Here is a 144,179-nt window from a genome sequence, read left to right as displayed (position 1 = left end):
TGTGTCATAATAGCTGTGGCGGTCTACCGCCGCCGCGGTGGTGTATTGGCGGTCTTCTGCACGGTGGTAAGTGCCTTATACCGCCAATGTTGTAATGTCCCCCTATCTCTATTCCACCACCCTTTCCCTTGTGACAAAAGTGACGTTTTTGTAACTTTTTGTACTTTCACAGGGGACATGAACTTTGTTTCCCCCTTTAAACATTTTTTTTTTTTTTATTTAAAACCCAATTACCTACTTCTATTTTAACTTCGCGAACATTATTCTTTTTATCATAATAGTCCTTCTGTTTGATCTGTTTAATTAGTGCATTCTTCCTAATAGTCTCACAATCTATAGCAATGTCATTCCTATTAGGGGCTAGTCTCAACCACTGAGGAATAAGTTTAGATTTAGGATCTCTGCCTCGAAGCACTCTGAAAGGAGAAAAATGTGTTGTGTAATGAGGAGTTGTTACATACGCCTATATTTTTTCTTTTAGAAAAGTTTCCGCGTCAATGTTCAATGAAACGGCAGTCTGAATACCTTCTTTCAGTATACGATTATCCCACTCTACTAAGCCATTAGAAGATGGACTATACAGAGCCACTTTTATGTGTGAAATATCTAGACCTGTCAAAAACTCATTCATTTCTTTTGAGACAAAATGCATACCATGTCTGTGACAATATAACGTTGAGAACCCTCAATTTGAAAAGTCTTCTTAAAAAAATCAATAGCTGTTTTCGTACTAGGTGATTCAACAAAATCGTAATAGATCCATTTAGAAAAATAATCTACTAGCACAATAAGGTAACGTTGTTGTCTCGGAAGAATAAGGAAAGGACCATAGTAGTCTAAAGCCCCTTCACCCAAGGAGATTCAGGCATCTCCACAGGAAATAAAGGTTTGTGTGTAGTTTTCCAAAGTTTGTCCGAAGCAATACACTGAGGACAAAGTTCAATAAATTGAGAAACTGCTTTGTCTATACCTGGCCACCAAAAATGTTGTTTAAGTTTTTTAACAGTGGGTTAAATTCCTAAGTATCCCTCATGTGCCATCGAACACAAACGTTTCCTTATTGCAGTAGGTGGTACAATTAAATCTTTGCGTACACATATTTGATTTTCACACGACAATTCAGATGCCACTTGTGCAAAACATTTGAGATCACCTGAAAGTGACTTATCATGAGGCCAACCCACATTTATGAAATGTAATACTTTTTTTAATACTTCATCCTTATCCACAGCCTCCAACCACTCTTGCTCAGAAATAATACCTGCACAGCTAGATATGACATCAACAACAGCTACAACACATTCTTTTTCTTCGCAAATCTCACCGTGAGCTTCCTTGAGAGGTAAGCTGGATAAACAGTCTGCCCTGAAGTTCTTTCCACCTTGTATATACTTGATCTTAAAATTCTACTCTTGTAATTTGGACAGAAGCCTAACTAACCTTGCAGAAGCTTTTCTCAAACCACTACCACTTAATAGAAAAACAAGAGGCTTATGATCTGAAAATAATTCAAATGATGTACCCCAAGCGTAAGTTTTGAATTTCTCCACCACCCAAGAATATGCAAGAGCCTCTCGTTCAATGGTACTGTATTTCATCTCTGCTTTACGGAGAGACCTAGAAGCAAATGCAACTGTGTTCTCTTTATTATGAACCCACTGTCCAAAAGCAGCCTCCAACCCCTTCAAACTAGCATCAACGGATATGAATGATTTATACTGAGAATGATAAGGCTGCAACATGGGTGCATTAATAACTAACTCCTTCATTTCTTCAAAAGCTTTGTTAATTTGTGTGGACCATTCAAATTTAACCCCTTTTTTGAGCAAAGATCTCAAAGGTTGTACTAACATGGCATAACCCGGCAGGAAACATGCATAATAGTCACACAACCCAAGAAATGATTTGAGAGAGTCTTTGTCTGTGGGCGGAGATGCCAACTTAATAGCTTCACATTGCAGGCCTTAGGCTTGATACCCTCACTAGTGATAGAATGGCCTAAATACTCAACTTTCTGTAGCATAAACTTGCATTTATTCAACTTTACTATCATGCCACACTTCATCAGAGTACTAAAAACTTTTTCTAACTTAGCAACACGTTTCTCAATAGTTTCTGTGAATACCAGAATGTCATCCTGGAAAGCCTGGATTTGTGTCTCATGGCCAAACAAAGAATCCATAAGTCTTTGAAGCACACTGGCAGCAGATGCCAGACCAAAAGGCAACCTTAAATACTTGTGGTAGGAAAGTACCATGTTGCCTGGCATGTTACCCCCATATTTCACTGTATATATCTTGTTCAGTCTACGTGTCACTGGGACCCTGCCAGACTGGGCCCCAGTGCTCATAAGTATGTGCCCTGTATGTGTTCCCTGTGTGATGCCTAACTGTCTCACTGAGGCTCTGCTAACCAGAACCTCAGTGGTTATGCTCTCTCTGCTTTCCAAATTTGTCACTAACAGGCTAGTGACTAAATTTACCAATTCACATTGGCATACTGGTACACCCATATAATTCCCTAGTATATGGTACTGAGGTACCCAGGGTATTGGGGTTCCAGGAGATCCCTATGGGCTGCAGCATTTCTTTTGCCACCCATAGGGAGCTCTGACAATTCTTACAGAGGCCTGCCATTGCAGCCTGCGTGAAAAAATGTCCGCATTATTTCACCGCCATTTACCACTGCACTTACGTAACTTACAAGTCACCTATATGTCTAACCTTCACCTGGTGAAGGTTGGGTGCAAAGTTACTTAGTGTGTGGGCACCCTGGCACTAGCCAAGGTGCCCCCACATCATTCAGGGAAATTCCCTGGACTTTGTGAGTGCGGGGACACCATTACACGCGTGCACTACACATAGGTCACTACCTATGTGTAGCGTCACAATGGTAACTCCAACCATGGCCATGTAACATGTCTAAGATCATGGAACTGTCACCACAATACCATTCTGGTATCGGGGGACAATTACATGATCCCCCGGGTCTCTAGCACAGCACCCGGGTACTCCCAAACTGCCTTTCCGGGGTCTCCAGTGCAGCTGCTGCCAACCACTCAGACAGGTTTCTGCCCTCCTGGGGTCCAGGAAGCCCTGGCCCAGGAAGGCAGAACTAAGGATTTCCTCTGAGAGAGGGTGTTACACCCTCTCCCTTTGGAAATAGGTGTGAAGATTATATGACGGAACACCGAATTAAAAACAACTACTAACCTTAACAACGAGGTCGGAACACCGACCTCGTCCTTACTACTAATGATTTTACCACAAATGCCTTAACAACGATATTTCGTTGTAAAGGCATTCCCGATAAAATCATTAGCAATAGGCACCATTCACCCTACATCCCTCACCCCACCCCCCAACCCCACCCCAAAACATAAAACCCTCTGACCCCCACCCACTCCCCAAAACCAAAAACGCCTCACCCCCCAACCCCACCCTAAAACCTAAAACCCCCTGACCCCCCACCCACTCCCCAAAACCAAAAACGCCCTACCCCCCCAACCCCACCCCAAAACCTAAAACCCCCTGACCCCCCACCCCCTCCCCAAAACCAAAAACGTCCCACCCCCCAACCCCACCCCAAAACCTAAAACCCCCTAACCCCCCACCCCCTCCCCAAAACCAAAATCGCCCCACCCCCCCAACCCCACCCCAAAACCTAAAACCCCCTGACCCGCAACCCCCTCCCCAAAACCAAAAACGCCCCACCCCCCCAACCCCACCCCAAATCCTAAACCCACCACTTACCTTTGCCAACTCCCTTCTTTGTACCTCAACCACGCATGTTCGTTGTGCAGAACATACATAGTTAAGGCACAAAAATACGAAGTTGTGGTTAAAAAAAGCATTGTTACGCTTTCGTTAACCACGATTTTCATAATAAAAAAGTCGTAAAAAAGGATGTTTCCCAGGTGTGAAAGCTTGGGAGGAGTAGCCTCCCCCAGCCTCTGGAAATGCTTTGATGGGCACAAATGGTGCCCATCTCTGCATAAGCCAGTCTACACCAGTTCAGGGATCCCCCAGCCCTGCTCTGGCGTGAAACTGGACAAAGGAAAGGGGAGTGACCACTCCCCTGACCTGCACCTCCCAGGGGAGGTGCCCAGAGCTCCTCCAGTGTGTCCCAGACCTCTGCCATCTTGGAAACAGAGGTGTTGGGGTCACACTTGACTGCTCTGAGTGGCTAGTGCCAGCAGGTGACGTCAGAGGCTCATTCTGATAGGCTCTTACCTCTCTTGGTAGCCAATCCTCCTAACCGGGTAGCCAAACCTCCTTTTCTGGCTATTTAGGGTCTCCACTTTGGGGAATTCTTCAGATAACAAATGCAAGAGCTCACCAGAGTTCCTCTGGATCTCCCTCTTCACCTTCTACCAAAGGATTGACCACTGACTGCTCAGGATGCCTGCAAAACTGCAACAAAGTAGCAAGACGACTACTAGCAACATTGTAGCGCCTCATCCTGACGGCTTTCTCGACTGTTTCCAGGTGGTGCATGCTCTGGGGGTAGCTTGCCTTCACCCTGCACCAGAATCTCCGAAGAAATCTCCTGCGGGTCGAATGAATCTTCCCCCTGCTAACGCAGGCACCAAAAGACTGCAACAATGGTCCTCTGTGTCTCCTCTCATCCTGACGAGCGTGGTCCCTAGAACTCAGCAACTCTGTCCAAGTGACTCCCACAGTCCAGTGACTCTTCAGTCCAAGGTTGGTGGAGGTAAGTCCTTGCCTCCCCACGCTAGACTGCATTGCTGGGTACCGTGGGATTTGCAGCTGCTCTGGCTCCTGTGCACTCTTCCAGGATTTCCTTCATGCACAGCCAAGCCTGGGTCCCCGGCACTCCTTCCTGTAGTGCGCAACTTTCTGAGTTGTCCTACGGCATCGTGGGACTCCCTTTTGTGACTTCGCGTGGCCTCTGGTTCACTTTCCTTCCAAGTGCCTGTTCAGGTACTTTTGCGGGTGCTGCCTGCTTCTGTGAGGGCTCCCTGAGTTGCTGGCCGCCGCCTCTGTCTCCTCCTCCAATTGGCAACATCCTGGTCCCTCCTGGGCCACAGCAGCACCCAAAAACCTCTAGCTAGCTAGCAAGGCTTGTTTGCGGTCTTTCTGCATGGGAACACCTCTGCAAGCGTCATCGCGAAGTGGGACATAAATCCTCCAAAGGAGAAGTTCTTAGTCCTCTTCTTTCTTGCAGAACTCCAAGCTTCTTCCAACAGGTGGCAGCTTCCGCACCCTCAGCTGGCATTTCCTGGGCTCCTGCCCACTCTCGACACTGTCTCGACTATTGGACTTGGTCCCCTTGTGCTTACAGGTACTCAGGTCCGGAAATCCACTGTTGTTGCATTGCTGGTGTTTGTTCCTCCCGCAGAATCCCCCTATCACAACGTCTGTGCTCTCTGGGGGTAGTAGGTGCACTTTACACCTACTTTTCAGGGTCTTGGGGTGGGCTATTTTTCTAACCCTCACTGTTTTCTTACAGTCCCAGCGGCCCTCTACAAGCTCACACCTATGTGCTCCTATTGCAATCTATTGTAATTCTACACTGTTTGCATTACTTTTCTGGCTATTACTCACCTAAGTTTGGTTTGTGTACATATATCTTGTGTATATAACTTATCCTCATACTGAGGGTACTCACTGAGATACTTTTGGCATATTGTCATAAAAATAAAGTACCTTTATTTTTAGTACTTCTGTGTATTGTGCTTTCTTATGATATTGTGCATATTACACCACTGGTATAGTAGGAACTTTACATGTCTCCTAGTTCAGCCTAAGCTGCTTTGCCATAGCTACCTTCTATCAGCCTAAGCTGCTAGAAACACCTCTTCTACACTAATAAGGGATAACTGGACCTGGCACAAGGTGTAAGTACCTCTGGTACCCACTACAAGCCAGGCCAGCCTCCTACACTTGTAGGCACCAAATGGTGTCACAAACGTAGTCAAAGCCTGAGACTCTTCACTCAAAGGTACCTGGTGATAGGCAGAGTGCAAATCTATTGTGGAAAAGTATTATGCATTACCAACATTAGCCACCATCTCCTGTATATGTGGCAATCAAAGGCAGTCTACAATTATATTTTGATTCAACGACCTGAGGTCAACGCATAACCTTAAATCCCCAGAATGTTTCTTGGTCAAAACAATTGGAGAAACGCATTCCGAAGAATCAGTAGGGTCAATAACCTTCTCCTGAACCAGTTTGTCTAAATGTTTTCTTAAATCAGCTCTGGCACTTAAAGAAACAGTGATCTAACTAATGGGGTGAAGTGTTAGGGTTATAAAGGCGCTCAGGATCCTAATTAGCAAAAATGTTGGGCAGTGAAATAAGGGGTGCCTGCACAAGGGAAAACACCCATCCCTCAAAGGGTCAGAAAAACCCAAACAGTCAATAATACAGTGTGCGGCACACCATTTACGAACACAGTAGTACAAATATAACCCAAATAAGTAATCTTGAAGAAACAAAGCATCCAATTTTAATACAAATTTGAAATGTCCAATCCAATCCAAAGATCAATTAAATAAAAATCTTCAAATAATCGGTAACCCATCCGTGGTAATACAATTCAAGCCAACACATGTTTCGTCATGGGAAATTCTTTTTTACATCCCGAACGACTTTTTCAGGGCTAAAAATTGTAAAAATGTTAATTGAGTTAGGAACCAAAATGCTCAAACTTAATGGTTGAAAAATACATAAATAAACAGAGATCCCAGATTCAGAACCACAAGTACAAAGAGCAAAGATCTCATGAAAGAAAAACAGTATTGTGGTGACTCATTTGAACATTAATTTTACCAAAAAGGGAAAAGACCCAGATGAGAATTACACTAAAGTGCTCCCCAAAACATCAACCAAAGCCTTTTGTCCTGCAAACGTCCACCAAAGTAAATAAATATACTAAAGTGGTGACAACAAAAAACTCAAAATTCATACAGACACACCCTTTGTGTCATCCAACTAGCTTACATAACCCTTAAAAGTACCTCATAATTAGGCAAATCCTAAATAATCCAATGATTGTTGTCCGTACTTGTCAAACGTTATTTGATATTTGCCATTTTAATCCGAACTATCAAAGTCTATCACATAGAAAGAAAAAAAAGGAAAAACTCGATGTGATTCATTTGCACATAATCAAAACGGAAAATATAACCATGTGATAAAGCCTCATTTCAATCATGCGAACTCAAACGTGACCCTGTGTGAAATACCTTAAATCCAAGGTCCAATAATATTAATGCACAATCAGTATTGTTGTAGTTTCATCCGTATACTGCAACGCAAAGAAAAAAACACACAAACCTACATAACATTATATCATAATGAATAGGAGCTCAAATCTGAGTCTCCTATTAGGCCAAAACATCGTAATATAGAGAAAAACCCAACCCAGGCACTCACCAAGTTCCATCTAATCGTTAAAAATATGGCGTTACCAAAAATCTGAAACACCAAGCGCGAGTACGCGTCTCCGCTGTAACGCGCTCCTAAACGCGGAAGCTAAATAGACTTCCGGTACATCTATGAACTAATTTCATGGAAAAAGAAAGCGGACTAACGTCCACTACTGCTATATCGGCACCGAAACATTACTGAATATGACAAATAAATCTACAGAAAAACAAACAACCATCGAAGACCTAAATAGTTATGTCACAAGCAAATTATCCTAATAGTCAAACACACAAATAGTATCAATCAATAGCAGACCTAACAAAATATTTAAGCTCCAAGTAATATAAACCGATAGCAGACATGACCCCGAAATTTAACTGCACTCAGTCCAAGACGAATATTTTTATACCCAAAATAAAGAGTGAACTGCCACGACTACAGTTGCTGTGTAGTATCAAATAAATCAACAACAATGGAGATTAGACTCAAAACCACAAAATATCAAAAAAATAAACTATATAATCCTAAATCTAAGACAGTACATGCAAATAAACCCAACCTGAGAGTATAAAATAGATGATATTTAGTCTGAAAATGTATCTAAGTTATACCCCACCCACATAGCAAATTTATCCAATGTACCCCTGTAGCAGCATGATATTAATGTTGGAGAATTTTGGTTATTAACTCTATAACAGGTCCCCCATAACAAGGGATAAATCAACATACAGTATAATTGTATCACATACATATATAAGACAGAAATAACATATAAGACGAAAACCATATAAATAAAAATCAAATTCCAGTCTCCCAAGAAAAACTCCAGTTCCCTATCAGAGTTGAGACCTGTTTCCACAGCCCTCAATCTCATAATCCAAAGTGCCTCTTTTTTACGTAGGGCTAATTCTCTATTACCCCCCCTAGGATCTCTAGAGACATGTTCGAGTCCAGAAAATTCAAAACTTTTGTGGGCTGATTGTGAGTTACAGTCAACAATGTGTGCTACTATTGGGTATCTTACGTCATCATTTTTAAGCGCTCGAACATGTTCTCCAATTCTAATCTTAAGTGGGCGTATAGTGCTCCCCACATCAATTTTAGTACATTTACATCGTATTATGTAAACAACATAAGTAGTATTACAATTAATCAATGAGCTAATTTTGAATTGTCTTCCTCCATCAGAGAATTCCTTGATATTGTGGCAAGCCCAGCGGCATACTCCACAGCAACCACATTTAAAGAAACAGGCCTCACTTTATGTGTGATGGGTACAGCATCTTTTTTTTACTTAATCACATGCTCAAACCCCTTTAGATTGCCAATGTTATCCTTGAAAACAGCTGGAAATGTCCCCAATAACGAATCCACTATATCACTGTCTGATGATAAATAGCAAACAGGCATATCACCAAGAACAATAGGTTCAATGTGTCCAGGATGCAGATGAATGCCAAGTCTTGCTAAATCTTTCCAGCCAACAATGTCACAACCTTTAACCGCAATGTAAATTGTTGTTACGACATTCCTCCCTAAACATTCCAAAGTTGAAATGAAAAACCCTAATAAGTCCACATCTTGTTCACCAAAACCCTTTGGATTTATATCAGGTGAAATAAGACACGTATCAGAAGGGCAATACTTATGAAATGTCACATCACCTAAAATCGTTACAGGGGCCCCAGAATCTGCCATAACAGTAATAGATTTCCCATCAATAGTTGCTTGACAAAAAGGCCCTTTGATTTTCTTGTCAGGAACCAAATTGACATGATTCAAATCATGAATGTCAATGGTTAACAAGACATTAGAAAATCTATTAAGGCAGTCTTGGAGATGATCATCATTGTCATTAACATTCACGTTACTAATCTTCATCTTGTTACTATTACCTGAAGAACTCTTACAAACTACCTGGAAGTGACCAATTTTCCGACATCGTAAGCATTTTTTACCTAGTGCAGGACATGAGGGAAAATTTCCTAAATGATTCTTTGAGCCACATCTGTAGCACACAGAACCAGAACCCCTCTTCCCTTTAAAAACTTTGTTGATTGCACAAATAGAGGTGTCGTCAACCACTAGGTTGACTGGAGAAAGACCTTCCTGGTTACCGCTGCCATGTGCACTCTGACCAGAAAGTACTTGTGTTGTTAGGATGGATCTCTCTATGGCTCTAGCAATGTCTATTTTTTCTGATAAGGTAGGGTTTCTGCAGGTCAAAAGACGTTCTTGGACTTTCTTTGAATAACAGTTGAAGACAAATTGGTCCCTGATGTAGATATTCACATTATTTTAAAATTCACATCTGGACGCTAATACCCTCAATGTAGCAATGAACTCCTCCATTGACCCATCACTGGCTTGCTTGGCTTTGAAAAAATTGTGTCTTTCCAAGAGAACGCTAGGTTCCTCTGTATATTGTTTGCCCATACGTGTTTTTGCCTCCAAATAAACATTCCAAGTAGCCTCATCACCATCTGGCCTAGGGATAGTTGGCAGATTGTCAAATACTCTTTGTCCAGCAACACCTAAATGGTTGAATAATAACACCATTTTCCTAGCAGGTGAATAGTTAGTGGCATCAATGGCCGCTAGATAGTTCTAAAAAATCCGGAGCCATTCCTTCCATTTAATCTCAGGTTTGCCAGCTTGCTGTAAAAAAAGGAGGTGGATGTACAGCTCCTTGTACTGTAGCCATCGAGTGAAAGCACAGAGGATAAATAAGGATCTTCACAATCTGACAATGGTATCAGAAACTATAAACTCATTCTCAATGTGGAATGGTCCAAAAGGTTGAAAGCAAAACACCTGCTCTGCAGGCAGCGTCGGAAACAGTATAAAGCAGGAATTCCTTGTACCAACTTGAAGACTGCAGTCACAAATTGCTAAAAATGTTGCCACGAAGCCTCCAGCAATCCGGAATCCTTCAAAGGCTTTGTTCCAAAAAGAAGACTGCCATCAGTAGTTGTTAGGTAAGGCTGCTGTCACTAGTTGCTAGGGAAGCTTGCCAGCAAGAAGACTGCAGTCACTTGTGCTAAGGAAACTCTGGAATCCTTCAGAGACTTACTCAGACAGAAACAATAGTGGGTTTCTAGGCAACGTGGAATCCTTCAGAGGCTTATTCAGAGACAAGCATCAGGATGTTGCTAGGCAACGAGGCCTCAGACACTCACGAGCATGAGAATGAAAGTAAACGTTGAAACTGAAGGAAAACAGCTTTTTAAGGAAACAAAATAGCTGCCCTCAGGAAGTATTCTTTCATGGGTAGATTCAGGAAACACTTAGCCCCATTCATGGTACCAAAAATGTAGCGATGATGAAAGTGAGACACAAAGCAGACAGTAAAAAGATAAAAGACTGTTTGAGTCTTTTATTTCTCAGAGTAGATGAACCCACGACATGAAGCACCAGCTGACAGTAAGGCCCTCATTACGACCTTGGCGGGCGGCTGAAGCCGCCCACCAAGATCCGACCGCTGGGAGGCCGCCAATGCAGCCACACTCCCGCCGCGGCCATCAGGAGATCCCCGCTGTGCTGGCGGGCAGAAACCTGGTTTCCGCCCGCCGGCCCAGCGGGGATCTCGGCCGCAACACAGGAGCCAGCTCCAAATGGAGCCGACGGTGCTGCGGCCGTGCGACGGGTGCAGTTGCACCCGTCGCGATTTTCACTGTCTGCATGGCAGACAGTGAAAAGCTGCACGGGGCCCTGTCAGGGGGCCCCTGAACTGTCCATGCCAGTGGCATCAGCAGTGCAGGGGCCCCCAGGGGCCCGCGACTCCCCATACCGACAGCCTTTTCCTGGCGGTTTAAACCGCCAGGAAAAGGCTGGCGGTAGGGGGACTCGTAATCCCCTGGGCAGCGCTGCCCTGGAGGATTACTCCCGCCGGGACCACCGTGGCGGTAAACCGCCAAGACCACTGTGGCGGCAAACCGCCGGTCCCGGCGGTGCGACCATGGCGCTTCCGCTGCGGTCAAAATACACAAGATTGCACCGCCAGCCTGTTGGCGGTGCAATCGCCAAAACAGCCCTGGCGGTCTTTGACCGCCAGGGTTGTAATGACCCCCTAAGTCTCCTGTCCCTTCCAGCACTTGACGACCAACTGCCTGTCATAAGATTTAATGGAATCTTATGACACATTTGGAACATGGTGACAACAAATTATTTAAAGGCACAGCATAAAGAAACACATACCAAAACAGATACTACATACTACAGTGAGGTACCAGTATGTGACTATCTTGGTGGTGGTTTTGGTACTGGCTACATTTTGTGCTGTGTGTCGCGCTCTACAGTATACCTCCTCCCACTCCTTTTGAGTGACTTGTCTCCCAAGTTTTGTTCCCACCTCCTCTGGCCCGCTGTCTCACTGAGCGGCATGGCTTGGCACAGAATGACGTACACCTCAGTCACTAGACGTCTGTCTGAACACTTCGTCACCAGCCATTCCTCAAAACGAGTAGCAGGTCTCTGTGCCCCCGGTTGGATGCATTATCCAGTGACAGACCTGGAAGTAACGCATCTGTTCCGATTCAGGTAGAATGTAGTTGATGCTGAGTTGGTCAAAAGAGAGCAGGCCATCCTCGTCAAACAGATGCCCCACAGTGCGATATCTCACATGTTACAATACAACACTTGGGGGGTCATTTCAACCTCGGCGGTCTTTTAACAAGACCGCTGAGGGACCACCGTGCGGAAGACCGCCAGTAGTGGTGGTTTGCCGCTTGGCGTATCATGACCGTTGGCTGCCCTCCGTCGTTTTTCTGACGGAGAGCCGCCAACAGCCATACTTGCAGGGTTGCTCCGCCTCCACCGCCACGCCAACAGAACACCGCCCAGCTAATCACGTCCTGTGATTCGGTGTGGCGGTGTTCTGTTGGCGGTGTGGTGTCAGCGGGCTCCCGTCCCCTCCCGGCGGATCGACGGAACAGGTAAGTCGATCGTCCGTTAGGGGAGGGTCGTGGGGGGGTGTTGTGTGTTGTGTGGGTGCATGGGGGTGTGCGTCTGTGTATGTAGGGGGGGTGTGAGTGAGTGTATGCTTGTGGGGGTGTTGCGTGTTTTGGGAATGAGTGCGTGTATGTCTGTAGGTGTGTCTGTGTGGATGTGGGTGTACGTGTCTGACTGTGTGTGTGGATGTTGGCATGTGTGTCAGTGTGTGTGCGTGTATGTGTGTTGGTGGTGCCTGCGTGCGTGTCGGGTGTGTGTGTGTAAGGTAATGTCGGGGTCAGGGTGGGGAGGGGGGCCCTGCCACCTTTGGGGGGTGGCAGGGGTGGTGGGGGGGTAGGGGAGGGAGTCAGGGTGGGGGTGGGGTGGTTTTAGACCCCTATCAGTGCCAGGGAAGGAATTCCCTGGCACTGATAGTGCTTACCGCCATGGATTTCATGGCGGTTCCTACCGCTGGCAATCCACGGCGGTAAGGTGGGTCAAAATACCGGCAGCGGTATTGTCATGGCTGCCGGGCTGGAGCAGTCGTCTCCGCCCTGGCGGGCGGAACGGAGAAGCGGCGGATGACCATGGCGGTAACCGCCATGGTCATAATTAGAAAAATAAGACCGCCAGCCTGTTGGCGGTCTTACCGCCGCTTTAACACCGTCCGCCAGGGTTGTAATGACCCCCCTGGTCCATGCCCAGGGTAAAATTTGCATTGCCTACGAGTGCTGTCAAAGGGGACAGGAAGGATGATAGGCCTTTATGAAAGTTCACTTTGTCCCATACCTGCAGGGTAGCTCCAGGGACTAGGGAGGAGTAAAGACTCAGTGCACTGTGTGTTTTTTTTTTTAAAGAAATCAGCCCACTCCATGAATAGCCAGTGTTTTTCAGTCACCATGGTGACACTGGCACCTGTGTCCCTGCAGGCCTCTGCCTGAACACCATTGATCAAGGGCTGCTGCCTGTGCTTATCCATATTAAGGGGGCAGGCAGCAAGGGCGGCAAGATCAATGACCCCATCTGAGACTAAAACAGCCTCAGTAGTCTCTCTGACTAAATCAGCCCCATTAGACTTCCTAAAGTGAGCCCTGCTAGACCCTTGGATTGGTATTTGCTACCAGACCCACCACTACTGCTGCTACTAGGGGAACTAGTGGTAGAGGTGGGGGTTGTAGTGGTGGATGGGTTGGTGACTTTCTTAGGGCAGGAGTTGTCTCCTGGCCTATGGCCTTTGTTTTTACACATATAGCACCAAGGCTTTTTAACATGGGAGGAAGAGGAAGAGGTTTTAGACCCACCCCCAGAAGTGTTTTGTGGGCCTAATTAAGACTCCTTGTTTTTATCTTTGTCCCCACCCTTGTCATGAGACTTACCTGCTCCATTTTTCTTGTTGTCACCCCCATATGAGCTTTCCTGCTCACCCTAGTTATGACCCATTTGTCTGCCTTCTTTCCCAGTTCTTGGGGAGAGGTCAGATCTGAGCCAACCACGTATTGGTGCAACAAGTCAGACACACAGTTATTCAAACTATGCTGTCTCAAAATCAGATTATACAATCCCTCATAATCACGGACTTTGCTACCATGTAACCAGCCTTCCAAAGCTTTTACAGAGCAGTCCACAAAATCAACCCAAACCTGGGAGGACTCTTTCCTGGTCTCCCTGAACTAGATTCTATGTTGCTCAGTGGTGAGACCAAATCCATCTGAAAGCGCAGATTTCAGAACAGCATAGTTGTCAGCATCTTCCTCTCTGGCAGTGAGAAGTCTATCTCTTCCCTTGTCAGAGAAGGAGAGCCACAAGATAGCAGCCCACTGTCTCTGAGGGACCCTCTGTACTTTACAGGCCTTCTCCAGAACAGTGAACCACTTGTACATGTCGTCCCCACCTTGTGGGGGGGACAACCATATTTAAGTTTCGGGAATCAAGAGTCCTCCCTGACTCTAGGCTCCTTGAAACTAAGGTTGCTGCCACCATGGGTGCTAACCCCAACCCCTGCCTCTCTCTCTCCACTGCCAAGGCCTCCCTATTTAGGGCTAGCTGTTGCTTCTGCAGCCTCAGCTTGGCCTCCTCCAGACTCAGTTGCCTGAGTTCCCTGTCTAGGAAATCTTCCCCTGGAGTTGAACATTGGGTCCCCTGGAGTTGAACAGTGGGTCCCCTCAGATATTGGGGAGATGTGAGAGTGGTCAGAGGAGGATCTGTTTCTACTCTTGGACACCCTCTAAACCAACCCTCTAGGGACAAAGGTTGATCTACTGGTGTGACCCCCTTTATACTGGTAACAGTGCTCCTAACAGGACTGTGTGTGTTCCTGGAGGTTCTCTGATCCTCTATGGGTTCTTCCTGACTCACCTCAGTAGCTCTGTTGTGCTTTTCTAGCACTGGGGGGGTCAGAGTCTACTTCATCTTCCTCCTCCTCCCGGCAACCAGCATGGTCCTGGTCATCCTGGAGGAGCAGGCCCAGAAGCAGAGTCTTATTGGGATTTCTTCCTGTCTTCAGCTTTCTCCCAGCACACATCTCCCTAAGTTCTTGGAAGGTCAGGTTCTCATACGGAGAATCCATGGCCTCAGAGGTGCCCCTCCTAAAGACATGTCAGCTTCCTAGAGTGGTGTAGATTTCCTACAGCCCTCTCAGTGTGTATGTTGTGTACCCCTAGTCAGTAAGTGGTCTTTCCTGTGGAAAGTACAAAGTGAAAGAGTGGTAAGGCAATTGCAAGTGCTTATCCCACCGCTGCACCATCAATGAAGGAAGTTGGCCTGGTGTGCAGTGGGTACCTGAGGTACTTACACCTTATACCAGGTCCAGGTGTCCTCTCTTAGTGAAGTGTAAGCAGTGTCTAGAAGCCAGGCTCTCTAGAGGTGGCTGTGGATGAGCAGCCAAGACTGATCTAGGAGACATGCAAAGCTCATGCAATACCACTGTAGTCCCACAGCACTTACACATATGAAAGAAAACACTCATTGTTATGAAAATAAAGGGTCTTTATTACAGTAACACAGTTCCAAAACACTAGATATGCAACCCTCCAATAGGAGGGAGGCAAATACCCTAAATATGTATACTAGTTATCAGAAATAGGCATAGAATGTGATAGAAATCTGTGCCAATACCAATAGACAATAGTGGCCCTAGGGGGAGCTCAAACCATATACTAAAAAAATGGAACAAAGGACCCCCACCTAGGTAAGTGGAATGTATAGAGAGGAGCTAGGGGTACTAGGAAAAACTAAAGGTAAGTACCACAGTGCCCCCTAGCTACCAGGAGGAAAGGAGTAAATTACTAGATTTCCCCAAAACCCCCCAAAAGGAAGAAAATGAAACACCTAGACAAGACTGCCATAAACCAACGGTGGATTCCTGAAGAGGAAGACCTGTGGAAGAGGGGGACCAAGTCCAGAAGTCTCAGAAGAGTCCAGGCAGAGTAACAGCTACTACCCACCCAGCTGTGGATGCAGGAGTTCGTTGATCGTAGGACAAAGACGGTCAGGAATGCAGCCCTGGAGCAGGTGAAGAGTTCCTGGAGTTTGCAGTTGATGTGCTACGTCGAACTCATGATTGCAGTCATTCACTGGTGTGGAAGAGCCACCAATAAGCCTTGGCAAAGGCAGAAGTCACAGTGAAGCAAAAGTGGAGCTGCCAGAGTCCAGCAAGGTCCAGGAGGACTCAACCCATGGGGGGAGCCCTAGGGCGACCCTCAGAAAGGCAGAGAGTCCAAAGAAGAAGATGCAGCCCCCATAGGAGAGCCAATGGATATGGAATCAGGAGTAACAGAGGAGCCTACGCAGCACTACTGGAGAAGGGTCCTATGCTGCAGGAGAAGCACGCAGAGGGCTGTGCATCGCAGGAAGGAGTTTGGGGCTACACGGACCCTGAAGATCCCTTGGAGGAGATGCAAACAAGCCTTTGCAGCTGCAAGAGATGCAGTGCACGGTGGTAATGTCCTCACCTCCACCAAAGTTGAGCTGGCAGAGAGGACCAAGAGGACTACTCCAGACCACCACCCATGATGCAAGATCCACGCAGATCAGGATGGAAGAGATCCGCAGAGCTAGTCGTCATTGCAGTTGGTGCCTGCAGATGCAGTAGAGTGACTCCTTCACTCTAAGAGAGATTCCTTCTTCCTTCTCGTGCAGGTTGAAGACTTGCCGCCCTCAGACAATGCACAAGCCGGGGAAACATTGGAGATGCTGGAAGGAGCCGTGCAAACAATGTTGCAAGCAGAGACTTTGTCGTGGATGCAGATTGTCAGTTTCTGGAGGGTCCAGTCGTGGTTCCAGTGGCTAGACGTTGAAGTAGAGGTTGCAGAGGAGTCCTGCTGGTATCTCGCAAGCCAAATCTGAGGAACCACCCAAGAGAGAGACCCTAAATAGCCCTGAAAGGGGGATTGGTCTCCTAGCCAGGTGACCACCTATCAGGAGTGGGCTCTGATGTCACCTGCCTGAAGTGGCCACTCAGGTGCTCCCAGAGTTCCCTGACAACCTTGGATTCAAGAGGACAAAACCCAGGGACCCTCTAGAGGAGCTCTGGGCACCACCCCTGGGGTGGTGATGGACAGAGGAATGGTCACACCCCTTTCCACTGTCCAGTTTTGTGCCAGAGCAGGGACTGGAGGTCCCTGCACCGGTGTGGGCTGGTTTATGCACAAAGGGCACCAAATGTGCCCTTCAAAACATACCAGTGGCTTGGGGAGGCTACCCCTCCTAAGCCATATAACACCTATTTCCAAAGGGAGAGGGTGATACCCCCCTCTCCCACAGGAAATCCTTTATTCTGCCTTCCTGAGCTTGAGCTGTTCAAGCAGCAGGAGGGCAGAAACCTGCCTGAGGGATGGCAGCAGCTTGGGCTGCCCAGAAAACCCCAGAAGGCTGGTAGGAGCAATGCTGGGGGTCTTCTAAGGAGCCCCCAGAGTGCATGGAATCATACTTCCAATACTGGCAACAGTATTGGGGTATGATTCCGACATATTTGATACCAAACATGTCTAGGTTAGGAGTTACCATTATGTAGCTGGACATAGGTAGTGACCTATGTCCAGTACACGTATAAAAAGGCATCCCGCGCTCATGAAGTCCAAGAAAATGGTACTGGAGTTTCTGGGTACACCTCTGCTGGTGCATGTTTGCCCTCCCACACAGGTACTTGCACCGTGACCTCTAGGTTAGGAGGACCTGCCTGGTGACTTACAGTGACCTGGTGCAGTGACCTGTAGTGAAAAGGGTGCATGCACCCATTCATGCAGGTTGCAATGACAGGCCTACAGAAAACTTTGAATGGGCTCCCCATGGGTGGCATAATACATGCTGCAGCCCAGGGGGATCCCCTGGTACCCCAATGCCCTGGGTACCTGGGTACCATATACCAGGGACTTACATGGGGGCACCAGTATGCCAAATGTGGGGTGTAAGTAACTAAGTTACCAAGTTAGAAGGGATCTAGCATAATCACTGGGGTTCCGGTTAGCAGGATCCCAGTGAACACAGCCAAACATACTGACGACAGGCAGAAAATGGGGGTAACCATGCCAAGAAAGAGGGTACTTTCCTACATACGCACTCTGGATTTAGCAGGCAGAGTATTTACTCCTTCAAGAGTTTCTTTCACTATTTCTAGACGTACAAAAACAGCAACTAAGTGTATTTCATGTCCAGCATTTCCCCATAATCAGAAGTTTTGTGTTGTAAAATGTTTAAAGGCTTGCCAGGATTGCACTCTGGAGATGCGCAGAGATGCTCAAGGACAATTGCTCATATCAATACAAAGTCCATTTGCGCCAGTATCATCAGCCACATGGGCTAGTTGGGTCAAATTTTTATTGGGGGAGGCTGGTATAGATACCACCACATTTGGAGCACACTCAGTGCGCGGCGCTATGGCTTCCAAGTCCTTTGGGCCTGGTTCTCGTTTAGAGGATATCATAGCTGGCGCAGATTGGTCTTCTGACAGTACGTTTAAGGTTTTTTATCATAAACCTATTGTTGATGTGCATCTACAGTGGTGGGTCAGCTTTGAAGTAGCCTAATCCGAAGCCTCTGTTCCTGACATAGAATAAAACATTTTCTAGCTATTGCGTCAAGAATGTTCAATTGTATTATGGGCACTTAGGCGATGATTATCCCTCCCTTCTCATTGTCTTTATTCCAGATGATGTTTCCTGAAGCAATGATGCAGTTAAGATATATATAGTACAGTTTGATTTAAATACATGGTGTATTTCTCATGTACTTGATTTTGTACCCACCCATGTAATTCATAATCATTGCTAGTTTATTAGTGCATTTTTTATCGTTCATGGGATCAGACAATAAAGGTGCATGAATATCCGGAGTGACGCATAGGACAAGGTGGTCGCGCCAGTTTCAGCCGGTGGCTGCAGTTAGTTGTTCCTCGTTGAGACATTGAGAATCCAGTTCGTGGAGATCAGGTTGTCATGTTCTTTTATTACAAAGAAAGAGGAAGGATTAATGAGGCCGAGACATATGGAGAGAAGGCCTGGGATCGGGTATGAGATGGACTACAAGGAATGTTGGGAAATGTAGTTTTTAGTATAGTTCTGGGTTGATTGGCTGCTGTCATTTTCTCAGTAAAGAAAGAGAAAGCATAATCCTCGCCTCCGTGTCCTTAATAGAATTTTAAATTCTTGACACAATAGCTAGAATATTTTGTATTCCTTTTTAGATGAGATTACATGTGAGGTTGCTGAATGTGTGGCACAAAAAGTCACTGGTTAAGGGCTAAATGGAAACCACAAGGCGTCTATAATTTCATGACGAACAGCATACATTAAGAACGATTCAAATGCGTTATAATAAAGATATTGATGCCACAGTTCCGCTGCTCAGCTCTCCACCACCCACGCCAGTGTCTATTCAGAATGGAAGATATTACCTTGTTCCTTACATCATCAGAAACATCGAGCAACCAAAGACATACCGTGGTGCAAGAGAATGATCAACTCAGAAGCTCTAAAAAGCACCACACTGGAGAAGAAATCAGGACCCATTTAAAAATAAGATACCTAACTCCGCTGCTGGCATACCCACGTCACCCTAGCATCCTATCCCAGAAAAACATACACTTAGGAGGGCTAAGCTATTTTCTTAACTCTGGTCTGCAAAAAGATCTTCGAATTCAAATACTTTTCACCTTTTGCATGATGCATAAAGACCCTTGACGAATAGTTGTATAATGTTTGTTAACCATAAAATACATACAACCCTACAGCTAAACTTCAAATTATACCACTGCATTTTATAGATATGTTCTTGATGGGCCACTGTTTAGTGATAAGGCGCCGCAACTACTATTTCAGAGTGGTAATTAATGCTGCTTAATCTAACGCTTGGATGTCCTGTCTCAAAGTTTGCAACACATCAGTCGGCGAGTGCTGCAGCAGAACCATGGTTCCTCTTCTAGTGCTTTCCCCCTCAGGGGTAATCAGTCTAGTTTGTAGCTCTTTGTGGGAGAAACGCACTTTTGGCGATAAGTGAAGCCGCAGCAGTGACTGCCGCAGACTTCAAGGCTAAACCAGTTGGAGCAGGAAACATACAAGTTGGACGCTGTATGAAACGTGAAAGCACTATGGCCACCACAGAGCGTGCAGGAGACAAAAGAAACAATGTGACGTAACTGCTAGTCATGCAAAGCACTTCAATACCGCCCATCGAGTTCACGCTGTATGAAACTTCAAAGAGCAGTGGAGCGTAAGGAGAGACACAGAAGAACAAGCATTTGCAATGCAGTGAGTCCCGAATTTGCTCCAGTTAGAGCTGTTAGCGTTGTAAACTCCTAACCGGACTTTTCTTGCCACATAAATTGAAAATGAAAAGTAAAACAGTTTTACATAAGCAAGCTGTAGGAAAGTACCATCTTGCCTGGCATGTTACCCCCATTTTTCACTGTCTATATGTTGTTTTAGATTTATGTGTCACTGGGACCCTGGTAACCCAGGGCCCCAGTGCTCATAAGTGTGCCTGAATGTGTTACCTGTGTAGTGACTAACTGTCTCACTGAGGCTCTGCTAATCCGAACCTCAGTGGTTATGCTCTCTCATTTCTTTCCAAATTGTCACTAACAGGCTAGTGACCATTTTTACTAATTTACATTGGTTTACTGGAACACCCTTATAATTCCCTAGTATATGGTACTGAGGTACCCAGGGTATTGGGGTTCCAGGAGATCCCTATGGGCTGCAGCATTTCTTTTGCCACCCATAGGGAGCTCTGACAATTCTTACACAGGCCTGCCACTGCAGCCTGAGTGAAATAACGTCCACGTTATTTCACAGCCATTTTACACTGCACTTAAGTAACTTATAAGTCACCTATATGTCTAACCTTTACCTGGTAAAGGTTAGGTGCAAAGTTACTTAGTGTGAGGGCACCCTGGCACTAGCCAAGGTGCCCCCACATTGTTCAGAGCCAATTCCCTGAACTTTGTGAGTGCGGGGACACCATTACACGCGTGCACTACATATAGGTCACTACCTATATGTAGCTTCACAATGGTAACTCCGAATATGGCCATGTAACATGTCTATGATCATGGAATTGCCCCCTCTATGCCATCCTAGCATAGTTGGCACAATCCCATGATCCCAGTGGTCTGTAGCACAGACCCTGGTACTGCCAAACTGCCCTTTCTGGGGTTTCACTGCAGCTGCTGCTGCTGCCAACCCCTCAGACAGGCATCTGCCCTCCTGGGGTCCAGCCAGGCCTGGCCCAGGATGGCAGAACAAAGGACTTCCTCTGAGAGAGGGTGTTACACCCTCTCCCTTTGGAAAATGGTGTGAAGGCAGGGGAGGAGTAGCCTCCCCCAGCCTCTGGAAATGCTTTGTTGGGCACAGATGTGCCCAATTCTGCATAAGCCAGTCTACACCGGTTCAGGGGACCCCTTAGCCCTGCTCTGGCGCGAAACTGGACAAAGGAAAGGGGAGTGACCACTCCCCTGACCTGCACCTCCCCTGGGAGGTGTCCAGAGCTCCTCCAGTGTGCTCCAGACCTCTGCCATCTTGGAAACAGAGGTGCTGCTGGCACACTGGACTGCTCTGAGTGGCCAGTGCCACCAGGTGACGTCAGAGACTCCTTGTGATAGGCTCCTTCAGGTGTTACTAGCCTATCCTCTCTCCTAGGTAGCCAAACCCTCTTTTCTGGCTATTTAGGGTCTCTGTCTCTGGGGAAACTTTAGATAACGAATGCAAGAGCTCATCCGAGTTCCTCTGCATCTCTCTCTTCACCTTCTGATAAGGAATCGACTGCTGACCGCGCTGGAAGCCTGCAAACCTGCAACATAGTAGCAAAGACGACTACTGCAACTCTGTAACGCTGATCCTGCCGCCTTCTCGACTGTTTTCCTGCTTGTGCATGCTGTGGGGGTAGTCTGCCTCCTCTCTGCACCAGAAGCTCCGAAGAAATCTCCCGTGGGTCGACGGAATCTTCCCCCTGCAACCGCAGGCACCAAAAAGCTGCATTACCGGTCCCTTGGGTCTCCTCTCAGCACGACGAGCGAGGTCCCTCGAATCCAGCGACTCTGTCCAAGTGACCCCCACAGTCCAGTGACTCTTCAGTCCAAGTTTGGTGGAGGTAAGTCCTTGCCTCACCTCGCTGGGCTGCATTGCTGGGAACCACGACTTTTGCAGCTACTCCGGCCCCTGTGCACTTCCGGCGGAAATCCTTTGTGCACAGCCAAGTCTGGGTCCACGGCACTCTAACCTGCATTGCACGACTTTCTAAGTTGGTCTCCGGCGACGTGGGACTCCTTTGTGCAACTTCGGCGAGCACTGTTTCACGCATCCTTGTAGTGCCTGTTTCTGGCACTTCTCCGGGTGCTACCTGCTTCAGAGAGGGCTCCTTGTCTTGCTCGACGTCCCCTCTTTCTGCTGGTCCAATTTGCGACCTCCTGGTCCCTCCGGGGCCTCAGCAGCGTCCAAAAACGCTAACCGCACGATTTGCAGCTAGCAAAGCTTGTTGGCGTTCTTTCAGCGGGAAAACACTTCTGCACGACTCTCCACGGCGAGAGGGATCCGTCCACCAAAGGGGAAGTCTCTAGCCCTTTTCGTTTCTGCAGAAACCTCAGCTTCTTCTGTCCAGTAGAAGCTTCTTTGCACCCGCAGCTGGCATTTCCTGGGCATTTGCCCATCTCCGACTTGCTTGTGACTTTTGGACTTGGTCCCCTTGTTCCACAGGTACCCTAGATTGGAAATCCACAGTTGTTGCATTGCTGGTTTGTGTCTTTCCTGCATTATTCCTCTAACACGACTTCTTTGTCCTTAGGGGAACTTTAGTGCACTTTGCACTCACTTTTCAGGGTCTTGGGGAGGGTTATTTTTCTAACTCTCACTATTTTCTAATAGTCCCAGCGACCCTCTACAAGGTCACATAGGTTTGGGGTCCATTCGTGGTTCGCATTCCACTTTTGGAGTATATGGTTTGTGTTGCCCCTATGTTTCCCCATTGCATCCTATTGTAACTATACATTGTTTGCACTGTTTTCTAAGACTATACTGCATATTTTTGCTATTGTGTATATATATCTTGTGTATATTTCCTATCCTCTCACTGAGGGTACACTCTAAGATACTTTGGCATATTGTCATAAAAATAAAGTACCTTTATTTTTAGTATAACTGTGTATTGTGTTTTCTTATGATATTGTGCATATGACACTAAGTGGTACTGTAGTAGCTTCACACGTCTCCTAGTTCAGCCTAAGCTGCTCTGCTAAGATACCATTATCTATCAGCCTAAGCTGCTAGACACCCTATACACTAATAAGGGATAACTGGGCCTGGTGCAAGGTGCAAGTACCCCTTGGTACTCACTACAAGCCAGTCCAGCCTCCTACATAAGCTGATTCAAAGCGCCACGTCATGAGCATGAAGGAGACACACAAAAAGGAAAAATAAGTTTGCTTGCAGTCAAACATATCGACAAATGTGCAATTATCCAGTTAACACGGTCGATAGCCAATGCGGTAACAAAACTGCCCTAAGGAGGGACAAACGTAAAGCATTTACCAATGATAACAAAGAATTTTTGAAGGGCAAGTCCATGAACGAGCGATAGTGATGGGCATTGTTAAAAGCCCAGATACATACCAACATGTCGGAAACGCAGCGCTTGTGTGCTGCTATGCACTACCTAAAAAAGACATGGGAGACAACACCAAGGATGTGAGGTCTAACAATAAATATTTATGTTCTTAAAACATGTGGCCCGGCGTAATCCTCGTTATCTCCCCACACTGGACTATCGTTACCGGAGTCCAAATGATTACAGAGAAGGGAGATAATGGCAATTACACGTTTTGTGCAATAACATGCAAGAATCAGAATTATTGAGCTGATTAGTGCATGTTTTCTCCAGTAGTTACCTGGAGATTTCTCTTGCTTGTATCAGGGGAAAACTCCTAGTGGATTACCATTCATCAGCAGAATTCCTGCTAAGCATGTAATTCTGATGGGCACAGTAGGTGCACCAATCTGATTTAAACAGGGAACCCGGATTAAGGGCTATTGGGGCTAATTTAAAGAATGGCCCTGAAATATTGAGCCATTGATGCAATGGTGGAAACACCTCTGTCACACTGCTGATGGATGGTCCACCCAATTGAAAGTTCGCTGGAATTAAATCAGCTGTCTTTCCCTCAAAGCAGTTTCCACTAGCATTATGGAAGCCACCTCTGTGTAAAACTCTACGACAGCAATGTCAACATGCACAAGAAGTATGGCAATATCTTTGTACCAAAAATTGGGAACCCGATTTACAAACAGCCACTGCACTTGTGGCGGAGACTCCACAGTTGTAGTGGGGCATCCACACTCATGGCGGGATCTTTGCAGTGAGAAACTGCAGTGTGGAGAGATCCTGCCATAAGTGTGGAGATCCCACCACGACTGAAGAGCCTCCTCCACATATGCAGAGGCTCTTTGTGAATTGGGACCCGATTTACAAAGAGCCTCTGCACTTGTGGCGGAGGCTCCACAGTTGTTGTGGGACATCCACACTCATGGCGGGGTCTCTGTAGTGAGAAACTGCAGTGTGGAGAGATCCTGCCACAAGTGTGGAGATCCCACCACGACTGAAGAGCCTCCGCCACATATGCAGAGGCTCTTTGTGAATTGGGGCCCGATTTACAAACAGCCTCTGCACTTGTGGCGGAGGCTCCACAGTCGTGATGGGACATCCACACTCATGGCGTGATCTCCGCAGTGAGAAACTGCAGTGTGGAGAGATCCTGCCACAAGTGTGGAGATCCCACCACGACTGAAGAGCCTCCGCCACATACGCAGAGGCTCTTTGTGAATTGGGGCCCGATTTACAAACAGCCTCTGCACTTGTGGCGGAGGCTCCACAGTCTTGGTGGGACATCCACACTCATGGCGGGATCTCTGCAGTGAGAAACTGCAGTGTGGAGAGATCCTGCCACAAGTGTGGAGATCCCACCATGACTGAAGAGCCTCCTCCACATATGCAGAGGCTCTTGGTGAATTGGGACCCGATTTACAAACAGCCTCTGCACTTGTGGCGGAGGCTCCACAGTTGTGGTGGGACATCCACACCCATGGCGGGGTCTCTGTAGTGAGAAACTGCAGTGTGGAGAGATCCTGCCACAAGTGTGGAGATCCCACCGCGACTGAAGAGCCTCCGCCACATACGCAGAGGCTCTTTGTGAATTGGGGCCCGATTTACAAACAGCCTCTGCACTTGTGGCGGATTCTCCACAGTCGTGGTGGGACATCCACACTCATGGTGGGGTCTCTGTAGTGAGAAACTGCAGTGTGGAGAGATCCTGCCACAAGTGTGGAGATCCCACCACGACTGAAGAGCCTCCGCCACATACGCAGAGGCTCTTTGTGAATTGGGGCCCGATTTACAAACAGCCTCTGCACTTGTGGCGGAGGCTCCACAGTCGTGATGGGACATCCACACTCATGCACACTCATGGTGTGATCTCCGCAGTGAGAAACTGCAGTGTGGAGAGATCCTGCCACAAGTGTGGAGATCCCACCACCACTGAAGAGCCTCCGCCACATACGCAGAGGCTCTTTGTGAACTGGGACCCGATTTACAAACAGCCTCTGCACTTGTGGCGGAGGCTCCACAGTCGTGGTGGGACATCCACACTCATGGCGGCGTCTCTGCAGTGTGGAGAGATCCTGCCACAAGTGTGGAGATCCCACCACGACTGAAGAGCCTCCGCCACATATGCAGAGGCTCTTTGTGAATTGGAGCCCGATTTCTGGATATGTCCCACCAGGATAGGGATTTTTATATTCTGATCAGATACTCAAACCAAGTCTGTTCTAGGTCCATCCAATATGAGCGTTTCATAAGTGAGCCTAGACTGCTTTACCAAATTGCTTGCATCTCTGCCAGTTGCGTAGGCATGCTCATTGCTGAGCAAAAGTATTGTCTAAGGAGTTTTTTGGTTCTGGTAGCTGAATGCTGTAAAAGTAGAAAGTGGGCACTTTGTACATATTTTGTGAGTTCTGTCCTAATGTGTCCAATTGTATGCAATAGTATGGTGCGCCCCAATCGCATACAGTATATTCTAAAGCGGTATTTTCACATTGGTCCTTCACCAGTAAGAATGTGCATGGTAAAATGCATTTTGTACATTTACACAATTTTCAGCTATGGATATAATAATATTGATGCAACTGCGTTGTTTACAAAATAGACTGCACGTTTATTATGTGTGTTCTAATAAAAATATTATCTTAAATATCAATCTATTGTCACTGTGCAAAAGTAAGAGAACATATCATTCTCATTTCAGAGAAAAATTACAAATAAATATGTCATTGAAAAATCCATTCCTTTAAGCAATATGACATCACTTACTTTTAAATAAGGAGGGTATATGGTAATAAATTGTGCACCTTCATTTATGAAATTTCCAAGAACATTTCTTGTACAGCATTGTAGGAGGCTGGCCTGGCTTGTAGTGGGTACCAGCGGTACTTACACCTTGTGCCAGGTCCAGTTATCCCTTATTAGTGTAGAAGAGGTGTTTCTAGCAGCTTAGACTGATAGAAGGTAGCTATGGCAAAGCAGCTTAGGCTGAACTAGGAGACATGTGAAGCTCCTACTATACCACTGGTGTCATATGCACAATATCATAAGACAACACAATACACAGATATACTAAGGTTAGACATATAGGTGACTTATAAGTTACTTAAGTGCAGTGGCAAATGGTTGTGAAATAACGTGGACGTTATTTCACTGAGGCTGCACTGGCAGGCCTGTGTAAGAATTGTCAGATCTCCCTATGGGTGGCAAAAGAAATGCTGCAGCCCATAGGGATCTCCTGGAACCCCAATACCCTGGGTACCTCAGTACCATATACTAGGGAATTATAAGGGTGTTCCAGTATGCCAATGTGAATTGTTGAAATTGGTCACTAGCCTGTTAGTGACAATTTGGACAGCAGAGAGAGCATAACCACTGAGGTTCTGGTTAGCAGAGCCTCAGCGAGACAGTTAGTCATCACACAGGGAACACATACAGGGCACACATATGAGCACTGGGGCCCTGGCTGGCAGGGTCCCAGTGACACATAGACTAAGACAACATATATACAGTGAAATATGGGGGTAACATGCCAGGCAAGATGGTACTTTCCTACAATCATTATTTTATTGTTCCTTGGGCTTGATATTCTGACATGTTTAGCATCCACACCGATGTGCAGAAAGAATTTCGAAAGAGAGAATATCTGCTAAATCCTGTTCCATATTTAAAGAAATATTGAGCGGTTTTCACTGCTGTGACAGACAGTTCTGGCATTTGACTCTCCTGTCAAGTAGATGCGTAATCGCCGCATCAACATCTGGAACAGTGGCTGCCCATCTGGTTACACACTTTGTGCATGCTTGTGGTGGCGAAGGATGAAGAGAGAGCAAACAATGAGACCTCAGAGAGCAAATCGAAAATAGCGCGCAGGTCCATTGCGAGGGGGTTGTCAAAAAATAGAAATCTGCACTAAAAAGCTGAAACAGTTAATTAAGACTGGTTAGAGCGAGAAGGGTGAACTTGCTACAGACCCCGCTGTGTGTTCTTACCTCTGGCCGGGTTACTAGAGGTCTGGAAAGAACTCATGTGGTGCTGCAGAAACACAATGAAAGGCTCGGTTACAGGGTTTGCCGCCACCTTCCCTTTAGGGGGGTACAGAAATATATGGGGGGGGACACTAGTTTATGTAGGAAGGTAGCCTCCATCTAGCATTGTTACCCCCACTTTTGGCCTGTTTGTGAGTATATGTCAGTGTGTTTTTACTGTCTCACTGGAATCCTGCTAGCCAGGACCCCAGTCCTCAAAGTTGTGGCCTGAATGTGTTCCCTGTGTGGTGCCTAACTGTATCACTGAGGCTCTGCTAATCAGAACCTCAGTGCTTCTGCTCTCTCTGCCTCTAAAATTGTCACTGCAGGCTAGTGACCATTTTTACCAATTCTGATTGGCACACTGGAACACCCTTATAATTCCCTAGTATATGGTACCTAGCTACCCAGGGTATTGGGGTTCCAGGAGATCCCTATGGGCTGCAGCATTTCTTTTGCCACCCATAGGGAGCTCAGACAATTCTTACACAGGACTGCCACTGCAGCCTGAGTGAAATAACGTCCACGTTATTTCACAGCCATTTTACACTGCACTTAAGTAACTTATAAATCACCTATATGTCTAACCCTCACTTGGTGAAGGTTAGGTGCAAAGTTACTAAGTGTGAGGGCACCCTGGCACTAGCCAAGGTGCCCCCCACATCGTTCAGGGCAATTTCCCCAGACTTTGTGATTGCGGGGACAACATTACACGCGTGCACTACATATAGGTCAATACCTATATGTAGCTTCACTATGGTAACTCCGAATATGGCCATGTAACATGTCTAAGATCATGAAATTGCCCCCCCCATGCCAAATCTGGTATTGGGGTGCCAATCCCATGCATCCCTGGGGCTCCACTATGGACCCCGGGTACTGCCTAACCAGCTCTGTGGGGTTTTCTCTGCAGCTACCGCTGCTGCCAACCCACAGACAGGCTTCTGCCCTCCTGAGGTCTGGGCAGCCCACTCCCAGGAAGGCAGAACAAAAGATTTCCTCTGAGAGAGGGTGTTACACCCTCTCCCTTTGGAAATAGGTGTTAAAGGCTGGGGAGGAGTAGCCTCCCCCAGCCTCTGGAAATGCTTTGAAGGGCACAGATGGTGCCCTCCTTGCGTAAGCCAATCTACACCGGTTCAGGGATCCCCCAGCCCCTGCTCTGGTGCGAAACTGGACAAAGGAAAGGAGAGTGACCACTCCCCTGTCCATCACCACCCCAGGGGTGGTGCCCAGAGCTCCTCCAGTGTGTCACAGACCTCTGCCATCTTGAATGCAGAGGTGTGAAGGCGCAATGGAGGCCTCTGAGCGGCCAGTGCCAGCAGGTGACATCAGAGACCCCTCCTGATAGGTGATTACCTGACTAGGTGGCCAATCCTCCTCTGAGGGCTATTTAGGGTCTCTCCTGGAATGCAAGAGCTCACCAGAGTTCCTCTGCACTTCCCTCTTCGACTTCTGCCAGGGATCGACCGCTGACTGCTCCAGGATGCCTGCAAAACCGCAACAAAGTAGCAAGACGACTACCACTGCCTAATCCTGCCAGCTTTCTCGACTGTTTCCTGGTGGTGCATGCTCTGGGGTCTGTCTGCCTTTACCCTGCACTGGAAGCCAAGAAGAAATCTCCAGTGGGTCGACGGAATCTTCCCCCTGCCAACGCAGGTACCAAACTTCTGCATCACTGGTCCTCTGGGTCCCCTCTCATCCTGACGAGCGTGGTCCCTGAAACACAGGAGCTGGGTCAAAGTGTCTCCCACAGTCTAGTGGCCCTTCTGTCCAAATTTGGTAGAGGTAAGTCCTTGCCTTCCCACGCCAGACAGCAAACCTGTGTACTGCGTGATTTGCAGCTGCTCTGGCTTCTGTGCACTTCTCCAAGAATTCCTTCATGCACAGCCTAGCCTGGGTCCCCAGCACTCCGTCCTGCAGTGCTCAACCTGCTGAGTTTGGACTCCGACGTCATGGGACCCTCCTTTTTTGACTCTGAGTTCACAGATCTTCTAAGTGCCTGTTCCAGTACTTCTGTGGGTGCTGCCTGCTTCTGTGGGGGCTCCTTGAGTTGCTGAGCACCCCCCTTGTCTCCACCTCCAAGGGGCGACATCCTGGTCCTTCCTGGTCCCCAGCAGCACCCAAAAACCTCCACCGCGACTCTTGCAGCTAGCAAGGCTCGTTTGCGGTATTTCTGCCTGGAAACACTTCTGCAACATCCAGCACGCCGTGGGGCATCTTCCATCCAAAGGAGAAGTTCCTAGCCCTTTTCGTTGTTGCAGAATTTTTGGCTTCTTCCACCCAGAGGCAGCCCTTTTGCACCTTCATCCGGGGTTTCCTGGGCTCCTGCCCCCCAGGACACTATCGCGACTCTTGGACTTGGTCCCCTTGCCTTGCAGGTCCTCAGGTCCAGAAATCCATCTTCAGTGCTTTGCTGGTGTTAGTGGTTTTTGCAGAATCCCCCTATCACGACTACTGTGTTCTTTTGGGGTACTAGGTGTATTTTACCCCTACTTTTCAGGGTCTTTGGGTGGGGTATCTTGGACACCCCCACTGTTTTCTTACAGTCCCAGTGACCCTCTACAAGCTCCCATAGGTCTGGGGTCCATTTGTGATTCGCATTCCACTTTTGGAGTATATGGTTTGTGTTGTCCCCAGACCTATGTTCACCTGTTGCATCCTATTGTAATTCTACACTGTTTGCGTTACTTTTCTGACTCTTACTTACCTGTTTTGGGTTTGTGTACATAAAACTTGTGTGTATTACTTACCTTCTTACTGAGGGTACTCACTGAGATACTTGTGGCATATTGTCATAAAAATAAAGTGCCTTTATTTTTTAGTAACTCTGAGTATTGTGTTTTTTTATGATATTGTGCATATGATATAAGTGGTATAGTATGAGCTGTGCATGTCTCCTAGTTCAGCCTAAGCTGCTTTGCCATAGCTACCTTGTATCAGCCTAAGCTGCTAAAAACACCTCTATTCTACTAATAAGGGATAACTGGACCTGGCACAGGGTGTAAGTACCACTAGGTACCCACTATAAGCCAGGCCAGCCACCTACATTGGTGGTGCAGCGGTGGGATAAGTACTTGCAACTGCTTTACTACTTTGTCATTTTGTACTTTTCATAAGAGAATCATATACCAAACAGTTCAGTGTATGTACACTTAACCCAAAAAGTTTGCTTTTCTATCCTAAAACTTTTAACAAAGTTCTGAAAAGTTTCTTAAAACTTCTAAAAGTTTTCTAAAAGTTAGAAAAAGTTTTTTTCTCTGTGCTTTGAAAAGTTCTAAAACTTTTTCTCTTTTCACTATCCTTAAACCTTTACTATCATGTCTGTTGTAGAGTCCACTTTCAAGACTGTTAATGCAACATATGAGAGTTTGAACTATAACATTTTGGGGGTTCTCTGCCTGGATAGACGTTTGAGTATAGGAAAGAAACCTACAAAAGAGTTTCTTTTTAACATGCTTATTGTGGATGACCAGAACCAGTCTGGACCATCCAATGAGAGGTTAGAAAAAGGAGAAGCTTCCCAGTCTGATTCAGAGGAGTTCCCTGGAGAAGCTGGGGAGGGTTCTGACAAGGGTCTGCCCCCTAGCAGGGCACCTAGTGATGCTGGCAGTGATAGAGGTTCCCATAACAGTAGAGCATCCTTTATCCCTAGAGGCCAGGTTACCATGGTCCAGACAGTTAGGGACAGGTCCGCCCGAAACTTCCCATATTTCATCTGTGTCAAAGCATTACCAACCCACCCACCCTGAGGATAACATCTTAGAAAAGGAACTCAAAAAGTTGAGGGTTGAAGAGACCAGACTGAAGCTTAAACTGCAGCAGCTTGCCTTAGGTAGGGAATCCCTAGACATAGAGAAGGAAAGACAGAGGTTGTGGTTAGTTCCCATGGTGGCGGCAGCAGTATTCCTGATAGCAATCCTGTTAGAGAGCAAGATTCCAGGAATCTGCACAATATAGTCCCACCTTACAAGGAGGGGGATGACATTAATAAGTGGTTTGCTGCACTTGAGAGGGCCTGTATGGTACAGTTGGTCCCTCAAAGGCAGTGGGTTACTATTTTGTGGCTATCTTTCACTGGAAAGGATAGGGATAGGCTCCTTACTGTTAGAGAAAGTGAAACCAACAACTACAAAGGTTTGAAAGATGCACTCTTGGATGGATTTGGCTTAACCACTGAACAATACAGGATTAAGTTCAGAGACACCAGAAAAGAGTCTTCTCAAGACTGGACAGATTTTGTGGACTGTTCAGTGAAGGCCTTGGAGGGGTGGTTACATGGCAGTAAGGTATCTGACTATGAAAGCCTGTACAATCTTATTCTGAGAGAGCATATTCTGAACAACTGTGTGTCTGACTTGTTGCACCAATACCTAGTGGATTCGGATCTGACCTCTCCCCACAAATTGGGAAAGAAGGCAGTCAAGTGGGTCAGAACAAGGGTGAACAGAAAAGTTCATACAGGGGGTGCCAAGGATGGCAAGAAGAAGGATGGTAAGTCTTCTGAGAAGGGTGGGGACAAAAGTAAACATTCTGAGTCTTCATCAGGCCCACAAAAATCCTCTGGGGGAGGTGGGTCCAAATCCTCTTCTAATAATCAACCAAAAAAGCATTGGTGTTATTTGTGTAAAGTCAAAGGCTATTGGACAACTGATTCCAGTTGTCCAAAGAAAAACACCAAACCTCCCACCACCACAACCCCTGCTGCAAATTCTAGTGCCCCTAGTAATGGGAGTGGAGGTGGGAAATCTACTACTAATAGCCAATCCAAGGGTGTAGCTGGGCTCACTATTAGCAGTGTGGTTGGGGTTGGTCTTGTTAGGGAGACCACAGAGGCTGTTTTACTCTCTGATGGTGGCATCGATTTTGCCACCTTGGTTGCTTGTCCCCTTAATATGGATAAGTACAAGCAACTTCCCCTAATAAATGGTGTTGAGGTTCAGGCCTACAGGGACACAGGAGCCAGTGTAACTATGGTGATAGAAAAACTGAACCACCCTGAACAACACCTACTTGGCCAGCAGTACCAAGTGACAGACGCTCATAACAATACTCTTAGCCACCCCATGGCTGTTGTGAATCTCAACTGGGGGGTTACTGGTCCAAAGAAGGCTGTGGTTGCCTCAGATTTACCTGTATACTGTCTACTAGGGAATGATTTAGAGACATCAGCTTGGGCAGAAGTGGAGTTGGAGGCCCATGCAGCAATGCTGGGCATTCCTGGGCATATTTTTACTTTAACCAGGGCTCAGGCAAAAAAACAAAAAGGACAGGGTGACTTGGATCCTGGAACAATGGACCAAGTGCTCCCTAAAGCTAGGGGTAAAAAGGGTAAATCCCTACCCATTATCCCTCCCTCTACAGATGATTCCCCTTCTGAGGAAGAGGAATTTCCTCCTTGTGCAGAACCTACACCAGAGGAGCTGGCAGCCGACACTGCTGAGCTTTTGGGTGGAGGGGGGCCTGCCAGGGAAGAGCTGAGTGTGGCACAGCAAACCTGTCCCACATTAGAGGGTCTCAGACAGCAAGCTGTCAAGCAGCAAAATGGGGATGTCAGTGACAGTCATAGAGTATACTGGGAAGATAACCTCTTGTACACAGAGTCAAGGGACCCAAAACCTGGAGCAGCCAGGAGAATGGCCATTTCCCTGCAGTACAGAGAGTTTCTTCTCACTCTAGCACATGACATTCCTTTGGCTGGGCATTTGGGTCAGACGAAAACTTGGGAAAGACTTGTCCCTTTGTTTCACTGGCCTCATATGTCGGAGGACACCAAAGATTTGTGCAAGTCTTGTGTGACCAGCCATGCCAGTGGCAAGACTGGTGGCACTCCAACGGCCCCTCTAATTCCACTTCCAGTGGTTGGGGTGCCCTTTGAAAGGGTAGGGGTTGACACAGTTGGCCCCCTTGACCCTCCTACTGCTTCAGGCAATCGTTTTATCTTGGTGGTAGTGGACCATGCTACAAGATATCCTGAAGCCATACCTTTAAGGACCACTACAGCTCCTGGAGTGGCAAAGGCCATCCTGGGAATCTTTTCCAGGGTGGGTTTTCCTAAAGAGGTAGTATCAGACAGAGGTAGCAACTTCATGTCTGCATACTTAAAAGCAATGTGGAAGGAGTGTGGTGTTACCTACAAGTTCACCACCCCTTACCATTCACAAACAAATGGTCTGGTTGAGAGGTTTGATAAAACTCTCAAAGGAATGGTAATGGGACTCCCTGAAAAACTCAGAAGGAGATGGGATGACCTGTTACCTTACCTCCTTTTTGCTTACAGGGAGGTACCCCAAAAAGGAGTGGGCTTCAGCCTCTTTGAACTCCTCTTTAGGCACCGTGTAAGAGGTCCACTTACTCTTGTAAAGGAGGGTTGGGAACAACCTTTAAAAGCTCCTAAACAGGACATAGTGGATTATGTGCTTGGCCTAAGATCCAGAATAGCTGAGTACATGAAAAACGCCAGTAAAAACCTTTAGGCCAGCCAGAAGCTGCAAAAGCAATGGCATGACCAGAAGGCTGTTCTGATCCAGTACCAACCAGGGCAGAAGGTGTGGGTATTGGAGCCTGTGGCCCCAAGAGCACTCCAAGACGAATGGAGTGGACCCCATCTAATTGTTGAGAAGAAGGGTGAGGGTACCTATTTGGTAGACCTGGGCACTGCCAGGAGTCCCCTTAGACTGATTCATTTCAACCGCCTGAAACCCCACTATGACAGGGCTGATGTCACCCTTCTCATGGCAACAGATGAGGGACAGGAAGAAGAGAGTGACCCTGATCTCTTCACCTGGTCCACCTTTAGAATGTTTTGGAGGCCCTGCAAAAGGCAGGCCTCACTATCAAGGCCTCAAAGTGCCAGATAGGGCGGGGGAAAGTGGTTTATCTGAGCCACTTTATTGGAGAACAGATTGCACCACTACGGGGGAAAATCCAGACTATCATAGATTGGGTTCCCCCTACAACTCAGACCCAGGTGAGAGCCTTTTTAGGCCTCACGGGGTACTACAGGGGATTCATCAAGAATTATGGCTCCATAGCAGCCCCTCTTAATGATCTCACAAGCAAGAAAATGCCTAAAAAGGTATTGTGGACAGCTAGCTGTCAGAAAGCTTTTGAGGAGCTCAAACAGGCCATGTGCTCTGCACCTGTCATAAAAAGCCCTTGTTACTCCAAGAGATTCATTGTTCAAACTGATGCATCTGAATTAGGGGTAGGGGCAGTCTTATCACAACAAAATTCTGAGGGCCAGGATCAACCAGTTGCTTTTATCAGCAGAAGGTTGACCCCTAGAGAAAAGCGTTGGTCTGCCATAGAGAGGGAGGCCTTTGGTGTGGTCTGGGCACTGAAAAAGTTGAGGCCATACCTGTTTGGCACTCACTTTGTTGTTCAGACAGACCACAAACCTCTACTTTGGCTAAAACAAATGAAAGGTGACAACCCTAAATTGTTGAGGTGGTCCATATCTCTACAGGGAATGGACTATACAGTGGAACATGGACCTGGGAGTACCCACTCCAATGCAGATGGACTCTCCAGATATTTCCACTTAGACAATGAAGACTCATCAGGTCATGGCTAGTCTTATTGTCCTTCGTTTGGGGGGAGGGGGTTGTGTAGGAAAGTACCATCTTGCCTGGCATGTTACCCCCATATTTCACTGTATGTATGTTGTTTTAGTCCATGTGTCACTGGGACCCTGCCAGGCAGGGCCCCAGTGCTCATAAGTATGTGCCCTGTATGTGTTCCCTGTGTGATGCCTAACTGTCTCACTGAGGCTCTGCTAACCAGAACCTCAGTGGTTATGCTCTCTCTGCTTTCCAAATTTGTCACTAACAGGCTAGTGACTAAATTTACCAATTCACATTGGCACACTGGTACACCCATATAATTCCCTTGTATATGGTACTGAGGTACCCAGGGTATTGGGGTTCCAGGAGATCCCTATGGGCTGCAGCATTTCTTTTGCCACCCATAGGGAGCTCTGACAATTCTTACACAGGCCTGCCACCGCAGCCTGAGTGAAATAACGTCAACGTTATTTCACAGCCATTTACCACTGCACATAAGTAACTTATAAGTCACCTACATGTCTAACCTTCACCTGGTGAAGGTTGGGTGCAAAGTTACTTAGTGTGTGGGAACCCTGGCACTAGCCAAGGTGCCCCCACATTGTTCAGGGCAATTTCCCCGGACTTTGTGAGTGCGGGGACACCACTACACGCGTGCCCTACAAATAGAGCACCACCTATGTGTAGCGTCACAATGGTAACTCCGAACATGGCCATGTAACACGTCTAAGATCATGGAATTGTCACCCCAATACCATTCTGGTATTGGGGAGACAATTCCATGATCCCCCGGGTCTCTAGCACAGAACCCGGGTACTGCCAAACTGCCTTTCCGGGGTACACTGCAGCTGCGGCTGCTGCCAACCCCTCAGACAGGTTTCTGCTCCCCTGGGGTCCAGGCAGCCCTGGCCCAGGAAGGCAGAACAAAGGACTTCCTCAGAGAGAGTCGGTGTTACAGCCTCTCCCTTTGGAAAAGGTGAGAAAGGCTGGGGAGGAGTAGCCTCCCCCAGCCTCTGGAAATGCTTTGATGGGCACAGATGCTGCCCATCTCTGCATAAGCCAGTCTACACCGGTTCAGGGATCCCCCAGCTCAGCTCTAGTGCGAAACCGGACAAAGGAAAGGGGAGTGACCACTCCCCTGACCTGCACCTCCCAGGGGAGGTGCCCAGAGCTCCTCCAGTGTGCCCCAGACCTCTGCCATCTTGGAAACAGAGGTGCTGCTGGCACACTGGACTGCTCTGAGTTGCCAGTGCCAGCAGATGATGTCAGAGGCTCCTTCTGATAGGCTCTTACCTCTCTTGGTAGCCAATCCTCCTAACTTGGTAGCCAAACCTCCTTTTCTGGCTATTTATGGTCTCTGCTTTGGGGAATTCCTCAGATAACGAATGCAAGAGCTCATCAGAGTTCATCTGCATCTCCCTCTTCATCTTCTGCCAAAAGATCGACCACTGACTGCTCAGGACACCTGCAAAACCGCAACAAAGTAGCAAGACGACTACTAGCAACCTTGTATCGCCTCATCCTGCCGGCTTTCTCGACTGTTTCTGGGTGGTGCATGCTCTGGGGGTAGCCTGCCTCCTCCCTGCACCAGGAGATCTGAAGAAATCTGAGTCGACGGAATCTTCCCCCTGCAACCACAGGCACCAAAAGACTGCATCACTGGTCCTCTGGGTCCCCTCTCAGCACGACGAGCCTGGTCGCTGGAACTCAGCAACTCTGTCCAAGTGACTCCTACAGTCCAGTGACTCTTCAGTCCAAGTTTGGTGGAGGTAAGTCCTTGCCTCCCCACGCTAGACTGCATTGCTGGGTACCACGTGATTTGCAGCTGCTCCGGCTCCTTTGCACTGTTCCAGGATTTCCTTCATGCACAGTTAAGCCTGGGTCTCCGACACGCCTTCCTGCAGTGCACAACCTTCTGAGTTGTCCTCCGGCGTCGTGGGACTCCCTTTTGTGACTTCGGGTGGACTCCAGTTCACTTTTCTTCTAAATGCCTGTTCAGGTACTTTTGCAGGGGCTGCCTTCTTCTGTGAGGGCTCCCTGCATTGCTGGGCACCCCCTCTGCCTCCTCCTCCAAGTAGTGACATCTTGGTCCCTCCTGGGCCACAGCAGCACCCAAAAACCTCTACCGCAACCCTTGCAGCTAGCAAGGCTTGTTTGCATTCTTTCTGCGTGGGAACACCTCTGCAAGCTTCATCACGACGTGGGACATCCATCTTCCAAAGGAGAAGTTCCTAGTCCTCTTCTTTCTTGCAGAACTCTAAGCTTCTTCCAACAGGTGGCAGCTTCCTTGCACCCTCAGCTGGCATTTCTTGGGCTCCTGCCCACTCTCGACACTGTTGCGACTATTGGATTTGGTCCCCTTGTCTTACAGGTACTGAGGTCCGGAAATCCCTGGTTGTTGCATTGCTGGTGTTTGCTCTTCCTGCAGAATCCCTCTATCACGACTTCTGTGCTCTCTGGGGGTAATAGGTGCACTTTACACCTACCTTTCAGGGTCTTGGGGTGGGCTATTTTTCTAACCCTCACTGTTTTCTTACAGTCCCAGCGACCCTCTCAAAGCTCACATAGGTTTGGGGTCCATTTGTTGTTCGCATTCCACTTTTGGAGTATATGGTTTGTGTTGCCCCCATACCTATGTGCTCCTATTGCAAATTATTGTAATTCTACACTGTTTGCTTTACTTTTCTTGCTATTACTTACCTAATTTGGGTTTGTGTACATATATCTTGTGTATACAACTTATCCTCATATTGAGGGTACTCACTGAGATACTTTTGGCATATTGTCATAAAAATAAAGTACCTTTATTTTCAGTACTTTTGTGTATTGTGTTTTCTTATGATATTGTGCATATGACACCAGTGGTATAGTAGGAGCTTTACATGTCTCCTAGTTCAGCCTAAGCTGCTTTGCCATAGCTACCTTCTATCAGCCTAAGCTGCTAGAAACACCTCTTCTACACTAATAAGGGATAACTGGACCTGGCACAGAGTGTAAGTGCCCTTGGTACCCACTATGAGCCAGGCCAACCTCCTAGACCAATCTATTGCAGAGCTACTCTCCACTTATCACCACTTAGACAATAAAGACTCAACTGGCCAAAGTTAGCCTTATGTCCTTCGTTCTGGGCGGGGGGGGGGGGTTGTGTAGGAAGGTATCCTCCATCTAGCATTGTTACCCCCACTTTTGGCCTGTTTGTGAGTATATGTCAGTGTGTTTTTACTGTCTCACTGGAATCCTGCTAGTCAGGACCCCAGTGCTCTTAGTGAAAACCCTATTTGTCAGTGTGTTTTACATGTCTCACTGGGATCCTGCTAGCCAGGACCCCAGTCCTCATAGTTGTGGCCTGAATGTGTTCCCTGTGTGGTGCCTAACTGTGTCACCGAGGCTCTGCTAATCAGAACCTCAGTGCTTCTGCTCTCTCTGCCTCTAAAATTGTCACTGCAGGCTAGTGACCATTTTTACCAATTCTGATTGGCACACTGGAACACCCTTATAATTCCCTAGTATATGGAACCTAGCTACCCAGGGTATTGGGGTTCCAGGAGATCCCTATGGGCTGCAGCATTTCTTTTGCCACCCATAGGGAGCTCAGACAATTCTTACACAGGACTGCCACTGCAGCCTGAGTGAAATAACATACACGTTATTTCACAACCATTTTACACTGCACTTAAGTAACTTATAAGTCACCTATATGTCTAACCCTCACTTGCTGAAGGTTAGGTTAGGTGCAAAGTTACTATGTGTGAAGACACCCTGGCACTAGCCAAGGTGCCCCCACATAGTGCATAGCAATTTCCCCAGACTTTGTGAGTGCGGGGACACCATTACATGCGTGCACTACATATAGGTCAGTACCTATATGTAGCTTCACAATGGTAACACCGAATATGGCCATGTAACATGTCTAAGATCATGGAATTGTCCCCCCATGCCAAATCTGGTATTGGGGTGCCAATCCCATACATCCCCGGGGCTCCAGCATGGACCTTGGCTACTGCCAAACCAGATCTCTGGGGTTTTCACTGCAGCTACCATTGCTGCCAACCCACAGACATGCTTCTGCCCTCCTGGGGTCTGGGCATCCCAGTCCCAGGAAGGCAGAACAAAGGATTTCCTATGCGAGAAGGTGTTACACCTCTCCCTTTGGAAATAGGTGTTAAGGGCTGTGGAGGAGTAGCCTCCCCCAGCCTCTGGAAATGCTTTGAAGGGCACAGATGGTGCCATCCTTGCATAAGCCAGTCTACACCGGTTCAGGGATCCCCCAACCCCTGCTCTGGCGCGACACTGGACAAAGGAAAGGAGAGTGACCATTGCCCTGTCCATCACCACCCCAGGGGTGGTGCCCAGAGCTCCTCCAGTGTGTCCCAGACCTCTGCCATCTTGAATTCAGATGTGTGAGGGCACAATGGAGGCCTCTGAGTGGCCAGTGCCAGCAGGTGATGTCAGAGACCCCTCCTGATAGGTGCTTACCTGACTAGGTGGCCAATCCTCCTCTAAGGGCTATTTAGGGTCTCTCCTGTGGGCTTCTCTTCAGATAACGAATGCAAGAGCTCACCAGAGTTCCTCTGCATCTCCCTCTTCGACTTCTGCCAAAGATCGACCGCTGACTGCTCCAGGAAGCCTGCAAAACTGCAACAAAGTAGCAAGAAGACTACCAGCGACATTGTAGCGCCTAATCATGCGGGCTTTCTCGACTGTTTCCTGGTGGTGCATGCTCTGAGGGCTGTCTGCCTTCACCCTGCACTGGAAGCCACAAAGAAATCTCCTGTGGGTCGACGGAATCTTCCCCCTGCTAACGCAGGCACCAAACTTCTGCTTCACCGGTCCTCTGGGTACCCTGTCATTGTGACGAGCGTGGTCCCTGGAACACAGGCGCTGGATCCAAGGGAACCCGACAGTCCAGTGGTCCATCTGTCCAAATCTGGCAGAGGTAAGTCCTAGGCTCCCCACGCCAGATAGTAATACTGTGTACTGCATGAACTGCAACTGCTAGGGCTTCTGTGCACTTTTGCAAGGAATCCTTTGTGCACAGCACAGCCCAGGACCCCAGTACTCTGTCCTGCATTGCTCAACCCGCTGAGTTGACCACCGGCTTCGTGGGACCCTCCTTTGTAGTGTTCAGACGACCACCGTGCTCAGTTTTCTTGAACCCGTGTTCAAGTATTTCTGCGGGTGCTGCCTGCTTCTACATGGGCTCTCTGTTGCTGAGCGTGCCCTCTGTTTCCTCCTCCAAGTGGTGACCACCTAGTCCTTCCTGGGCCCGGGCAGCACCCATTTTCTTCAACTGCGACCCTTGTAGCTAGCAAGGCTTGTTTGCGGTCTTTCTGCATGGAAACAACACTGCATCCTCCAGCATACCGTGGGACATCTTCTCTGCAAGGGAGAAGTTCCTGGCATCTTCCATTGTTGCAGTATCTTCAGCTTCCTCCACCCAGAGGCAGACATTTTGCACCTTCATCTGGGGTTTAGTGGGCTCCTGCCCCCCCCTCCCCGACAGCTTCGTGACTCTTGGACTTGGTCTCCTTCCTTTACAGGTCCTCAGGTCCAGGAATCCATCTTCAGTGCTTTGCAGTTAGTTGTGGTCTTTGCAGAATCTCCTATCACGACTTTAGTGTGTTTCTGGGGAAGTAGGGTAACTTTACTCCTACTTTTCAGGGTCTGGGAGTGGGGTATCTTGGACACTCTTAGTGTTTTCTTACACTCACAGCGACCCTCTACACACTACACTAGGCCTACGGGTCCATTTGTGGTTCGCATTCCACTTTTAGAGTATATGGTTTGTGTTGCCCCAGGCCTATTGTCTCCTATTGCATTCTATTGTATTCTACAGTTTGCACTATTTTTCTGTTTTCTTACCTGATTTTGGTTTGTGTGTATATTTTGTTTATTTTACTTACCTCCTAAGGGTTTATATCCTCTGAGATACTTTTGGCATATTGTCACTAAAATAAAGTACCTTTATTTTTAGTAACTCTGAGTATTGTGATTCTTATGATATAGTGCTATATGATATAAGTGGTATAGTAGGAGCTTTGCATGTCTCCTAGTTCAGCCTAAACTGCTCTGCTATAGCTACCTCTATCAGCCTAAGCTGCTAGAACACTACTAATCTACTGATAAGGGATAACTGGACCTGGCACAAGGTGTAAGTACCACGTGGTACCCACTATAAACCAGGCCACCCTCCTACAGTTGGGCATTTCCAGCTGTTAGAAAAACGTAGTGAAATGTATCAGCAAAAGTGGGGCGTGTCGTGGCGCGTGAGAAGCCCACAGAGATTACAACAGGGACTGTCCCAGGCGGTCTCCAGGCGGAAGCACTTTAAAGGTATGGGTAGAGGGTTGGGGGTGGGCGTGTCAGGGACAGGGACCAGCCCTGCCCTCCTCTCCTCCCACCTAGATAAACATCGAACAGCCTCTGCCTGGCTTCAAAATCCTGACTTCAGTTCAGATACGAGTTGTGAGCGCTCGGTTCAGAGGGACAAGCGCCTGGAGTCTCGAGTCTGTGCGCTACACACGCGTCGTCCCCTGTGAGGAGCTATGGGCGTCCCACCGCTGCTGCTGCTGCTGCTGCTGTGGTGCTGTGTGCAGATCCCCAGATGGGCAGGAATAGGTATGTTGCAGGAGACGGCCAGCTCAGAGGGTTCAGCGCCTGCTGAGAAGTTTCCTGAGCGTCAGACTGTTGGCTCTGCCTTTCATGCTTCCAGGTCGATCACTTGGGTAATCACGAGAATTGTAACCGATCCGGTTCGGTCTGCGGTGGGCACTATGTACCTGGGGGCTGGTGGTTGTCCCTTACATCCGTGGTCACCATAGACGTTGTGTTGAATAAATGTAGCGCTGATGGGGGCTTCTAGCTACTTTACAGATTCCACAACCAGGCAGCGCGCTTTGTTATACTAAGAGGGGAGTTTGCTTGGCTTTCTTTTGAAATCTGTCCTGGATTCCTGCACTTGGCGGCTCCAATTATATGAGCAGGGGTGCAGCTTGGTCAGTAAGGGGGGGGGGGGGAGGGGCAGATTTCCCATCAGTCTCACTGTTGTGTGAAGTTACAACACATTAGACAAGAAGCAGGGTGCACCTAAGGGGCAGTGGAGAGGCAGAGGAATGTGGATTGGCGGCTGTACTAAGAGACAGAAAACATTATTTTGTAAAATAACCAATATTTTTCAGAATTTTCAAAACAGAAAGAGGAGTATCGTGTGTTAAGATTCCTCGTGAAATCCCACCGCTCACAACACCCGACTCGAAGCACCTGTATCCAAACTTTTATTTATCAGAAAATGCTTGTATGAGAGGGGTGCAACACCCCAAAACCCCCGCCCCAAGCTACGCCACTGACATAAGTCTATTGCGTAGGGCTACACAAGTCTCCGTGTGTTGTGATAGTAAATTGTGTGTGTAGAGCGATTACTACCCGCTGACGAGGAGTTGAGGCGCCTTGGGGCGGATAGCACGCTACACCGGAACCCAGGGTTATATGTGGTTATAGATCATTAGACATACGTTTGCGTATCCTTGGACTTTGTAAACTTTGCGTTTTTGTGACCTCATGCATTTACCGCTATGTTTAGGGGCAGACGTGGGGTGTTACTGGGACTCATCCGCTGCTCCCCCACACCTCCCCTTCCTTGCGTGTGTTGCTTGCTCCAGGCTTTTTGTGACATATTGTATATCTCCAGTAGCTGTCTTCAAGGCAGTAGAAGGGAGTCCTCCGGTTTCTGCATTATAAATTATTCTAAATGGCTCAACCCAAAACATAAGCTATTCTGTCCCTTTCTCCATCCTCCTGAATGCTTACACGTTTGTACCCACAAGGCAGAAGGGTCGGTCGGGCTGAGCCCCTACCCCTGTCGCCTTTGAGCCCCTGCCTCAGGCTGGTCGTGGGAGGCAGCCAGGGGGCCAGGTGGCAGCCTGGCACAACATAGCGCCGGCGTGGCTGCTGTCCTCACAGGCGCACAGTGGTCAGTGGTGTGGCACTGGGCTTCTCTGGTTGTGCACTTGACGGATAACATCAGTCATTTTGAAACGAAGAGTTTTATTGATGTATCTATTTCTTCAGTCAGAGTTCTATGTACCTTTGGTGCCCCTGAATCTCTCTTGACTTGGGCTTACCTGGGAGTTTCATAGCATCTGTCTTAGGGGAGAGTTTAGGTGTGTCAGGGGGACATGGAACCTCACGTAAGGTTTGGGGTCACTCGCCTGGTTCAGGGACTTGTACCTCAGAATCAACGGGTCACAGTCTGACAATCTGCGTAAAATTAGCAGTGCATGGTGAGGGCGCGAATTATAGTTACCCTAGGGCACGAGTTATAGGGCCAGATGTAGGAAGCGTTTTGCATGGGGCAAACTGCAAAAATCGCAGTTTGCGCCATGCAAAACGCGTTTCGTGATGCACATTCCCATTTTGCGAGTCGGGACCGACTCACAAAATGGGAATGCGACTCACAAATAGGAAGGGGTGTTCCCTTCCTATGTGCAACTTGCACCGCAATGCAGAATTGCTTTGTGATCGCGAACGCGGTCGTAAAGCAATTCGCAGTTACCACCAGTGTCACACAGGTGGTAACCCATTCGCAAATGGGTGAATTTGTGAATGTCGCCATTAATGTTTTTTCAGAGCAGGCAGTGGTCCCATGGACCACTGGCTACTCTGAAAAACCGAAACCAAATGCTTTTGTTATTTTTTTGTATTGCAACTCGTTTTCCTTTAAGGAAAACGGGCTGCAATACAAAAAAACAAAACTGCTTTATTTAAAAAGCAGTCACAGACATGGAGGTCTGTTGTCTCCAGCAGGCCACCATCCCTGTGAGTGCAGGGACTCGCTATGGGGTCGCAAAATGCGACCCACCTCATTAATATTAATGCGTGGGTCTTTGCGACCCCATTGAGATTCCAAGACAGTGTCTGAGACACCGTTCTGCATCTGATTTTGCGAATCGGAAATTGCGGGTCGCACTGACTCGCAATTTCCAATTCGCAAAATCGGAGTTTACTACATCTGGCCCTTAGTTAATTAAAAGCAGTGGAGGCTGGTGAGGCTTGAGAGTGGTGGGGCTGGACTTGGTCCCGCGGGGAGCGGTCTAAGGGCATCGGGGGGATTTCTGCTTTTTTACTGCCTAGCCACTGGGATAGAGGGAATTTCTTTGCATTGGGGTCCATGCCAGCCTTGCTGCCACACCGATTACTGTGGAGGATCAACATAACGATGCTGCTGCACCAGTCGTGTCTGAGACCGCCTCCCTCCATGTACCAGCACCCCTTGTGCACTCTTTTGTGAAGCCCGAGGCTGCTGCAAGCTATGCCTGCAGCACTAGTAGCCCAGCTCTGTGCACTCGCAGTTATGAGTGCAGCAGTGACTAATACATTCCATTGAAAAATGCACTGTGGCTCCTCTTTCGTTGTGATTGGCATCAGCTTCTCTCTCAATTGCCACAAATTGCAATATAACTTTGTAGGAGGCTGGGCTGGCTTATACTGGGTACCTTGTGGTACTTACACCTTGTGCCAGGTCCACTTATCCCTTATTAGTAGATTAGTAGTGTTCCAGCAGCTTAGGCTGATAGAGGTAGCTAGAGCAGAGCAGCTTAGGCTGAACTAGGAGACATGCAAAGCTCCTACTATACCACTTATATCATATAGCACTATATCATAAGAATCTCAATACTCAGAGTTACTAAAAATAAAAGTACTTTATTTTAGTGACAATGTGCCAAAAATATCTCAGAGGATATACTCCCTTAGGAGGTAAGTAAAATACATAAAATATACCCACAAACCAAAATCAGGTAAGTAAACAGTTAAACAAGTAGTGCAAACACTGTAGAATACAATAGGATGCAATAGGCCTAGGGGCAACACAAACCGTATACTCTGAAAGTGGAATGCGAACCACGAAGGGACCCTATGCCTAGTATAGTGTGTAGAATGTCGCTGGGAGTGTAAGAAAACACTAAGGGTGTCCAAGATACCCCACCCCAAGACCCTGAAAAGTAGGAGTAAAGTTACCCTACTACCCCAGAAAGACAGTAAGTCGAGATAGGGTATTCTGCAAGGACCACAACAGACTGCAAAGCAGTGAAGACGGATTCCTGGACCTGAGGACCTGTAAAGGAAGTGGACCAAGTACAAGAGTCACAAAAGTGTCTGGGGTGGGGGCAGGAGCCCACTAAACCCCAGATGAAGGTGCTAAATGGCTGCCTCTGGGTGGAAGAAGCTGAAGATTCTGCAACAACAGAAGATGCCAGGTACTTCTCCTTTTCACAGAATATGTCCCACAGAGGGCTGGAGGATGCAGAGTTGTTTCTTTGGAGAAAGACCGCAAATAAGCCTTGCTAGCTGCAAAGTTTGTGGTTGAAGAAAAAGGGTGCTGCCCGGGCCCAAGAAGGACCAGGAAGTCGCCACTTGGAAGAGGAGACAGAGGGGGCCCTCAGCAACACAGAGAGCCCATGCACAAGCAGGCACCACCTGCAGAAGTACTTGAACACGGATTCAAGAAAACTGAGCACATCAGTCATCTCAACACTACAGAAGAGGGTCCCACGAAGCCGGTGGTCAACTCAGCAAGTTGAGCAATGCAGGACGGAGTGCTGGGGACCTGGGCTAGGCTGTGCATGAAGGATTCCTTGCAAAAGTGCACAAAAGCCCTAGCAGCTGCAGTTCATGCAGTACAAAGGATTACTGTCTGGAGAGGGGAGGCAGGGACTTAACTCCTCCAAATTTGGACTGTTGGACCACTGGACAGAAGGGTCACTTGGGTCCACCACCTGTATTCCAGGGGCCACGCTCGTCAGGATGAGAGGGGTCCCAGAGTACCAGTGACACTGAAGTTTGGTGCCTGCTGGAGCAGGAGGAAGATTCTGTCGACTCACGGGAGATTTCTTCTTGGCTTCCAGTGCAGGGTGAAGGCAGACAGCCCCCAGAGCATGCACCACCAGGAAACAGTCGAGAAAGCCGGCAGGATTAGGTGCTACAATGTCGCTGGTAGTCTTCTTGCTACTTTGTTGCAGTTTTGCAGGTATCCTGGAGAAGTCAGCGGTCGATCCTTGGCAGAAGTCAAAGAGAGAGGTGCAAAGGAACTCTGGTGAATTCTTGCAAGTCGTTATCTGAGGAAAAGTCCACAGGAGAGACCCTAAATAGCCCTCAGAGAAGGATTGGCCACATAGTGAGGTAAGCACCTATCAGGAGGGGTCTCTGATGTCATCTGCTGGCATTGGCCACTCAGAGGCCTCCATTGTGCCCTCACACCTCTGTATTCAAGATGGCAGAGGTCTGGGACACACTGGAGGAGCCCTGGGCACCACCCCTGGGAAGGTGATGGACAGGGGAGTGGTCACTCCCCTTTCCTTTGTCCAGTTTCGCGCCAGAGCAGGGGCTGGGGGTTCCCTGAACTGGTGTAGATTGGTTTATGCAAGGAGGGCACCATCTGTGCCCTTCAAAGCATTTCCAGAGAACTGGAGAGGCTACTCCTCTCAGGCCCTTAACACCTATTTCCAAAGGGAGATGGTGTAACACCCTCTCTCAGAGGAAATCCTTTGTTCTGCCTTCCTGGGACTGGGCTGCCCAGACCCCAGCCCAGATCCCAGGAGGGCAGAAGCCTGTCTGTGGGTTGGCAGCAGCGGTAGCTGCAGTGAAAACCCCAGAGAGCTGGTTTGGCAGTACCCGAGGCCACGCTGGAGCCCCTGGGTTGCATGGGATGGGGACCCCAATACCAGATTTGGCATGGGGGGGGCAATTCCATTATCTTAGACATGTTACATGGCCATATTTGGAGTTACCATTGTGAAGCTACATATAGGTATTGACCTATATGTAGTGCACACGTGAAATGGCGTCCCTGCACACACGAAGCCCATGTGTGAATGAGCGTGAGTCACGTGTCCCCACTACTATTATCAACAATCACAGCAGTAACACAGCGAGTGGGACAGACAGTGCCCCAAAGCAGTTTACAAGCGTATATTAAACGGATTTTGCATTGATAAGTTTGCCACATTTTAGGCTGTAAAGGTAAGGAGGGCGGAGCCTGACGCCCTTATACAAAAAACGCCACTGCTTAAAAGAACTCCAAGTATAACAGCTGCATTTCTATGGTTGTGTGCTTCTAAAATCTAAATCGAACTATAACATCCCTGCAACCTTTAGTTTTTACAGAGAATTTCTAGAATTTTTTTTTTTTTATATCAAGTAAGATGCCCATAGCAAATCACGGTGGGGGAGGGGGTTTGGACATAGGGACTGGCATTGTGGTGCCCCCACCCAAGCCTGGTGCTTCTGCCTGGCCTCCTCCTTGCCATCCATTGCCCAGGTCCATGCCCCTGATTCCTCATTACAGCCCTGTGTGGCTCTTGTTCCTCCACTGCCCTTCCCGACTGCCCTAAGGAGTTAGCTTGCTGCCCCATCCACCTCCTCCCTACCCTCTGCTGTCCGAGTCCATGCACCAGTCCCCTCCTGCCTGCACGGCATGGTCTGATGCGCTGCCACTGCCCTCCATTTAGCTTGATGCCCCTGCCCATTTCTATGCCCCATCATTGCCCTCCTGCTTAGCCTCTTTGCTAAGCTTGCTGCCCCTACCCTCCTTTCCCTGCCCTCCGATGTCTGTGTGCATGCCCCTCACCCTCCTTTCTGCCCACCATGTTCCACTGCCCCTCCTATCTACTGAGTGTTCTGTTGAGCTGCTACTGTCTTCCTGCCCCCTGCCTAGCATGGCCCGATGGCTGCCTCTTGTCCCTGCCACCTCCAACCTGCCTGTCCAAGGTCCATGCCCCTATCCCTTCCCTCCGATCTTCCATGGTCCATTTTGCTGCCATTCCTTTCTGCCCTCTATGATCTGTTGTGCTGCAACTGCTCCTCCTGCCTGCCCTGCGTGGTCTGTTGTGAAGCCCCTTCCCCTGCCCTCTCTTGTTTGTGACCAGCCCCTACCCATCCCTTCTGTCCTCCATGGTCCTTTATGAATGCCCCTGCACCCTCCCTCTTGCCCACCATGGATGTTGTGCCGCTGCTACCCCTTCCGCTGCCATTCATAGTCTGCTGTGGTGCAACAGCCCCTCACATCTGCTCTCTGTCCGAGCCCCCTCTGCCTCCTCAGTCCGAGTTGAAGCCTCCAGGTCCCTCCTAGGTCCAGGCAGCACCACTTTGATGCAATCTGCGACATTGTTAGAACTAAGGCTTGTTGGACGAATCCAGCGCTGAAACTCACCTGCATCCAACATCTTCATGTGGTACATCCATTGCATCATGCAGTAACCCGCAGCCATCTTCCGTTTGTGCATTTCTGCAGTCTTCTTCCAACCAGAGACTCCTTTTTTGCACCATCTTCTAGGTTGGCAGGGGCTCCTGTCCTTCCTGGAATTTTCTGCGACTTTTGGACTTGGTCTCCTCTCTTCAAAGGTCTTCAGGTCCAGGAATCCACCATTTGTTGCTTGCGGTCTTGCTTGGTTCTTGCAATAACTCTTATCACGACTTGTAGTGTGTCCTAAAGAAACCTGCAGTACTTTATCCTACTTTCCTGAGCTCTGGGGTGGGGTATTCTACTCACCTTTGTGGTATTCTTACTCTCCCAGTGATTCTCTACACACTACATTTGTTAGCGGGGAATCTGTTATTCACATTCCACTTTCTTAGTATATGGTTTGTGTTGCCCCTAGACCTATTTTCTCCTATTGCATTCTATAGTATTTGCTATTGTTTGCACTATCCTATGTCTAATTACTTACCTTATTTGGGTGTCTAGTGTATATATTGTGTATAATACTTACCTTCAAAAGTAGTATTGCCTCTAAAATATTTTTGGCCTTGTGTCACTAAAATAAACTACCTTTATTTTTGGTAAGACTGAGTATTGTCTTTACTTGTGTATAAGTACTGTGTAACTATAAGTGGTATTGCATGAGCTTTGCATTTTTCCTAATTCAGCCTAAGCTGCTCTGATACAGCTACCTCTATCAGCCTAAGCTGCTAGAAGACTACTACATTCACTAATAAGGGATGACTGGACCTGGTAGAAGGTGTAAGTACCCAAGGTACCCACTACAAACCAGGCCAGCCTCCTTCAGCAGGTATGCTTGCACTGCCTCTGCCTCTTCCTTCTGCCCTCAATGGTCTGTGATATTGCCACAGGCTCTCTTGCATGTCCTGCATGCTTGGTTTGTTGCTCCCCTTTCCCTTACCCTCCATGGTCTGTTGTGCTGCCACTGCCCCTCCCGCCAGCCCAGGGGGGTCAACTTGTTGCCTCTGCAGCCTCCTCCCTGCCCTCAATTATCAGAGTCTGTGCCCCTCTCCTCTGCCTTCCCAGAGTATTCCAATGAACAACTAGATTGCTAAAATTCTATATTTAATACAAAAGTATGGCACCCCTGACGTCATCTTGATGTAATCAAAAGTGTAAAACCTAAAGCATTTCCTTTAGAAATGATAAAAAGTAGCCTTATTCCCATAACAATTACGGTTAGTGCTTTAAAAAACAAAATAAGGAGATAGTTTCTGAGTTCTCAACTAGCGAAAGAGCACTTTTAAGTTATTTTCTATTGCTGTGGGTTTTTTTTTATCCAGTTGATCAGTTTATTATATGTTACACTGAGGGGAGAGAATGTAGCGTTACAGCCAGAGCTGCAGACTTTACAATTGGGGAACCAGGCTTGAGTTTTGGCATCAGCTTGAGAGGCTCTGATTCTGGGCAAACTCACTTAATTATCCTATGCCTAAAACCAAAATGAATGTGTCCCTTTGTAATGCAACTGATGCTCATGAAAAGCACTACAATGCCTTCTGGCCAAGTCTGCCCTATATAAAACTGCACAAAACTAAAAAAAGTTAAGTGCTTTGCACACTTCTGTCATTGGGCAACATTTGGGTGATAATTGTACACAATTTGGGCTTTTTCTTTTCTCTGGTGGCCTTCTTGGGAGGCTTATTTGTAATGAAGCTCCCTAATTTCCTCATTTACTGAAGTATCCTCAGAAAATGCTTTCAGTTTTCCACTGCAATTCCATCAAGATGGCGTTCAGATGTGCCACACTCTTGGTACAAAGTCAGAATGTTAGCATTCTAGTTGCTTATTAGAACACTGTAGTGAAGTTGCTGATCACCAGGGAATTAACTGATAGTCTGCTGCTGGTGTTGAAAGTGCATGGTTCAGTCTGCATGTCAGAATGTTTTAATGAAAAATAAGAGGAAGGTATTTTAGAACTCACTTAAAATGTGTCCTAATTTTTCTTTCTACAGCACTAACCATGATTTCTATGACCAAATTAACCTGAACCCTCTGATTTGGTCCTTTCTAAATTAAATATTTTAATTTGCAAAATAGAGTTTAATCTTTTAGCAGTTTGATTCAATCAAGATGGCTTCAGGTGCGCCACACTTTTGCCGTAAGTAAGACTGTTACTTATGGGAGGCTGCAGTAGAACACAAGGGAATTAACTGATAGGCTGCTCCTAGTGGAAGTACATGTTTTATTGAGAATGTCAGACGTCATTCTCAAATGGCTGAGAAGGATAGTGTCCATTTACAGAAAACATTTTCATTTTAGATCCTGGAGCACCTTCCATAACCACTATGAGAAATATGTTTTCTCTCAAGAAATCCCAGCAGGGTAAAATCACCTTAGAACACACCACAATTAGTATGGTATTATTAACAAATGACTTATAGTGTAACTGCAATTTGTTATGATCCTTTATACGTTCTCCTTTTTTTTGTGACCCTCAAAACCTGCCATTTACTACAATGCATTTCAATGAATGCCATCATATATATTGGCTGCAATATGGCTGACAGCCAGCACTTCCTGGTTGCAGTGCTGACAGCCAATCAGATCTCACCATGAGTTTTGTGCTTAGGCTCTGCACAGGTATGCAATTTTTTTTCCCTTTAATATCTCAAACTACTGAACCGATTTACACCAAATAACAAAAAGCATGCTTTCTGGACAAAAATCTAGCTTTCTGCCAAATCTGATGTCATTCCGTCCAACGGTTTGGGCTGTAGTCATGTTTAAAAATCCCTATGGAAATTGCATGGGGGAAAAAGTGTTTTGACAGACAACTAGGCCCTAACTTTAACTACCGGCAAGCATAGGTGATATATATCCTACTGGTGGTTACCCCTAGGTAGTTATACTTAGGACCATCTTTCCATAGAAAGTGTTTTTTGACTTGCCTATATCTTTGGCACGATTTGACGAATCTTCTCGAAACTTTGCAACAAAAGTGTCCAGGTGATTCTTGTTGCACATGGAAAGTTCCAGGATGATCCCTCCAGTGAGGACTGAGAAGAAGCGGGGTAAAGAAACAGTGCGTTTCCCGTGTTAATTCCTTTAGGACCTTTGGACACAACTACAGCCCTAACCGCTGGACGGAATTACACCAAATTTGGCAGAAAGGTAGCTTTCGGTATGTATATCATGCTTTAGCTTATTTGGTGGAAATCTGTTCAGTAGTTTTGGAGATATCAAAGGGAAAATACATTTGTATAACTAGGGCCGCGGATCCTTCGCAACTATATCGCAACTGCATACGCATAAAGAAGCGCTGTAACTGGCTGGCCACAACCTGAATAGAATGTTGCGCCCACCTTTATTTTTTATCGGAGTGGGTTCACAGGGCTGGAAATAGAAATAAGGGGTGAGGGTGGAGGTACCCTGACCCAGGGGTGTGATATAGGGGTGTTTTAGGGTCTTATTATGGTTTTAAAATGATTTTTCTTCACCATACACAAAATTCTTGAATGTCCAAGGTCCAAGTTACCTTAGGGTGCAAGTTATAGTTACTTGAAATAACTTGAACTATAGCTGTTGAATTTCTAAGGGTTTGTACGAGTAAATTCAGAACCTAACTATAACTTCCCTGTAACCTTTTTAGATGTATTAAGCTGATTTATAAATATATAATATATATTCACTAAAAAGTTTATAGAGAGGTTGTAACTAGTTTCAGATTTTACACACACAAAACCATAGAAATTTACCAGTTACAGTTATTTTTCTCAAACTTTAACTCATGCCTTAAGGTAACAATAACTCACGCCCGCCGTGCACAGTTTTCTCATCAATAATGTTGTTGCAGTGATATTATCAATGATGTCATTGCTGGTGTGATATGTAGGTTAATTAGCAGTGCATGGCGAGAGCACGAGTTATAGTGCATATTCTTTATACCCTCTACAGGTATGCATTACTTAGGGCAGCTCCTCTGCAAGTGTCATTATCATCCTAGGCAGTTTCTGTGCTCCTTCACCCTGGCTCAGACATTAACATGGTATCTAGTGAAACTTTAATTTATCACCGGGACATCAGTATAATTTGTATCAAACATTTTATTCACTTCATTATGTTGTAGAATTCCTCACTCCTCATACAAAGTACCTGGAGTGTTTTTTAAAAGTAAAGAGAAAATAAAATAATTCCAACACAAAACAACTAAAACTCAATATAACTTGCCTTCAGTCTTCCTTATGTACTAGCAAAGTGTGGATGCACTCCTCCTTTCATGCACCATCCACATGGACGTAGTCCTTAAATGGTATCACATTGGTGGGCAATCCTGCCTGAAAAGTTTTGTATAGCCGTCCATATTGTTGTGTAGCCTTTGAAATTTCAACCACTCCTCCAAAAGTATTGTCGATGCATTTCAGTCCCACTTAAATTTAGGCCTCTTAAGTACTTGGTAAGATTGAAGTAACTATTAATCAAATAGTTCATTCAACCAATTAAAACCTCTATCATCGCCTTCACACAGAATCACACCTTTTGTGCAAGACCAGGTTTAAAGACTTACATGTGTGGTTCACGTCGAACTCTGGCTCTGCAGTGCCTCACTCCGGCTACATTTCACTCTCTAAATAGGGCAGGCACAGGGTTGGACTAGCCTAAAAGGCAATCCGTCAGCACCAGAAGGGCTGCTTTGACAGGTCAGTATGGGGGTCTGTTTGTTGGCCAGGCCTGCTGGAACGGTTTTTACTGTTGATTTCCCTCATATTACCAAAAACATTCCCTGCAGTAAGCATAAATTCATGCAGCCTTCTGTGCCTAGCAAAACACATGGTGCAGAGTGTATTTACAAGTTCAAAACTGTAGCAATTTGAAAATATGGGCTACTTTTTTTTAGCTATCCGATTAGTTTACTGATTGGGGCCACCTTAGTTTGATGCCCGGGCCTTTTTTTTATGCCCCAGTCCGACCATGGGCAGACAGGCTGTTGCTAGGGGATACCTCTTGTGAATACCGTTCCTACTAGGGAGAGAGATTTTGCTTAGTGGCAGTTTTGACTTGCGAGTAGCGCAGAGGGTTAATATGCCTGCTTCAAAGAACAGATCTATATTTTATGTGGATAGCTGAGTGGATGAGTAAAGCTAGCTCTTTAAAACAAATGAATGTATGTGAAAGGGGGGCTATGGAGAGATGAGGGGCACATTTGCCGGGTGGTAGTGAAAGAATCCGAGGAGGTGGTCATGGGGTGGAGGGGGGAAAAAGACTGTTGCACAGGGCGCCACCAGCGCTAAAGCCGGCCCTGCTGGCATCTATCTCTGCAGGGGAGTGTTGTACAAGAATATCGTGAACAAAATATCCATCTGTAAAAATATTGAAGTCTAAATATAGGCTACAAAAAGTGTAGATACTATGTAGATTTACTATTCATAACTCTACACATATATACTTTTGAAACTTATTTAGGCAAACTTTTTTTTTTTCTTTTCTATACAAACATTAGACATTTTAATGTTATAGTTACAAGTTATATGTATAATTTAAGCCCTGGTTTCACGTTAATTTAAATAGTAAACCTTCTTACACAGTTTTCGACTCGATGACCAGACAGCTTTCACCTTGGTGTTTTTTTTTTGTTTTTTTTTTTTCCTTTGACTTTTCGTTTTTTTTGTTCAGTTTTTTTGTTCTTTTTTGTTCTTTTTTATTTTTAATAAAAATGTGTTTCAAATCGTAGAGTCCTTTGTCAAGTAGAGTGTTGTACGGTACAGTGGAGAAGTGTTGTAGAGTGGACTACAATGGAGTGGTGTAGTGTATAGTGAAGTAAAGTTTAATATAGTGGAGTACCATCTCATACATCTCTGTGGAGTGGTGTGTTGGAAAGACTTGTAGAGTGTTGTACAATGGAGTGTAGTGGGATGGATTGGAGTAGAAAGTCAAAGTGGAGTCTATGCGGATAGAATGTAGTACAGTGTCGCAGAGTGCCATTGAGTAGTAGTTTTGTAGCGTGAAGTTGCGAAGAGTGTAGGAGAGTGGTAGAGTGGAGCGGTGTGGAGTGCGGCAAGATATCATGTAGTGAAGGAGAGTGAGGTGTAGTTGACTGGAATTGATTAGCTTAGAGTGGATTAAAGTGTCATAGAGTGTAGTGTTATGTTGTAGAGTGGTCTTGTGTAGCATTAAGTAGAGTAAAGTGTTGTGGAGTGGTACGGCAATCAGTGGAGTGGACTGGCGTGTCATAGAGTGCTGGAAAGTACTATACAGTGTAGTGGAGAGGAGTGCCACAGAGTGGCTTAGAGTGTTGTGGAGTGTCATGGCGTTGAGTAGAGTGCAGTACCGTGTGGTAGAGGGGAGTAGCATAGAGTTGGTTGACACGGAGTTGAGTGGAGTACAGTAGCATAGGGTAGTGCGCGATAGAGTAGAGTGCAGTAAAGTGGGGTGGAGTGGCATAGAGTGGAATTCTGTATCGTACAGTAGAACCATAGAGTGGGGTGAGGTAGAGTGAAGTGGCAAATCGTAGAGTTTTGGAACATGTCATAGGGTGAAGTAGAGTGGAATAGAGTGGAGTGGTGTTCAGTTGAGGGTTCTAGTGTGTGGTAGAATTGCGTGGTAGTGTCAGAGTTGAGTGGTATAGAGTAGTAGAGTGGAGAGGCGTGCATTGGAGTGGTAGAGTACAGTTGAGTAGTGTGTTAGAGTAGAGTTGGGTGTAGATGCATAGAGGTAGTTGCATAGTGTGTTCTAGAATGGAGTAGAGTGTTTCAGGATGGCATACAGTGGAGTACAGTGTCATACAGTGCCAGAGTGGAGTAGACTGTTGTACAGTGGAGTGTAGGGGCACACATTGTAGAAGAGTGTCTCACAGTGGTTTAGAGTGTAATACAGGGTCATAGAGCAGAGCTTCTAAAATGGGGTAAAATGTCAGTGGAGTAATGTAGTGTGGAGTGAAGCGTCAGAGTGGAATGCTGTATCGTACAGTAGAATGCCTTGGAGTAGAATGGAGCAGCGTAGCATAGAGTGTTATAAAATGGAGTGTGGTACAGTGGAGTAGTGTCGAGTGTTGAAACTGCCAGAGGGAAGAATACAGTGGAGTGGCAAGGATGGATTACAGTGTTGTAGAATGGAGTGACTTACTGTACTACACTCTAGTGTACTGTATGGTAGAGTAGACTAGAATAGTGTTGTAGAGTCAAGAGGCACAGAGGTGTGGAGTTGCGTAGAGTGAAGTAGACTGGAGTACTGTATCATAGAGTAGATTGGTGTCAATTGGGGTGGAGTGGCATAGAGGGAGTTGCCTGGAGTAGAACTTCGTGCAGTGGCATAGTGTACTAGAGTGTTGTACAGTGACATAGGCTGGAGTACAGTGTTGTAAAATGGAGTGAGCTACAGCGGAGTAGAGTTTGGTAAACTGGAGGAGCAGAAACTATCGCACAGTGGAGTAGTGTCATAGAGCAGAATAGACTGCAGTGGCATAGACTGGAGTGGTGTAGAGTTCAGTGTGGTACAGTGTTGTGTTGTAGAGTGTTACATTGTACAGTAGTGTGGTGTAGATTGTCAAGCGTAGATGTACTGGCGTACAGTGTTTTGGCATCTAGTGGCATATACTGGAATAGAGTAGATTTTAGTGGCGTACAGTGGAGTGGCATAAAGTGGAGTGACGCTGAGTGGAGTTACAGAATGTAGACTAGGGTGTAGGGGTGTAAAGTGGGGTGACGTAGAGTGGCGTTGCATACAGTGGAGTGGCATAAAGTGAAATGGCGTACCGTGGAATAGATTAGATTAGAGTGGAGTAGAGTGGATTGGTGTACAGTGGATGGTCATAGATTGGAGGTGCATAGAGTGACGTCGTAGACTGGAGTGTTGTCCCCTGGTGTACTATGGGGTAAAGTATTGTTCAGTGGAGTGGTGTAGAGTAACATGATACAGTAGAGTGGTCTAGTATATGATTAAGTAAAGTGTCATAAATTGGAGTAGCGTGTTGTAGAGAAGTGCAGTGGCGTAGCATGGAGTGACACGTCATAGAGTGCAGTGAAACAATATACATTGGACTGGTATACATTGCAGTAGCATAGAGTTGAGTAGTGTCGTATATTACTTTGGAATGGTGTACAGTGGAATAGCATACAGTGGAGTGGAGTCTTGTACAGAGGAATAGCATAGAGTGGAGCTGCAGTTGTGTAGAGTGAAATGGCGTAGTGTGGACTGGCGTACAGAGGAATACTGTAGAATGAAGTGGAGTAGAGTGGAATGGAGTAGAGTGTAGTTGCATAGACTGGAGTGGAGTACAGGGCAGTGGTGTACAGTAGAGTGGAGTGGAATAGACTGGAGAGTGGAGTGCCATAGACTGGAGTGGAGTAGAGTGAAGTGGTGTACAAATGGATAATGTAGATCAGAGTGGCATACAGTGGAGTGGCGTGTTGTGGAGTGGAACTGAGTGGTGTACACTGCAATAGCATTAAGTGGAGTGGTATACAGTGGAGTGGCGTAGAGTGCAGTGGCTGTAGTAGAGTACCATAGAGTACAGCTGTGTAGATTGAAGTGGCAGAGAGTGGAATAGCTTACAGTGGAGTAGCGTGTTGTAGAGTGTAGTGGCATGTAGTGATATAGAGCAGAGTGGACTGTCATAGAGTGGAGTTGCGTGTTGTAGAGCGGATTATTATACAGTGGAGTGTCATGCCATGCACAGTAGTGCTGTGGTGTACAGTGGACTGTCATGACGTACAGTGGAGTGGTGTCATGTTGTAGAGTGTATTTTAAAGTAATGTGCTGTGAAAATGCCTGAAAGGATGTAGAGTAACTTTTGCAGGAGTGTAGAATATGGTGTGCAGAGTAACACAAGGCAGCAACTTGTGCTGCCTTGCATTCTCCAGATTCATCAAAAAACACAGAGTGACACATGGTCACTGTGCCTTGCAATTAAATTGATTTCAACACCATGCGTTACACAAGGGTAACGCAATACAATGATAAATCTGTCCTTTTGTGATATATTGTGCCACAGTATGCTGCTGTAACTTTGCAGTATACTTTGGTCCATGCAGATCGCAAGGCATTATATAACTGGCTAATGTCAGCATTTACAAAATTAAACAGCGGTCACATTCTTTTTGCTGCACTTTAGCTGTGTTCTGGGTAAGGGCCTTAAATAAAGTTAAGTAGTAGGTTTAATTGTTGTTCCTTACCCGTTACCACTTTATTAAAGTGATAGTAGGTAGGTACATTTCTGTACGGCGCTAGTACCTAGCAAGAAAAGTTTATTTTTTCTTTTTTTTGGTGCATTAAAATTGTTTTTTTAAGTAGCGCTGTAATTTCTAGGTATTAGTGCGTAGACTTTTTTTTTTTAAGAATTAAACTTGTAAAGAATTTTAAATACATTTTGGTGCACTATGGGGTCATTACGACTTTGGCAGACTCAGGACCGCCATGTTGGCGGTGGGGGTCGTACCACCAACAGCTGGTGGAGAAGACCGCCAAATTATGACCATGGCGGTATTCACAACAGAATACAGCCAAACCACAGCCGGCACTGCCACTGATGGTTCTCTGCTATGCTGTATTTGCAGATTGGAAAAGTGACTGTATGTAGAAGGCTGTCCTGCTTTGTAGTGGGTACCTACGGTACTTACACCTTATACCAGGTCCAGTTATCCCGTATTAGTGTAGTGTAGGCAGTGCCTAGAAGCCAGGCTGTCTAGAAGTAGCTGTGGATGAGCACCCAAGGCTTATCTAGGAGACATGCAAAGCTCTTGCAAAACCACTGTAGTCACACAGTACTCACACACATGCAAAAAAACACTCAGTGTTACAAAAATAAAGGTACTTTATTTTGGTGACACAAATGCCAAATATACCTTAGAGACTATACTCCCTTAGGAGGTAAGTAATATACACAGTATATATACTAGAATGTAGTAATAGCTGTAAAACCGTTGGAAAACAGTGCAAATAGTGAAAATCACAATAGGTTGCAATGGGCCTGGGGGAACACAATCCATATACTAAAATAGTGGAATGCAAAGTCAGTTTCCCGCCTAGGCAAGTGTAGTGTGTAGAGGGGCGCTGGGAGTGTAAGTAAATGCCAAAGGTCAATAATAGAACCCACCCAAGAGCCCAGGAAAGCAGGAGTAAATCACAATAAGTTTAGTAGAACACATGATAGAATATTATGCAAGAACCAGAATAGGGCAATGGGCCTGGGGGAACACAATCCATATACTAAAATAGTGGAATGCAAAGTCAGTTTCCCGCCTAGGCAAGTGTAGTGTGTAGAGGGGCGCTGGGAGTGTAAGTAAATGCCAAAGGTCAATAATAGAACCCACCGAAGAGCCCAGGAAAGCAGGAGTAAATCACAATAAGTTTAGTAGAACACATGATAGAATATTATGCAAGAACCAGAAGAGACTGCAAGACACCAACAATGGATTCCTGGACCTGAAGACCTGTGGAAGAAGGAGACCAAGTCCAAGAAGCACTGAAGAGTCCAGGGAGAACACAAGCCTCTGCAAACCCAGATGAAGGTACAAAAGAAGAACCACTGGTGAAGAACAGTCAGTACTGCACCAAAGAAGATTGATGTGGGTTCCTGGTTGATGCAGATGATATCCGACGCTGGATGGAAGATTGCAGTCTGGTTTGCGTTGCTGGATTCCACCAACAAACCTTGGCACATGCAAAGCTCGCGGTTAGCAGAAAATGGCGCTGCCCGGGACCAGGAGGGACCTGGAGGCCTCTACCCAGGAGGGGGAGGCAGAGGGGGCCCTCAGCAACACAGACAGCCCCCAGAAGACCAGGCAGCACGCACAGGAGTCCCACAGCACAGGGACAAAGAAGGTTCAAATGGAGGCCCACGCAGCACAACACAAAGGGATCCCATGCCACCAGAGAACCACTCGAAGCTGTGCGTCGCAGGAAGGAGTGTGGGGAGGCCTGAGCTGTGCTGTGCATGATGAACATCATGGAAGGTCTCACAGAAGCCTTGGCAACTGCAAATCATGTGGTGCACAGGACTACGGTCTTGTGTTTGGAGGCAAGCTCTTAGCTCCACCAAAGTTGGACAGCTGGACCTGGGGACAGTCTGGGTCACTTCAGTCCACCACCAGTGTTGCTGAATCCACGCTCTTCATCAGGAGAGGGGACCCACTGCAGCGGGGTGCCTGCTGCAGCAGGGAACTGACTTCTTCACTTCAGGGGAGATTCCTTCACTTCTTCTGGTGCAGGCTGAAGGCAGGCTGTCCTCTCAGGATGCACAACCTGGAAACAGTTGCAGTTGCTGGCAGGAGCTGAAGATACAATGTTGCAGAAGACGTCTTTGCTTCTTTGTGGCAGTTTGTAGAGTTCCTGGAGGGTCCAGATGCAGTTTCGTTGGTAGAAGGTGAAGTAAAGGATGCAGAGGATTCCTACTGGAGTCTTGCAATCCTAATCTGGGGAAGCACCCAGTAGAGAGACTCTAAATAGCCCAGAAAGGGGGATTGGTCAGCTACACAGGTAAGCACCTATCAGGGGAGGGCTCTGACGTCACCTGATGGAACTGGCCACTCAGATGCTCCCAGAGTGCCCTGCCAACTTGGAATCCAAGATGGCAATCTCCAGGGTCCCTCTGGAGGAGCTCTGAGCACCACCCCTGGGGTGGTGATGGATAGAGGAGTGGTCACTCCCCTTTCCTTTGTCCAGTTTCGTGCCAGAGCAGGGACTGCGGGTCCCCGAACTGGTGTAGGCTGGATTATGCAAGGAGGGCACCATCTGTGCCCTTGAAAGCATTTCCAGAGGCTCTGGAAGGAGGTTACCCTTCCCATGCCTGTAACACCTATATCCAAAGGGAGAGGGTGTAACACCCTTCTCCCAAAATAAATGCTTTGTTCTGCCTTCCTGAGCTCGAGCTGCTTGAGCAACAGGAGGGCAGAAACCTGTCCGTGAGATGGTAGCAGCAGGGGCTGCTGAAAAACCTCAGAAGGCTGGTATGGCAGTACTGGGGGTCCATTGTGGACCCCCCAAAGTGCATGGAATTGTAAAACCAATATTAGAATCAGTATTTGGGTAAAATTCCCAGGTGTTAGACACCTCACATGGCCATATTCGGAGTTACCATTGTGAAGCTGGACATAGGTATTGACCAATGTCTAGTGCAAGCGTAAAATGGGATCCCCGCACTAACGTAGTCTGGGAGAATGGTCCTGGACAATGTGAGAGCACCTCTGCTAGTGCAGGGGTGCCCTCACACACAGGTACTCTGCACCCAGCCTTCAGGGTTGGAAGGCCTGGTATATTGGTGACTTATAAGTGACCTGGTGCAGTGTAAATGGCAGTGAAAGGGTGATGCACCATTTCACACAGGCTGCAATGGCAATCCTGCAGAAGCCTTTGCAAAAGTAATGCTGCAGCCCATGGGGATCCCCTGGAACCCCAATGCCCTGTGTACCTAGCTACCATATACTAGGGACTTATAAAGGGACATCAGTATGCCAATTATGAGTGGAATACTGTGTTAGCAGTATCCAACAACCAAATTTGAAGGGAAGAGAGCATAAGCACTGGGGTCCTGGTTAGCAGGGTCCCAGTGAGACAGTCAAACACAGTGACCAACAGGCCAAAAATGGGGGTCACCATGCTAGAAAGAGGCTACTTTCTCACACTGTGCAATTGTGTTGACCTGGATTTCAACCTCTCTGACATCTGTCCTATGACATTTCAGTGATTATGTGACCTCTGATGAGGGTGCCTCCGTCTGAGGACCATTACACTGGCAATTGGATACAGGGGGGCATGAGCAGACCACAGTTGATAAGCATAACTACTTTACATGTATTATAAAGGACACATACAGAGTTGCTGTGTTTAAGTGTGATGTATTGTGCATATAAAGAGAGTACCTGGAAAAATTAAAGTAAGTAAAAATGAAAATATGTGATGAGTAAAGTCATGGTTGTGTTCCTCAGGGTAGCTGCTACTCCAGTTGGTTACACGGGTCCTGTGTCCTTGTACCATGAGGAAATGGAGTTTGGTGTCAAAACAGTCAGCAGGGTGTTTGTGTGGCACACAAGGGTGACAAATCAGGAGTGGTTAACTTCCTGGCAGTGGGTTTGGTCTTGGCATCTACTCCAGCTGGATGGCTGGGTGGACGTCCACGTTTGTGGGGATGGGGGGAGCGGTTTTCTTCAGCTACAGAGGGAGGGGTGTCTGAGGCATGTCCTTCCCCTGGCTGGGCCTCCATTTCACCATCTGCCGCAGATATAGAAGGGGCAGATGTAACATTGATAGCGAAAGGGGCCTGATGTTGTGTGGAGAAGGTCATGACGGTGATATTGATGTTCCTCAGCAACCCTGCAATGGTAGTCATGTTGGCATTTTGTACCTGTCACTGTCGCATGACTTCCTGGTGGTGTTCCCTCTGCAGCCTTTGATTTCCCCCCAACATTGTGATAATTTGGCCCATCCTGTCTTTGAGGCACCATCCTCTGGCCCACAGCATTCTCTCCCACACACCTTACCCCCACGTGCCTGTTGGCCACTCCCAGTAGTTGCAGGTCCATCATTGTCAGGGGGGTATCAAGGGTAGACTCAGGTCCCTGTAATGTGGGGCACACAATAGATTGAACAGTCTTTGGGACACAGGTTTGGGGGCGAATGGTTGCCTGTGATGTCAATTCAACGGGGGTGGGAGGGGTTGAGGTGGGCCGGCTGAGGCTGAGAGTCGTAGACTGACCAGGTGTCCCAGATGGGCCAGGTTGTTCATCAGTGTCCAGACATCTAGGTGTGTTTTCCTCACTGGGGCCTTCATCCTTAGGAAGACTGACAGTCTCAGGTATCCTCTAAATGGTGGCAATGGAAGGGTTACCTGTGGAGGGAGTGAGATACAGGGTTCAGGTTAGGATGTGTGTTTGGTTCCTTATTTGTGAGTTGCAGACAGTGGCTTTACATGATTCCCTGCAATGACATTGACAGATGCAGCACAGCATACCTTGGTTGTACATACAGATCTGTGACTTGTTTTACTTAATCCATGTTGTGAGCTGTCATACTATTTGGGTTTTTGTGCAGTTGCAATCTGAGTATGTCTTATATATGACATGACTGTTCAGCTCTGTTAACTAGTGAATAGTCAGACTTGCTAGTTGTCTCACATTTGAGCTGCAGGATGCACCATGGTGTCCTAGTGGGTACACAATATGTGAGTACGCAGGGGAAAATGTCCTGTAGCTAGATGTTGTGCATGTGCATGGAGTCTGCCATCTTACTTTCCAAACCAGGTCTGTCTATTTCAGGTTTGGGACCTGTGGCCATTGGGAATGGTAACTGAGCTGTAGCTGTGTTTTGCTTTGGTTGCTATTGCGAGTGTGTGATTGCATTGCTGTTGTTGCTATGTACTGGTCCTCAGTATAACAATTTAATTGGTGTAGCTAGTACATTAGTCATACATGCATGAAATGTGATGTGCACAATCCAGGTTTTCACAATGATGGGTTAGTGCATTCTGGGAGTCGTAGTGATCTGATTAGCCTGTAGTTAGCGTGCCATTGCCAAGGGCTGTGAGGCAGATGGGCTGAGTGGAGAGAGAGGGGCAAGAGAGGGGCATTAGATGATTAGGTGAGAGGTGTAGTGGTACAATTAGTTAATTAGGGAGGAGTTGGGTGGTGAGAAAGCATGCAGGACTAGACAGTCATGTGATATGAATGTTTTGGGTACTTACCAGACTTAAGTCCACCAGGTATTCCAGTCAGGCCCTCAGGGTGCAGTATGTCCATGACCTTCTCCTCCCATGATGTGAACTGTGGAGAAGGAGGAGGGGGCCCATCGTCAGTTGCATGGCTATCTGGTGCCTGGATGCCATGGAATGGACCGTCCCACCCCCCCACACACACCCCTTCCCACATAGGTCATTCCACCTCTTCCTGATGTCGTCTCTTGTGTGTGTATGACTGCCTACCAAATTGACCCTGTCGACTATCCTTTGCCACAACTCCATTTTCCTGGCAATCAATGTTTGTTGGACCTGTGCTCCGAACAGTTGTGGCTCTTCCCCGACAATTTCATCCACCATGACCCTCAATTCGTCATCTGTGAAACGTGGGTGTTTTTGTGGGGACATGGTAGTGGTTGTGTAGAGGGTGTGTGGGGGTGTTGAGTGTAATATGGGTAAATGGTGAGGTGTGGGTGCTGCGATGGGGGTTAGAGATGATAGTTGCGGATTGTGTGTGCTATTTAGGTGTGTTATGTGATAGTTGTGTTGATGTGGGGTGTGTGCTGAGTGAAATATGTATGTGTACCTACAGTGTAAGAGTGCTATTTCTATGTTTTGGCCTTCTCTCTGTATCTGAATGGTTTTTCGATTGTGGGTTGTGTAGGGGTGTGTTATATAGTGCAGTGAGTAGGTGTTGGGTGTGTGGATGTGTGTCAAGTGTGGAATATCCAAACTATCCAGTGGTATGTTGTATTCTGACTGATGTGAGTTGAGACCGCCGAGGTTCGCACCACCAATGGTTTTCCACCATGGAAGAACCGCTGTGGTGATTTGTGGCTCGTTGTGGATTTTTGTCGGGCTGGCGGTGCTGGTGGTGTGACTGCCTCTTTTCTGCCCTCCAGTGTCCTGGCAGTTTCTGATTTTTGGCGGTCTTCACATTGTGAGTCGTAATGCGGCCGCTGGATTACCGCCAACTTGACGGTCTTTTGGAGACCGCCACTGCAGCGGTCTTCCCAAACGACTTCCAAAGTTGTAATGAGGCCCTATATGTGTGAAATAGTCTTACAGTGTTTTTACATTTTTTTTTTAACATATATTTTAAAAAAAAGTTAAGTACTGCAGTACTTCCTGGGTAGTACTGCGGTACTCTGTAATTAAATATATATATATGTTCGATGGCATCTGTCGCTGTAGATACGCATGTTCTGCAATAGCTCGCCATCTGGTGTTGGGCCGGAGTGTTACAAGTTGTTTTTCTTCGAAGAAGTCTTTCGAGTCACGGGACCGAGTGACTCCTCCTTTTGTCTCCATTGCGCATGGGCGTCGACTCCATCCTCGATTGTTTTTTTTCCGCCATCGGGTTCGGACGTGTCCCTGTCGCTCCGAGTTTCGGAACGGAAAATAATAGTTAATTTCGGAAGATTTTCGTCGGTATTGTTGCGTTCGGGATCGGCGTACTTAGATTCAACACCGCATCGAAGATCGAAGAGCTCCGGTGCCCTTCGGGGTAGTTTTTCGATCCTCCGTCGGGGCCTGGTCGGCCCGACCGCGTGCTGAGGAACGCCGATGGAACGGACCCCGTTCCGTTTCTGCCCCAAATGCCACAATAAATACCCCTACACAGACCAACACTTGGTCTGCAACCTGTGCCTGTCACCTGAGCACAGCGAAGACACCTGCGAGGCCTGTCGTGCGTTCCGGTCCCGAAAAACACTCCGAGACCGTCGAGCCAGAAGACTTCAAATGGCGTCCGCACCGACAGCCCAACGGGAGTTCGAGGAACAGGAAGAGGAAGGTACCTTCTCGATCCAAGACTCAGACTCCGAAGGATTCGACGATACACAAACCGTGAGTAAGACGTCGAAAACCACACAAAGAAACATTTACAAGGCCCAGGGGACGCCACTGCCACCAGGCCATGGCTCGACCCATAAATTCGGTGACCGACCGTCGGCACCGAAAAAGGCCCAAACAGTGCCGAGATCGTCCGACTCCGGTCGAGACACCGGCACGCAGCCTTCTCGGGACCGAGAAAGTGCTGGAGACAAGCCTCGACACCGAGATGCCGGTGTGGACACGGCTCGACGCCGAGACAGCGGCACCGAAACAGATCGACGCCGAGAGGTTTCGGCCCCGAAAAGGAAAAAAGTCACCTCGGAGCCGAAAAAACACACAGACAAAGTTTCGATGCCGAAACAGACTGCAAGCGACCCAGCTTCGGGCTCTTACACAGAAGAGCACTCGCTAACCTCCCAAATGCAAAAGCATAGGTTTGAGGAAGAGCTACAAGCAACTGATTTGGACCATACGCAAAAGCGTATCTTCATTCAGCAGGGGACAGGAAAGATTAGCACCCTTCCCCCCATCAGGAGAAAGAGAAGGTTGGAGTTCCAGACGGAACAAGCACCACAACCAAAAGTGGTGAAAAGGGTTACACCACCACCCTCTCCTCCGCCCGTGATTAACGTTTCACCAGCACAAACGCCATCACACTCCCCAGCTCACACCACCATGAGCCAGGGTGACCAAGACCAGGACGCATGGGACCTATACGACGCCCCAGTGTCAGATAACAGCCCAGAGGCATACCCTACAAAACCATCTCCACCAGAAGACAGCACCGCGTACTCTCAGGTGGTGGCTAGAGCAGCACAATTTCACAACTTAAGCCTCCACTCAGAACAGGTCGAGGATGATTTCTTGTTCAACACACTCTCCTCCACCCACAGCTCCTACCAAAGCCTGCCTATGCTCCCTGGTATGCTCCGGCACGCAAAAGACATATTTAAGGACCCGGTCAAAAGTAGGGCAATCACACCAAGGGTGGAAAAAAAGTATAAGCCGCCTCCTACGGACCCGGTTTTCATCACAACACAGCTGCCACCAGACTCTGTTGTTGTAGGAGCAGCTAGGAAAAGGGCCAACTCTCACACATCTGGAGATGCACCACCCCCAGATAAAGAAAGCCGCAAGTTCGATGCAGCTGGTAAGAGAGTCGCAGCACAAGCTGCAAACCAGTGGCGCATCGCGAACTCCCAGGCACTACTTGCGCGCTATGACAGAGCCCACTGGGACGAGATGCAACATCTTATTGAACATCTGCCCAAAGACTTCCAAAATAGGGCAAAACAAGTGGTTGAGGAGGGACAGACCATCTCCAACAACCAGATACGTTCCTCCATGGACGCTGCAGATACAGCTGCGCGGACAATTAATACATCTGTAACTATCAGAAGGCATGCATGGCTCCGAACGTCTGGATTTAAACCAGAGATTCAACAAGCAGTTCTCAATATGCCTTTTAATGAAAAAGAACTGTTCGGTCCAGAAGTGGACACAGCGATTGAGAAACTCAAAAAAGATACAGACACTGCCAAAGCCATGGGCGCACTCTACTCCCCGCAGAGCAGAGGGAATTACAGCACATTCCGTAAAACGCCCTTTCGAGGGGGGTTTCGGGGTCAAAGCACACAAGCCAGCACCTCACAAGCAACACCGTCCACTTACCAGGGACAGTATAGAGGAGGTTTTCGGGGACAATATAGAGGAGGGCAATTTCCTAGAAATAGAGGGAGATTTCAAAGCCCCAAAACCCCTACTACTAAACAATGACTCACATGTCACTCACCCCCTCCACACAACACCAGTGGGGGGAAGAATAGGTCATCATTACAAAGCATGGGAGGAAATCACTACAGACACTTGGGTTCTAGCAATTATCCAACATGGTTATTGCATAGAATTTCTACAATTCCCTCCAAACATACCACCAAAAGCACAAAATTTAACAACACACCATTCCAATCTCCTGGAGATAGAAGTGCAGGCACTATTGCAAAAGAATGCAATCGAATTAGTGCCAAACACACAAATAAACACAGGAGTTTACTCACTGTACTTTCTGATACCAAAGAAGGACAAAACGCTGAGACCAATCCTAGACCTCAGAGTAGTGAACACTTTCATCAAATCAGACCACTTCCACATGGTCACACTACAAGAAGTATTGCCATTACTAAAACTGCACGACTACATGGCAACTTTAGACCTCAAGGATGCTTATTTCCATATACCAATACACCCATCGCACAGGAAATACCTAAGGTTTGTATTCAAAGGAATACATTACCAATTCAAGGTACTGCCTTTCGGATTAACAACCGCACCAAGAGTCTTTACCAAATGTCTAGCAGTGGTCGCAGCACACATAAGAAGGCAGCAAATCCATGTGTTCCCATATCTAGACGACTGCCTAATCAAAGCCCATTCGTTAATAGAGTGCTCAAATCACACAAATCATATCATACAAACCCTCTTCAAACTAGGGTTCACCGTCAATTTCACAAAATCCAAAATTCTGCCACGCAAGGTACAACAATACCTGGGAGCCATAATAGACACATCAAAAGGAGTAGCCACTCCAAGTCCACAAAGAATTCAAAATTTCAACACCATCATACAACGCATGTATCCAACACAAAAGATACAGGCAAAGATGGTATTACAACTCCTAGGCATGATGTCATCATGCATAGCCATTGTCCCAAACGCAAGACTGCACATGAGGCCCTTACAACAATGCCTAGCATCACAGTGGTCTCAAGCACAGGGTCACCTTCTAGATCTGGTGTTAATAGACCGCCAAACTTACCTCTCGCTTCTGTGGTGGAACAACATAAATTTAAACAAGGGGCGGCCTTTCCAAGACCCAGTGCCACAATACGTAATAACAACAGATGCTTCCATGACAGGGTGGGGAGCACACCTCAATCAACACAGCATACAAGGACAATGGAACGTACATCAAACAAAACTGCATATCAATCACCTAGAACTTCTAGCAGTTTTTCAAGCACTAAAAGCTTTCCAACCAATAATAGTTCACAAATACATTCTCGTCAAAACAGACAACATGACAACAATGTATTATCTAAACAAGCAGGGAGGGACGCACTCCACGCAGTTAAGCCTGCTAGCACAAAAAATTTGGCATTGGGCAATTCACAACCAAATTCGCCTAATTGCACAGTTTATACCAGGGATACAAAATCAACTCGCAGACAATCTCTCTCGAGATCACCAACAGGTCCACGAATGGGAAATTCACCCCCAAATACTGAACACTTATTTCAAACTCTGGGGAACACCTCAGATAGACTTGTTTGCGACAAGGGAGAACGCAAAATGCCAAAACTTCGCATCCAGATACCCACACAAACAATCCCAAGGCAATGCCCTATGGATGAACTGGTCAGGGATATTTGCTTACGCTTTTCCTCCTCTCCCTCTCCTTCCTTACCTGGTAAACAAACTCAGTCAAAGCAAACTCAAACTCATATTGATAGCACCAACTTGGGCAAGGCAACCCTGGTACACAACGCTGCTAGACCTATCAGTGGTACCCTGCATCAAATTGCCCAACAAGCCAGATCTGTTGACACAGCACAACCAAAAGATCAGGCACCCAGATCCAGCATCGCTGAATCTAGCAATCTGGCTCCTGAAATCCTAGAATTCGGGCACTTACAACTTACCCAAGAATGTATGGAAGTCATAAAACAAGCAAGAAGGCCATCCACCAGGCACTGCTATGCAAGTAAATGGAAGAGGTTTGTTTGCTACTGCCATATTAATCAAATACAACCATTACACACAACTCCAGAACATGTAGTGGGTTACTTGCTTCACTTACAAAAATCTAACCTAGCTTTCTCTTCCATTAAGATTCACCTTGCAGCAATATCTGCATACCTGCAGACTACCTATTCAACTTCCCTATATAAAATACCAGTCATTAAAGCATTCATGGAGGGCCTTAGGAGAATTATACCACCAAGAACACTACCTGTTCCTTCATGGAACCTAAATGTTGTCCTAACTAGACTTATGGGTCCACCTTTTGAACCCATGCACTCCTACGACATACAGTTCCTAACCTGGAAGGTGGCATTTCTCATCGCCATTACTTCCCTGAGAAGAGTAAGCGAGATTCAGGCGTTTACTATACAGGAACCTTTTATACAACTACACAAAAATAAAGTCGTCCTAAGGACCAATCCTAAATTTTTGCCAAAGGTTATTTCACCGTTCCATCTAAATCAAACAGTGGAACTTCCAGTGTTCTTTCCACAGCCAGATACCGTAGCTGAAAGGGCACTACATACATTAGATGTCAAAAGAGCATTAATGTATTACATTGACAGAACAAAGAACATCAGAAAGACTAAACAACTCTTTATTGCATTTCAAAAACCTCATGCAGGAAACCCAATTTCAAAACAAGGTATAGCCAGATGGATAGTTAAATGCATCCAAATCTGCTACCTTAAAGCTAAACGACAGCTGCCCATTACACCAAGGGCACACTCAACCAGAAAGAAAGGTGCTACCATGGCCTTTCTAGGAAACATCCCAATGCAAGAAATATGTAAGGCAGCCACATGGTCTACGCCTCACACATTCACCAAGCACTACTGTGTAGACGTGTTATCCGCACAACAAGCCACAGTAGGTCAAGCTGTATTAAGGACATTATTTCAGACTACTTCCACTCCTACAGGCTGATCCACCGCTTTTGGGGAAATAACTGCTTACTAGTCTATTGCAGAACATGCGTATCTACAGCGACAGATGCCATCGAACTGAAAATGTCACTTACCCAGTGTACATCTGTTCGTGGCATCAGTCGCAGTAGATTCGCATGTGCCCACCCGCCTCCCCGGGAGCCTGTAGCAGTTTGGAAGTTACCTTCAATTATTTATATATGTATCATCTCAACCTTAAATAGGTGCATACTTAGTCACTCCATTGCATGGGCACTATTACTACAATTCAACTCCTACCTCACCCTCTGCGGGGAAAAACAATCGAGGATGGAGTCGACGCCCATGCGCAATGGAGACAAAAGGAGGAGTCACTCGGTCCCGTGACTCGAAAGACTTCTTCGAAGAAAAACAACTTGTAACACTCCGGCCCAACACCAGATGGCGAGCTATTGCAGAACATGCGAATCTACTGCGACTGATGCCACGAACAGATGTACACTGGGTAAGTGACATTTTCAATATATATATATATATATATATATATATATATATATAGAAACCTATATATATATATTTTTTTTCCATCACTTTGCTGAACTGGTAATAGGTAGGGAAAATCTCTAAAACCTAATACTTACCTATATATAAGCCCCTAACCCAGAACACAGCCAAAATGTGATGAAAACAACATGGCAACCTTTAACCTTTGTAAAGGCAGTCATCAGCCAGTCGCATAATGACTTGTCATTGCCTTGTACCGCAGTAGTTTTGTGAAATTTCACAAAATTGCCATGGCCACAGTACCCACTTTTCTACTTTCATCCGCTTCATTTCTCCGTGTAGGTTCAGTGACGTTCAGGGGTTTGATACGGGTAAAGACTGCCCATAGCAGGCGTTAGTTTTGTAAGAGGGCTTCAGCATCTGCAGGAACTTGGCTTTCCTTGAGATTGAACACCCTTTAATCTGTGGATCATAGCTAACGTGAACTCTGCTTCCAAGGAAGTCTATGGTATAGGGTTAGTGTTGTACATAATACAAGCTTGCATTACCTATGGGGGCTGTAAGTATAATGGCAGTAATGATGCTTCATATTATTCTGAGCTATTTTGCGCTTACTTCCATAGCTCTAATGGTATACCCTTTTAAAGAGCAATGTGTATGTGATCAATACAGTCATTTGAGATGTCATGAGTGATGCCATAGAACATGTCGTATTTGAGGTCATAAGCAATGCATGGTGGGAGCGCAAGTTATACAGTAGTTAGCTCTTTACTATATCTGGTAAATGTTGTCACTGGCAAATTCAACTAATTGTAATGTTACTTTAACCTTTGCTTTTTGCGGTAAATATCTAACTTGCTTGAAAAAAATCAAGCATTACAGGGATATAATAATTAGCATCAGAATTTACATGGAAAGCACCATATAAATTCTGCTGTTAGTTATTTCAATTTACTATAACTCGCACCCGAAGTAACTATAACTCACATCCCCACCACTATATTATTGACTTGTGATCTTAGCAATAACTGGAATGACCTGCCTTTTTATTGTCTATTTATAGACTGAGTAATCTTTTTTTTTACATTGTGTTATAGGTTTGACCCAAGAAATTCATGGAACCAGAGGGGAGAAAGCATCCTTCTCTGTTGGACCTTTTCAGCATTATTGTGAATGGCAGTTTTTTGGAGCGATGAAGGATCAACAAAGTCATGATGTTCTTTACTCAGATCACTGCATATGCCCTGACCACGTGTATGGCCGATACCGAGGTCGCGTGGAACCATCCTGCAATGGCTCATTCTTATTAAGGAATATCACGTTTGAAGATGAAGGTTTCTACGGTTCAACACGTGATGGACAACAGCCAAGCTACCATTATCTGCATGTTGTTGGTATGTATGGGAAGTCTGCCATTGTGGCCTTTGATTTGCTAACTCCAGAGTATAAAAAGGAGAGTTTAACAGTTACTGTAGAAAATTCCTCATGAATAGGATTGGTCCTCTTGAGTAGGTGACATCCTCTTGAATGGGATTGGTCATAGCAACACCCCCACCACTAATTCTTGACTAATTTTCTTTCTAGACTTGGATAGTGCCTTACCTATTGTACCAGAGTCCTTTTATTCATTTTTCTCCCCAGAACTATTTCAAATGATTTCTCCACTTCCAGATGTGAAGGAAGGTAGCTTCTTGGCCCGCTCGCAGTGGGTGGACTGGATATGACTCTTGCACTGCCCACATCCGGCTAAAGAATAATGGGGCGCTGTTTAGAGAAGTATAAAGGTATTGGAAGCTAGACGCCCAGGGACAGATGTGGGTCCCCTGGGTGGGTGGTGGGACTGGCAGAGATGACAAGTAAGGGCTGGACACTAGAGCCATGAGTTTAGGGGACATGGTGGTCTTTGGTGAGTCCAACAGCAGGGAGAATTACCCTTTGAGGTCTTGCTTGAAAAGATAAGTCTTCAGTTCTTTGCAGAAGTGGAGAAGGTCTGGTTCTGCCAGATGGGAATGTTATGGGGAATACGATGCTGAGCACCACCATTCTTTGAAGGCAGGTGTTTTAAAGAACAAATACTGCATTCTGGGCTTAATAAATTTAGAACCATTAAATTGGGAAACAGCAGCATCCTGGCAATGCTGAAGAACAATAACTACCTAGCATTATTGTTGTTCAGGGACCTACAGGGTGCATTAGCTCTTTACCTGTGAGAAGAATATATTGCAAATCAGTTGAGAGTATAATTTGACAAATCTCTGCGGTTCACTGAATACATTTCTCTATAATTTAATGCGTAAATAAAAAGTACAAGTAACTCAAAGTACTGTGGCTGGGATTTTTTTGTGTGAATTCTTCAAAGTAGATGTTTTCCCTATTACTAATTTTACAATAAAAGTCAAACTGGAGAACACCAACTGGACCACTAAAAGCAGTGTAAACTACATTTTAGTGATTCTCCAAGACTAGGAAAACTCTTTTTCTCAATAAAATGAGAAATTAAGTAGACATGACGTAATACGCTAGGAAATAGGATAGAAACACTGCAAAGAAAGAGGTAAAGGAAACAATAGGCAAGAGTAATGGGCAGGTAAGATGTACCAGGTTATAGGAAGCGATAAAATACTAGGGTATATGTGACATAGAGGTACAAAGGTATTCTTACAAGTACTACAGTCTTGATCCAGCCAAATGTACTTGGGGACATATTTACTAGTAATTGCTGTAGGGCAGCGCTGCAAGACTTTCTGCTGTGCTGCCCTAAGGCAGTTCAAAAGAATAGGAATGCCCAGCATTTCCAAGATATGGTACATTTCTGTCTTTTACCCGTGCACTAGTACAGAAATCCCTGCATAGCGTCAGTACAGGCACCCTTGCACCATGGCGCTAGGGTGTCTGCGTTGTTGGCAGGATTGCTTTTGTGGAGGAAGGACAACTTCTGCACAAAAACAACCCAAAGAGGCGTTTTCCTATTTCTATGTGTGCTGCCCCTGGAGAGGTGAACAGTTTTGATGCACTCCCAGATTTAAAGATTCTTGTAAATCTGGGAATGCGTCAAACCTATGGGTGTTGTCTGGGAACACCCATCGCAATGCCCATGGTACGCCTCCCTGATACAGTGTAAGGCACAATAACTACGAAGCCATGAAAAGCCATGCAAAGTGGCTATGCGTGGCCTGGTGTATATGGGTCTGCACTATGCGCTACCGGTGCGTCAGAAAAAGTGACGCACTTGCGCCACATGGGGCTTGTGAATATGCTCCCTAGGCTTTAAGCTGGTTCGGTGTTGCTGCTATGGAGCATCACTGTTCCCATACTTTTTTTAATGCACTTTGAGCTGTGTGCTCAGCTGATTTATTCATTTATTTCACTCCAGTTGCAGGCAGTGCAAGCACAAATGTGGTCTCATTGGCTGAGCTAAGCGAAATGAGGGTACATGGTCAATGCTCAGCCTCACTGCATGGTTCTGTTCGTGATCTTAGTGCCTAAATTATTGACATCACTTGTAGTCATGCTCTGCTCAGCGTAGCCATTGCTTGCATTTGACACAAAACACTAGCCTTTACCAATAATTTAAGTTCAAGTTCACGGAGTTTGGTCACTGTGTTCTGGCCTCTGGTAGCAATTTGCAGAAGGCTGTCTATCGCCTCACACAAACAGCCTTTTTCACCTCACACAAGGATGTATTTTTCTGCAGGGCCCTGTTGACCTCCACTGTCCAGGGTAGAGGTAGCCCGCTAAAACAAGTGTAGAGGTAGTGCCTGAGTACGTCCGAAGGAGGCAGGAAATGAGTGAAATGTTGGTCTTCTGCCCATTTAATGAAAAGTCCAGAAAGTAGAACAGTAGTAGAGCAGACTGCAGATACACACTGGGAATGCTAGACGGCTACTTGCATTTCACCTTTATCTACCGCGTGCATCTGAAAGGCAGTGAGAAGAACAAAGGCTGTGCTTTGAATCCATTTGGGGGGGTGTTGATTATCATAGGTTAATGACGGAGCTAATGTCTGCAACCAAAGGAAAATGATCTGCCTCCTACAAAGGGCTCCAATGCCAAAACTGGTGTCAAAAGGACTGCTGTGAAGTTGATGAAAGCGATGTTCAGCCAAAAGCTGTGAATCCTAGAAAGGATCAAACCGTATGTGATTGAATGAACCATTCGCAGTTTCACTTTACCAGCCATGTTTACTTACCAGTGCATGCCTCGCACTCTGAAACAAGCCTCTTGCGGCCTAGGAAGTGGCTACTGCCCTTGCTTTCTGTCTGCAACCAAAGGAAAATGATCTGCCTGCTACAAAGGGCTCCAATGCCAAAACTGGTGTCAAAAGGACTGCTGTGAACTTGATCAAAGCGATGTTCATCTTTCTGTCTCCAAACAAAAGAAAATAAAGTAGCTGCTACAGGCTTCAATGTCAAAAGGTTTGTCAAAGAAGGACTGCTGAGCACATAATCAAAGATTTACATCTCTCACCAAGTCCAGATTTACTACTTGTTCCAATTTGATGCTCATCATAAGAAGTGAGTGACCATTTTTGCATGTTTATTTCCATTTTTAGTGTGTAATGCAATGAATAATCTAGGCACTGTGAGTTTTGCATATTTGCTTACAATAGAAATTTGATTTATGCTTTAAAATGTTTGCTTCAGCCTACGATTGCATTAGTTCAGTGTTAAAAGTTTGGGCTACTTTTTGGGCTGGGACCGGTTCATTTGGGCTTACTTTGGGCTGGTCGTTCAACAGCTTTGGGCTATAGAAGGCTTTTAAAAAAATCTGGCAACACTGATCGTGTGCTGGCTGCTATTTATTCACTGTTGGTGTGTGGCAATGCCTGTATGTGCTTGTCTGCACCAAGTCTGCTTTCTCAGTGCAACTTTCTGCCTTCTTCTCTACTCTACTGCTGACCTTCTGCTACTTCATACCCCTGTTCCTGAAGCGACTGGGCCTGTCCACATAGTAACCCAATCTTTACAGGGTCTGAATGAGGTGGAAATAAGAGATGATGGAGTTTGGGTGGCTTCCTCTCCATGTCACTGCCCCTATTATGCAGGCTCTACCTGTGGCCACCAAAATTTGCACTCGAGATGCCCCACCAAAGGAATCCAATACATTTTTAAAGCCAACTGGTTCTAAAGCTTGCACGCATGAAGAGATCCGCAACAGTGCCATAGAATGGCAAGGAATTTGTCCATCATCTTCCGCGAAGAAACAATCAACCACAAGGATGCAATTCCTTGCTATAGATTATTTTGGAGAACATTCATAAACCAAGAATTACAAATTGCATCAGACCTAAAATTACAGTAGCCATTTTGGGCATAAAAAAAACAATAAACTTGTCAGTGAAGGGAATATATTCAAGTTACGTAGAAAGCTGCTTTGAGTTGTTGGACAGAATCATCTCATCATGACAATGTCTACTAAACATAGATGGCTGTGTGCACCAGGTACTAAACTGTGCACATGGGCTTGTTTTGCTTCAGAAGATGGGCTATCGGTAACGTTTCCACCACAGTATGAAGGCTGCAGGTAGTATGGTCTTTAGCGACTTCAGACCTTGGTTTCTTTCAGTGAATAGTTGCTCTCCAGACAAGTTTTGTAACACGTATACACTGTGCTCAATAGACTCTTTTAAATACTCAGTGGGGCATGTTTAGAAAGGAAAAAGACACTAATGAGGGAGATATTGGATAAGTTGCTGAGGGCTTGACTATACAGGACAGTAGGAGTTTTAGAGGGTAGTGAATCATCCTCTCTTCCCCCTGCCCAAGCAAGCGTGCAGGCCTTGAAAATCACTCTTCAGGCCTGGTTAGATCACTTTGGGGACATTTACAACTTTGAGTCCAGTGGGGCCCCGTTGCCTGAAGTTTGGGAGGCAATTGGTATTTGCTTCCAGTGAGTGTAAGTTAGGAAAGCCATTCTGTCTGTTGGACCTGGCCATTTTTGCAGGGCCATCCTGTAGGAGGCTGCCCTGGCTTGTAGTGGGTACCAGAGGTACTTACACCTTGTGCCAGGTCCAGTTATCCCTTACTAGTATAGAAGAGGTGTTTCTAGCAGCTTAGGCTGATAGAAGGTAGCTATGGCAAAGCAGCTTAGGCTGAACTAGGAGACATGTAAAGCTCCTACTATACCACTGGTGTCATAGGCACAATATCATAAGAAAACACAATACACAGAAGTACAAAAAATAAAGGTACTTTATTTTTATGACAATATGCCAAAAGTATCTCAGTGAGTACCCTCAGTATGAGGGTAAGTTATATACACAAGACATATGTACACAAACCAAAATTAGGTAATTAATAGCAAGAAAAGTAATGCAAGCAGTGTAAAGTTACAATAGATTGCAATAGGAGCACATAGGTATAGGGGCAACACAAACCATATACTCCAAAAGTGGAATGCGAACCACAAATGGACCCCAAACCTATGTGAGCTTGTAGAGGGTCGCTGGAACTGTAAGAAAACAGTGAGGGTTAGAAAAATAGCCCACCCCAAGACCCTGAAAAGTAGGTGTAAAGTGCACCTACTACCCCCAGAGAGCACAGAAGTCGTGATAGGGGGTTTCTGCAGGAAGAACAAACGCCAGCAATGCAACAACAGTGGATTTCCGGACCTGAGTACCTGTAAGACAAGGGGACCAAGTTCAATAGTCGCAACAGTGTCGAGAGTGGGCAGGAGCCCAGGAAATGCCAGCTTAGGGTGCATGGAAGCTGCCACCAGTTGGAAGAAGCTTAGAGTTCTTCAAGAAAGAAGAGAGCTAGGGACTTCTCCTTTGGAAGATGGATGTCCCACGTCACGATGAAGCTTGCAGAGGTGTTCCCACGCAGAAAGACCGCAAACAAGCCTTGCTAGCTGCAAGGGTCGCGGTAGAGGTTTGTGGGTGCTGCTGTGGCCCAGGAGGGACCAGGCTGTCGCCACTTGGAGGAGGAGACAGAGGGGGCGCCCAACAACTCAGGGAGCCCTCACAAAAGCAGGCAGCACCTGCAGAAGTACCTGAACAGGCACTTAGAAGAAAAGTGAACCAGAGTGCACCCAAAGTCACAAAAGGGAGTCCCACGACGCCGGAGGACAACTCAGAAGATTGTGCACTGCAGGAAGGAGTGTGGGGGACCCACGCTTGGCTGTGCATGAAGGAAATCCTGGAAGAGTGCACAGGAGCCAGAGCAGCTGCAAATCACGCGGTACCCAGCAATGCAGTCTAGCGTGGGGAGGCAAGGACTTACCTCCACCAAACTTTGACTGAAGAGTCACTGGACTGTGGGATTCACTTAGATAGAGTTGCTGAGTTCCAGGGCCCACGCTCGTTGTGCTGAGAGGGGACTCAGAGGTCCAGTGATGCAGTCTTTTGTTGCCTGCGGTTGCAGGGGGAAGATTCCGTCGACCCACAGGAGATTTCTTCAGGGCTCCTGGTGCAGAGAGGAGGCAGGCTACCCCCAGAGCATGCACCACCTGGAAACAGTCGAGAAAGCCGGCAGGATGAGGCGATACAAGGTTGCTAGTAGTCGTCTTGCTACTTTGTTTGCGGTTTTGCACGCGTCCTGATCAGTCAGCGGTCGATTCTTTGGCAGAAGGTGAAGAAGGAGATGCAGAGGAACTCTGGTGAGCTCTTGCATTCATTATCTGAAGAATTCCCCAAAGCAGAGACCCTAAATAGCCAGAAAAGGAGGTTTGGCTACCAAGTTAGGAGGATTGGCTACCAAGAGAGGTAAGAGCCTATCAGAAGGAGCCTCTGACGTCACCTGCTGGCACTGGCCACTCAGAGCAGTCCAGTGTGCCAGCAACACCTCTGAATCCAAGATGGCAGAGGTCTGGGGCACACTGGAGGAGCTCTGGGCACCTCCCCTGGGAGGTGCAGGTCAGGGGAGTGGTCACTCCCCTTTCCTTTGTCCAGTTTCGTGCCAGAGCAGGGCTGGGGATCCCCGAACTGGTGCAGACTGGCTTATGCAGAGATGGGCAGCATCTGTGCCCTTCAAAGCATTTCCAGAGGCTGGGGGAGGCTACTCATCCCCAGCCTTTCTCACCTTTTACAAAGGGAGAGGGTGTAACACCCTCTCTCTGAGGAAGTCCTTTGTTCTGCCTTCCTGGGCCAGGGCTGCCTGGACCCCAGGGGGGCAGAAACCTGTCTTAGGGGTTGGCAGCAGCAGCACTGAAATCCCGGAAAGGCAGTTTGGCGTTACCCAGGTTCTGTGCTAGAGACCCGGGGGATCATATTGCATGGCCATGTTCGGAGTTACCAATTTTGTCACTGGCATACTGGTACACTGATATAATTCCCTAGTATATGGTACTGAGGTACCCAGGGTATTGGGATTCCAGGAGATCCCTATGGGCTGCAGCATTTCTTTTGCCACCCATAGGGAGCTCTGACAATTCTTACACAGGCCTGCCACTGCAGCCTGAGTGAAATAACGTCCACGTTATTTCACAGTCATTTACCACTGCACTTAAGTAACTTATAAGTCACCTATATGTCTAACCTTCACCTGGTGAAGGTTGGGTGCCAAGATACTTAGTGTGTGGGCACCATGGCACTAGCCAAGTTGCCCCCACATTGTTCAGGGCAATTTCCCCGGACTTTGTGAGTGCGGGGACACCATTACACGCGTGCCCTACACATAGGGCACCACCTATGTGTAGCGTCACAATGGTAACTCCGAACATGGCCATTTAACATGTCTAAGATTATGGAATTGTCACCCCAATACCATTCTGGTATTAGGGAGACAATTCCATGATCCCCCGTGTTTCTAGCACAGAACCCGGGTACTGCCAAACTGCCTTTCCGGGGTTTCACTGTAGCTGCTGCTGCTGCCAACCCCTCAGACAGGTTTCTGCCACCCTGGGGCCCAGGCAGCCCTGGCCCAGGAAAGCAGAACAAAGGACTTCCTCAGAGAGAGGGTGTTACACCCTCTCCCTTTGGAAAAGGTGAGAAAGGCTGGGGAGGAGTAGCCTCCCCCAGCCTCTGGAAATGCTTTGATGGGCACAGATGACGCCCATCTCTGCATAAGCCAGTCTACACCGGTTCAGGGATCCCACAGCCCTGCTCTGGCGCAAAACTGGACAAAGGAAAGGGGAGTGACCACTCCCCTAACCTGAACCTCCCAGGGGAGGTGCCCAGAGCTCCTCCAGTGTGCCCCTGACCTCTGCCATCTTGGATTCAGAGGTGTTGCTGGCACACTGGACTGCTCTGAGTGGCCAGTGCCAGCAGGTGACGTCAGAGACTCCTTCTGATAGGCTCTTACCTCTCTTAGTAGCCAATCCTCCTTCCTAGGTAGCCAAACCTCCTTTTCTGGCTATTTAGGGTCTCTGCTTTGGGGATCTCCCCAGATAACGAATGCAAGAGCTCATCAGAGTTCATCTGCATATCCCTCTTCACGTTCTGCCAAAGGATCGACCGCTGACTGCTCAGGACGCCTGCAAAACCGCAACAAAGTAGCCAGACGACTACTAGCAACCTTGTATCGCTTCATCCTGCCGGCTTTCTCAACTGTTTCCAGGTGGTGCATGCTCTGGGGGTAGCCTGCCTCCTCTCTGCACCAGGAGCTCTGAAGAAATCTCCCGTGGGTCAAAGGAATCTTCCTCCTGCAACCGCAGGCAACAAAAGACTGCATCACCGGTCCTCTGGGTCCCCTCTCAGCACGACGAGCGTGGTCCCTGGAACTCAGCAACCCTGTCCAAGTGGCTCCCTCAGTCCAGTGACTCTTCAGTCCAAGTCTGGTGGAGGTAAGTCCTTGCCTCCCCATGCTAGACTGCATTGCTGGGTACCGCGTGATTTGCAGCTGCTCCGGCTCCTGTGCACTCTTCCAGGATTTCCTTCATCCACAGCCAAGCCTGGGTCCCCAACACTCCTTTCTGTAATGCACAACCTTCTGAGTTGTCCTCTGGCGTCGTGGGACTCCCTTTTGTGACTTTGGGTGGAATCCGGTTCACTCCTCTTCCAAGTGCCTGTTCAGGTACTTCTGCGGGTGCTGCCTGCTTCTGTGAGGGCTCCCTACGTTGCTGGGCGCCCCCTCTGTCTCCTCTTCCAAGTGGCGACATCCTGGTCCCTCGTGGGCCACAGCAGCACCCAAAAACCTCTACCACGACCCTTGCAGCTAGCAAGGCTTGTTTGCGGTCTTTCTGCGTAGGAATACCTCTGTAAGCTTCTTCACTACGTGGGACATCCATCCTCCAAAGGGGAAGTTCCTAGTCCTCTTCGTTCTTGCAGAACTCCAAGCTTCTTCCAACAGGTGGCAGCTTCTTTGCACCCTCAGCTGGCATTTCCTGGGCTACTGCCCACTCTCGACACTGTCGCAACTCATGGACTTGGTCCCCTTCTTTTACAGGTACCCAGGTCCGGAAAGCCACTGTTGTTGCATTGCTGGTGTTGTTCCTCTTGCAGAAACCCCCTATCACAACTTCTGTGCTCTCTGGGGGTAGTAGGTGCACTTTACACCTATCTTTCAGGGTCTTGGGGTGGGCTATTTTTCTAACCCTCACTGTTTTCTTACAGTCCCAGCAACCCTCTACAAGCTCACATAGGTTTGGGGTCCATTCGTGGTTCACATTCCACTTTTGGAGTATTTGGTTTGTGTTTCTCCTATACCTATGTGCTCCTATTGCAATCTACTGTAACTTTACATTGCTTGCATTACTTCCTTTTGCTATTACCTGCATAATTTTGGTTTGTGTACATATATATTGTGTATATAACTTATCCTCATATTGAGGGTACTCACTGAGATACTTTTGGCATATTGTCATATAAATAAAGTACCTTTATTTTTAGTACTTCTGTGTACTGTGTTTTCTTATGATATTGTGCATATGACACAAGTGGTATAGTAGGAGCTTTACATGTCTCCTAGTTCAGCCTTAGCTTCTTTTCCATAGCTACCTTATATCAGCCTAAGCTGCTAGAAACACCTCTTCTACACTAATAAGGGATAACTGGACCTGGCACAGAGTGTAAGTACCCTTGGTACCCACTATAAGCCAGGCCAGCCTCCTACACTTGGACTGAGCTTCTCCCGTTGTGAAGTCTCTAGGCCATCAAATACTTCTTCTACCAGCTCCTGGGCTCTCTTGCTGAGTCCCATACCCTGCCAAGTGGTGCCACATCCAGTCCCTGGGCCCTTCAAAGGAGAAGCTGGTGAACCCATGGTGAAAATCCATGCACTGGAGCACAGCGGCAGAAAAATCAATGCAGGGTCTGCACCACAGCTGAAAAATCAATGCATTCCAGGTAAAATCGATGCTTCTCCAGCTCAGCGTGGATTCATCACTGCCGCGCATCCGGATTTTCGACGCATCGTCCCTTGACAACAAAACCTGTAACATCACCACTCCGACCTGAGGCTGCTTGTCCGGAAATCGATACATCTCTTCCCTGTGAAGAAAAGAGATCGACGCATCACTTGTTTGGCGGAGAATGAATTGACACATTGCTTGCCCGGTGGAGAAGGAAACGACGCACAGCCTCACTTGAGAGTAAGGAATCCACGCATCACTCACTTTTCCAATGCACACTTGCCCGCATAGTTAATTTGTGACACATACCAGATACTTTGTTCTAAAACAACACATTCATTGATTTTCAATGGATTAAGGGGGTCATTCTGACTTTGGCGGGCGGCGGAGGCCGCCCGCCAAAGTTCCGCCGTCAGAATACCGCCGCGCGGTCAAAAGACCGCCGCGGTAATTCTGAGTTTCCCGCTGGGCGGGCGGGCGACCGCCAGAAGGCCGCCCGCCCGCCCAGCGGGAAACCCCCTTCCACGAGGATGCCGGCTCCGAATGGAGCCGGCGGAGTGGAAAGGGTGCGACGGGTGCAGTTGCACCCGTCGCGATTTTCAGTGTCTGCTATGCAGACACTGAAAATCTTTGTGGGGCCCTGTTAGGGGGCCCCACGACACCCGTCCCCGCCAGCCAGGTTCTGGCGGTCAAAACCGCCAGAACCAGGCTGGCGGGAAGGGGGTCGGAATCCCCATGGCGGCGCTGCCTGCAGCACCGCCATGGAGGATTCCTTAGGCCAGGGGAAAACCGGCGGGAAACCGCCGGTTTCCCTTTTCTGACCGCGGCTTTACCGCCGTGGTCAGAATTGGCCTGGATGCACCGCCAGCCTGTTGGCGGTGCATCCGCGGTCCCCGGCGGTCGGAATGACCCCCTAAGACTCTTGTTACTTTGAAAATTCATATCTTTCCTTGTGTATGTTGGATTTTGATTGTTTTGGTATTAATTGATTTAGATAAATATTGGCTATTTTTCTAAACTGGTGTGGAGTCCTTTTGTGGTGTTTTCACTGTGTTACTGTGTGTGTTGGTACAAATACTTTACACATTGCCTCAAAGCTATCAAAGGGGTGAGCAGGTGTTATCCTAGGTGTGTATCTCCCTGCCCTAAGGAGAGTGAGGGTCCCTGCTTGGACAGAGTGCCAACTGACTGCCAATCTGAAACCCCCTTTCTAACACTGTCCCTTCCAGATGGCCTGGGCCCAGATGATATTCAGGGAGATTTGCTTAAATCTGAGGTTGACCTTTGGGCCCCTTTATTGACTCAGCATTTTAACACGGTCACCTGTGGGCTTCATCCCCCTAGCTGGAAACAGTCGATCATCGTCCTGATATTCAAGTAGAAGAATAGGGCTGACCCTGCCAGTTACCGCCCCATATCTCTTGTGAAGAGTGAGGTTAAGGTGCTGGGGAGGATCGTGCTGGATCGCCTCACCACCTGGGCTAAAGGCGAGCATGTTTGGTCAGAAGTACAATATCGGTTCATGGCATTGTGGAGACCCTGAATTTGTATATGTTGATTGCGAAGTACACCAAGGCGAAGTAGGGGGCGGTCCACTTGGCCTTCATGGACCTAAGCTTGGCCTTTGATAGAGTTAATTGAGTTAAGCTCTGGGCCATGCTTAGGTCCATGGGGACTGACCCGGTTTTGATCTCCTTCCTTTGTAGTCTTCATGAGGATCTCACGGCAACTGTTGGGAATGGACTGAATGGGGAACGGATCCAACCCTTTGAATTGAAGAGGGACGTGCAAGGGATTTATCTTGGCCCCTTTTCTCTTCACTCTGTATATCAGTGGTCTGGAAGGGGCTTTATTGGACCAAGGGGTGGATGTACCGAGTGTGGGCCGTCGTCATCTGCCTGTTCTCTTATATGCGGATGACACTGTCTTAATATCACCCATGGCTAAGGATTTACAGTGCTTGTTAGGCCTTTTTGTTAATTTTATGGAGGGGCTGGATCTTACCACAAATTACGCTAAGTCTCATGTAATGATGGTGTGTCACAGAAACGCTAGTTCTAGAAGCTTTGTGATTAAGAAACAACCCATCTCAAGGGTTGATCATTTTTCATACCTAAGGATCCTACTGGATTCCAAGCTTGCCTGGCAACCCCTGCTTAAGAAAAACACCATTAGGTTCAAATTAGCAATTAGTGGGATCAGTGTATTGACTAGGCGCTTAGGCCACGCATAATGTGTAGTCTATGCTTAAAGTATTTAGGGCTAAGTGCATTACGGTGGCCTGTTATGGGTGCGACATTTAGGGCTGTATAATTCATCTTCCCAATTACAGGTCATTGAAAACTCTTTCTTGAAAGGTCTTCTCAGGGTTCCTCAGAGTACACCTTCTGAAACCATTCAAGAGGGAGCTGGGTTAGGGTATATTTCTGACCTCATTGGGCAACACCCCCTGCTTCTGTGGCTGTCCATCTGGTAAAAGGAGGACCTGAACCTTAATAGACTTATCATTCGAGATTGACTGGCTCTGGATTGTATGGTGCTCATTCCATGGCTCTCATGTCAGACAAATTTTAATCTCTCTTTGCTGAACCAGGGTGCATTGTGAGGGGTGACATCTCTGGGATAAAACAGGCTTTTCTTGCTAGGGCGGCAGCCGAGCGAGAGTCTGCAGCACATAAGCGCTCTATGTGTCATTTCATCATGGTTAAAACTGTTCCTGGGATGGAATCCGATCTGACGTTGGAGATTCCCATTTTCCATCGCAGGTTGTTAAGTTATTTTAGATTTAACTTGTTTTATCAATTGCTCCTGCCTAAAGGGTCCTGATCCAAAGTCTCAGACTTACAGGCATGTTCCTGCGACAGTGTTTCCACTCCTGACACCTTTCATATTGTTATGATATACCCAAGATTTAATAGTCTCCAATATAAGTATATCCGGCCACTCCTTTTGCCACTCCTTTTGCCTTTGAACTTAAGTCAAGTGTGACCAGCCTTGTTCTTGCAAATGTTAGTCTGACTATTTTTTTTTTTTTTTTTTTGACCCACTTTTTATCGGGGACCCTGCATGGGCATTGATTATTTTAAGAGTCTGGCCTAGTGTGTGGTGGGTACCCAAGGTACTTACACCTTATACCAGGTCCAGCTATACCTTATTAGTGAAATGTAGTCAGTGTCTAGAAGCCAGGCTTTCTAGAGGTACTGTACCAGAGCAGCCAAGGCTTATCTAGGAGACATGCAAAGCTCATGTAATACCACTGTAGTCACACAGTATTCTCACACATGAAAGAAAACACTCAGGGGGTCATTACGACCCTGGCGGCCGGCTGTAAGTTGGCTGTAACACCGCCAACAGGCTGGCGGTGTTCCGCCAGCAATTATGACCGTGGCGGAAAAGCCACGGCCATACCGCCGGCCCCTCCACTTTCCCGCCAGGATTGCGCCTGGCGGTCATAATCCCCAGGGCAGCGGTGCATGCTCCGCTGCCCTGGGGATTATGAGTCCCCGACCGCCAGCCTGTCCGTGGCGGTACACACTGCCATTGAAAGGCTGGCGGTAAGGGGACTTGGGGTGCCCCTGGGGGCCCATGCACTTGGCCTGGGCAGTGCAGGGGCCCCCAGGCATAGCCCCGTCGCGCATTTCACTGCCCGAATTTCAGGCAGTGAAATGCGCGACGGGTGCTACTGCACCTGCTGCACACCAGCATTGCCGCCGGCTCTATTATGAGCCGGCAGCAATGTTGATGTGACATTTCCGCTGGGCCAGCGGACGGTAACACTGTTACCATCCCCTGGCCCAGCGGAAATGTCATAATAGGGAGCCAGGAATATCACCGGCAATGGCGGTATTCTGTCTCCCGTGGCCTTGGCGGTCTTTTTCAAAGACCGCCGAGGTCGTAATGACCCCCTCAGTGTTACAAAAAATAAAGGTATTCTATTTTGATTACACGAATACCATAGAGACTATACTCCCTTAGGAGGTAAGTAATACACAAATTATATACACTAAAATGCAGAAATAGGCATGAGAAAAGTTAGTGTAATTGGTGAAAATCACAATAGAGAATAATGGCCCTAGGGGGAGCACAAACCCTATACTAAAAAAGTGAATGCGAGAGTCGGTCCCCCACCTAGGCAAGTGGAGTGTGTAGAGGGGAGCTGGGAGTACTCAGAAAGCCCAAAAGTAAGTACCCCAACACCTCCCAGCGACCAGGAAAGCAGGAGTAAATCACTGCTGTAAATTCCCCAGAACACCCACTTAGAAAAGAAGAAGAATAATGCAAAGCCCAGAAGAGACTGCAAGACACAAACAGTGGATTCCTGGACAAGAGGACCTGTGGAAGAAGTGGACCAAGTCCAACAAGAACAGCAGAGTCCAGGAAGGGCAGGAGCCCCTACCTACCAGACTGAAGGTGCAAGAGATGAGTCGACTGTGATGAAGAGTCAGCACTGCACCCCAGAAGTCGGAGTCTAGTTCCTGGAGGATGCAGATGATGTACCACACCAGAAGGAGGATTGCAGTTGGGTTTGCGTCTTCGGATTCCACCAACAAGCCTTGACACACACAACTCGCGGTTGGCGGAAAGTGGTGCTGCTGGGGACCAGGAAGGACCAGGTGGACTCTACCCAGGATGGAGAGTCAGAGGGGGACCTCAGCGACACAGAGAGCCCACAGAAACACAGGCAGCACCCACAGGAGTCCCACAGAATGGGGACACAAGTCAAAGAAGGAGCCCACGCAGCACTACAAAATAGAATCCCATGCCACAGGGGAACCACTCAGGGAGCTGTGTGTCACAGAATGGAGTGCTGGGGGCTGGAGCTTCAAGATGCCTGAAGATCCCTTGGAGCGGATGCCAACAAGTTTTTGCAGGTGCAAATGACATTGTACACGGGGGTACTGTCCTGGGTGGGAAGGCAAGGGCTTACATCCACCCAAGTTGGACAGCTGGAAGAGAGGACTGTCGGATCACTTCAGTCCACCACCCGTGTTGCAGGATCAACGCAGCTCATCAGGAGAGGGGATACACACAGCCAGTCGTCGTTACAGTTGGTGCCTGCAGATGCAGGGAAGTGACTCCTTCACCCCAAGGGAGATTCCTTCTTCTTTCTTGTGCAGGCTGAAGATGGGCTCTCCTCAGAGGATGCACGACCGGGAAAACATTGCAGTTGTTGGAAGGAACCATGGATACAATGTTGCAGGCAGAGTCTTGCTTCTTTGTTGCCACTTGTCGGGTCCAGATGCAGCTTCTTCAGTCAGAAGTCAAATTGGAGATTGCAGAGGAATCCTGCTGGAGTCTTGCAAGCCAAATCTGAGGAACCACCCAAGAGAGAGACCCTAAATAGCCCTGAAAAGGGGATTGGTCACCTATCTGGGTGACCACCTATCAGGAGGGGGTTTGGACATCACCTGCCTGCACTGGCCACTCAGATGCTCCCAGAGTTCCCTGCCAACCTTGAATCCAAGATGGCAAAACCCAGGGAACTTCTGGAGGAGCTTTGAGCACCACCCCTGGGGTGGTGATGGACCGGGTAGTGGTCACTCACTGGGGTTGTGATAGACAGGGAAGTGGACACTTCCCTTTCCTTTGTTCACTTTCACGCCAGAGCAGGGACTGGGGGTCCCTGAACTGGTGTAGAATGGTTTATGCAAGGAGGGCACCAAATGTGGCCTTCAAAGCATTACCAGTGGCTTGGGGAGGCGAGCCCTCCCAAGCCTGTAACACCTATTTCCAAAGGGAGAGGGTGTAACACCCCTCTCCCAAAGGAAATCCTTTGTTCTGCCTTCCTGGGCTTGAGCTGCTCAAGCAACAGGAGGGCAGAAACCTGTCTGTGAGGTGGCAGTAGGTTGGGCTGCCCTGAAAACCTCAGAAGGCTGTAGGAGCAATACTGGGGGTCCTCTAAGGAGCCCCCAGAGTGCATGGAATAATACAACCAATGATTGCAAAAGCATTGGGGTATGATTCCAACATGTTTGATACCAAACACGCCTGTGTTCAGAGTTACCATTATGTAGCTGGACATAGGTATTGACCTATGTCCGGTACACGTGTAAAATAGTGTCTCCGCACTCACGAAGTCCGGGAAAATGGGCCTGGAGTTCATGGGGGGGACCTCCGCTAGTGCAGGAGTGTCTTCACACACAGGTACTTGGCACCCTGCCTTCTGGGCTAGAAGGCCTGCCACAGGGGTGACTTATAAGTGACCTGGTGGAGTGAAAAGTGGCAGTGAAAGAATGCTTGCACCTTTTCACACAGGCTGCAATGGCAGTCCTGCAGAACCCTTTGCTTGAGCTCCCTGTGGTTGGCAAAATATATGCTGCAGCCCATAGGGATCCCCTGGGACCCCATTTTCCTGGGTACCTAGGTACCATATACTAGGGACTTACAGTGGGGCACCAGTGTGCCAATTGTGGGATGAAATAGAGTTTTAGGAGAGAGCATAAGCAATGGAGTACTGGTTAGCAGGATCCCAGTGAACACAGTCAAAAACACTGACTTCAGGCAGAAAAAGGGGGTAACCACACCAAGAAAGAGGGTACTTCCCCACAATAGTATACTTATTTTTCCTTTTTTTATTGTGTAATGTTGGCACTGATGTGCTTTTTATGGTGCTTCTTATAATCCGCCCTCTGTTAACTGTAGCAGTTATATTTTTAGATTTTTTGAGATAAAAAAAAAACATTTTTATGATTGTATAATTTTTCTGTGCACACTTTTGTGATTTTTCTCGAAAAATCTAATAAAGTTGATTGAATGAATACTCTGGTGTTTGTCTCACAAGACTTTCTCTGTCTGCAAACAGTGTGGTACAGAGTAAACTCCCTCAATAAAGTAAACACTGTCAACACTACCCACTTTTCTACTCATGACCACTTAATTTCTCGGTGTAGGGTCAGTGGCGGTCAGAGGTTTGATACAGGTAGAGTGCCCATAGTAGGGCATTAGTGATATAACCGCACTTCAGTATCTGGAGGAACTTGGTTGTAAACAGATTGAACACAGTGTGCAAGATGGGTTACCGTTTCATCTGTGATTCATGGTCAACATGAAATCTGCTACCCATGAAGCGTATGGTATAGGGTCAATTTTGCAAAAAATACAAGCTTGCTTGACCTATAGGGGTTGTATTTATGATAGCAGTAAAGCCGCTTCATTTTATTCAGAGCTATTTTGCACTTACTTCCAAAGCTCTAATGGTATACCCGTTTAAAGAGCAATGTGTACAAAAGACTCTTGGATGAAGTCATCAGTTATGTCATTTGAGATGTCATCAATGATGTCATAGAACATGTCATGAGTGATGTCACACGTTAGGTCATAAGCAGTGCATGGGGGGGATGCAAATTATAGTTAACAAAGCTAACTATAACTGGTAAACCTGTGTTTTATCTTTTTTCTTTTTCTTTCTTCTCCCCCCGAGTTCAAAACGTTAACGTTGTCACTGAGAAATTCACCTAACTATAACTTAACTTTAACCTTTTTTTTTTGCAGTGAAAATGTGTGTGTGTCTCTCTCTCAAGTGTGCTCCTGACTTCCATGACCTATGGTGGTTTCGCGTTTATCGGTGGAGCTGCCGTTGTAATTCAATACTCAGTGCAACTACTTGACAACAACAAGTAAATATGCACTCATGATCTAGTGTAGTAAAGTTTATTCCCAGTTTCCTCAAAGGAAATTGGCAATAAACCTTCTCGCACTACAGTTCTTGAGTACACATTTACTTCTTGTTATCGAGTACCTAATATATGTACATTACCTACTGGCGGTGGACCAGAGACAAAGCGTTTTTTGGACTGCTAATAACTTTAGCGCTGTTTGATGAATCTTCACAAAATTTTCCAAAAGAAGTTCCCTAGTTTGCCTTGTTCTGCATGGAAAGTTTTGGGGTGATCAGTCAAGTGGGGGCATGGATAGGTGTAAAAAAATGATCTTCCCTATGCAGTTTCCCATAGGCATTTTGAACACAAATATAACCTAAACCACTGGATGAAATTGCACTAAATCTGGCAGAAAGCTAGCTCTTGGTCCGGAAAGAGCTCTTTTTGAATTTGGTGTACATCCGTTCAGTATTTTTGGAGATATTAAAGGAAAAAGAAATATAGATATCTAGGGATGCAGATCCACTTGCGGAAGAATGGTCGGGGGGCGGATTAGAGCAAGGGCCTGATTGGCTGGATACAACCTCAGAGGAAAGTTGTGGCTGCCATTCCATTTTCTTTCTCTCATCGGGCCAGGGAAGGGAAAAACACTAAATGACTGACACAAGGGGTCAAGATGCAGGTATATCTTTGCCCCGTAGGAGAGATGGAGGGAGGGACTCCTCATGGGACATTTTTAATTTAAAAAATGTTTTTTTGATCCAATCCGCTGATTCATCACAGTGCCCAGAAGAGCTCCCCAGTGTAAACACTAGAAAAATCTGCAAATCAAAAAACAATGAAGAAAAAAAAAACCTCCTCACACCAGTACCAGTTGTGCATGGCCAGAGTCCATGTGCAGCTTGGAGTTGGGTGCAGGCGGGGTTGTCTGCAGAAGGCAGGCGCAGCAGTGGTTGTAGTAAAATGCGGTAATTAGATATTATTTTAAGTTAAAATAATATAGAAATTCACTGAAAAAATACAAAGTTTACAGGGAGGTGATGTTTACCCATAAGAAACCATAGAAACTCAGCAATTATAGCTAAGGTTATAGTTATACGTATCTGAAGAAACTATAATTTGTGGTGTTAAGTAACTTTAGGCCATGAGTTATCGTTTCCTAACATAAGTATAACTGCTCAATTTCGATGGTTTTGTGTGGGGTGTATATATATATAATATGAGTTACGTTTAGGAATCAGTAAGGTTTGTACGAAAATACGGTAGAAAGTTACTTTAATTTTCTTTTTTTTTTTTTTTACAAATTTTAAATGTAATTAGTTTATTGTTAAATATATTAAGTATTTGTGAAATTATTTCTATTAGTATGTTAATTTATTTTTATTTCAATTGGTTAGTGAGAGTAATAGTTATGTAAGTCATGTAACTGACAAAATATTGAATTAATGTTGTAAATTGTTAATATAGGAGATCCTTCTCCTACCTATCAGACCGGACACGGAACACGCTACCTCTCAAGCTCAGACAGACCGCATCACTGAAGCAGTTTAGGAAGGACCTCAAGACCTGGCTCTTCGACTGAGCAGCACGCCCACAAGCAGCGCCTTGAGACCCTACGTGTGATTAGCCGTGCTTTAAAAAATCACTGATTGATTTTTATTTTACTGAATGATTACGTTATGTAAATTATTTAATTGTTTGAATTGATTTCACTTATTTCAATGTTATGTTTTTTATTTTTAGGGATTTTGCAGTATTTTGTTATTGTATTATTTGCTGCGATTTATTTACTTTTTTGTATTATTCATTTTTTTGTGGGTTATTGGGATTGTATGGTTAGAGGTTTGATAATGTTTTTACTATATAATAGGATTTTTACTTGGTAAATAGTTTTTATATTGGTTAAGTAAATCTTACGAGTGTTTATAAAAATTGGTGTATTTTTTAAAATGTATCTGTATTTATTTTAACAGCTACTATAACGTTGTGACTTATTTGAAAAATATACTCATTATTGTAAATGTTTTCCAACGTTTTTCCTACTGTTGCTGAGGGTGGGGTGTGAACTGTGTATTCCTTGAAATTTTAACTTTTTTTTTTTTTTTAAACTTTTCGATGAATTTCGAATGTTACTTTTGGTTTATTTTTAATGAAGCTTAATTGTTTGTTTCATCATTACTTTCTATTTTAACACTTTTTAGTTTTGATGCAGAATTGTTCATATTTTGCTTTATTTGTTAAAGTTGAATCCTTTTAATACCTTTTTCTAGAATTTTCTAATTGGATTTGTTATATTAGTATTTTTGAATTTTGGTTATGTTTTTAGTTTAATTGATTTTATTTATGTTGTAGGATTGTATTAAGCAGTATGTTATTGTTATTTTATATTTTTGTTTTGTAACTTTTTGAGTAGTACTAAAACGTATGTGTTTTGCTGCCTATGGGGTGCGGACCTAGGGCCTTTTTCAAGGCAATTCACAGTTTTTTTACTATACATATATCCTGGAGTTTCAAAGAAACGTTCTTGGGACATAAGTCTGAAGAGCTGAGAAATTGTCTGTGTTTCATAGAGAGAAAGTTATTGGTCCACTAGAATATGATGCTGGGAAAAACCTAGGGGGTCATTCTAACCCTGGCGGTCGGTGATAAAGCGGCGGCCAACCCGCCAACAGGCAGGCGGTAAAAAAAAATGAATTCTGACCCTGGCGGGAACTGCCAACACAGACCGCCACTTTAACACTCCGATCGCCACGGCGGGACAAACAAACAGCGCGGCGGTCACCGCCAACAGGCAGGCGGCAGACAATGTACCGCCCACACTATCATAACTCACCAATCCGCCACCTTTTCCGGGGCGGGAGCACCGCCGATAAAAACACGGCGGAAACAGACTACGAACGGGAAAACGCTCACCTATACGCACTCCGCGAGGACGGAGGACAGCATGGAACCCGAATTGAACATCCTACCTGCTCTCGTCTACCTGCTCATCTACCACAAGTACGAACTCCGGCGTAGAAGACAACGGTGAGTACTGCACCTACGACACAGGGGAGGGGGGAGGAGGAAGGGTTACGGGCACACACATACGCAATACACCCACCCCCCAACTATCTACACACCAATGCAGAGCACCAAGTCACAGTGACACCACCCAAACCACCCGGAATAATGAAGATCTAATTAAATTCAGAAACTAAATTTATGTATAAAATAGGATCATTGAAGTCATGGTAAAATATCAAAAAGAATAATAAAAATTCAAGTAAAAACATTGCGTAACCGATAACCTGAGGCAATAAGTCCTGCACAGTCACTGAAATTACAATTGTCCGTGGGCCAAAGTGTCTCAACACAAGGGCAAAGCCCACACAGGAGACCTGAGTCCGTTGGAGAGAACACTGCAGGGGCATCAGATGATAAAACTACAGGCACCTCAGGGGGAAGGGAAGTGGGGGCACCACAGCCACATGAGTCCACAACGCCAGATCCACGAAGGGGCCACCATGCCCACTGTGCCATCCTGGGGAGTGCAAAGCCACAGTCTCTCAAGTCTCTACAGTGGGTGGGTTGCCCACTGTGCCATCCTGGGGAGTGCAAAGCCACAGTCTCTCAAGTCTCTACAGTGGGTGGGTTGCCCACTGTGCCATCCTGGGGAGTGCAAAGCCACAGTTTCTCAAGTCTCTACAGTGGGTGGGTTGCCTACTGTGCCATCCTGGGGAGTGCAAAGCCACAGTCTCTCAAGTCTCTACAGTGGGTGGCTTGCCCACTGTTACATCCTGGGGAGTGCAAAGCCACAGTCTCTCAAGTAGATAACAGTCTCCACAGGCAATGGAGGAGGCAGGGTGGCCCGAGTGCAGCGTGAGCAGTAGGTCGACACAGAACCGGCACTGTCATTGGGCCAGCGGTGCTTGAGACGGCGGGGCCCAGCGGAGCGGTGCTTGAGATGAAGGGCCCAGCGGAGCGGTGCTTGAGATGAAGGGCCCAGCGGAGCGGTGCTTGACAGGAAGGTCCCAGCGGAGCGGTGCTTGAGACGGCGGGGCCCAGCGGAGCGGTGCTTGACAGGAAGGGTCCAGCGGAGCGGTGCTTGAGATGAAGGGCCCAGCGGAGCGGTGCTTGACAGGAAGGGCCCAGCGGAGCGGTGCTTGAGATGAAGGGCCCAGCGGAGCGGTGCTTGAGATGAAGGGCCCAGCGGAGCGGTGCTTGACAGGAAGGGCCCAGCGGAGCGGTGCTTGAGACGGCGGGGCCCAGCGGAGCGGTGCTTGAGATGAAGGGCCCAGCGGAGCGGTGCTTGAGATGAAGGGCCCAGCGGAGCGGTGCTTGACAGGAAGGGCCCAGCGGAGCGGTGCTTGAGACGGCGGGGCCCAGCGGAGCGGTGCTTGAGATGAAGGGCCCAGCGGAGCGGTGCTTGAGATGAAGGGCCCAGCGGAGCGGTGCTTGAGAGGAAGGGCCCAGCGGAGCGGTGCTTGAGATGAAGGGCCCAGCGGAGCGGTGTTTGACAGGAAGGGCCCAGCGGAGCGGTGCTTGAGACGGCGGGGCCCAGCGGAGCGGTGCTTGACAGGAAGGGCCCAGCGGAGCGGTGCTTGAGATGAAAGGCCCAGCGGAGCGGTGCTTGAGATGAAGGGCCCAGCGGAGCGGTGCTTGACAGGAAGGGCCCAGCGGAGCGGTGCTTGAGACGGCGGGGCCCAGCGGAGCGGTGCTTGAGATGAAGGGCCCAGCGGAGCGGTGCTTGAGATGAAGGGCCCAGCGGAGCGGTGCTTGACAGGAAGGGCCCAGCGGAGCGGTGCTTGAGATGAAGGGCCCAGCGGAGCGGTGCTTGACAGGAAGGGCCCAGCGGAGCGGTGCTTGACAGGAAGGGCCCAGGCGAGCGGTGCTTGACAGGAAGGGCCCAGCGGAGCGGTGCTTGACAGGAAGGGCCCAGCGGAGCGGTGCATGACAGGAAGGGCCCAGCGGAGCGGTGCTTGAGACGGCGGGGCCCAGCGGAGCGGTGCTTGACAGGAAGGGCCCAGCGGAGCGGTGCTTGACAGGAAGGGCCCAGCGGAGCGGTGCTTGAGATGAAGGGCCCAGCGGAGCGGTGCCTGAGATGAAGGGCCCAGCGGAGCGGTGTTTGAGATGAAGGGCCCAGCGGAGCGGTGTTTGAGATGAAGGGCCCAGCGGAGCGGTGCTTGACAGGAAGGGCCCAGCGGAGCGGTGCTTGACAGGAAGGGCCCAGCGGAGCGGTGCTTGACAGGAAGGGTCCAGCGGAGCGGTGCTTGAGATGAAGGGCCCAGCGGAGCGGTGCTTGACAGGAAGGGCCCAGCGGAGCGGTGCTTGAGATGAAGGGCCCAGCAGAGCGGTGCTTGACAGGAAGGGCCCAGCGGAGCGGTGCTTGAGACGGCGGGGCCCAGCGGAGCGGTGCTTGAGATGAAGGGCCCAGCGGAGCGGTGCTTGAGATGAAGGGCCCAGCGGAGCGGTGTTTGAAAGGAAGGGCCCAGCGGAGCGGTGCTTGAGACGGCGGGGCCCAGCGGAGCGGTGCTTGACAGGAAGGGCCCAGCGGAGCGGTGCTTGAGATGAAGGGCCCAGCGGAGCGGTGCTTGAGATGAAGGGCCCAGCGGAGCGGTGCTTGACAGGAAGGGCCCAGCGGAGCGGTGCTTGAGATGAAGGGCCCAGCGGAGCGGTGCTTGACAGGAAGGGCCCAGCGGAGCGGTGCTTGAGATGAAGGGCCCAGCGGAGCGGTGCTTGACAGGAAGGGCCCAGCGGAGCGGTGCTTGAGATGAAGGGCCCAGCGGAGCGGTGCTTGACAGGAAGGGCCCAGCGGAGCGGTGCTTGACAGGAAGGGCCCAGGCGAGCGGTGCTTGAGATGAAGGGCCCAGCGGAGCGGTGCTTGACAGGAAGGGCACAGCGGAGCGGTGCATGACAGGAAGGGCCCAGCGGAGCGGTGCTTGAGACGGCGGGGCCCAGCGGAGCGGTGCTTGACAGGAAGGGCCCAGCGGAGCGGTGCTTGACAGGAAGGGCCCAGCGGAGCGGTGCTTGACAGGAAGGGCCCAGCGGAGCGGTGCTTGAGATGAAGGGCCCAGCGGAGCGGTGCTTGAGATGAAGGGCCCAGCGGAGCGGTGCTTGAGATGAAGGGCCCAGCGGAGCGGTGCTTGACAGGAAGGGCCCAGGCGAGCGGTGCTTGAGATGAAGGGCCCAGCGGAGCGGTGCTTGACAGGAAGGGCCCAGCGGAGCGGTGCATGACAGGAAGGGCCCAGCGGAGCGGTGCTTGAGACGGCGGGCCCAGCGGAGCGGTGCTTGACAGGAAGGGCCCAGCGGAGCGGTGCTTGACAGGAAGGGCCCAGCGGAGCGGTGCTTGAGATGAAGGGCCCAGCGGAGCGGTGCTTGAGATGAAGGGCCCAGTGGAGTGGTGCTTGAGACGGCGGGGCCCAGCGGAGCGGTGCTTGACAGGAAGGGCCCAGCGGAGCGGTGCTTGAGATGAAGGGCCCAGCGGAGCGTTGCTTGACAGGAAGGGCCCAGCGGAGCGGTGCTTGAGATGAAGGGCCCAGCGGAGCGGTGCTTGACAGCAAGGGCCCAGCGGAGCGGTGCTTGAGACGGCGGGGCCCAGCGGAGCGGTGCTTGACAGGAAGGGCCCAGCGGAGCGGTGCTTGACAGGAAGGGCCCAGCAGAGCGGTGCTTGAGATGAAGGGCCCAGCGGAGCGGTGCTTGAGACGGCGGGGCCCAGCGGAGCGGTGCTTGAGATGAAGGGCCCAGCGGAGCGGTGCTTGAGACGGCGGGGCCCAGCGGAGCGGTGCTTGACAGGAAGGGCCCAGCGGAGCGTGCTTGAGATGAAGGGCCCAGTTCAGCGGTGCTTGAGACGGCGGGGCCCTATTCAGCGGTGCCTTTCTGGACGGCGGGGCCCTGTTCAGCAGTGCCTTTCTGGACGGCGGGGCCCTCTTCAGCGGTGCCTTTCTGCACGGCGGGGCCCTGTTCAGCGGTGCATTTCTGGACGGCGGGGCCCTGTTCAGCGGTGCCTTTCTGCACGGCGGGACCCTGTTCAGCGGTGCCTTTCTGCACGGCGGGGCCCTGTTCAGCGGTGCATGTCCAGCAATTCAAGGGAGTCAGACCTCGACAGGACTCCCTGCTCAGTCGCCCTCCGACCGTGCACTTGCTGGACCCTTCGGTGACGGTGTCCTGGGCCCTTGGGTGTCACACCTCACACCCGGGATGGGGCTTGTGGGGCCCTCCTGCTCCGCGCTCCTGCTGGCTGACTTCTCCGCCCTGGTGCCCTTGCCCTCCTTTGATGTGGCTCTCTGGGCCTTGCCTCCCCTGGATGTTGTGGCAGGTGAAGTGGCAGAACTCGAGTCCTTGGGGGCAGCCGTGTCAGCCTTCTCGCGGCGGCCCCTTACTTTACGGGTCCTCTTTCCAGGGGGGGTGCTGGCTGTCCCCTTGCTGCTGACCGATGTATCACTGCTGGCAAAGGGTGGACTCCAAATTCCATGCACTACGGTGACACTTGAAGCCGGGCTGGTGGTGGCTGAGGTGCTCTTGGGACTCTTAGAAGATGGAGGGGGGGGTGGTCAGGTGAGGGAAAGAGGTTAAGATTGGAGAGGTAAACTTTTTTAGGACCAAGGTAAAGGGTAGGTGTAGTGGTTATGGGAGCGGAGGAAGAGGAGGTGGTTGTAGGAGAGTCAGGTGTGCTGTCTTTGGGTGAAGGTGCATGGGCTGGAGGCTGTCGTGAGGTGGTTGGCTGTTGGGTGGGTGGCTGCCTGCGTTTATGTGTCTTGGAAGAGGGGGTGACAGACACAGTGGGAGAGGACACAGGGGACGTGTAAATGGCAGTTGGGGTGGTGACTGCACGTGTGCGGACTGTACTGGAGAGTGTGCGGGTGATGGAAGTACTGGCTGTTGGTGGTGTGCATGCAGGTGTGAGTGGAGACGTCACAGGAAGGGAGGAGGGAGACGAGGAGGTGGGGGACACAGAGGAGGTAGGGGACACAGAGGAGGTAGTGACTGTTGGCATGTCTGCAGCTGGGTGTTGCTTGGGTGACTGTTTGTGTGATCTGTGGTGCTTATGTCTGGGTGAGCTGCCCTTGGGTGTTGAGGTGTGTGCAGGCTGGTCTGATGGTGTGGATGGGATAGGCTGAGGAACAGGAGACAGAGACAGAGTGGAGGCAGTTAGAAGAGGGAGGCTGGAGACAGGGACAATGGCTGCCGTCAGTACTGAGGCCAGAGCATTGAACGATCGTTGATGGGCAGCCTGACCCGAATGAATGCCCTCCAGGTATGCATTGCTACGATGCACCTCCCTCTCTACCCCCTGGATGGCATTCAAAAGGGTAGACTGCCCAACAATGATGGTCTGTAGGAGGTCAATGACCTCCTCACTGAGGGCAGCAGGGGTAATAGGGGCAGGGCCTGAGGTGCCTGGGGCGAAGGAGATGCCCGCCTTCTTGGGCGAGCGGGCACGGAGCGTAGGCTGAGGGGCTGCTGGGAGGGCGGAGCTGGTGCGCTGGGTGGCGGCTGTACCTGTAGAGGCGGGGGGCACGGATGTTGCCACCACCGCTAGGGAGCTCCCATCCGAGGACGTGTCGGTGTCGCTGGTATCACCACGGGTCCCCGTTGTGAAGCTCCCCTCGCCCTCCGTATCACTGGTGCCCTTGGTGTCTGTGCCATGGCCCACCGGGGCCTTGTGAGTTGCAGCTCCCTCGTGCTCCTGTGCCAAATCTCCTCCGCCTGATGATGCTAATGCACACATGCAAAAGTAGATAAAGAAAAAGGGTGGGGGGAGAAATAAAAACAGGTTGAGTGCATGCATTGTCAACACCGTTGTCGGAGAGGACAGATACAGGAGCCTCATGCACTAAGCCGCGTTATCGGGGTACACTACTCAGTACTTGAGACTAGGCCTACAGGTCTAGGGACAACAAATGCGCACATGGGTGATGCTGGACCATCGTTTGATGTACTTGGCACCCTACAGAGGTGGGGGGCGGGGGCACAGGGCCATGCCTAAAGGAGGGAACTACACTACAGAAAGCGCCCTGGCCTAATGTGACCCACAGCCCTCCTCCCCCAGCCAGGCACCTCCACTGCGCGTAAAATTAGCTAAATGTGCTGGTACTCACCCCCTTGTGTCTGCTGTGATGTCCTCACGCGCCCATCCAAATCAGGGTAAGCCACCGCCAGGATCCGGGACATGAGGGGGGTCAGGGTACGACTGGCACCCCTCCTAGGTCGGGAGGCCATCCCCAGCAGTGACTCGGGGGTCTTCCTGGTCCCGCGGCGGATGTCCTCCCACCTCTTGCGGCAGTGGGTGCCCCGTCTGTTGTAGACCCCCAGGGTCCGGACTTCCTTGGCGATGGCACGCCAAATGTCGACTTTCTGATGGGCGCTGACCTATTTGACATGTACAGGGTGTGAAAAGAAATATCATCATTTTTCTGCATGTTAGATGTCATTGGCCCCCCTCCCCAACCTTGCCATGTGGCACTTGCACTCATCTGTCGTGCCTTGCACTCGTCATTCTCTCCCCACCCCAAACATCTTATATACACCCGACTCAACACAGGCATTGCCCATTCAACGTGCACCCTGTGTACTTACCTGTTAGTCTGGAGGACCGTAGAGTAGCGCATACCGGGGGAGGACCCCATCCACTAGTTTCTCCAACTCTTCAGAGCAGCAGCCATTGTCTCTTCCAGACCGAGGTCACAGCAGCACTTGCAGTATAGGTCCTCTCCTGTGGATGATCAGGTCTCGAGTGATTAAGCAGATAGAAAATGGCGGTCACGTCCGCGGCGGTGCGTACCGCGACCGCCGGCGCACATCGTCATTGGCTCCTGAAACCCATAGGGTTCAATGTTAACCAATGCGGCTTCGCACAGCGGTCTTCGACCGCCTACCGCCACGGTGTGCCACGCCAGCGCATTGACCTCACATCCCATTGACACACTTCACAGGTCAGGCAGCCGCCATTTCAAGGGCCCACATGGCTTAATTTCTACTGCGTCACACAGGCCTAGGCCTTGCATTGCCGCTCATACAAGCCTTTCAATGACTAGCAATTCTTGTACTGTGCAAGCTGTGGTTACGTACCTGTGGGTTTCTTGACTCTATACTCCATGTTGTCCTTCCTAGGCACCGTCCGCTGGGACTTGCGAGGAGAAGGAGGAATCCTCCTGTGTACCGACCGCTGGTGGACCTGTCGACAATGGAAGAACGCCACATTATACTCCGATACCGACTTGACCGAGCCACTATCCATGAACTGTGTGCCCAGCTGGAGCCAGCCCTGATGTCCCCCATCCGCCAACCCACAGGAATTCCCCCTTTGGTGCAGGTTCTGTCAGTACTCCATTTCCTTGCAAGTGGATCATTCCAAACAACAGTGGCCATGTCATCAGGGATGTCTCAGCCTATGTTTTCTAAAATTTTGTCCAGAGTGTTGTCTGCCCTGATGAAATACATGCGGAGCTACATTGTTTTCCCAGAGGAGGGTGATTTGGCCACTGTGAAGGGTGATTTCTATGCCCTTGGACATATCCCCAACATCATTGGTGCCATTGATGGGACCCATGTGGCTTTAGTCCCCCCAAAAGACAATGAGCAGGTGTACAGAAATCGGAAAAATTACCATTCTATGAATGTCCAGGTGGTCTGTTTGGCTGACCAGTACATCTCCCATGTAAATGCCAAGTTCCCTGGGTCAGTGCATGACGCGTATGTCATGCGAAATAGCAGCATCCCTTATGTGATGGAACAGCTACAGAGACAACGTGTGTGGCTAATAGGTGACTCTGGTTACCCCAACCTGCCTTGGCTCTTGACCCAAGTGAGGAATCCCCGGACCAGGGCTGAGGAACGGTACAATGAGGCCCATGGGCGAACTAGGAGGGTTATTGAGAGGACCTTTGGCCTCCTGAAGGCCAGGTTTAGGTGCCTCCATATGACAGGTGGTTCCCTAATGTACTCACCAAAGAAGGTGTGCCATATCATCGTGGCCTGCTGTATGCTTCACAATCTTGCATTGCGACGCCAGGTGCCTTTCCTGCAGGAGGATGGTCCAGAAGGTGGTGTTGTAGCAGCTGTGGAGCCTGTGGAGAGTGAAGAGGAGGAAGACGACGGCGACGAGACAGACAACAGGGACACAGGTATACAACAATATTTTCAGTAGCACACAGGTGAGAATCACCCACGACATTTTACATTTACTTCTGGCCTCCTGCATCTCTACTTTCTGTGTTTCCCCCCAGTTCCTTTTAACTGATTTGTGACTTTCCCTTCCCTTTTCAGAGCTGTATGACCCAGTGCGTGACTACTGCTTTGTTTGCCCATGGACTGAAGCTTATTGACATTGGTATGTTGTCATCGCAATTTAACAAAACATAATTTAACCGTTGTGTGTAATACATTTGTTATGAATACAAGCTGACTCAAGAATTATTTCTGTGCAAATAGTGATTTATTTCAAGTGCTACATATAGGACCATGATAGTAAAACGGTGAAGGGTGATGGTGAGGGAATGTCCATGGCAGAGTCCAGTTCTCAGTTTCACAGGTGCATTGTCCATATGCCTGTGGAAGGATGGAGCAGGGGCTGTTTAAGGTTGGACAGGGTGACAATGTGGGACAGTGGGATGACTTCAGGGGGTATCTCATGCTGGCGGGGGTCTTGGCATCCTACTCTGTCTTCTTTTGTGATCTCAGGTTCCTCTTGCGGGGTGGTTGTTCTTCAGCAGGAGGTGGGGTTCTGGTGGCCTGTCGTTGTGTGGGGGCCTCCTGTCCACTAGCGCCAGCGGAGGTGGTAGGCTGTTCGTGGTCCTGGCTAGTGACAGGGGCCCTGTGTGGTGCCACATGGTCCCGCAATGTGTTTTCTATCCGGTTGAGGGCCAGGACGATGGTCCCCATTGCGGACCCGATGTTCCTGAGTTCGTTGGTGAACCCCATGTAGCGTTCCTCCTGCTGTGCCTGGATCTCCTGGAACCTGGCCAGTACCGTCGCCATCGTCTCTTGGGAGTGGTGGTATGCTCCCATGATGGTGGTGAGGGCCTCTTGGAGAGTGGGTTCCCTGGGCCTGTCCTCCCCCCCCGTCGCACAGCAGCCCTCCCAGTTGCCCTTTTTCCCCGGGCCTCTGTCCCCTGGACGGTGTGCCCACTACCACTGCTCCCAGGTCCCTGTTGTTGTTGGGGTGGTGGGTTCTCCTGGGTGCCCTGTAGTGGCGGACACACCGCTGATTGACGTGTCCTGGAGACAGAGGCATGGGCCCGCTGGGTGGGAGATGTGGTGTTGTTCCCAGAGGGGGTTGGGTCTGCTGTGTCTGTGTGTGGGGAACCGACTGTCCAGAGGTCCCCGATGGTCCGGGCTGGTCATCAGGTTCTAGGTCGACAGAGCTGCTGTCATCACTGGGGGCCTGTTGTGGGGGTGGGATGGACAAATCTGAACCCTCCGTGGCGGTGTGTTGGCGTTCGGGCCCTGCAGGGGTAAAAGAGTATGGTTATTGCTATTGTGTGTGCCATGTCGTGCGATTTGTGGGTGCCCTTGTCCCCCAGTGCTGGCATTCCCTTGTGGGAGGAGATGTGAGGGTGGTTTGGGGGGGTGGATGGGTATGTGCAGTGGTCATGCATAGGTGATGGGTGTCTATGGTTTGTGTTGGCATTCAGGGATTGGTGTTGGGTTGGGTGGGTTGTACTGGTGAGACATTGGCAGGGAGGATGTGTGCTGGGGGGATGGGGGTGAGGGTGGGGGTGTGGGTTGGCATGCTGGTGTTTGGGGGGGGGGAAGTAGTTGAGATTCGACTTACCAGAGTCCATTCCTCTGGGTACTCCAGCGAGGCCGTCAGGATGCAGGATGTTGAAGACCTCTTGCTCCCATGCTGTGAATTCGGGTGGAGTGGGTGTGGGTCCGCCGCCAGTCTTCTGCACAGCGATGTTGTGTCTTGACACCATCGAGCGCACCTTCCCCCGTAGGTCGTTCCAGCGCTTTCGTATGTCTTCTCGATTTCTGGGATGCTGTCCCACAGCGTTAACCCTGTCGACGATCCTTCGCCATAGCTCCGCCTTCCTGGCTATTGTGGTGTGCTGCACCTGTGTGCCGAAGAGCTGGGGCTCTACCCTTATTATTTCCTCCACCATGACCCTGAGTTCTTGGTCTGAGAACCTGGGGTGTCTTTGGGGTGCCATGGGGTGGTGTGGGTGAGGTGTGGGGTGGTGTTTGTGGTGATGTGAGTGTTGGTGTGTGGTGTTTTGTGCGTAGATGTATTGTGGTTGATGGATTTGTGTTCCTGTGTGTGTTGAGGTTTGCGTTCCCTGTGCTCTCTCTCTGTGTATTGCGCCTTCTCTCAGTATTTCTGGTTGTAAGGGTTTGTGGGTGATGTGGGTGTGTGTTTTATATTGTATTGGGTGTGTGGGAGTGTTGTTTGTATGTGTATCAGGTGTGTGTATTTCAAATTGTCCAATGTGGTTGTGTTTTGTAAAGGTGTGTGTATTTTGACCGCGGCGGTGTGTACCGCCAATGGAATACCGCGGTTGAAAGACCGCTGCAGGGATTTGTTGGTCGGAATGGCATGGGCGTATTTCTGTTGGCGTGACGGTGGAGGTTTGGTCATCGCCATTTTTTCGCTGACCTTTGGTATGGCGGACTTCTGTGGATGTCGGGTTTTTGGCGGTTTGCCAGTTGCGGGTCAGAATGACCGTGGCGGTTTGCCGCGGCGGTGTAATGGCGGTCTTCTGACCGGCGGTAAGGGCATTTTTCCGCCGAGGTCAGAATCACCCCCCTAGTGTCTCTGCATCTGGAGTAAGGCTGATTTCAGTCTGAGTCACTGTGGTCATTGAGAGGCAGTAGTTTCTTGCTTTCCTTCTAGTGGTCATAGTTGGTGAAACGTGTTGGCCGGGCCGTTCTCACAAACATCTATGTGATGTCAGCAATGCCTGAAGAACATCAATGATTACAATAGAAAAATACTAAACAGAATAAAGAAAGTTATTTTGTTATTTGCCTTACCTAAATAAAATAACCTGAAATTTACTTTCAAAATAAACTGTAGGAGGCTGGCCTGTTGTGTGGTGGGTACCTGTGGTACTTACACTTTATACCAGGTCCCGGGAGCCCCTGTTAGTGAAATGTAGGCAGTGTCTAGAAGCCAGGCTCTCTAGAGGCAGCTGTGGATGAGCAGTCCAGGCTTATCTAGGAGACATGCAAAGCACATGCAATACCACTGTAGTCACACAGCACTTACACACATGAAAGAAAATACTCAGTGTTACAAAAATAAAGGTACTTTATTTTAGTGACACAATTTCCAAAAAGTACTAGAGAGGCAACCCTCCAATAGGAGGTAAGTAACACTAGATATGTACACTAGTGATCGATCAGAAATAGGCATAAATGGCAATAGAAAACAGTGCTATAGCAAATGGGCAATAGTGACCCTAGGGGGAGCCCAAACCATATACTAAAGAAATGGAATGCAAATGTAGCCCCCCCACCTTGGTAAGTGAAATGTTTAGAGGGGAGCTGGGGGTACTAGGAAACCTCAAAGATAAGAACCACAGTGTGCCCCCCCCCCAGGGACCAGGAAGAAAGGAGTAAGTTACTGGATTTTCCCCAAACCACCAAAAAGGAAGAAAAAGAAGGAAATGCAACACCCAGACATGACTGTAAGAAAGCAGTGGTGGATTATTGAACAGGAAGACCTGAGGAACAAGGGGACCAAGTCCAGAAGTCACAGAAGAGTCCAGTGGGGGCAGGAGCCACTACCCACCCAACTGTGGTTGCAGAAGTTGTTAGACAGTAGTATGAAGACGGTCAGGAATGCATCGTTGAAGCACGTGAAGAGTTCCTGGAGGATGCAGTCAATACTCCACGCAGGCTGAAGGATTGCAGTTGATCAGTGACGTGGACAGGCCACCAACAAGCCTTGGCAAAGGCAGAATACGCGGTAAAGCAAAAGTAGAACTGCTGGGGACCAGCAAGGTCCAGGAGGACCCAACCCACAGGGTTGGGGGAGTCCTAGCGGGGACCCTCAGCTAGGCAGAGAGAAAACAGAAGAAGAGGCAGCCCCCACAGGAGAACCACTGGAAGAGGAACCATGAGTCGCAGAGGAGCCCATGCAGCACAACTGGAGAAGGGTCCCACGCCTCAGGAGAAGCACGCAGAGGGCTGTGCATCGCAGGAAGGAGTGCTGGGGCTACATGGAGCCTGAGATACCTTGTAGGAGATGTCAACAAGCCTTGGTTACTGCAAGAGACGCGGTGCACGGGGATGCCGCCCTGTGTGGGGAAGGCAGGGGCTTACTTCCACCAAAGTTGGACAGCTGGCAGAGAGGACCAAGAGGACTACTCCAGACCACCACCCATGATGCAGGATCCATGCAGAACAATGAAGAGAGATCCATGCAGATGGTCGTCGTTGCAGCTGGTGCCTACGGATGCAGGGGACTGACTCCATCACTCCAAGGGAGATTCCTTCTTCCTTCTCGTGCAGACTGAAGACTTGCCGCCCTCAGAAGATGCATAGCCGGGGAAACATTGCAAAAGCTGGAACGAGCCTTGGAAACAATGTTGCAAGCAGGGTCTTCATCGTGGATGCTGATTGTCAGTTCCTGGAGGGTCCATTCACAGTTCCAGTGGCTAGAAGTCGAAATGAGGTTGCAGAGGAGTCCTGCTGGAATCTTGCAAGCCGAATCCGAGATTGAGAGACCCTGAATAGCCCAAAACCACTTAGCCAGGTGACCAGGAGGGGGCTCTGACGTCACCTGCTTGACCTTTTTCTGCATTCTTGGGCTTGAGCTGTTCAGGCAGCAGGAGGGCAAAAACCTGTCTGAGGGGCGGCAACAGCTTGGGCTGCCCGGAAAACCCCATAAGGCTGGTAGGAGCAATGCTGGGTTGCAAAGAGCATGGAATCATACTTTCAATACTGGCAACAGTATTGGGGTATGATTCCGACATGTTTGATACCAAACATACCGAGGTTTGTAGTTACCATTATGTAACTGGACATAGGCCCTCATTATGAACATGGCAGTAAAAACTGCCGTGTTCATGTTGGCGGTCAAAATACTGACCGCCAACGTCCCCGGATCCCCGCCGGCAGTATTAGGAACATTCCTGTGGGCCGGCGGGCGGAAACATTGTTTCCGCTCGCCGGCCCAGAGGAAGGCCTGGCTGGGACATTGATGGCGGCTCCACATGGAGCCGCCGCCAATGCCTCTGTGTGGCAGGTGCAGCTGCACCCATTGAACAGATCACTGCCTGAAAATCGGGCAGTGACCTGCACGATGGGGCACTGCACCGGGGCCCCTGCACTGCCCATGCCAAGTGCATGGGCAGTGCAGGGGCCCCCAAAATGTGCCCCGGTGCACCCCTTCTGCCAGCCTTTCCCTGGTGGGGAAACCAGCCAGGGAAAGGCTGGAGGCTGAGGAATCATTATCCGAGGGGCAGCACCGCTGCCCTGTCAGATAATGTTTCCGACTGCCACTAGTTTGCCTGACGGAGGCACCCTGGCGGTGAGTGAGAGCTGCCAATGGCGGCCTTCATGGGGTTCATCATGTGGCAGTGTGGCCTGAGATGCTGGCTGGTGGTTTTACCCACCACCGCCGGCATGGCGGGCCACACTGCAGTGTTCATAATGACCGTCTTAGTGACCAATGTCCAGTACACACGTAAAATGGCATCCCGCACTCACGAAGTACATGAAAATGGAGCTGGAGTTTGTGGGGGCACCTCTGCTCATGCAGGGGTGCCCACACACACAGGTACTTGCACCCTGCCCTCTGGGCTAGCGTTGACTTAGAGTGACCTGGTGCAGTGACCTGTAGTGAAAAGCGTGCATGCACCCTTTCACGCAGGCTGCCCTGGCAGGCCTGCAGACACACTTTGCATGGGGGCTCCCCATGGGTGGCATAGTACATGCTGCAGCCCAGGGGAAGCCCTGGTGCCCCAAAGCCCTGGGTACCATATACTAGGGACTTACATGGGGGCACCAGTATGCCAAATGTGGGGTGTATGTGGTTCGAGTAACCATGTTTGAAGGGAGAGAGCATAATCACTGGGGTCCTGGTTAGAAGAATTCCAGTGAACACAGTCAAATACAGTGACAACAGGCAGAAAATGGGGGTAACCGTGCCAAGAAAGAGAGCACTTTCATATATAAACTATATATATTCTTGACTTACCTACAACCTTACTCGCCTTCCCTTCTCACTATCCCTACATTTTGGATGAAGTGATGCCGGCGGAATAGTGTCCACTTGATGTGAAATATCCGTGCCATTTTGGACATCTTATGTTTCATTGGTACCTACATTTGGACGGATGAAGGTCCCATGACTAGGAATGAAAGTTAAACTTTTGTAGGTCTCAATGATCTATTTAAAGCTTGCAGTACAAAGAGTAGGAATCAGTAGGAACCCATGTTAATTTTTTTAAAACATAACTAGATCTGTGGAGTTTACTGCAGATAAGGATTTAACTATTTTATTGTTTGTTTTCAGATCCTGTTTGCAATGTCTCCATTGCACTCATTCCCTCAGACAATGGTGTTCTTCTTTACTGCAACTCCACCAGAAGTGATGTTTCTATCGCTTGGACCAGAGATGGAGGGAGTTTGCTGGAAACCCATCTACTGACTGACAATCACACACTGAGCATACCTCGAGACATGGCATATGGCTATTACCAGTGCAGCGTGTGGTGTGGAGTGGTGGGACAACAGTACGCTGACATCAATCTGACCTCTCTTGGTGAGGTGCAATTGTTCTAATGTTCTCTTCATGTTAATGTCATGTGATGTGTAAGTCTACTATTTAAAATGAATTCATAGCTCTGGTTGAATGTATGGGCTTGACCTGCCTCTCTGCAGTCAACATCTCTGTGAGAACAATGGTTAATGGAGCCTGGGCATTCAACAGCGGTAAGCTGGTGCTTGAGGTGGACACAATTGGATAACTTAGTCCCACAAATTTGATGGCTCTGTCATACTATGATTGACATCAGATCTGATGGAAGTACCAGAATACAAGGTTGGGGCAAAACAGTGATTTTTCTGCCTAATTTCCATTGGCATTATTAGCAAAAACACTGGATTTGAATCTGGTGGTGGAGTGATAAAGGTGCTTTCATATTGCTCTGATGTAATGGGGAAGCTATTGCTTCTTCAGTCTTTCCCCGAGTAAATGAGAGGGGTGGAATGATGGCCTCTCATCTCACCCGGCTTCTCCAAGGGGCATTAAGAAATCTTTGGGATTCCTGCAAGGAATGGGTAGGGTACCTCTCCTGAACCCATGCCTGGCAAGTCACTACCCACCCTGTCAAAAAGCACTTCTTCTGATCGCTGCATCCACAAAATCAGTATAGCTTACGTAATAAAGTTAGCATCAAAGAGGAAACTGTTTACCATGTTAAATAAAGTTACTGTGCAGTGAATTAAATCAGGCCACAGTGAAAATGGGTTGTGTTGCTGGTTTACAAAAGGGCTGATGGCTTGTGCTGTTCACCTCATATACTTAAACACAATGCTTAAGAAAAGGGTAATTAAAGCAGGGTACCTTTCTGAGGTATGTGCAGATGTATATGAAATCTGTCCACCAAAAGATCATTTCACTGTATTTAGAGTTGTGCAAATCTGTTGACCATGTAAGCATTGAACCTATTGACAATGGCAATAGATGTTTACCTTTTAATTCATGTCTAAGATACCTTTTGTCTTGTTGAAGAAATCAAGGAGGGTATTTCTCACATTTTAATCATGTTGGATGATGATGCGCATAACATCTGTGTAGGACAAGGGCATGAAACGGTAAGATCTGCTAACATACTGTAGTGGTTGGTCATACACATGGACCAGTAAGGGGGGGAGACAGGGCAGAGTCCTGTGATACTCTGCAAACGATAGGAAAAGCAGCACGATCTGAAAGTGGATTGGGAGAACACCTGTGACCAGTTGGTCTGCAAGGAGATAATCCTGCTAGAAGATGTGGCTCAGAGACCTCTCACTTATTGCTCCTCAATCAGGATGGATAGTTGATTGCCAAGTGCTGACCACCAGTCTAGAAGTACTGGTCCTGCTGAAATACCAGAAAACAGGATCAAGCACAGGTCATCCTTCAAGAACTGCCAAGGATTTTCAAAGCAAAAGTTTTAGATTGTATGTCCAAAACATATAAATCAGTGAAAACTCAAATATTTTGTGTAACAGGACTGAAGCTTTTGTAATGAATAATATAGCACCCAGCTAATTGTCCCCGGTCTATATACAATGTGCTACTCCAGTCCAGGTTTTTTCTTTGACTTGTGGGGCTTGTAGTATTGTTTATACTATTATAAATCAGGACTGCAAGTCCCAGAACTCAAAGAAAACACCTGGACCGGAGTAGACACCGTATATTGACCTGGTAAACATGGCAACTATGAACACTATTAATACCTTGAGCAAGACACTAAGCGCCATATTTATACTTTTCGACGCACAACTGCGCCAACGCAGTTGTGCGTCAAAAAAGTTAACGCCAGCTAACGCCATTCTGAAGCGCCATGCGGGCGCCGTATTTATTCAATGACGTTAGCCGGCGTAGGGGAAAATGGAGTTTGGGTGTCAAAAAATGGGGCAAGTCAGGCTGAGGCAAAGTTATCGCCTCAACCCGATTTGCGCCATTTTTTTTTGGCGCCCAGACGCCATTAACATGACTCCTGTCTTAGCAAAGACAGGAGTCATGCCCCCTTGCCCAATGGCCATGCCCAGGGGACTTATGTCCCCTGGGCATGGTCATTGGGCATAGTGGCATGTAGGGGGGCACAAATCAGGCCCGCCTATGCCACAAAAAAAAATATATACATACTTACCTGAACTTACCTTATTGTCCCTGGGGTGGGTCCCTCCATCCTTGGGCGTCCTCCTGGGGTGGGCAAGGATGGCAGGGGGTGTCCCTGGGGGCATGGGAGGGCACCTGTGGGCTCATTCCGAGCCCACAGGTCCCTTAACGCCTGCCCTGAGCAGGCGTTAAAAAATTATGCTAACGCGGCTAGATGTCATTTTTTTTTGACCCGCCCACTCCCGTGCGACATTTTTGCACGGGAGTGTAAATACGGCGCACAGGCCTGGGAGTCATTTTTTAGACGGGAACGCCTACCTTGCATCTCATTAACGCAAGGTAGGTGTCCACGCAAAAAAATGACGCAAACTCCATGAACTTTGGCGCTAGACGTGTCTAACGCCAAAGTATAACTATGGAGTTAGTTTTGCGTCGAATTTGCGTAAAAAAAAAACAACGCAAATTCGGCGCAAACGGAGTATAAATATGCCCCTGAGGCCTTCATTACAACATTGGCAGAAGTTGTAACCGAGTTTCCGCCCGCCGGCCCAGCGGGGATGTCAGCCGCAACACGGGAGCCGGCTCCAAATGGAGCCGGCGGTGTTGCGGCGTTGTGACGGGTGCAGTTGCACCCGTTGCGCTTTTCACTGTCTGAAAAGCTTCATGGGGCTGTGCCAGGGGGCCCCGTGACTCCCCTTTCCACCAGCCTTTTCATGGCGGTTCCTACCGCCATGAAAAGGCTGGCGGGAGGGGGACTCTAATCCCCTGGGCAGCGCTGCAAGCAGCGCTGCCCTGGAGGATTACAACCGCCGGGACCAACGTAGTGGAAAACCGCCGGGACCAACGTGGCGGAAAAACACCGGTCCCGGCGGTGAGATCGCAGCGCTTTTGCCGCGGTCGTAATTCGCAAGATTGCACCGCCAGCCTGTTGGTGCAATCGTCAAAACAGCCCCGGCGGTCTTTGACCGCCAGGGTTGTAATGAGGGCCTAAGAAATAGTTTGTCCAAAACAGAAGGAAAGGCAAATGGCAGGTAGACATGGGAAGGGACAGGAAGAGAGAGAAACAGCCAGAGAAAAACAGGGAGAGACAAAGTCAGAGAAAGATAAGGAGAGATGGAGAGGGAGAGGTTGGGGAGAAAGTAAAGAACAGTAATAGAGAGAAAAGTGGACTGATGGGGGAGAAAGAATATTGGGACTGACGGACTGGACCTGTCTATATCCATGTATGTGCCTACGGCTCTCTCGATCTACCTAACTCTATCTCTATAGGCCTCTGTCTACATCTACGTATCCCTGTCTCCGTCTTTATCTGTGCAGGAAGCTGGCTCTTATATGATATATCAAAATGAGATATTGTGCAGAGTCCAGGGATTCCCTTACATTGCTCTAGCAAACCCAAGGTGCTCTTTTAGGGGGTAGTGTGGTCGAGCAGCCTTAGGCCTGTCAGAGACATCTGCAAATATACACAGTCAATAAATGAGACACACAACTCAAGAAGGAGATCCACACCAAGTTACAAAAACATAACAAGTATCTTTATATATGTTTTGGTACTAGAATCAATTATTCAGGTAAGTACGTTTTGCAAGAAAAATCTTTACAGGTTTGAAAAGTCAAAAGAGTGCAATTTTTGGAAGTTGCTATGTTATCCTACGGAGGAAAAACAAAGATGGCAAAACAGGTACATTACAGCAACTTACAGGACCAATTTCCTGGACTTAAGGTGAGTATTGGGCAAGGGTCAGGACCACACCAACAGGTCACACTGGGCAGCATTGGGGCGGCCGGGTGCAGAGGTGTAGTACCGTGTCGGGTGCCCAATGTTAGTCACCGGGGATCGGTCTGTTCAAAAAGATGCTGCAGGTGAGGACCGGCATTCCAGATTGGAGGGACCAACATGTGGGTTCCACCCTTGATGTCCGGGGACACCTCGGGCCAGGGGTGATGACTGCACAGTTGCTTTGAGACGTCTGGCTTTCTCCCATGGAGCACTCGTGGTTGAGGGGACTTGCGGGCAGAGACTGCTGGCGACGTCTGAGGGTCCACAGTGGGCAAGTCCAAGGTGGGCTTCATCTCTGGAGGGGTGGGGAACCATGCTGGCACTGTTGGTCCAATTCAACTCGGGGTGCACAGCTTGGTGCAGTGGGTATTTTCAGGTGTCGGGTTTTAGGCGGTCCGGGGTTCTGGCAGTTTGCCTTGGGGTGCCTGCAAGATGCAGGCACCTCACAGAAGTTCTAAGGTCTTTCTTGAAGGTAGACAGCCCTCCTAGGCTTTGGAGGCACAACAGTTGCAGAACGAGATGACTTTGGAGCAGTTCGACAGGAGCAAGAGACAGGCCGGCAGGGCTGGGTCCAGGTCAGGTGCTTTTTCCTTGGCTTTCATGGCTCCAGAAGCTCCCCTAAATACTGCATTTAGGGGCGTTTTGGGGAGTGTAGGGTAGTAGCCAATAGGTTACTTACCCTTAGGGTCACTACACCCCCTAAATAACCACTGCCTGTGGAAGGTGGGCATATCCCTGTTCCAGAGTTCCAAAATCTGCCAACACCAAGATGGCAGATTTATAAAAGTTCTGTCCACATCAGGCAGCCCACCTTAGGGGTGGGACTGACCTGAGGGGTGGACACACCTCCCTGAATACTAAATTTCCTGCTGGTCCGGGTTCTAAATGAGCCCTTGGGGGGGGAGGGCGTTGGCAAATCTCCTTTGAGTGAAGCTATATCTGTATACCAAGGGTGGTAGGCTTCTTTGAAGCCCCCTGGCTTGGAATGCAGATTCACAGGTCATCCTGTTGGGTAGGGTGTGTAAATACCTCTCCCAGAGCAGGTTTTGCGGTGACCACACGAAAGCAAAGGACCACTCCCGAGCTCAACCCCATCCACCCAAGTGGTCAAACATGTGTCTGGTGGTGGCAGTCTGGCAAAACTAGTCAGTCCCCACATGGGTAGTTGGTAGGTTTTCAGGGGGGACCTCTAAGGGGCCCTCTGGGTGCATGTATTAATAGTTCCATCACTGGCATCAGTGAGAGTTTATTAATACAAATGTTTGATACCAAGCATCCCTATTTTCAGTGAAGCCATCATGTAGCTAGGAAACCCGTAGTGACCAGTGTCCAGCACATGTACTTAAAATGGCTTCCTTGTTCACTCACTATGTCTAAGAACCAACAAAGACATAGCAGGGGCATATCTGCTGAGATATGTTCTTACATGTAATATAATGCACCCTGCCTTAGGGCTGCAAGACCTGCTGTAGGGGTGACCTACATATATTGCATGCAGTGCTGGGTGACATGGCACACAGGTTGTGTGCTATGTCGTGTTTTCATGTTTAGCTGCAACAAGACACACAGCCGCCAATGGCAGTCTGCATGGGCTAGGTGAGGGGTCCCTGAGAGTGGCAATATAAATGCTGTAGTATTTGGGGACCCTCTTTTGTACCCATGCGCTAGGTACCAGGGGTACCATCTACTAGGGACTTACAGGGGGCCAAAGGTATTGCCAATTAAGGGAACAATTGTTTGGTTTTAGGGAGAGATCTGGCACTGGGGGCCTGGTTAGCAGGAACCTAGCGCACTTTCAGTCAAAATTGCATTGAATACCAGGCAAAATGTGGGAGTGACCATGTCGAAAAAGGGGCACTTTCCTGCAATCTGTATGTGTATAAATATGTATGTACCTATCTACCCACATCCATTTCTATGTGCATCTCTCCTTTATCTTTAGAAGTCTCTCGCTTTAGCTCTCTGTCCCTGTCTGTGTCCCTTTATGCACCTCCGTCCATGTGTCTCCCATCCTTGCTGTCCGTGCCTCTTCTGCCTCCCTGGCTTGTTTTTCCATCATAATCTCTTCTGACATCTGCGGTGGACCCTAGTGTGTTTTTGGCACACTCTTTCCATGCATCTACTTGGACAGTTGTGTATTCTGAGCACAGTCTTGCTCCACAGCAGTGAGTAACATTTTTATAATACTTGCACAGTGGGGCTATGTATTCTAATAATAAATTACATAAACTGCCTGTTGAAGTCCAAGGAACTAACACAGGTGGCAGAAACGTGTCGCCACTGTTCTTAAGCCACTGTGGCACTGCATGCAGGCTTGGTTTTCAGTAGTAAATCCAAGTATAACATTCGACAGAGCTTCCCTGTGGCATTGAATAGAACAGAAAAGATCAATTTTTAACTGGTAGCCCAGAAATGCACAATAAAAGAAAACATTTAATGAAGATTTGGCTTCATACACTTCTACGTTATAAGCCCCATAAAACAGATAAGCTTCAATGTGACACTGATAGCTCTAGAACCTTTTGGACAATGTATTAAGAAAATTGTGCTGGAAATTGCACCATCTTTCCACGTTTCAAAAAATGTTCTCAAAGGAGAACGCACCCCTGAAATTCCCTTTGGTACACTTGTGCTCTCTCACTAAGCCTATACAGGCAAATTGAGGATTTCCTCTCCTGCCCCACCACCTTTTAAGTTCACCAGCCTTCACTGGATAGGACAAAGTTCACTTGCTAGTACCATTAGGTATTAGAGACCCTGAAAGCTAAAGTTAGGCAGCAGGGCTATCAGTGTGTCCAAAACCCACCATACTCGGGCACACAAACTGAGAGTATATACCTTACAGGCTATTCTTGATATCTTGATACTTTCATGAGGAGCAGGATGTTCATTTATCTTTGCATCTAGGGGGCCATGATGATCCTACAGTAAATTGCCTGAAATCATGCTGTGTGCTTGAGGCATAGCTGGAATCAGAGTAAGGGCCTGTTTTAGATATTGGTAGATGAGTTACACCTTCACAACAGTGACGGATATCCCATCAGCCAAAATATAAATTCCATAGGATATAATTGGATTTATATTTCGACGAACAGCTTATCTGTCAGTGATATGACGGAATAACTTGTCCGCCAAGATCTAAATCAGACCCTCTGTTTTTACTGGTGCTCATAGGTACATTTTTTAAATTGCTCTGTGGTAAGTGCTTTAACTTGCTTTGCAGTAATTGCTTCACTGTGCTAAATAGAAAAAACCTACCCCTGAAGACTTTACAACACTTAGGGCTAAATTTGGAGCTTGGCTTATGGATTAATGTCTGTCAGGGGTAAGAATAGTTGACTATGTCTAATCGGTGGACATCTTGCCCGTCAAATTTAGAGATGTTCACAGGCCACACAGATATTTCTGTACATTTACAGAAACCCCCAAACGTACGGGACGAACATCATTACCAACTTAACACTGAAATTATCTAGAGTCTCGTAATCAAAGTAGGAACCCCAGGGTTGCGGTAAAAGAACCCTCACTCATCAACCTGGTTGGTGACATGCTTCTTCATTGAGCTCCCACCCAGCAAGCTGAGTGACCCCGGGGCGTGCTTCAACGCCAGATTTATTGCAGAGCTGTGTTTTTTGTTTTTAAGTGCGTGAGGTGTTGGTGATTTAATATTGTCTCTAGGCCTACCACAGTCACAACGACCAAACCATGATGCTGCTGCTGGACAATCCTTATCTGCTGATTACCTTATGAAATGCTGGGAGCATGAGTCAGCAGGATTGACACGTGGAATGATAATGTAACTACCATGAGAAGACTCATCCATACTGATGCAGAAAACCACAGCTTGTTTGTACATTCCCAGATTTACCATTACTGGCAGACCTGGAATGCGTCAAAACGGTAGGCTTCGGCCAGGTGGGGCGTAATAAGGATAAATATCTTTATTTCTCCTAGTTTTTCCTCTTTTAATGCACAAGGTACTGAAGATGTGCTCACACCCGTACTAGGAGCTCCTGAATACCTTGGGGGTCAGAAAGAAGAGCTTCAGCATCCCCAGGAAGAATGCCTCACTGTGTGGGAAGTTAGTACCCCAGCCTGAAGAAGGGAAGGCAGCGTGGATGTCTCTGGACACAGACAACACAGAGATGGAACGTAATCAGGGAGCGATGCCTCAACCCCACCAAGGAATCACCATAATACAAAAAGGGAGGGAATTTTATTAGAAAGAGCATCCTTTGCACACATAAAAACATAAGGGAAGTGCCTATAGATAGCTTACTGGCTTCCATGTCTCCAAAACAGCATGTTTCAGCTGGTTATTGTATTGCCAACTGGTCATCCAGCTTTCATCAGGACCAACTGCATCCCACACTACTTGCTAGTATATCTAACCCTGACTATTATTACTGTAGGCTATTGAATTGTTGCAACCCACGCATACCATGCACTCACTCATGCTATATACTGATGTATATTTTCGCAATATTACTTGCCTAATTTAGGACCAGGAATTCATTGGCTATGAATATTTATTAAGTGGCTGCTTGTAGCACCTAGGAAGTCACGGTGGGTTACTATCAGTGTTACAAATGCGTCAAGATGGCATCCTGGCTCGGCAATCAGTCTTCTCCATTGGCTCCCGAATGGCCCCTTCTAAGAAAATTGCAATACAAGGACTATCACACTTAGGCATTTTTAAACTGTCTTTTTCAGGTCCTTATACTAAATTCACAAGTAACGACAAAGCGTTGAGCCCACCCGAAACCATCAAATGTGCAGGATGAGGACTCAGTGATAAAGCATGCCACTTTGAAATATGTGGGTTAGAGTCTGCTAAAAGAAAAAAAAAAACAACTACAACCAAAAAAACTGGAGCATTGCTGACTAGCTTTGGCAAACTAAAAGCCAAGATGCCTCCGTGAATTGAACATTGGGGTCTACGATTGCTTGAATACAACTACACAATTGTACATCGTCCAGGAAAGGATCAAAACCCTGCAAACTTCTTCTCCAGAGTGCCTATACAATGCCAAGTTACCCTATCTAAGACTGATGAAGCCTACACAAATTTCATTGTGAAATCAAACACACTAGCTGCCATTTGGTTGGAACTAATTGACAGTGCCATGAGTCAAGACAGTGACATGTTAAATTTAAAATATTTACACAGAAGAAGAGCGTGAGAGGTTCTTAGTTGCATTCTACAACACTAAGGCCCTCATTACAACCTTGGCGGGCGGCGGTGAACCGCCGGGCGGCCGCCAATGCAGCCGCACTCCCGCGGGGTCTATTATGAAATCCCCGCTGGGCCAGCGGGCTCGCCGGCCCAGCGGGGATCTCGGCCGCAACACGGGAGCCGGCTCCAAATAGAGCCGGCGGTGTTGCGGCTGTGCGATGGGTGCAGTTGCACCCGTCGCTCTCTTCACTGTCTGCATAGCAGACAGTGAAAAGCTCCATGGGGCCGTGGCAGGTGGCCCCTGCACTGCCTATGCCACTGGCATGGGCAGTGCAGGGGCCCCCAGGGGCCCCACGACTCCCCTTTCCGCCAGCCTTTTCATGGCGGTTCTTACCGCCATGAAAAGGCTGGCGGGAGGGGGACTCGTAATCCCCTGGGCAGCGCTGCAAGCAGCGCTGCCCTGGGAGATTTAAACCGCCGGGACAAATGTGACGGGAAACTGCCGTACCCCGCGGTGCGACCAGCTTCCGCCGTGGTCGTAATGCCCCTGGAAGCACCGCCAGTCTGTTGGTGGTGCTTCCTCCAAAACAGCCCTGGCGGTCAAAGACCACCAGGGTTGTAATGACCCCCTAAATATATCAAACGCAAAAGGGCAACTAGTCTATGAAGGACTAGGGCAGAGACTCAAAACTTTACAGTCTAATTTAGACATCCAAAGAGAATTGGAATAGACACTTCACCTACTGGTAAGTGGCATTCTTTGTCATCTGTGCCTATCCACACCCTGGTAGGATGATACCACCAGGGCAGACTCAACCAAATTTAGGAGTTCTTCTGTAAAGTATTCTACTGGATAAAGCAGGGATCCAGAAAGAAAGGAACTATTAAATACCTTCTGGGATATCCCAATTAGATTATTTTTTAGTCTTGGGTACTGAGGTTATGAGTAAAATCAAAAGGTGTTTTTTGAGAATTAGTGTCCCAAAAGCCCCTGATTTGCCAGCATGTTTCAGCCCTCCCCAACAGCCCATATTGATTTGGGCCTTCGTCAGGGCTGAATATATATCCCTGCCTACCTTCACATATACTCCATGCATAAATGTGAGGCCTAATGCTCTCACCTGATCTAGAGAAGACATCGCTACCTCCCCAGGCCTTGGCGTCAGTCCATTACCTTCTCCTTGGTGATCTCAATTTCCACCTCGAGGACAGCACCGATCCAAATACCACCGCTCTACTCAACAACCTCAGACAGCTGGTCTCCACACCCACTCGCATTGCAGGACACACTGGACGCCATCTTCACCTCAAGCGACCGGATCACCATCGAGACCATGTCCACCCCAGACTGGACCGACCACCACTGCATACACTTCACAATCACCGCACCCAGCAGCTGCACCCACACCTCCAGGACTGCCCACAGGAAATGGAACGAAATTACCAAAAAGCAACTCACCTCATCGCTCGGCAAATCCCTCCTTCCCTCCTTTGATGATGCCAACACAGCAGCGCGCAACCTTAACGCATAGATCACCGAATGCGCCAACACACTAGCCCCTCTGTGGCTGACATTGGCCAAACGTGTACATAAGAAGGCCAGCTGGTTCACCACTGAGCTCCAAGAATCAAAGCGTATCTGCAGACGTTTAGTAAAAAAATGGAGGAACAGCCAATCCAGCGAAGACCTCGTCAGATACAAAAGCCGCCCACCGATGAAAAATCAAGAACGCAAGGAAGGACACACTCCGGGAGCGCATCAACTCCTCTGCACAAAACTCGAAGGAACTCTTCTCAGTCATCAACAAGTTCACAGATCCCCCCTCTGAAGCCACCAGCATCCCCCCGTCACGGGACCTCTGCGACAAATCACCTCCCTTTTTCACCACAATATCCAGGACATCTACAACAGCTTTCTGGCACCGGAACCTGCGACCGAGCCACCCCCCCAGAACCCACCCAGACCATCCATGACTGGTCCACGCTCACCACAGAGGAAACAGTCAACATCATGAACAACTCCCCCTCGGGCCCCTTCCTGCACCATATATACATCAGAGCCAGGGCATCCATCGACCCTGAGCTTCGTAACACAATCAACTGCTCCATCAGCACGGGCACCTTCCCTGAGGAATAGAAACACGCCGAAATATACCCTCTCTTGAAGAAACCTTCAGCCGACCCATCAGAACTAAAGAATTTCCAGCCCTTCACAAAGTAAGTTGTTTTAACAAAACCTGGTCCTATGGCCCAGAATCCTGAGGACCTGGGCAATTCCTTGAGTGCTTTTATCATATGTATGAAGGAAAGTACCCTCTTTTGGCATGGTTACCCCCACTTTTTTACTGCTGTCAGCGTGTTTTGACTGTTCACTGTGATCCTTCTAACCAGGACCCTAGTGACTGTGCTCTCTTCCTCTAAATTTGGTTGCTTAGGACTTAGCACACCCCACAATTGGCATACTTGTGTCCCCATGTAAGCCCCTAGTATATGGTACTTGGGTACCCAGGGCATTCAGGCACCAGGGGTCTCCCAGAGGCTTCAGCATGTATTGTGCCACACATGGGAGCCCATTCAAAGTGTGTCTGCAGGCCTACCATTGCAGTCTGCGTGAAACGAGTACATGCACCCGTTTTCACTACAGGTCACTGCACCAGGTCACCGTAAGTCACCCCTATGGCAGGCCCTCCTAGCCCATAGGGCAGGGTGCAAGTGCCTGTGTGTGATGCCACCCCTACATGAGCAGATGTACCCCTACGAACTCAAGCTCCATTTTCCTGGACTTCGTGAGTGCGGGGAAGCCATTTTATGCATGTATTGGACTTAAGTCTCTACCTATGTCCAGCTACATAATCGTAACACCGAACCTGGGTGTGTTTGGTAGCCAACATGTTGGAATCATACCCCATTACTATTGCCAGTATAGAGTTGTATGATTCCATGCACTCTGGGGGCTCCTTAGAGGACCCCCAGGATTACTCCTACCAGTCTTCTGGGGTTTTCCTGGCAGCCTGTGCTGCTGCCACCCCACAGACAGGTTTCTGCCCTCCTTCTGCTTGGCCTGCTCAAGCACAGGAAAGCAGAACAAAGGATTTCCCTTGGGAGAGAGAGGCAACACCCTCTCCCTTTGGAAATAAGTGTTACATGGCTTGGGAGTAGTAGCCTCCCCAAGCCACTGCTATGCTTTGAAGAGCACATTTGGTGCCCTCCTTGCATAAACCGGTTGCACCAATCCAGGGACCCCCAGTCCCTGCTCTGGCACGAAACTGGACCACTCCCATGTCCATCACCACCCCAGGGGTGGTGCCCGGAGCTCCTCCAGATGGCCACTTGATTCTGCCATCTTGAATCCAAGGTAGACAGAGGTCCCTGGGAGCATCTGAGTGGTCAGGTCAGGCAGGTGACGTCACAGCCCCTTCCTGATAGGTGGTCATCCTGCTAGGTGATCAGTCCCCCTTCCTGGGGCTTTTAGGTTCTCCATCCAAACTGGGTCTCTAGGTTTGATGTGCACGATTCCAGCAGGACTCCTTCATCTTCTGGCCACGGGACTGCAACTGGACCCTTCAGGAACCGACAATCTGAAACTCCAGCAACGACTCTGCTTTGCAACATTGTTTCTCTGGCTCTTTCCTATAACCTCACTGGCTCTGCATCCTCTGAGGGCAACAAGTCTTCAGCCTGCACAAGAAGCAAGAAGGAATCTCCCTTGGAGTGAAGGAGTCACTCCTCTGCATCCGCAGGCACCAACTGAAATGACGTCCGGCTGCGTGGATCTTCTCTCCTGCAAAACTGCGTGGATCCTGCAACACAGGTGGTGGTCTGTAGTCGTCCCCTTGGTCCTCTCTGCCAGCTATCCAAATTGGGAGACGGTGAGTCCTTGCATCTCCTTGCAGGTCTGTACCCCTGTGCACAGTGACTCTTGCAGCTACTAAGGCTTGTTTGTTCCTCCTCCAAGGGATCTTCAGGTCCTGTGTAGCCCCAGCCTCCAGCCCTCTTCCCTGCAAAGCAGTCTCCTTGGCTCCACTGTCGACCTGGTCCTGCATCTCCAGAACGTTGGGTAGTGGCTCCTGCCCCAATCGGACAGTGCAAATTCAACTGGACTTGGTCCCTTTCTTTTGCAGGTCCTCTTCTGTCAGGCTATACCTTCAGTTTCTTCCAGTCTTGCTTGGGTCTTGCACAGTCCTTTTCCAAAATTTACCTGTGGGTTTGGGGAAAAAACAGGTACTTACCTCTTCTCTCCTGGTTGTTGGGGGCACTCTAGTACTTACCTTTTGGTGTTCCTAGTTCCTCCAACTCCCTCTACTGATTCCACTTCCTTGGGTGGGGTACTGCCTTTTGCATTCCACTTACTTAGTATATAGTTTGGTCTCCTCCTAAGGCCTTCACTATTTTCTATTGTTTTACTGTTGCTATTGCTTTCTGTGCTAATTACTGACTTTTAATGTGTATATAATAGTATGTTTACTCACCTCCTAGAAGAGTATTGCCTATACAGTATGTTAGTATTTGTGTTACCATAATAAAGTACCTTTAGTTTTGTAACATTGTGTGGTTCTTTCATGTGTGTAAGTGCTGTGTGACAGTAGTGGTATTGCATAATCTTTGCATGTCTCCTAGATACGTCTTGGCTGCTCATCCACAGCTACCTCTAGCGAGCCCTGACTTCCTAGACACTATCTACACTTCACTAATAGGGGATACCTGGACCTGGTATAAGGTGATAACACCATGGGTACTCACCACACACCAGGCCAGCTTCCTATGATGTCCAGGAGTTTAGGTCTTCCTGTTGGGAACTTGAGGGGATCTTTGAAACGGAGAACTAGTGTTTATACCAATTAATGTTTGTTCCTCTAGCAAGCTCATAGGTTACGATTCGAGATGTTCTCACTCACGCCCTTTTCATAGTCTAACCCTTGGCAGGAGCTTTGATTTAGTTGCCAAGCGGATTGAATGAACTAACATGGCCAATGCAAAGATTTCAGATTAATATGCAATGGAGGCATGTGAAGTTTTCATCTCTCAGAATATACCCCTTGGCAGGAGCTTTATGAAACTGCCCCTTCCTCTGGCATACAAGCAGTGCTTAATTTGTGCTTGCTGTTTCACTGGCACTTATTTCTGAGGGCCGGGGCTTAGTTTTCTGTCTCAAGCATTTACTGCGAGCAAAAGACATCTGGGAAAGACGGAGGAAGAGAAAAACAAAAAAAGCGTCAGAAAGGGGAAAAGCAGGAAGCTACAAGAGTGAACTGAAGGTGTAGGGGGTGGCTGTAAATGGATTGAAGAGGCCCGAGGTGGCTTCAGGTTTACGTTGCCTCAGTATTGTGTGCTCGCACTTTTAATTGCAACAGCCGCGTGTTTAAGAGGGGAGCTTTGAGCACCGGCACCTTTTTATTTACAAATTAAGCACTGCATACAAGGCATTGAAAATCGATAATTTCAACCTGTAGATCTGCTATAAGCTGTTCCTCTAAGTACCACACTTGGATCTTGAGGAATGCTTCACCCTAAGTTTGTGAAAGAGGCATTTATTTTCACAATTAGTCCAGCAGGATCTTTAAATTTTATTTATCAAATACTCCATTTTTCTCTGGCTAGCTAGCATAACAGACAAAACCAAGAAGGGTTCTTTAAACTGTAACACCATCAGCTTTACTATTGCGAGCATCAGTTTAAGCACAGGAGGAATACAGGATATTTGTTGAGTGGGGCTGAAATGAAAGACTAAGAAACCCAATCAGGGTTTTCAAACTATTTTAATATTTTTTTTTTTAGTGTTTGGCTGCAGGACGGTACCTCCCTCCAGACATGCATGATTCAAGAAGCTCCCAACAATAGGGTAATGTATGATTGTCATCAAGAGCATGTCTCATGTATGAGTTATGAAAAACAGTGAGAAGGAACAATGTCTGCTTACCTTCCCAACTAATTCATCACCAGACCAACAAAAGCAGGTGTGTGAGCCTAGCTCTTATGTTCCTAACAAACTCTTCTTATGATATTCGGGTGGGCCATAATGACCAATTTATCTCAGACCAACACCAGATCTAAAACTGATACAGAGACTTGTACTACAGATTTGATTTGTGATGAGAAAATAAAGGCCTATGCTGACAAAAGGCGATGTGCAAAGAACATTGTCTTCACATGGAAAGATGGAGTGTTTGTTCGTCAGCCACAAAGACACAAATCTGATGCTCCTTTTGATGCCGAGCCATCTCACATTGTAACCAGCAAGGGGCCCACGGTGACTGTCTATCTTCCAGGAAAATCTATCATGTGAGATTCCTCGCACTTCAAACGTGGCTTAATGTTCGTCTGACCCTAATGCCAATGTAGAGACTGGCTCAGAAAGGACAATTGGAGAATCCCAGACTCCCATTGCTTCTAAATCACCGAAGCAGATCATGGAAACTCTGACTACTGATTCCCAGTTTCAGAAGACACGTTCCCAACGAGTCAACGAAGCACCAAAAAGGCTCATTGAAGAATTTTAATGTGTATATGTTGTAAAAAATTGTAATTGAATTTTTTTATTTACCAGAGGGGGAGGTGTTGTGTCTTCTGAGTATGGATAATCCTGAAAAGCTCCATAGAACGATGATGTAAGTTTTGGAAGGTAGTGAGGTGAATGTAGGTTTAGAATGTTAGGTTTGTGGTTAGATGCTGAAGAATAAAGACATGTTATACATAGCTCTGTGTGCGGTGTAGTCACTCGTGTGTACCCAGGCTGAGGAGGATGCCATGTTTATGTTCATGTGGAATCCATTTAAATGGGCCTGGCACGTCCAGTTTTGGATCCTTTGCTCAGTATGGCCATTATTCCAACTACACCTCAGTGAGAGAATAAGCATAGCCAACTCATATCTGTGATTCTTTATTACCTGAAGCACTGGTGCAAAGGCGCACTAGCAGGTCACTGGGGCAGCCATGCGCTCTATAAATATTATTAACACAATAGGTCGTATGTCAAAGACTGCTTTGTTGCACTTACATAGACTCCAGAATATAGACGACCAACATATCATTAAGGGAGGCTTATCTAGAGCTGGAGAGATGCACTGTTCTTAGCTCAGGTCTGCTTTCCTCCACAAACTGTAGGTAGTCCATATTCTGGGTAGGATATATAAAATAAAGTGGTAGAACACCCTCTAGTATGAGTTGCACTGCTCCTTCTCAAGAAGGGTTGTAGTGATTTCCATTAGGCTGGCCCCTAATGCTCGGACGAGGTAACTAGGGATCAGTGTTGTAACGCAAAATGAGGGCCCTCTGTAGAATATCAAGAGGGGATTTGCAGTCATTTCATGGCTGCACAAATACTGACATACTCTTGATGCCAGTGTTTGACCGCAGTGATGTTTTATCTCTATTTAGGGCCCCCCGGCCCTCTCCACTGTGCCACAGGCTTTTGACCACCTACAACTGCAGTGCAGGTGGCAATATGTCCATCAGCACAATTATCACGCCCAAGTCTGCATACCTGAAGAGTGGCATCTGAGTCTCCCATATCTCACAGATATTCATTGGCCCTGGGATGAAGGAGGCCCCCTGTGGGTTTAAGGGGCCCTAAGGGCTTGAGGGCCCCCTACACTGAAGTGGCCATGGGCATTCCCCTGGTAGTGATGCAAGAGTTCCCAGTACTTCTGAGGTGTTGGCTGAAATATTTCCCTAGAACTTTGTGTTCTCTAGTTGATGAACTTCATGCTAACTTCTTTATACATATTTTACTTTCTCTTAGGCCTCAAGTTGCGATGCATGGACGTGACCACCATGTGCCGGACATACGCTGTGCCCATTGTCGTTGTAACCCTGGTGCTGCTGGTCGGTTTCATTTTGTGTAAGTAAAATAACTCACAACTCTCAACAAATTGAATTTTCTGTAGATGTGTTTTTTCCAATTTAGTGATATTTGCCAAATAAAAGCCCTTGGCTAGGCTCTCTCGCATCGTCTTCAGGTGGGAAATAGCAGTGATGTTACTGATCTGTCAGGACTATCTGTCCTGCCCTGCACTGGTTTGGAGGTTCACAGGTCAAACACCCAACCTTGGCCCAAGCCCAGGGTCACATGGGGCCAGAGTAAGAGTGGGGCGTATGCAGTGCTTAATTTGTAACCACCAGGAGGCCGCTGCAGCTCGCACCACCCTTTCCCCCGCTTGAGCTGCCAAAACACCGCTAACCATCACACTCTTAAAAGAGTGACAATTCCAGGCCCCCTAAGCTATACAAACGGCCTGCGTGGTAGGTATTGTTATTCATTTGTCTTGTATATTGAACTAATAAACAGCTGTTTTGTTCATCTTAAAATGTGACTGACAGCGCCACCTTGCGGCAGACTGTCATAAATGCTGGTACCACTGGCTCAAATTAAGCACTGGGCATTTGACCCTGGTATGCAATATGGTGTACTGACTGCTTGCATCTACCATAAATGGGGTGCTCCAGCCCTTTATGAACTAAATGCATAGTCTTCATTGATTACATGAACACTGGATAACAATATGCAAATCAAGTAGCCGCGAACTGAAGGGGTGAGCAGGGGCTAACACATTGCCCCACGATGGACAAGAGTTTCCAACTTTTAAAGCACCCCTGAAGTCCCCAGGACAGTGATCCTCAACCTTTTGGCTCCTCAGGACCCCCACTGAATCACTACTTTGAAGCCGGGGACCCCCAAGCAACTTATATGATTTGAATTTCAAACAATAAACAGTAATTCACAAAAAATACATAAACAAGTACACAATAAACACTCGACTTACTAAAGAGATAATTATGTTATTTTGAAAAAATATGCAAAAAGTTTTTTAAAAATTTAAAGGGGTGGTTGGCGCTGCATCTCGGCAACTAACTTTTCATTGTTTAGTTTTATTTAGGAAAACTGAATCTTCAGGTCAGATTCTACATTTCCCAAGCTTTTTCTGTTTTTATTTTTTAGGTACATAAGAGGTGAGGAAGTTTTTTCACATAAATATGTGGTGGGTAAAGGAAGTAAAACCATAAGGGCCTCTCATTGCTCCATAGCCTCTCTGTCACATGTAATTAATTTGTTTTAAAGCACCTCTCATACCTGTGTAGGGTGTCAGAGCACTTTACAGAGGACTACAAGGTGTAGGATTCATGTCATTCACACTGGCAGGCATTTTCTACGAGTGCTTGGTCTGGAGAAGCACAAACTCAGGATTGACAACATAACACAGTGGTTAGTGTTGACATAATAATAAGAATGTATTTCTATGCAAACAAACCTTTTTTAGCAGCATAAGGATAATGAAAGACTGGGAAGAAACATAACTTTCTAAGTTGTGCCACACACTTGCATACAGCCCTTTGATGGCAGTTCATAGCTCACTGTGCTAGATTACGATTTTAGTTTATATACTGCACAGTAACAAAAGAATTTCTGTGACAAAAGCAGTAACCCACTGTCCTATGCTAATAAAATGCTGCTCTCTGCACGATACACGTTCTGTGCAGCAGACATATTACCCATCTGCGCTACTTAGATGAGTCAAAACTGTGACTAGACAAAACTCCTATCTCTCTCTGTAGGAGGCTGGCCTGGCTGGCTTGTAGTGGGTACCAGAAGTACTTACACCTTATACCAGGTCCAGTTATCCCTTATCGGTGAAATGTAGTGATTTTCTAGCAGCTTAGGCTGATAGAGGTAGCTATAGCAGATCAGCTTAGGCTGAACTAGAAGACATGCAAAGCTTTTGCAATACCACAAAATCACATAGGTACTATATCATAAGAAAGACAATACTCAGAGTTACTAAAAATAAAGGTACTTTATTTTAGTGACAATGTGCCAAACATATCTCAGTGGATATACTCCATTAGGAGGTAAGAAAAATACACAAAATATACACAAAATAACCAAATCAGGGAAGTAAAACAGTCAGAAATTAGAGCAAACACTGTAGAACACAATAGAATGCAATGAGACTAGGGGCAACACAAACCATATACTAAGTAAGTGGAATGCGAACCACAGATTCGTCCATAGGCATGTGTAGTGTGTAGAGGGGCGCTGGGAGTATTAGAAAATACCAAGGTAAATAAAAGTGCCCAACCCCAGAGCCCAGAAAAGTAGTAACACAATACTGAAAGTTCTCTCAGGACACACTACAACTCATGATTGGAATTTCTGCAAGAACTAAAGAAGACTGCAAGCAACAAAAGGTGGATTCCTGGATCTGAAGACCTGCAAAAGAAGGGGACCAAGTCCAGAAGTCACAGAAGTTACCAGGAAGGACAGGAGCCCAGCAAACCTGGCTGAAGGTGCAAAATGGAAGTCTCCGGTTGGAAAAAGACCTCAGGAATGCACCAAAGTAAGTAGATTGCAGGTTCTTGTGCAATGCCAGAGATGTCTCACGACGTGAAGAAGGGTGCAAGCAGTTTGCATCACTGGAGGCGTCCAGCAACACTTAATTCCGGCGATGTCGCGGTTTGTGTCAAAATGGCGCTGCCTGGACCCAGGAGTGACCTGGGGACCTCAATCTGGACTGGATGGGGCACCCAACACTGAAGAGAGCCCACAGAAGACCAAGCAGCACCCGCAGGAGTCCCAGGACATGGGACAAAGAAGGTGCAAATCGTGGTTGGAGCAGCACTACAAAAGAAGGTCCCACGCCGCCGGAGAACAACTCAGTGAGTTGTGCTTCGCAGGATAGAGTGCTTGGGACCCGGGACAAACTGTACACAAAGGATTCTTGCAAATGTCGCACAGAGGACCCAGGAGGCAGAGAAGACGCGGTGCACAGGGGTACTGTCTCAAACTGGGAAGGCAAGCTCTTATCCACGCCAAAGTTGGACAGCTGGACCTTAGCACTGTCTGGGTCGAAGGGGTCCACGACCTGTTTTCCAAGGAGCGCGCTCGTCGCTGGGAGAGGAGTCCAAGAGAACCGGTCGTCGTCTGAAATGGTGCCTGCAGATGCAGGGAGATGACTCCGTCGCCTCACAGGAGATTTTCTTCGGTCCTCAGATGCAGGATGGAGACAGCGAGTCCCCAGAGGGTGGAAACCGTGGAAACTGTTGCAGAAGCTGGCTAGAGCTGAAGTTGCAGGTTGAAGTATCCTCTTCTGGATACTTTTTTGCTGTTACATTGGTTTCTAGAGTGAGGTCAGAGGATGAAGCAGTGGATGTAGAGGTTTCCTGATGAAAACTTGCAAGCAGAATCTCCTCCAAATTCAGACAGTTGGACCTCTGGACAGTCGGGGTCGCTTGGGTCCACCACCTGTGTTCCAGGGACCACGCTCATCGAGAGGAAAGGGGGCCCAGAGTACCGGTGAGGTTGAAGTTTGGTGCCTGCTGGAGCAGGGGGAAGATTCCGTCAACCCACAGGAGATTTCTTCGTGGCTTCCAGTGCAGAGTGAAGTCAGACAGCCTTCAGAGCATGCACCACCGGGTAACAGTCGTGAAAGCGGGCAGGATTAGGCGCTAAAATGTCGCTGTAGTCTTCTTGCTACTTTGTTGCAGTTTTGCAGGTGTCCTGGAGCAGTCAGCGGTCGATCCTTGGCAGAAGTCAAAGAGAGAGATGCAGAGGAACTCTGGTGAATTCTTGCAAGTAGTTATCTGAGGAAGAGCCCACTGTAGAGACCCTAAATAGCCCTCAGAGTAGGATTGGCCACCTAGTCAGGTAAGCACCTATCAGGAGGGGTCTCTACCGTCACCTGCTGGCACTGGCCACTCAGAGGCCTCCAGAGTGCCCTCACAACTCTGGATCCAAGATGGCAGAGGTCTGAGACACACTAGAGGAGCTCTGGGCATCACCCCTGGGGTGGTGATGGACAGGGGAGTGGTCACTCCCCTTTCCTTTGTCCAGTTTTCCACCAGAGCAGGGGCTGGGGGTTCCCTAAACTAGCGTAGACTGGCTTATGCAAGGAGGGCACCATCTGTGCCCTTCAAAGCATTTCCAGAGGCTGGGAGAGGCTACTCCTCCCCAGCCTTTAACACCTATTTCCAAAGGGAGAGGGTATAACACTCTCTCTCAGAGGAAATTCTTTGTTCTGCCTTCCTGGGACTGGGCTGCTCAGACCCCAGGAGGGCAGAGCCCTGTCTGTGGGGTGGCAGCAGCGGTAGCTGCAGAGAAAACCCCAGAGAGCTGGTTTGGCAGTATTGGGGGTCCATAGTGGAGCCCCCAGGGTGCATGTGATTGGCCCCCCAATACCAGATTTGGAATCGGGGGACAATTCCATGATCTTAGACACCTCACCTGGCCATATTCAGAGTTACCATTGTGAAGCTACATATAGGTATTGACCTATATGTAGTGCACGCGTTAAATGTCGTCCCCTCACTCACAAAGTACAGGGAAATGGCCCTGAACAATGTGGGGGCACCTCTGCTAGTGCAAGGGTGCCCCCACACTTAGTAACTTTGTAACATATTCAGAGTTGGACATGTAGGTGACTTATAAGTTGCTTAAGTGCAGTGAAAAATGGCTGTCAAATTTCATGCAGGCTGCAGTGGCAGTCCTGTGAAGGTTTTGTCTGAGCTCCTTATGGGTGGCAAAAGCAATGCTGCAGCCCATAAGGATCACTTGGAACCCCAATGCCCTGGGTACCTTGGTACCATATACTAGGGACTAGGGGTTCCAATGTGCCAATTAAAATGAGTAAATGTAGTCACTAGCCTATAGTGACAAATATAAAGGCAGAGAGAGCATAATCAATGAGTTTCTAATTAGCAGAGCCTCAGTGACACAGTTAGGCACTACACAGGCAGACACATTTAGGCCACAAACTATGAGCATTGGGGTCCTGGCTAGCAGGATCCCAGTGAGACAGGCAAAAACAACCTGACATTCATGAAAAATTGGGGGTAACATGCCAAGAAAGATGGTACTTTCCTACACTCTCCAGCAGGTACATTAATCACCATAATTACCTTGATGCTTCTATTTTTGCGTGAATGCTGCTGGATGTACAAGGAACTTTCCAGTGCTTTTAAAAGTGCTGCACAAAGGACATGTTTCTGTCAAGAGGACCCAGCTGAAGAATTGCCTTCCTGCCTGTCCAGGCCTGCACCCCCCCCCCGGGAATATGTCAAAGATCAATGAGGAGTGCGCAGACCACAGGTGGGGAACCGCTGTCCCAGGAGTTTCTGTGGAGTCACAGACTGCCTCACCTTACATTTCACAGGTGCTATATTATGATGTTACAGAAGGGGCTGCGCAAACAACTGCAGAGCATCACACTATATTGCCCCAGGGGCGCAGAATTGGGTGCTAACATCTGGTGCGTTTCTGGGGCCCAGGTCGGCTACTGTTTAAAACAGTGGGTGCCATTTAAATTTAACTCTGGTCATAGCTCTGGCAGAGATGACAGGTGCCACAGTCTTCCGTGTCATGCAGCATTATGGAGGACCCTTGGAGCAGGGCAGCTGGCATCTACCCTGGTGCTGCCTTCGCAGTTGCAAAGACTGCATTGCTGCAGCTTCCATTTCCCCTGGGGTTTTTATATTTTTCATCAATTAAACCGACTTAGGCAGTGGGTGGGGAAGGTGGCTAATAAGGACTTCCTGTCATTGCCAAGGCAGAAAGCGGTGTTTTTCCAATGCACCCCTTATGCAAGGAGGGGCAAGAGAAGTGCCCCCACCTTTAGACAGAGCAGGGGGATCTCATGAAAGCAGGGCAGCTGTCACATTATTACCACACTCCTCCTTGGCTGATGGACAGGGAGAGGATGGGAAGAAACACAATCCCAGCTCGCTTGGGCATTCCTTTCAAAAGAGGGTGGTCCAATTGTATCCAATACAATTGGAATGGCAGAAAGGCGATCTGATTATATTGTATTACACGCGGATCACCCCCTCCCCCAGCCCTCCAGTGTGATAATGACTAAGTGGGGAAGGGTAGCTGGGAAGACCCTAATTAGATTTTTTTGATCTCTCACCAGCTGTCTGCGAGACATGGCCAATACGCACATATGCACGTAGCAGCAACTGCTTTCCCGGAGCCATATTCTTTTTTTTTTTAAGGTACTAAGGGAAAACGCTTAGCTGTCTGCCAGGACTCATGTCATAGCAAATGTTCCACCAGGCATCTTTAGTTTGCTCTCACCTGTCTTTCTTGCCTCTGCTTCCCATGTTTTGACTGTGTGCTGGACTCTGTTTTTGCTGTTTTTGGTACTCTGGGCACTTTACCACTGCTGACCAGTGCTAAAGTGCAAGTGCTCCCTGTGTAAATTGTATGTGCAATGGCTTTTCCATGAGTGGCATATTTGATTTACTAGTAGGTCCCTAGTAAAGTGCACTAGAGGTGCCTGGGGGCTGTAAAACAAATTCTACTAGTAGGCCTGCAGAACTGGTTGTGCCACCCACATGAGTAGCCCTGTAAACATGGCTCAGACCTGCCACTGCAGTGTCTGTGTGTGCAGTTTCAAACTGCCAATTTGACTTGGTAGGTGTACCCATTTGCCAGGCCCAAACCTTCCCTTTTTGTACATGTAAGGCACCCCTAAGATGGGCCTTAGGTAGCCCCATGGGCAGGGTGCAGTGTATGTTAAAGGAGGGATATGATGTGTTTTATATGTCCTAACAGTGAAATACTGCCAAATTCGGTTTTCACTGTTGCAAGGCCTATCTCTCTCACAGGTTAACATGGGGACTGCCTTTAAATATCCTTAAAGTGGGAGCAGATAGAGATGTGGAGTTTGGGGTCTCTGAACTCACAATTTAAAAATGCATCTTTTGAGAAAGTTGTTTTTTAATTTGTCAGTTTGAAAATGCCACTTTTAGAAAGTGGGCATTTTCTTGCTTAAACCATACTGTGAGACTGCCTGCTTGTGTATTCCCTGTCAGGGTAAGACTGACAGTTGGGCTGTTGGTGAATCCCCTCTAGACAGTGACACAAAGGGAGCTGGGGTGTAGCGTGCATATCCTGATGAGCCACCTGGACTAGAGTGGAGGGAGGCGTGGTCACTTACACCTGAATGGGCTGTGCCTGCCCTCACACAATGCAGTCTCCACCTGCAACGCAGCTGAAAAACGACGCGCCACCCGCTTCACAGCTGAAATCGACAATCCACCTACGTTACTGCTGGGAGATCGACGCATCACGGCTGGAGAAACAGCGCAACACCCGCTTGCGGCTGCTAATAACGATGCAAACCCCACACAGCATGTTTTTCTAACACCATGTGGACAGAAATCTCACGCATCACCGCTGGGCGTCAAAAATCAATGCAAGCCTGCTAGGATCTGAGCTGCCTCGTCCAGAATTCGATGCATCGCTCTCTTGTGGGAGAGAAAAACGACACATCGCCTACCTGACCGGAGAAGAAACGGTGCACGGTCTCACTTTCAAGTGAGAAATCAACGCATCGCTGGCTTTTTCGACACACACTCATCCGTGCGGCTTTATTTTTTACGCAAACCAGGTACTTTGTGTAACATCAATGTTCCCTTTGTTTTCAATGGAGCAAAACTCTTACTCTCTTAAAAAATCATATCTTGACTTGTGTCTGTTGGATTTTTGTCATTTTGGTCTTGTTTGATTTAGATAAATATTGGCTATTGTTCTAAACTGGTGTGGTTTCCATTATGTAGTGTTTTCACTGTATTATTGTGTGTGTTGCCTTTGAGATAAGCCTGACTGCTTGTGCCAAGCTACCTAGGGGGTGAGCTGGGGTAATCTTGAGTGTGTATCTCCATTGCCCTGACTAGAGTGAGAGTCCCTGCTTGGACAGAGTGCAAACTGACTGCCAACCAGAGACCCCATTTCTAACAGCAAAAAAAAAGTTAATAAATACAGAATAACGAGAGAGGTTTCAGATGTGAATCAGCCTCTTTACATCTCAGCAGCACTTGATTGGCCAACTGTTGTCTTAGCCACCAAAAGAGTGCCTCCCTGGCAGTACATGGACGTGAAGTGTCCGTTCACTTCTGTGGAGGCATCAAAACATTAATTTGGAAGCAGCAGCAGGGTGACTCTAGCCCCAACTTTACCCTTCTCGCATCCTGAACTCCTGTAAGCACCACCACCAGATATCAGTGTCGGACTCAGAGACCTTGGATGTGAGTACAGAGAAGAGAGACAGCGAAAGATTAAAGTATAGCCCTTCTAAAGCAGGGCTGCACTGAGGTTGAAATACACCTAGCATTCAAGACCTGTGCCTAATTTGTTAAAATATAAGTGCCAGGGTCCTCATTAGGAGGACATTGGGGGACTTGCACCACCCCTTGCACATTGGGGGACTTGCACCACCCCTTGCGCCTACCAATACTTCTAATGATAGCCGACCTTAAAACCTACAATGGCTTGGGTGGAAGATAGTAGTCATGTTTAACACCTTCACTGCCAGGCCTTTCCCCCTCAGGTGCCAGGCCTTTGTTTGGCTATTTGGGACAGTTTACGCATGGGCCCTCGTAACTTTTTGTCCACATAAGCTTGTCCACATTTGTGTCCTTTTTTTCCAACATCCTATGGATTCTAGAGGTACCCAGAGAGTGTGGGTTCCTCTGAAGGGGACCACGAAATTAGCTAAAATACAGCAAAAAAATTGGTTAAGAAAAAAAAGGGCTTCAGAAGATAGCTTGTGTTTTTTCCCCTGAAAATGGCATCAACCAAGGGTTTGTGGTGCTAAAATCACCATCTTCCCAGCTTTCAGGAACAAGCAGACTTGAACCAGAAAATTACATTTTGCAGCACAATTTTGGCATTTTACTGGGACATACCCCATTTTTACTTTTTTTGTGCTTTTAGCCTCCTTCCAGTTAGTGACAGAAATAGGTGCGAAACCAATGCTGGATTCAGGAAAACTAAACATTTCCGAAAAGTAGACAAAATTCTGAATTCCGCAAGGGGTGATTTGTGTAGATTCTAAAAGGTGTAGGATTCATGTCATCCACACTGGCAGGCATTTTCTACGAGTGCTTGGTCTGGAGAAGCACAAACTCAGGATTGACAACATAACACAGTGGTTAGTGTTGACATAATAATAAGAATGTATTTCTATGCAAACAAACCTTTTTTAGCAGCATAAGGATAATGAAAGACTGGGAAGAAACATAACTTTCTAATTTGTGCCACACACTTGCATACAGCCCTTTGATGGCAGTTCATAGCTCACTGTGCTAGATTACGATTTTAGTTTATATACTGCACAGTAACAAAAGAATTTCTGTGACAAAAGCAGTAACCCACTGTCCTATGCAAATAAAATACTGCTCTATGCATGATACGCATTCTGTATGGCAGGCATATTACCCATCTGCACTACTTAGATGAGTCAAAACTGTGACTAGACAAAACTCCTATCTCTCTCTGTAGGAGGCTGGCCTGGCTGGCTTGTAGTGGGTACCAGAAGTACTTACACCTTATACCAGGTCCAGTTATCCCTTATCGGTGAAATGTAGTGATTTTCTAGAAGCTTAGGCTGATAGAGGTAGCTATAGCAGATCAGCTTAGGTTGAACTAGGAGACATGCAAAGCTTTTCCAATAACACAAAATCACATAGGTACTATATCATAAGAAAGACAATACTCAGAGTTACTAAAAAAAAAGGTACTTTATTTTAGTGACAATGTGCCAAAAATATCTCTGTGGATATACTCCATTAGGAGGTAAGTAAAATACACAAAATATACACAAAATAACCAAATCAGGTAAGTAAAACAGTCAGAAATTAGAGCAACCACTGTAGAACACAATAGAATGCAGTGAGCCTAGCGGCAACACAAACCATATACTAAGTAAGTGGAATGCGAACCACAAATTCGTCCCTAGGCAGGTGTAGTGTGTAGAGGGGCGCTGGGAGTATTAGAAAATACCAAGGTAAATAAAAGTACCCAAACCCAGAGCCCAGAAAAGTAGTAACAGAATACTGAAAGTTCTCTCAGGACACACTACAACTCGTGATTGGAATTTCTGCAAGAACTAAGGAAGACTGCAAGCAACAAAAGGTGGATTCCTGGATCTGAAGACCTGCAGAAGAACGGGACCAAGTCCAGAAGTCACAGAAGTTACCAGCAAGGACAGGAGCCCAGCAAACCTGGCTGAAGGTGCAAAATGGAAGTCTCCGGTTGGAAGAAGACATCAGGAATGCACCAAAGGAAGAAGACTGTGGGTTCGTGTGCAATGCCAGAGATGTCCCACGACGTGAAGAAGGGTGCAAGCAGTTTGCATCACTAGAGGCGTCCAGCAACACTTAGTTCCGGCGATGTCGCGGTTTGCGTCAAAATGGCGCTGCCTGGAGCCAGGAGTGACCTGGGGACCTCAATCTGGACTGGAGAGGTAGATGGAGTGCCCAACACTGAAGAGAGCCCACAGAAGACCAAGCAGCACCAGCAGGAGTCCCAGGACACGGGACAAAGAAGGTGCAAATCGTGGTTGGAGCAGCACTACAAAAGAAGGTCCCACGCCGCCGGAGAACAACTCAGTGAGTTGTGCGTCGCAGGATAGAGTGCTTGGGACCCGGGACACACTGTGCACAAAGGATTCTTGTAAATATTGCACAGAGGACCCAGGAGGCAGAGAAGACGCGGTGTACTGTCGCAAACTGGGAAGGCAAACTCTTATCCACGCCAAAGTTGGACAGCTGGACCTTAGCACTGTCTGGGTTGAAGGGGTCCACGACCTGTTCTCCAAGGAGCACGCTCGTCACTGTGAGAGGAGTCCAAGAGAACCGGTTGTCATCTGAAATGGTGCCTGCAGATGCAGGGAGATGACTCCGTCGCCCCACGGGAGATTTTCTTCGGTCCTCAGATGCAGGATGGAGACAGCGAGTCCCCAGAGGGTGGAAACCGTGGAAACTGTTGCAGAAGCTGGCTAGAGCTGAAGTTGCAGGTCAAAGTATCCTCTTCTGGATACTTTGTTGCTGTTACATTGGTTTCTAGAGTGAGGTCAGAGGATGAAGCAGTGGATGCAGAGGTTTCATGATGAAAACTTGCAAGCAGAATCTCCTCCAAATTTGGACAGTTGGACCTCTGGACAGTCGGGGTCGCTTGGCTCCATCACCTGTGTTCCAGGGACCACGCTCATCGAGGGGGCCAGAGTACCGGTGAGGTTGAAGTTGGGTGCCTGCTGGAGCAGGGGGATGATTCCGTCAACCCACAGAAGATTTCTTTGTGGCTTTCAGTGCAGAGTGAAGGCAGGCAGCCTTCACAGCATGCACCATCGGGAAACAGTCGAGAAAGCGGGCAGGATTAGGCGCTACTATGTCGCTGTAGTCTTCTTGCTACTTTGTTGCAGTTTTAAAGGCGTCCTGGAGCAGTCAGCAGTCGATCCTTGGCAGAAGTCAAAGAGAGAGATGCAGAGGAACTCTGGTGAATTCTTGCAAGTCGTTATCTGAGGAAAAGCCCACTGTAGAGACCCTAAATAGCCCTCAGAGTAGGATTGGCCACCTAGTCAGGTAAGCACCTATCAGGAGGGGTCTCTGACATCACCTGCTGGCACTGGCCACTCAGAGGCCTCCAGAGTGCCCTCACAACTCTGGATCCAAGATGGCAGAGGTCTGAGACACACTAGAGGAGCTCTGGGCATCACCCCTGGGGTGGTGATGGACAGGGGAGTGGTCACTCCCCTTTCCTTTGTCCAGTTTTGAACCAGAGCAGGGACTGGGGGTTCCCTAAACTGGTGTAGACTGGCTTATGCAAGGAGGGCACCATCTGTGCCCTTCAAAGCATTTCCAGAGGCTGGGGGAGCTACTCCTCCCCAGCCTTTGACACCTATTTCCAAAGGGAGAGGGTATAACACCCTCTCTAAGAGGAAATCCTTTGTTCTGCCTTCCTGGGACTGGGCTGCCCAGACCCCAGGAGGGCAGAAGCCTGTCTGTGGGGTGTCAGCAGCGGTAGCTGCAGAGAAAACCCCAGAGAGCTAGTTTGGCAGTATTGGGGGTCCATAGTGGAGCTCCAGGGATGCATGTGATTGGCCCCCCAATACCAGATTTGGAATGGGGGGGACAAGTCCATGATCGTAGACACCTCACATGGCCATATTCGGAGTTACCATTGTGAAGCTACATATAGGTATTGACCTATATGTAGTGCACACGTTAAATGGCGTTCCCGCACTCACAAAGTACAGGGAAATGGCCCTGAACAATGTGGGGGCACCTCTGCTAGTGCAAGGGTGCCCCCACACTTAGTAACTTTGTAACATATTCAGAGTTGGACATGTAGGTGACTTATAAGTTGCTTAAGTGCAGTGAAAAATGGCTGTCAAATTTCATGCAGGCTGCAGTGGCAGTCCTGTGAAGGTTTTGTCTGAGCTCCTTATAGGCGGCAAAAGCAATGCTGCAGCCCATAAGGATCACTTGGAACCCCAATGCCCTGGGTACCTAGGTACCATATACTAGGGACTAGGGGTTCCAATGTGCCAATTAAAATTAGTAAATGTAGTCACTAGCCTATAGTGACAAATATAAAGGCAGAGAGAGCATGATCACTGAGTTTCTGATTAGCAGAGCCTCAGTGACACAGTTAGGCACTACACAGGCAGACACATTTAGGCCACAAACTATGAGCATTGGGGTCCTGGCTAGCTGGATCCCAGTGAGACAGGCAAAAACAACCTGACATTCATGAAAAATTGGGGGTAACATGCCAAGAAAGATGGTACTTTCCTACACTCTCCAGCAGGTACATTAATCACCATAATTACCATGATGCTTCTATTTTTGCCTGAATGCTGCTGGATGTACAAGGAACTTTCCAGTGCTTTTAAAAGTGCTGCACAAAGGACATGTTTCTGTCAAGAGGACCCAGCTGAAGAATTGCCTTCCTGCCTGTCCAGGCCTGCACCCCCCCCCCCCCCCGGGAATATGTCAAAGATCCATGAGGGGTGCACAGACCACATGCGGGGAACCTGCCCCAGGAGTTTCTGTGGAGTCACAGACTGCCTCACCTTACATTTCACAGGTGCTATATTATGGTGTTACAGAAGGGGCTGCGCAAACAACTGCAGAGCATCACACTATATTGCCCCAGGGGCGCAGAATTGGATGCTAACATCTGGTGCGTTTCTGGGGCCCAGGTCGGCTACTGTTTAAAACAGTGGGTGCCATTTAAATTTAACTCTGGTCATAGCTCTGGCAGAGATGACAGGTGCCACAGTCTTCCGTGTCATGCAGCATTATGGAGGACCCTTGGAGCAGGGCAGCTGGCATCTACCCTGGTGCTGCCTTCGCAGTTGCAAAGACTGCATTGCTGCAGCTTCCATTTCCCCCCTGGGGTTTTTATATTTTTCATCAATTAAACCGACTTAGGCAGTGGGTGGGGAAGGTGGCTAATAAGAACTTCCTGTCATTGCCAAGGCAGAAAGCGGTGTTTTTCCAATGCACCCCTTATGCAAGGAGGGGCAAGAGAAGTGCCCCCACCTTTAGACAGAGCAGGGGGATCTCATGAAAGCAGGGCAGCTGTCAGATTCTTACCACACTCCTCCTTGGCTGATGGACAGGGAGAGGATGGGAAAACACACAAACCCAGCTCGCTTGGGCATTCCTTTGAAAAGAGGGTGGTCCAATACAATTGGAAGGGCAGAGAGGTGACCTGATTATATTGTATTACACGCAGATCACCCCCTCCCCCCAGCCCTCCAGTGTGATAATGACTAAGTGGGGAAGGGTAGCTGGGAAGACCCTAATTAGATTTTTTTGATCTCTCACCAGCTGTCTGCGAGACATGGCCAATACGCACATATGCACGTAGCAGCAACTGCTTTCCCGGAGCCATATTCTTTTTTTTTTTAAGGTACTAAGGGAAAACGCTTAGCTGTCTGCCAGGACTCATGTCATAGCAAATGTTCCACCAGGCATCTTTAGTTTGCTCTCACCTGTCTTTCTTGCCTCTGCTTCCCATGTTTTGACTGTGTGCTGGACTCTGTTTTTGCTGTTTTTGGTACTCTGGGTACTTTACCACTGCTGACCAGTGCTAAAGTGCAAGTGCTCCCTGTGTAAATTGTATGTGCAATGGCTTTTCCATGAGTGGCATATTTGATTTACTAGTAGGTCCCTAGTAAAGTGCACTAGAGGTGCCTGGGGGCTGTAAAACAGAAGAAAGCTTGTGCTTTTCCCCCTGAAAATGGCATCAACAATGGTTTGCGGTGCTAAAATCACCATACTCCCAGCTTTCAGGAACAGGTCGACTTGAACCAGAAAACCCAATTTTTCAGCACAATTTTGGCATTTTACTGGGACATATCCCATTTTTACTATTTTTGTGCTTTTAGCCTCCTTCCAGTTAGTAACAAAAATGGGTGTGAAATCGATGCTGGATTCAGGAAAGCTAAACATTTCTGAAAAGTCGACAAAATTCTGAATTCAGGAAGGGGTCACTTCTGTAGATCCTAAAAGGTCTTCCTACAAAAAATAACAGCTGAAATAAAAAAAAAAACTGAAATTGAGGTGAACAAACGGCCAGTTCTCTCCACGTTTTACTATTTAACTTTTTCCTGCCATGTCAGATTTTCAAAAGCAATATACCATTACATCTGCTGGACAACTAAATATAGCTAAATTTAGCTAAAAAAAATCTAATTTTCCTTACTTTTCTTTGTAGGAACACTGCCTGTACAAATTTCCTACCACCCAATGTTCTCCTCGGTCTGCCCATGAAAATGATACCTCACTTGTGTGGGTGGCCCAGGTGCCTGCAACAGGAAAAGGCCAAAAACGCAGGCCCCTCCCCCCCCCCACTGGAAAAAGAGGTAGTTTCCAATAGATCGTTTTGATAAACCCTCATCCTTCTGTGATGTTCCAAACACTAGAATTATGAAAAGAAACACACTTAGGTTATGTTAAAAAGATACCTCACCCACGAAACAAGTTCGTGGCATGCTTCATCGTCGGGGTCCCACCCGAGATACTTAGCATGTCACGGGTGTGCTGAGTCGCCTGATTACAGCGGAGCAGGTTTTGTTATTTTTACCGCACATACTGGTTGGATTTGGCACAAGGCTGAGTGATGGTTCAGTAGATAAAATTTTATAAACAAGAGATTTCACAAAAATGAAATGCACTGTTAATAATTGAAGGGCCAAAAAACTGAACCAATGACTCACATCTCGTGAGCTGTAAAGCCGTGTCAAGGCACCAACCGCTTTGCAGTCCATTCACACACCTTTCATACATGATATGCACAAGACCATTCAAGTCACCAGCCGCAGGCGCAGCATATTACAACACTCGCATCAACAGACGGTGCCATTCAACGGCCCACTAGGTGTCACTAATTACCCGCTAGCCAAGCGCCACTCCATGCACGCTGCCAGCCAAGCGCCATTCCACGCTCACCACCAGCCAAGCACCACTCCACGCACACCACCAGCCAAGCGTCACTCCACGCACACTGCTAGCCAAGCGCCACTCCACGCACACCGCCAGCCAAGCGCCATTCCACGCACACCACCAGCCAAGCGCCACTCCACGCACACCACCAGCCAAGCACCACTCCATGCACAATGCCAGCCAAGCACCACTCCACGCACACTGCCATCCAAGCGCCACTCACCGCACACCACCAGCCAAGCACCACTCCATGCACACCACCAGCCAAGCCCCACTCCATGCACACCTCCATCACTTTTTTTTTAAACAACAAAGAAACCACTAACTAATTGAAAATGAGTACAAAACTACAAACACAAAAGCTCTAACTAAATACATGACAGTAATGCCAACTGTAAACACCATGCTTATTATAGTCCAAAATGCACGCAAGTTTGCGCACTTCCGCAACCTGACCCCAAACAGCCACAGGTGAAGTACTCTCATCATAGATGGTAGTTAGCATGTACACATCCCTCCTGTCTGCAAATTTCAGAGCTAGCAGCTCATTACTAGGCAAGGCACTGCACTGTCCCTTAAGTTTTTTACAGACAGGCTCCCTTGGATAGACTTCCTGGTTAGAACGGATTGTGCCACAAGCAACAGTGTCCACTCTGAACATTTCCTTGAACAACAGCACTCCAGTGTAGAAGTTATCTACGTACAAATGGTGACCTTTGTTAAACAGTCATCTACCAAGTTCCCACACAATTTTCTCACTAACTTCAAAAGTGGGAGGACAACCAGGGGGATCGATACTGAAATCCCTACCAGTGTAGACCTGGAAATTATACAGATATCCTGCACTACTTTCAGACAGCATATACATCTTAATTCCATACCATGCCTTCTTGCTAGGAATGTACTGCTTAAAAACCAAATGTCCCTTGAACAGGACCAATGACTCGTCCACACTTATTTCTTTGCCTGGAACATACACCTCTGAAAACCGATCTACAAAATGATCTTTGACAGGCCTAATCTTAAAAAGATGGTCATAATCAGGGTGATCTTGTGGCAAGGCTAAAGCATTGTCAACAAAATGCAGCATCCGAAGTAGAAGCAAATACCGATTACGAGTCATGGTTGCAGGAAATATAGCCATTGCCATCAAGGGACTAGTAGACCAGTAAGAAGCCAGTGACGGCTTCCTTATCAACCCCATCAAAAAAGTCAAACCCTAGAACTTTTTCAACTCTTCCAGATTTGTGGGAATTCACTGGGTAGCTCTAGACTGAGGCCTAAGTCTGGCTGCGTTGTCCCTGAAATACTGCTCCGCATACAGATTAGTCTGCTCAACAATCTCTTCCAAAAATACTTTGTCCATAAACAACTGAAATAAATTGACAGGCAAAGGGTTTTCTGTATTCCCTCTACACCCTGGGAGACCAGTAAAGGCAGGCAACTCCGGCTGCTCCATGTTTGGGGCAACCCAGGTGTCAGGTCTTCCAATAGGAAACCTTTCAGCCCCAGGCTGCTGCACTATTGGCACATCAGTGTCGTCCTCTAAAACAGGCCCCTCATCTGTACTCAGAGTGGCTTCCTCATCAGAAGATTCCTCTCTGACAGAAAACTCACTGCCAGAATCTCTCACTTCCTCCTCTGCCTCAGATGCAGAGTCAGTCTCATAATCATGGTCAGAAGATGACTCAAAAAGCATGACAACAACCTGCTGAGCTGTCACTCTGCGGCTAGCCATGATCCTTTCTAAGAACTGTAACTTGACAAATGCGCAAACAACAACCAGCACTGTCTAAAATAAGTAATAAAGTGTGGCTTTATCACAAAGAGTTATGCACTCAAAAACTATACCAGTCACTTGCCTGAAAAAGCTAGACTCACCAGCAACAACTCTGCACAGACACAGCAATCTCCAATGATATCTCACTAAACATAAAAAAGAAAAGCAAATTAGACATAAGACAACACAAATATAATTGTTCACAAATCTAAGGACAATTTCACACACAATCCTGCATTTAGTACACCACTTACAAACATGTCATTCATGCATGGCAACAATACTCCTTTGGAGTAAATTGTTTTTACTTACCTAAAACATGCAACTACGCAAACCGCAGGTCAACCACTGCCAACACCGCAAGGAGTCACAGCAAAGGAGGGAAAAGGTTTGAACTAAAACAAAAAGGAGAAAAAAACTGTTATTATCACAAATGCATATACTTTGCCAGTTGACAAACATCTTGCCACCAATCATATAAAATTTTTCCCTGGTACCTAAGTGGATTCTGCCCCTCTGTGGGGCAGATGGGCCTACAAAAAATAGGCTGATCTGCCCCCAAGGGGGGCGGAAATTTCCAACAGTTCTGTGCCCCCTTTGGGGGGGGCGACCCTTGCCAAAGGGGGTGCCCCCCAACACAACTAAACAAAGCCAAAAAAAAAAATAATAATCTGGCGTCTTGGGTGCTTCTGCCCCTCTCGGGGCAGATGGGCCTAACAAAAATAGTCCGATGGCAATCAGTAATGAGCCAAAGGGGCTGCCCCCCCCCACACCAAACACACACAAGATCCCTGGCGCCTAAGCGGATTCTGCCCCCTTTGGGGGCACATGGGCCTAAACAAATAGGCGATCTGCCCCCAAGTGGGGCAGAAATGGCCACCATTCTTATGCCCCTTTTGAGAGGGGGCGACCTTTGCCTAAGGGGTCCCCCCAAAAAATACACAACAATCCCTGGGGCCTAGTGGGTTTCGACACCCCTGGGGGCCAGATCGGCTGAAAACATGGCCAATTTAGCCCCTGGGGGCCGAAACATACAAAAAAATCATGCCCCCGGGGCAACGACTCTTCCCCAAGAGGTCGCTGCCCTAAAATATAAAAAATAAAATAATCCCTGGTGTCTAGTGGGTTTTGACCCCCCTCCCACCCGGGGGGAGCCGAAACATGGATAGATTATTGTCCCCAGGGGAGCAACCCTTGCCTAAGGGGTCACTCCCCAAAACACAACACAAACAATCCCTGGTGTCTAGTGGTTGATTCCTGCTCCACCATCACAGACCTTGCCCATGATGATGGAGCAGAAATCCACTCAAAAAAGTCACAGGGGAAAAGGAAAAACTCTTTCCTTTCCCAGTGTCCGTTTTCCCCCCAAAAAAAACCCCAAGGAGAAGGACTCATCTTTAACAGGTCCTCTCTCCTAACGCGCTGGAAGCAAATGGCTTCCAGCACATCCACAGCAGCATTCCATGACGTCGGTGCTCTGTGAGCGCGCCAACGTCATCAGATTGCTGAGGGGAGAGCAGGTCATGTAAGGGGAAGCGATTCCCCTTTCATCCCTGATGGAAAGGTGTGGGTGGGGGCACACGGGAACGCTGGGCCGGGTGCAGGACAAGCTGGTCTCGTCCTCAACACACGGCAACCGTGGCCGCGGACGAGACCAGCTCATACCAGGCACCTGAGGGGTTAATATATATTCATTTAAAAAGCTACTGTGGTTGTGCTCATCTCCAATTAAACAAACAGTGCCACCATGTGGCAGACTGTTATTAGTGCTGGTGTTGACATTCAAGTGCTGGTACTGAGCACCAAAAACCACTCGCTAAAATTAAGAATAGCCTGCCCGGGAAACTCTTGAGACACCACCAACTGCCGCCAAGCAGATCAAGAACTGGGGAAATATAGACCTGCCAAGAGACAATTAAAGTTTGGCAGCATTTAAGTGAACTGTTTCTGGATAGAGGCAGACTCAACAAGAAGTGGTCAAACTAGGAGGGTCATTATGTTATCATAAGGGAGAGAGGATTTTTTCTGGGTTTGCAAAGAAGTTGCCTGTTTCCAAGATAAGGCTCACCCTTGTAGGTAAGGACTGGGAGAAGACTCTGCAAAATGACTATTACTGATAAGCAATCAGGCCATTTCTTTTGAATGACATTAGATTAATTTCCTTTTTAGATAAGACATTTAGGACTGGGGCATGTTTCAACAATGACTTTCAGCTCACCTTTCTGCATCATCCACTGGAGACGACATCATCATCATCAAAGTACATTTATTGGGTATACTCCGATAAAGCACATAGGTAAAAATACAATTCTTTATGCATAAAATAGTTAAGACAATTATACAGACTTCTATACATATTAGCATAAGAGCACAGCCTAGCTCCATAAAAGATTTGTCTTTGGGGCTGAGATAAAACCTATACACATCCTCCGAAATGTGGTAACTTGCCCAGTCCATAATACAAAGATATTAAAATACAATTTAGTACACAAGGTAATTTAGAGAACCAATTACATACAGTTAATGTGTGCATTGCCAGAAGGTTAGTTTGATCTGTAAGACTTCCCCAGGAGGTCAGGTAACTCATACACTCTTTCTCAAAATCCAAGCAGAGAACATATATTTGATCAACCTAAATACACCACACCTACTAGTATCAGATCGAAAAATTCTAAACACAACTGGCTAGTTTATTACACCAAGATTCAAGCATAGTGGATGAGTTCATTAGTAGTTTTGGGTAAAGAACATATTGGTTAGCTATCCAAGACATTAACTGGTGCTTGAGTACAAGAGGGTGAATCTCTCTATAAACCATATGGATATCAGCAAGTGAGACCAAAGGTGGTTGCAGTCAATCAACTTCACTTAAGGTCCTGCCAGATTGAGTTTGAAAGTGCAGGTCCCTCTTTGCAGTGACCAAATGGATATTAGGAAACCATCGAGGTAACAAATACAGTGTTTCCTGGATGGAAATCTTGCTAATATTATATTTAGACTGAATTTTGGAGCCGTTAGTAGGGAATGTTCTAAGCCCAGGCACACAAGACCCTCAATAAGCTTCTGGTCTATGAGTTCCAGTTTAATGTAGTCGAGAGGGCTGGAAATCCTAGAGACTCGCTGTGCAGAGAGAAGGTCAAAGCGAATGAAAGCAAATCAGTGCCTAAGACAATGGATTAATTTGTTTCCCAAAGATTCCGTATCTTCCCAACCTTCACCCTGTATTTCGGGTCATTAACCTCATATATTGTGCTTCCCTTACCGTACTGAGCAGGAGGAGCAGAAGTCAGGCTAGGGCAAAGCAAACCTTATTGCAGTACCCTCTCAATAGAGGCATAACCCATACCCAGAGATATCCTATGTAGAATGGATGTACCATGTATATTGGAGGATCTTAAGGTGATCATCAATTTACTGGAAACTGGTCTTCCAGTCCACAAGTTACCACCACATGCCATATTAGATGGTGAGTTATTGACTAAGCCTCCCACCAGCTTAGAAGCAGAAATTCAACTGGGAGGCGCATAGTTTTTCGGACACTAATAGCTGTAAGGTGTCGACTTTGTTGATATGTTCAGCTTGAAAGATGCTAGAAGGATTACAACCCCTGCACACGGTACACAAAAAATGACTCTTGCACCATTTGGGTCAGTTCCTAAACCATTCATTTCAAGGGTTCGATCTCCTCTTTTTAGCAGTCTAGGCGTGAGTGAATCACTAT

The sequence above is a fragment of the Pleurodeles waltl genome, unplaced genomic scaffold (genome assembly GCF_031143425.1).
Source record: "Pleurodeles waltl isolate 20211129_DDA unplaced genomic scaffold, aPleWal1.hap1.20221129 scaffold_73, whole genome shotgun sequence".
Taxonomy (NCBI): Eukaryota; Metazoa; Chordata; class Amphibia; order Caudata; family Salamandridae; genus Pleurodeles; species Pleurodeles waltl.
Note: the sequence above shows the minus strand (reverse complement) of the source record.